At 42.6% G+C, this 124,231-nt stretch overlaps 1 protein-coding gene across 4 annotated transcripts; it reads right to left on the bottom strand.

The window, feature by feature from the left end:
* Nucleotides 1-11,109: 11,109 nt before the first annotated feature.
* ACVR2A (activin A receptor type 2A) lies at nt 11,110-108,174 on the bottom strand. Of its 4 annotated transcripts, none has more exons than XR_016312977.1 (13): nt 107,746-108,174; nt 52,774-52,981; nt 46,463-46,572; nt 45,837-45,991; nt 37,623-37,646; nt 35,426-35,569; nt 33,407-33,550; nt 29,806-29,951; nt 29,568-29,682; nt 28,237-28,375; nt 26,352-26,482; nt 19,537-23,559; nt 11,110-19,480 (listed from the first exon to the last, which is right to left on the bottom strand). XR_016312977.1 is itself a non-coding variant. In XM_089679036.1 (12 exons), exons 1-12 carry the CDS (start codon nt 107,798-107,800, stop codon nt 23,365-23,367), a joined length of 1,566 nt encoding a protein of 521 aa, XP_089535162.1. In that variant the 5' UTR covers nt 107,801-108,174; the 3' UTR covers nt 11,110-23,364. The 4 variants fall into 4 exon arrangements, 2 of the variants coding, with proteins under 2 accessions (XP_089535162.1, XP_089535163.1); XR_016312978.1 differs by having other exon boundaries at nt 11,110-19,449; XM_089679036.1 differs by having other exon boundaries at nt 11,110-23,559.
* Nucleotides 108,175-124,231: the final 16,057 nt, after the last annotated feature.

The raw sequence follows: 124,231 nt of genomic DNA, 5'->3' as shown, positions 1-124,231 counted from the left end.
TTGACACCTTGTGCACACGTATTTTGCATATTTTTTTATTTTCATACAAATGGTACCAATTCCACTGGTTGTTTGTAACATGGGAACCTTCTTATCTGCCATAGCCCTCAACCTCATCTTTCCCCATTCCACCCAATACGTACTGACCCCTGTCTGATCTAACTACCCCATTATAATCTAATTCTCCCCCCCCCCCTTTGATTCTAGTTTAAATTCTCCTCCAGCCTTCCCATAAACCTCTCCTCCACATGGACTAGGAGCCAGCAATACAGAGGAGGCATGGGCTTATGCGGCTCTTGCTGTCTACTACAGCTCCAACTTTGCAAGTAGTGCCTCTGCATTGCACTTTTGATGCTCTGCCATCTACCAGTCACCTGGCCCCAATCTGGTAGATCATAATCTACATGTTGCTGACCCCTGCCCTATATCAAGATAAAAAAAAACTGTTGCCTTTATCACTTCCTTATGCCCAGGACTACATGTCCCATGAGGCATTGCTCACACATTTTATATTCGCAAGTTCTCAGTCACTTACTGACATGTATGAACAGTGTACTGAGCTGTATGTGTGCTTCAATGTGTATACTGACAGGTAAACAAATAATGCATTCTGTATGCAGACCAATGAGTTGGCTTACCAACTAATTGATTATGAAAATAGTTGACAACTATTTTCATAATCGATTATGTTGATTAGTTGTTTTTCAGCTCTAGGTTCATTTCATCAGTTTGTTTCTCTCCACCTCAACAGACACAGTTCTTGATGCTTGCCAACAAATGGGCTTCTATCTAGGGAGAGAAGAGTCAAACAGAAGGCAGCTGAGATCTGCTTATGCAAATTACATACAACCTGTTCATGGAACGTAGAAATGCAATTATTTTCGTAAATATAAACTGCTAAATACCTTTACTCATCAGCAGTTAGATAAATCTAGTGACTTCTTTCAGTGTCCAGCAGAGCACTTGTTAAAGCTTGTAGGAGCTTTCATTCTCCCCTAATTGTCTTATGAGGCTGCAGGACCCCTAACCCTCTGGTTAGTGCTGATTTGGCCATGTGCACTCTCCCAAGAGAAAAAAAAGCTGTCTAGCAATACACACCAAACTGAGCACGTGTAGCTTGCCCCCAAGGCTCTGTTCTACCAGCAATTGGACTTGGGACAGTAGAAGAAGGGGAGGATCAGAGAAGACAGGATCAAACAGCCTTTTTACACAATGCGGAGGATTAACCCTTTAGGTTCCACAGTGAGTATAACAAGAATGCTTTACTGCATATACAGACTGATTATACTGCTGTGAGTTTAGTAACACTTTAAGCCACTGTACTGTGCCATATTAATGTATTTTATTTTGTTTGGCTGCTGACAAGTCAAATTACATTCTAGCTTCATATACCTCTCAGAAACTTTTCTACTTGTTACAAAGCTTGAAAATGAAGTTAGCTGTTGTGAATGGAGAAATAAATACTTAGGAAACTCAGCTGCTAGAGATCAACATCTTCGCAATGGTGGTTTGGGAAGGAAGGAAGACAAACTACTGCACGCAAATTTCACTACTGGACTCTCTTGAGAGATGATGTATAGAAAACTGGTAGAAGATTCAAGTCACCAATGCAAAACTGTGTATACAGCTCTTTAAGAAGTAAACTCCAGTTTTGTTTAGAGGAAAATACACTGATTAAAAAGTGTTCCTTTAATTTTTTTTTGAGCAGAGTATAGCACCAAGTCAATTAAACTCCTTGCATATTGATCTGGTTCATTAAGTAGCAGAGGGGGTTGATAATCAGTTCCAGCTGCTTTGGTGTTAATAAAATTAACAGGTGCACTAGATGGGCAACAATGAGACCACCCCCAAAACAGGAATGGTTTTACAGGATGGAGGCCACTGACATTTATTTCCCTACTCATCTTTTCTGACTGTTTTTCACTAGTTTTGCATTTGGCTAGGGTCAGTGTCACTACTGGCAGCATGAGGCGGTATCTGGACCCTACAGAGGTTGCACAGGCAGTCCAACTCCTCCAGGATGCCACATCAATACGTGCCATTGCCAGAAGGTTTGCTGTGTGTCTCAGCACAGTCTCGAGCATGGAGCAGATTCCAGGAGACAGGCAGTTGCTCTAGGAGGGCTGGACAGGGCCATAGAAGGTCCTTAACCCATCAGCAGGACCGGTATCTGCTCCTTTGTGCAAGGAGGAACAGGATGAGCACTGCCAGAGCACTACAAAATGACCTCCAGCAGGCCACTGGTGTGAATGTCTCTGACCAAACAATCAGAAACAGACTTTATGAGGGTGGCCTGAGGGCCCAACATCCTCTAGTGGTCCCTGTGCTCACTTCTCGGCACCATAGAGCTAAATTCGCATTTGCCATTGAACACCAGAATTGTCAGGTCCACCACTGGTGCCCTGTGCTTTTCACAGATGAGAGCAGGTTCACCCTGAGCACAAACGGCAAGAAAGCATACAGGTAGTGCAAACACCTAGTGCATTATCCAAGATTTATTCAAAGTATAAAAGGACAAAAAATATACTCACAAACATAGCATGTATGTGAAGCCTATAAGGCCATAGAAATGGCCACAAGGATGGCAGAGTGTCCAACTGATGGTGCGGTCGGCCACTGATGCATTTCGGGGACAAATCCCTTTCCTCAGAACTATGGCCATCCTGAATTCGGGCCTAACTTTATAGTTCTGCGGCCAGTGCCGACTATAGCGAAGCCTCTCTCCTCGAGCCCAAAGGAGGAGGGGATCGTGCGAGTTAAAACTGTATATGCGGAAAATAACATAAATGGTACAAATATATATGTAAAAAAATTAAATATTAAAAACATATAAAGGTAAAATGATGAAAATCTGTATACCTGGCAACAATATAAAACAATTTAGGTGTAAAATGGAGAGCTGGCTGTAGGGTAAGAAACAACAGCATACTGTTACAGTACCTCAACATGAGACCCACATCTTTGTTTTTGTAAAAAGCCATGGAATGTGAAGTTAGTTTGTGCACATCTATACAAAAGACTGAAGGAAGGACAAAAAATGGAACTAAGATGGCCGGAAGTGGCTGACGAGAAGTACATCGTAATGACGCCATATTCGGAAAACAGCTGCTGGAGCGCAACAGGGGGACCACGTGCCTCTCTGTAGCGGCGCCACACCTGGTGTGGACTCAGGACATTAGGGCACACCAATGATGTTGCAAAAGTAGAGGAAAAATGTTCATGTACAGAAATAATAAACCAATAGATGAATAAATAAATGAATGAAATAGTGGGGAAAGAAAGGAAAACAAAAGAGGGGGGGGGGGGGGAGGGCTAAGGGGAAGAATGGAAGCCAGACAAGGATGTATCAATAATGAGGTATCATGATACCATGGTGCAGGTTATTAGCTGATGATACAATCTGTTGACACTCCTAACTGAGGGTGTGGAATTGTATTGTAACGGGCTACCCCAAAAAGGAGAAAAGGGGGAAGGAGGAGGCGGGGGGGGGGAAGGGGGCGGGGAATGTGAAAATAAATATATATTGTTAAAAACAAAAATTATATATGAAAATAGATGTGTATATACTGTATACTTCAGGCCATTGTCAGACCATACGCTGGTGCAGTGGGTCCTGCGTTCCTCCTGGTGCATGACAATGCCCGGCCTCATGTGGCGAGAGTATGCAGGCAATTCCTGGAGGATGAAGGAATTGATACCACTGAATGGCCCCCACGCTTTTCTGACATAAATCCAACAGAACACCTCTGGGATATCATGTTTCGGTCCATCTGATGCCGCCAGGTCGCACCTCCAACTGTCCAGGAGCTCAGTGATGCCCTGGTCCAGATCTGCAAGGAAATCCCCCAGGACACCATCCGTGGTCTCATTAGGAGAATGTCCTGACGTTTTCAGATATACATACAAGCACGTGGGGGGGGGGGGGGCATACAAACTACTGATGACCATTTTGAGTTGCTGCAATTAATTTTCAGCAAAATGGACTAGCCTGCTCCATCGTTTAACTTTGATGTTTGGGGTGTCTTTGAATTCAGTCCTCTGTAGGTTGATAATTTTCATTTCCATCAAACAATGGGGCATCCTTACATTCCCAATACATTACCCAGTCCATATCAGTATAGATATCAGCATGAGATTTTTCCCCATTTAGATCTGATGTGTTTTCAGAGTGTTCCTTTAATTGTTTTGAGCAGTGTAGTAAAGAGTGGAGAGATTAATCTCTCCTGGAAAATCCTCCTCACTTTGTTGTTATTTGTCCCCCCCCCCTTTCTGCACACTGGGTGCCCCTGTTGGAGATAAGTGGCGGTATGGAAGGTTGTACTTCTACAAGATTTAATATTGTCAGTGCAAGAGAGCTCCGGGGGGTTGAGACAATATCTAAGGAGCTAGCACTGTAAGAGTGTCAGATATTACCCCACAACACAGCTTTCTATATTGCTTTCAATAGTTATACAACATTACATGTTCATTTAAAATGAATGTTGTAGATTGCAAATGAAATTGCCCTTTTTTATTATTATTATACAGTATTTATAAAGCTCCGATAGTTCACTCAGCGCTGTACATTACAAAGAGGGACTTTAAAGTGCACTGTGCACAGACTGCTGAAAGTAAAGTGTTTTTATATTAACAAGCAGTAAAAGCTTGAAATCAAGCCACCTCTGTAGCTGCTTGTACTATGAATTTGTTCCTAAAGATCACAACAAAGGCTAAATTAGGTCTTATTCTGTTTCTAAGGATGGACTCACACTGTTATAGTGTGTCTAGCTGCATGTCAACCCGTGTTTTGTAAAAGCAGCATATTTATTTGAATGGGCTGCATAATGCATTTTTTTTTTATACCACAATGCATGGAAGTGGCCAACTGTGTGTTGAGGTACCTTTAAGAATGAATAGCACCACAGTGTGAACCCAGCCTAACACCTTAAGCTCACCACATAATGTGATTGACAAAGCTGGATTAAGTAGGTACTCATACTACCTTGTACATTGTTCATTGTACAGTCCGATTGTAAAGTGTAAACACTTGCTATGTTTTTACATTAGAAAGCTGGTAGACTGCCAAGATTCTGTTGTCATAGAAAGTATTAGGAAAAGACCTGAAATGTATCTCTATTGGGAATCTTGAAGAATTAATTTCTTTCTCGTCCATTGACAGACACAGGAATTTAGATTATATTGCTTCCTACAGGAGGATTGGATATTGGCAAAACAATTGAAGGCCAGTCCAGCATATCCCTTCTAGCTCCCGTGCCTCAGGTTTTTGTTAGTCTTAAGAGGACTGTACGGTGTTGTACCTGGACCCTGCTGGACTAGATGAGCATGGCCTGGAATGCGACCGTCAGACACAGGGTTCCACCTGCAGTACTTTGCAAGCTTTATTGGTAAAAAGTTAGTCATGGAGTGCTTTCAAGGTCCAGAGCCATGGCATTGCTTCAGCACTTGCCCTGTCTGAAGACTCTGTTGAGTGGACCATTCTGGCTGGGCACCACTATATGCCTTTCAAATTGCTCATTTTGGCTGGTTTTACTGTCGAAAGGGGTAACATTGAGGGACTGAAAGCTGATGTCATCTTCGAAGTGGTATGTGCTCTGTGCACTTTCCTGCTATTAAGCATAGAGAAGGCTTTGTCCAACTGCTGCTTCTTCTTTTTTTTCCCCTCCACCTTGCCTACAGTGACCTGGGTCACCTCTGGCCATCTGACCTTCATCAGCCAGCAGCTGCCTGGGTTTGTGAGTACCTGGGTCCTTAACTTGTGCCATGACCATATTTCTATTATTACCATGAGGTTGCAACATGTCTATATATAGTCCCACTGCCAGTATATATTGTAAGGGTTGTAGGGGCATTTACTCTTTTGTCCTCTAAGGGCTCTAATGTCTAATCTGGAATACAGTGGCTCTATGGTTTTAGGGTCTACCTTACTGGAATCTACTGTATTATAACTTGTTCAGGTGATGCTGAGTACCCTACCCTGTCATCGGGGGATTCTACTGCACCCAAGTCCTTGTGGATACTGACCGCAGAGGCCCTATGGTGCTCCTACACCTCCCTTTACAGAGTCTGTCTCTTGTCTACTAGAGGCCTTAGAGCAGGCTGGGCCACTAGTTGCAGTTGGCCATCTCTGACACAGACAGAGTCCTCATAGTCTACCTCTGACTAGGATTTTGAGACACAGTAGTATCTTGCCATCACCTCAATATTACAAGAGATTGTTTAGGCATTTATTGATACAGTCCTTGCTACCTTGAATTTGGAGGATTAGCCTGCTGTATCCAACCTTGGGACCTTCAGAGCTCCTACAGCTTCAAAGGCCTTTCCACTACACCTGCTATTCAAAGTATTCCTCCATGTGGACTGGAAGCATGCTAAATAATGTGTGGGAACCAGTTTCCTTTGAAAAAATGTAAAATGGTGGTCTATACCCGCTGTGAATGTTCCAGTAACTCTCCTTAATGGGAGAACCACTCAACCTATACAAAGCATGCTACTGACCTGTAGTTGGAATCCTTTATATTCCTGATTACTTTGGCAGGTTCTGCCCGCCATCCTGTGTCAATTGTGACCCACTTCATATTAGAGCGGATCATATGTCTGAGCCTTGTTCACACGAGTATGCCCATACAGGGCCATGTGTACCTGCACAGGGAAACACAGTTGTTCCGTGCAGATAGTACTATGGATGTCAATTGGAATGCAATGGCTGCATGGACATAGACACTGCTCTCAATTTAACATGTTACCTTGTTGGACATGGAGAGGTTCAAGCATTTCATTGTGCCTGACCCTGTGTTGCAGGTGAAGGTCATGGGAGGAGGACCTCATGTTTCATTGGCCTGCCAGCAGGTGAAACATGTATTGGGAATATCTTGCTGATATCAGGGGACCTGTCCACTTGGAATTAGGATCTTTTTCTTTGGCTGATTTGCAACCACTTGGTCCTTCATGCACTTTCGCTTCCTATATCCTCAATCAGAATTTCTTTGCCCTACTGTACCCTTGTGGGGTGCATCCTATCCCTTTAGTCATGTTGACTTCAGAGGATTAGATTTCTCTGCAGATTCAGTACACTTCACACTCCTTGTAGGTTGTTGTGTTTTGAGTCAGGGGTTTGCCTTGGCAAGTCTGCTACAGCTAGGTTGGTTGTCTGACCCAATAATCTTTTAAGTCATAATGTTCTTGTCTTTTGATCTTAGGGGGTCAGTTGTGTAAGGATTAGGGCCTTGCCACCTTTACCAGTTTGGTTCATTTTTTTTTTTTTTCACCAGAACTTGTGCCTTCTGGGGGCGTGTCCCCATTTCTGGTTAACCACAGTAGGTGTTTCTATCACCATGGAATCATGCCTGTATGAGCATAAGGTTGATTCTTCCTTTCCTCCCCATGGTCATGGTGGCTTGTTTCCTTGGCTGGCAGGAGACTCTGCCTCATGCAGCTTACGCCTATGTACTGGCCCTATTTTAGTGGTTATTACTCACTCCTCAGTTGGACATCACAACAGTATATGAATTCCAACCTGGAACCAAATTTCTGTGCAGGACAGACTGGGGAGCAACTAAGAAATACTGTGAAACATAAGGAGAGGATAATTAGGAGGTCTGGGATAACAAAAGGAGTGAGCAATCTCTGAGGGGATAATCAGCCATCAGAGGATATATCTATTACTCCTAAAGGAAGGATCTCCCTATTTAACCAGCAAGAGCCTATATCTAGCAGGTTCCAGGGGAAGTGAACCAAAAGCATGTATAGCCTAATTGCAGGCATTAAAGGAGGTGAGCGTACATCTTCACTATTTGAAGGATTCACAAAAGTCACTAATTAAAGAACAACAAGCACCAAGTCACTATATATTTTTCAATTGATGGGACCATTGATTTGATGATATTTGGATTTATATTAGTCACTAATTAATGATTTATGAGTATTTGGTCACTTTTATTTATGGGGGATTATTTAAATAAGATTAAGTTGATGGTTATAATTTGGTTTAGATTTTTTAATTAAATTAATTGTGGGTATTATGAATTTAAATGAAATTGAGGGTATTAGTAAGTATAATATGTCACTAATTGATGATTAATGAGCACTCGATCACTATTTTTAGAGGAGTATTTAATGTGAAATTAATTTGAAATTGATTTGAAGGTGATAATTTGGTTTTAAAATTATTTAATTACTTTATGTGGCATTTATACACTTTTATGAGTTGTTTGTATTATGAATTTGAATTAATTTAATGGCATTAATTTAATTATTATTTATCAGTAATTGAGAAATATTCAGAAGCGCAACATATATAACATGTAAGTATATGAATTCCTGTGTCCCTCAGTGCAGGAGCAATAACAAGATTTTTGTCCTTACTATAAAAATCTGATTCTTGAAGGGACCAGTAGAAATTCTGAGACAATTGGGTTAAACCTCTGCCTTTAGGAAAAATTGGACCATTGCAAACAATTTATGGGTGGTTGGGTATAATCCCTCTCAATCCCCGTATACTTACATTTTATTTTAGAAAAAAAACCACACCATTAGGAGTAGATCTATGCAAAAGGATTTTGCATTAAGTACAAAAATCCTGTTTTCTTTATCACAATGGACACGGAAAACAATTGGTATGTCCAAAAGCAGTCCTACTGTGGCCCCTGCAACTAATAAAATTTGTTGTTAGGAGGATCTTCCAATAGATGGGGATTTTTTTTTTTTTTTTTAATTTAAATATTTATTACATTTTTCATGTTAATACAAAAACCCAAAAAGGTAAATAATTCTCATACAAATAGACATTTATAACATTTCTACCTTTCCCTTACTAAAAACTTTTTTTCTTTCCCATCCCACTACCCCCCCTTCCCGCCCCTCATCCCCCCTCCTCCCCCTCTGCAGACTCTAGCCCATTCTAATCTCTTGAGGCTTATTAATTTTTTGCTAACATCCTAGTTCATATTTTCCTATATTTCTCTTTCAATCCTGCTCTTTCCCACTTTTCCCATCTCCTAATATAAACTCTCATCCTATCTTCCTGCATATGGTATGATCTTTCCATTCTACCTATCTGGTTTACTCTGTTAATCCAGTCTTCCTCCTTCGGTACCTCAGCTTTCCACCAAAACTTGGGTATCAACCCTTTCACCGCATTCAAGAAGTACCAAATACCTGAATCTTTATATTTATTTACAGATGTCTCCACATTGTGTAGGAGGCACGTCGTGGGGTCTAATCCTATGTCAATTTCAGTTATTTCTTCAATCAGTTTGACTATTATCTTCCAAAAAGCCTGGATTTTCAGACATTCCCACCATATGTGAAACACCGTGCCCATCTCTCCACATCCTCTCCAACACATATTTGAATTTTCCCCATTCATCTTGTGCTCTACACTCGGTGTAATGTGCCATCGTGTCACACACTTATAATTAACCTCTACCTCTCTCATACTAACATTATCGTGTATCTAAACATCTTTCTCTGTCTATCTTCATCGAACCCAACTCCCATATCCCTTTCCCATTTTGTGATAAAAGTTAACTTTGTGTTTGTGTCTAATTCTGTGAGTATTCTATACACTTTTGAAATACTTTGCTTCCCCAATAGATGGGGATTAAGACCTTTAGAGCTGGATTCCTGAACCACCAACCTAGAGATAACCTGGTCTTCAGTTTCTGGACAAACTGACTTGTCTGACACTGAACGGATTTGTCCCTTGATGGCTGAGTATTGTGTTGTAAGAGCCTGGAGTGGAACTGGGGAAATTAAACTGCCTGAGAGGTTATCATAAAGTCCAGAACTATCATGGGGGGTGAGATGGCTTCTCGATTGGAAGGTCTGAATCTGATTTTTTTTTTTTTTTGGAAGAAAAACGCTGGACCTAAGCTGTAACCAGAATGAGACTCAGATATGCAAATCAACGTGCCGATTCTAACCCTGATTTCTGAAGGATTAGAATCAAACCTTTTGATGGGCTAGTAGACCATAGGTGGCAAACTTGCATCCCTTCAGCTGTTGTGGAAGTACAAGTCTCATTAGACATTGCAAGGCTGACAATTACAAGCATGACTCTCACAGGCAGAAGCATGATGAGACTTGTAATTCCACAACTACTACTACTGGAGGACCGTCATTTGACACCCCTGGTCTAGACAATCCAAAACTTTGTTCAGGATCTACACTGTCCAGACATCCAATTATGGGTATACCGTAAGAGGATAACAAAGCTTGTGCAGGGGCTAGAACCTTGCAGAACATGTTCTGAAGAAAAGGATGAATATTAGGGCTAACAATTGATAGAAAATGTATAGGAATAGGGAGGTATTGTTGATGTACTGGAAAAATGGGGACATGTGCAATTATACATTTTGGCTGTCCACAGCAGGCAGAAAATCTCCAAGATGAAGGGAGCCTATGATAGATTTGGCAACACTTCTGGACTCAAATGAAGACATTTAATGCTTTAAACTTCAGAATTGATTAAGGTCCTCCTTTTATTTTTGGGACTGTGAACCAGTTGGAGTAAAAACCTTGAAACTTTTCAGCTGCTGGAATAATGGCACACTCCTTGATCCAAGAATTCTGCCAGAGCAGAAAGGGGGGGAGAAGTGTGAAACTTACATGGTCTACAAAAGGCCAACAAACATCACCCCACTTAGCCTATTCGAAAATGAATGGGTTGGCATACACCTGTGGTTTGTTTTGTTTTTTTTGCTCTTGGACATGCACTGTACTACACCATACATCGCAAAATTGTGCAGCATAACTCAGACGTTGCGGTATCAGCAGAATGAATGGCACTGCATTGCACCATTGAAGGTAGTGTGTGGTGCACTAACCTGACAGTATGTGAATGCCTGTGCCCCTTAGAGGATTACTAAAATCCTGTTTTGTTTTTTTTTTTTCCCCCACAGTGTCTATAGTTACAGAGGTCAATGAGGGCTTGTTTTATTACTTGTTCAGAATACTGCATGTAAATATTTTAGTGTGCATAGTATGGGTACAGGTTCACTTTAACCCACCTTCGGATTTGACTAACACGAGGACTCATCTTTTACTTTGTCACCTTCCTAACTAAAAAATTAACTGTACAGTTGTTGCAGACAAAAAACAAAGTGCTCCAAATTAGGTGTCAGCTTTTGTTTTGTTTTTTTTTTTATTGGTTTTCTTTTTTTGGTGGGGATAGCATACATGGTTTCTTTTGTACAATATTTAACAATCACTTTTTTTTTTTTTTTTCATTTTACCATGGCATTTTCGGTAGGTACTTCGGTAGGCAAAACAAAACAAAAAAGACAGAATATGAAAATAGACTGGGAAGGTCAACCAGCGCTTCTTGCCCAGCTGTAGCATACTGACGGTTCCTATACAGCTAAGCAAGGGCTGCTGTTTGCCGTAACTGACAGTAGCAGAGATTTCCTGAACACCGAATGATATCGCTTTAGCAGGTATCAGAGGTAATAACGGATTACATGAATTCAGAAAATGCATAATAAGAGTTGCTGGTTGAATATCTGAGGTAAATGACTTTAATCCAACGACACAGTTCCCTTTTGTATCGTTTTTTTGCAGTTAAACCATAAATAAGGTTATGCATATTTGTACCAAAACAACTAGTTTTAAGAAAAGTTAAATTTTTTTTTTTTTCAGGTAAGACTGGAAAACATCTCAGAAAATAAAAACTCATATAAAGTAAAAGTTGGCAGTTGAAATACTGTTAGTGAGAGACCTTATTACATTCAGTACATGTCTGAAGGCATTGGAGAGGATAGAAGTCACTGACCGGAGTTATAACTACACAGCGATTGCCGAGGGACTTTTAGCGCCAAAAACCTGTGCGGACGGATTCCTGTGTCCAGTCACTGAAGACTGCACTGATTTACCGGTAGAGTGTTGTCATTGGCTCACAGGAGGCAGCGACCAATCACAATTATCAGTCAGAGAAGTAAGATAAATGTACTTTTTAGGGGCCAAACACAGGAAACGCAATCAAAAGCACTAAATATCACTCAGTGGGTATCTGTGTAATTGAGGTCAAAATGCTCACTGGAGAGACTGGACCCAGGCTGCAATGGTTTGCGTTTGGTTTTTTGAGTATCTTAAGAATCATTTGAGCCAAGACTGACATTTCAATTCCAAGTGGAGGCCAGTGGGGTGAAATCATCCATTGCTTTCTTGTATCTCCTTGACTCTAGCTGTACCAGGTGGGTAGAGTTTGGAACCAAGGTACAGACAAGGTTCTGGAAAAGTAGAAGAATCCAAAAGGGTAGATCAGCTTAGCATCTATGCAAAACAGAAATACCAATTTTGACTGGAATGAGAAAAACAGCAGTAACCAATCAAATCGTATTAATTTTTAGAACAATAAATTGCTTTTTACACTGTTACAATCAAGTGTGAGATCTAAATTAGAAAGATTACTTGTCACTCTTAACAAGATACATGAATGGTGGCCAAAATGTGAGAATGCAGCTCATAAGTGTTGGCAAATAATTACTGGCTGCACAATGGTTCATAGGGCATTTTCTGGGTAACAGCACGCATATGGTTATATTGGTTTTCTTAATTTCAACAGCTGGAGCAGAACCAGCCTGCCCATAGATTTATCAAAACTTGTTTGGTTTCTTCTGAACCGGACCAATTTCGATCCATCTACAGCCAGCTTTAGTTAGAAGCTTCCCAGTGAAATAAAAGGAACCCTTGAGGCTCCACAGATTGGACCTGAAGGTGCATAACAGAACAGTTAAAGCAGTGGTCTCCAAAGTGTGGCCCTTTGCTTGCCTTTATTGGACCCTTGGGGCACTATTCATCCCACTGATACAAGACACTATTCTGCCAACTGACAACGATGAGGCACCATATCTCCAACTGACACCAACAATGGAGCACTATTCCAACCAATGATACCAACAACGGGGCACTATTCCTTGCCTATGTGGTGATGTTTACTAATGCCAGGAAAATTTCCACTCCCTCTGGCCATAGTTTGAAGAACAATAAATTGGCCTCTTTCTTTAGAAAGTTTGGAGACCCATATGTTAGGGTCAAAGAAAAGCTCCTATTTTAATAATATAATGCCAGTGACTGTTCAGTCATGAGGAACCCCTCAACTCCGATGTGGTGGGTGTCCAAGTTGTGTGCTGCTGCATTGGAAGTCCTCCCTGACCAATGGATACTAACATTTATAGGTAAAGTTGATCCAGGGAATATCCGATTGCCTCTCAGCGGGATCAGGGAGGAATATTTTTCCCAGCAGGAGCAAATTGGATCATGCTTTTCTGTTTTTTTTTTTTGCCTTCCTCTGGATCAACTGTAGGAATGGGATTATAATTTTTTTTTTTTTTAATGGTTGAACTGGATGGACTTGTCTTTTTTCATCCAGATTAACTATATAACTATGTAAGTGTCTTGCTGAGATACCAACGGTCTTGGGGATGAGGAGTGCTAGCTAAAGGTTCCCACTGCTCCAGAATACTGCATACTATGAATTGCACCTCACTGCTCACTGGAGTTCAGTACAACCACTGATGTGTAAATTGTCCCAGTTACCATGACCCATACTTTTGTGGGGAATGCAAATCTGTCTCCTAAATATTCACAAGGATCCCATAAAACGTTTGCTCAAACATACCAATAGCATGCATATTCAGGGAAGCTGCAGCTAGTCTCCTACAGAAGCCCCTACTTTCCCATCAGCCTATTGCTATCTCCTGTGGATCCCTGGTCTGAAGTGGCAGCTGACCCCTATTTATAAAGGTCAGAAATCAACTCCACACAAGCTAAAAGAGGGAATGACGTTAATACCTTGTGGCTCAGCTACAAATGAGAATTCTAAATCCTTAGTAGTGAGATTATCGCACATTTGCAACACATAAAAATAGGTATATTGCAAATGAGACTATCAAATGGGGATTTATTAAAATCAGGTGCTATTGAGCCCTTAAGATGAATCCCATGAGAAGCATCAGATGAAAGCTGCTAGTTCTGCTTCCAAAGTTACATACTTGTTGTAGGGGAGGGAAGATCGGCTTTAATTTCTCTATAACCCCTTCCCCTCCACTAACAGAGCAGGGATGTCTTTTTTTCCCCATTAAAAATGACCCCCCCCCCCCCCCCAGGCAAATGAAATGTACTGTCCTCCCTTTGCCTCCTGGGACATGCATGTCACATATCACTTTATTCAGAAAGGAGGAGGAGGCTGGGCCTAGCACCGCACCATCAGGAGGTGTGCCAGCTGAACCAGGAAGAGCCAACGGGCATCTTCATGGTGTCACATTCAACATGACAGTGATGGACTGAGAGGTTGCAGAACACAGCATTTTACCTCTGTACAAATCATTAGTAATACCTCATCTGGAATATGCAGTTCAGTTTTGGGCACCAATTCACAAAATTAACATTGGGGAACTGGAGAAAATACAGAGAAGGACAACCAAACTGATAAGAGGCATGGAGGAGATCAGCTATGAGGAAAGATTAGAGGAACTGAATTTATTCTCTCTTGAGAAGAGGAGATTAAGGGGGGATATGATCTCCATGTATAATACATAAGGGGGGATATGATCACCAGGTATAATACATAAGGGGGATATGATCACCATGTATAATACATAAGGGGGGATATGATCACCATGTATAATACATACGGGGGATATGATCACCATGTATAATACATAGGGGGGGATATGATCTCCATGTATAATACATAAGGGGGGATATGATCTCCATGTATAAGGGGGGATATGATCACCATGTATAAATACATCAGTGGTTCATATAGTGTAGAGTTATTCACCCTGAGGTCCTCACAGAGGACAAGGGGACACGCTTTACGTCTGGAGGAAAAGAAATGTAATCTCCAAACACGGAAAGGTTTTTTTTTTACAGTAAGAGCTGTGAAAATGTGGAATAGACTCCCTCAAGATTTGGTTCTGGCCAGTTCAGTGGATTGCTTTAAAAAAGTCCTGGATTCTTTCCTAGATACACAGAATATAACTGGATACTAACATTTATAGGTAAAGTTGATCCAGGGAATATCCGATTGCCTGTCGGGGGATCAGGAAGGAATTTTTTTCCCTGCAGGAGCAAACTGGATCATGCTTTGCTGGGTTTTTTTTTTTGCCTTCCTCTGGATCAACTGTGGGTATAACTTTTTTTTTTTTTTTTAAATGGCTGAACTGGATGGACTTTTGTCTTTTTTCAGCCAGACTATGTAAGAGGATCTGGGTAGGTATCAGAAATGTGCCACCCGGACCACTGTACACTACAATGAATATATCCAATTATATTCGGGTATTCAGGCATCTGTGGTGTAAGCGGCATGAATGGAGGAATCTATTAGATTTCTCATATTCAACCCACAGGCTGAACAAGAGATCTACACATGTATGGCTAGCATACTGTTACCACTGCCATCAAAAGAGCTGCTTCTATCTGAGGCCTCCATCAAAGGTACTGTATATTGCTTCATCACAGGTTCACCAAGTTCTTCCCCCAAAATATTCCTATGGGGAATTGCTCAAAGATAAACTGAACGATGTTCTATAACTACACAAGTTGTCTGCTTTTGCCTGGACACCAAATCACATTGCAGCAAATACTAGAAAAAAGATACTTCAAACACTTTACTATTTCCACTGAAAATACAAAGAAATATGTTTGAGGAGAATCTCAAATATTAAACAATAGTTTATTCAAATGACTCTTTTCAGAAATAACACTCCAAGTATTATTTAACCATCGGGTGAGTGATACAACTACTGAAACCTGAGGATCAGGAACACACATTGAGAACCACCAACATTGTTTGCTCCATGAATTTGAAAGAGAAGCCTCTGCCGGTTACTTTGGGGGGACATATTCTATACAAGTAGGATGAAAGAGGCCATTACCCACAACAACCAATCGAAATGTCTGCTGTCAATTTCCAAGAACAGATTTGAAAAAGCCAACATCTGATTGGTTTTCTCTTCCTACGGTCTACAGAATAACCCCGATGAAAATGATGTATATAACAGACGCATAGAGTACATTGTTCCCAGAGTGATTAAAGAACAGCTCTACCCAAAAAGGTTTCTTTGTGAGTGGAGTTGGGTTTTTTTTTTTCCTCCAACTTTCCATGCTGGGCTTGTGATATCTCCATTTTTATGGAGAAGCCACTACAGCATTGTTTACCAACTTGCTCCTCAGGTCCTAGTCACAGCAACTTGCAAGTAACTTTATGTACCTACAGGAGCGGCCTGTGTCGCAGCACTGTGATAGTGGTGGTATCAAAGATAGGACTTGAGGACAGCTCAGCTGAAGAGCCAGTCATGCCAGGACTTCCCCAGAGAATAATACCCTGCTCCCAAACTGCTGAAATCAAAGAAATCCTATTGGACAGCAGTGGCTTTTTAACCATAATTCTATTCATTTAAACCCGCAGCCTGGGTCACTGTCTATTCACAGTGAGCTTCTGATTGGTAGAAAGGTTGTAAAAAAATTTCCTGCAATAGAACACAATACTTGGTGTCTGTAGGTTTACGGTAAAAGTCCAGAAAAATTAAACAATGTACTTTGGCATGCACAAATCAACGTAACGGCACCTGATGTCTACGGAGAGAGGAGACAGCCATGTTGTAAGCTAAAGCGATTTTTCTGAGTAAGCAGCCTATCCAGTGGTTGGGCAGCGACATTACCGAGGCTGCTTTCCACTGGTTGGATAGGCTGTGCTCTCAGATGACAGGAGAAGTCACATTTCGGAAGCTAAGCTATCAAAATGGCCTCCCCACCAGCAACAGGCAAGGGTGTACTTTTTGCTTCCATTTCTCAGGTTTAAACAAACTTTGGCACCTATGCCCAGCCAAAAACGCCATACTCTGTCAAAGTGAGAATTGTTTTTTGTTTTTTTGTTTTTTTTTTTTGCTAGTCCGTGCTAACCATGTCAGTATTGGTTATACCTCAAAACAAGATTTGCATAATAGCGATTATATTTCACTAATTGTCCCTGAATTTTCATTTTAAAGTGACACTCCAGTCAAGAAAAAAACCCCTTTTAAGCAGGAAGCTACAAAAGTATTTTGTTTGCACAGCCAGTCTCCTCCCCAAAAGCAATATTTCTGCTTTATCCTGAAAAGTGAGACTTTTTTGCTCAGAAAACATGCCTAATCTCTACCTAAATTACCTGGAACCTAAATACCTTCTCCACCCCCGTGCCTGAAATACAATACTGTTTTGACCCAACAGTTTGATGCCAGTCTTCTCTGCCTTACTACAGCAGCCAATGCAGGCAAGAATACTCTTGAGTTTGGATTGAAATTTAAAGCTGATCTCCAGATAAGTATGCAGTCAAAATACATATAGGTGAGCTGTCTTACCGGACAAAAAAGTGTAATTAAACAGCCAGTTTTGGGATCAAGGCAGCACAGCAAGGCCAGTTAGACTAGGAACTGGTCCTCAACCCACCAGCAACACGCTGACTGGACAGTGAAGGAGACTCAGTTCACCAAGCAGGTGAGCTCTCTGCTCTCTTCTCCTGTCAGCTAACTTCCGGTGTGAGAGTGACAGCACTGTGCAATACAAAAGGCAGACTTGGGTATTTAAAGCAACTGTAGATAATACAGTCAAGGATAACAACTGGTGTCTGCTTGGAGTTTAGTGAGCAGGGAGGTGATGGTGATAACGAAAGCTTAAAGTGGTTCTAAAGGCTCGAGGTTTGTTTTTATCTTCATGCATTCTATGCATGAAGGTAAAAAAAACCTCTGTGCAGCATCCCCTCCCCCGCCAATACTCAGCTAAGCCTCATTTCTTTCAAGCAATGAGCACTGGAGTCTCAGCTATCCCAGGGCTCCCTCTCCTCAATGGCTGAGACAGCAGCAGGAGACATTGGCTCCCACTGCTGTCAATCACAGCCAGTGAGCCAATGAGAAGAGAGAGGGAGGGGACGAGCCAGGGCTCAGTGTGTGAATGGACACAGGGGCAGCGGGTGCCCCCATAGCAAGCTGCTTGCTGTGGGGGAACCTGACAGGAGGGAGGGGCCAGGAACGCCAGTGGAGGAGCCGAGAAAACGTGGATCTGGGCTGCTTTGTGCAAAACCACTGCACCCAGCAGGAAAGTAAAAGCCTTTAGAATCACTAAGGATTACAATCACGCAGAATAAAACTAAGCGAAGCCTTCTTTCCTCCAACAATCTCATTGGACTAAAGCAAAGGTTTTTTTTACCTGACTGGAGTTCTTTAAACGGTGACACAAGGAATCTGAATCTGCGGTAAAATATAAACCTGGCATGATTACACAAACTCCGATTCCAGTGTTGCACTGACATGATGGCACTGCGTGGTTGCAATTATAGTATGAGGAATTCTGGGTCGTGAAATTTCCTGAGGAGATCTGAAAACAGCCAACTTGGCCGTTCACTGAACAGACATACAACATAAATATAAAGGAAAAATAGGAGCAAGAAAGAGCGCAAAACCGGGTGTTCCAGTGTCAGAGCTAGCAAATAAAGATTTAAAAAAAAAAACAAACAAAAAAAAAAAACATGCTTCTATTTTCAATGGTTCCTCAGACACAGCAAATCTATATAACACATCAGCAGGTAAGAAAGAATTTCCTATGTGGGCAGGTAAAGAAAATAAAAAAGGCAAGAGATCTTCACAGAAAATTAAAAAAAAAAAAAACAAAACACTGTTTAGGAATGGTTATTTGTTTTGGACATTAACCCTTCCAGTAATATGAGAGCTGGCAAATGCTATATTTAACCCATAAGTGATGCATCCAATGGAAGGGAATGTCACCAGCGCTAAGCCAAGTGCTTTATAGGGAATCTATTTTTAAAAAAATAAATAATTCATGGGGAAGCCTCAGATGGAGGTGACCACGCAGACTCCTGGGTTGCAAGGCTTGTTCGCGGGCTGTGTGGCAAACCTGTTGGCACCATCACAGCCACAATGATGGTATGCAACGTCAGACTGAGCTTGCCAGGCTGACTTCTGGACTAAAGGATCACTCAAAGATGGTGTGGTGAACCCAAGATCTCCGTTATCTCTGCCCTAAGACTAGACCTTTGGGCTGTAGGCTCTTTCATACCCACAAGCACCATCACTGACTGCCCCATAGAAACCAACTCAGCTTTAGATTGATGTTGCAAGGTTGAGTTGTGAGCCATCGGCTGTGTGAACCTGTGAGCAGTCTGCTTCAGAGGTAGTATATGCAGCCGCAGATTGAGATGGCCAGGCTGACTGTTGGCTATAGGCTCATTCAAAGATGGTTTTGATGAACCCACAAGCTTGCCTTTGCCCCATTGATAGTATGCTGGCCAAGAGTAAAGGATGACCACTACTAGTTCCCCTTCAACCAAACCTTGCACTTCAAGCAAAGTCCGCTTATTCTTCGTGGCTCCCTCCCATTCATTAAGCACTGCTTAAATGAACCTGTGGGGGAACATTTGTCATATATCCTCACCTTGGGGGAAATATATATCCTCACCTTGGGGGGGAAAATAGTTATATATTCTCACCTTGGGGGGAAATATATATCCTCACCTTGGGGGGGAAAATAGTTATATATTCTCACCTTGGGGGGAAAATAGTTATATATCCTCACCTTGGGGGGAAAATATATACCCTCACCTTGGGGGGAAAATAGTTCTAGATCCTCACCTTGGGGGGAAAATAGTTCTAGATCCTCACCTTGGGGGGAAAATAGTTCTAGATCCTCACCTTGGGGGGAAAATAGTTCTAGATCCTCACCTTGGGGGGAAAATAGTTCTAGATCCTCACCTTGGGGGGAAAATAGTTCTAGATCCTCACCTTGGGGGGAAAATAGTTCTAGATCCTCACCTTGGGGGGAAAATAGTTCTAGATCCTCACCTTGGGGGGAAAATAGTTCTAGATCCTCACCTTGGGGGGAAAATAGTTCTAGATCCTCACCTTGGGGGGAAAATAGTTCTAGATCCTCACCTTGGGGGGAAAATAGTTCTAGATCCTCACCTTGGGGGGAAATAGTTCTAGATCCTCACCTTGGGGGGAAATAGTTCTAGATCCTCACCTTGGGGGGAAATAGTTCTAGATCCTCACCTTGGGGGGAAATAGTTCTAGATCCTCACCTTGGGGGGAAATAGTTCTAGATCCTCACCTTGGGGGGGAATTAGTTCTAGATCCTCACCTTGGGGGGGAATTAGTTCTAGATCCTCACCTTGGGGGGGAAATCGTTCTAGATCCTCACCTTGGGGGGGAAATCGTTCTAGATCCTCACCTTGGGGGGGAAATCGTTCTAGATCCTCACCTTGGGGGGAAATCGTTCTAGATCCTCACCTTGGGGGGAAATAGTTCTAGATCCTCACCTTGGGGGGAAATAGTTCTAGATCCTCACCTTGGGGGGAAATAGTTCTAGATCCTCACCTTGGGGGGAAATAGTTCTAGATCCTCACCTTGGGGGGGAAATAGTTCTAGATCCTCACCTTGGGGGGGAAATAGTTCTAGATCCTCACCTTGGGGGGGAAATAGTTCTAGATCCTCACCTTGGGGGGGAAATAGTTCTAGATCCTCACCTTGGGGGGGAAATAGTTCTAGATCCTCACCTTGGGGGGGAAATAGTTCTAGATCCTCACCTTGGGGGGGGAAATAGTTCTAGATCCTCACCTTGGGGGGGAAATAGTTCTAGATCCTCACCTTGGGGGGGAAATCGTTCTAGATCCTCACCTTGGGGGGGAAATCGTTCTAGATCCTCACCTTGGGGGGGAAATCGTTCTAGATCCTCACCTTGGGGGGGAAATCGTTCTAGATCCTCACCTTGGGGGGGAAATCGTTCTAGATCCTCACCTTGGGGGGGAAATCGTTCTATACCCTCACCTTGGGGGGGAAATCGTTCTATACCCTCACCTTGGGGGGGAAATCGTTCTATACCCTCACCTTGGGGGGGAAATCGTTCTATACCCTCACCTTGGGGGGGAAATCGTTCTATACCCTCACCTTGGGGGGAAATAGTTCTATATCCTCACCTTGGGGGGAAATAGTTCTATATCCTCACCTTGGGGGGAAATAGTTCTATATCCTCACCTTGGGGGGAAATAGTTCTATATCCTCACCTTGGGGGGAAATAGTTCTATATCCTCACCTTGGGGGGAAATAGTTCTATATCCTCACCTTTCTGCAATTTCCGTAGTATCGGGGGTGATGTCATCCTCCTGCAGACAAGCTCTCTGGAAATGCTGAGCAGACCCAAATCTCACATGAAGGCACCGCGGCCCAGTGCATGATTATCTTCTAGTGAGATTTGTGCTACTCAACATTCTCTGAGATCTGGCCGAAGGAGGATGACCTCACTCTCTCCAAGCTGCAACAGGAAGATGAAAAAGGCTATTCGTTTCCCTTCCACACGTTCTATTTTTCATGCCTGTCCTGTGGGTTAGGAAGGGGCAGGGAAGAAGTTTGAATAAGCAGTCCTTTAACCTTAAGCAGCCCATAAATTATGTAGTTTTCTTTCCTTCCAGCACGGGTGGAAGAAAAAAAAAAAAAGAAAAAAGTTACCACATTCCCCCATCACCACAGTCAGTGTTGATGGGGGAATCCCTCCTGCAAAGCTATTGTTCTCTGCCAGCAGGGAGCCTTCCCAGACGGCAGAACACAAAGATCACTGCTAGCGGCTATAGCCACCGGCAGTGATTGCATACAACCAGCCTGCCCATAGATGAATCAAATCTCAGTTGGTCCCTGCTGAACTGGCAGAGATTCAATCCATCATGGTTGGCTCCATTAAAGGAGAAATCCCTACCGCAGGCATCAGTGCGAGATGAGTGTGGGGGGAGTAAATACTATCATGTCCTACCCACTTTAAATACTCAGTCTAAACAAAGCCTATTACAGAGCTTTGAAAGATTTCTACCTTTAGAAGCCAAAAGACCTAGCAAGCTGACAGGTCCAGGAGGGGCCTCCAGGATTGGTACTATAAAAGCCAACTCCTCCTATGAGTAAACGTACAGTGATCAATGCACTATGGATACACTCTTTATGCTCTTCCCACCCGATTTCACCATGTGTTACCTTTCACTCATAATAAAAACAAATCTTACTTGCAGGGGCAGACTGACAACTCGTGGGGCCCCCTGGCAATAGGGGGATCATGGGGCCCCTGTGTCCTTGCCCAAACTCAAAAAAGCCTATGAAAAGGGTACCAGGGGCATCTCATGGGGCCCCCTACTGACCCTGGCCCTCGGGCAGGGCCCGAGTTTCCAAATGGTCAGTCCCCTGCTTACTTGTATATTCCTAGCCTCTTTAAAGAAAGAAAATTAAAAACCCAAAAAACAAAAAAAAACACATGTCTTTTCTCTACGGTGTGTATAACATCCCACCACACCTCTCTAAGCCCTCTCTTTCCTCCTCACCTCTAAACAGTCACTTGCTGCAGCAATACATGGTGGGCTTTAAGGGGCAGATTCTAACCAAGACTGAGGTAGCGCAGCCTACACCCCTCACAAATACAAGAGACAGGAGGGAGCATTTTTAAAGATGGGCAGAATCACTGATCATCAATAAAAGCGATGTAGTAGGTTAAAAGTTAGCTTTTCGTAAGAATCCCTATGCGCTTGTTTATGCTGGTTCCAGGTTCCCTTAAACTACAAAAATGAATAGCAGGGGATGCCTTTTCATGGGTTAAATAAAACCTACCACATTTATTCTTAAATAACACAAAAAAAAAATTGTAATACATACATATATATTTAAAAAAAATAAAACGGAAAAAAAAAAAAAAAACACGGTTCGGTTATTTAAAATTGCTTAGTGTTTTCAACGGTATAATTTAATTTAGAGACTGTGGAACTGAGGTATAGCTTGTTGAGGGAGGTTAAACTATGCTTGGAAGCCTCTTTAAAATGTCCCACAAACTTTTCTTATAGGTTTCTATACACAGAAGAGCAGCACAGGGGAACATTCACAAGCTGTGTCATATTGGCATTACAATAGTCATTTATAGAAACACAACAGCAAATGCAATAAAAACAGTTACCCTTTTTTTCTTAAAATCTGAAATGAAATGCTTTGATTTAAAAAAAAAATATTCATAGGATATATATATACACATATATGTATATGTGTGTATATATACATATATATATATTTTTATATATATATATATATTTATAGCAGTAGTTCACTCAAGGTTCAGTCCTTCTCTGATGTGTTTAAAAAACAAAAAAAGGGAAATAGGTCAGCTGTCCAGAGAGGTCTCCTTGTTTCTTCATGTTTTATTCATTCCGTAATTCGTTGCCGAACCGTTGCAGGCCACGAGGAATGATACGCCGGGTGCGTCCCGAGGGACGGACGTTGCAGCACAGACCAACCATTTCCGCTGAGAGTCATTCCTTAGCTTAGCAGCTGTGAGTCTGTTGGTCTAGTGCAAGTATCATAGACTAGATTCCTTGGGCGGGAAGTCCACATTTGTCACCATGGTGACCACTGTTACAATGTCATCTGTGGTAATGATATTTGTGAGTCTTTGCATCTGGATGATCCGCTCCTCCACGCAGCCTGCTGATAACCGGGCTTCTGCGTCGTGATCCCAGCACTCCTCGATGGTTTCACAGAGCATCGCCAACCCCTGGGTGGAGAAAGGGTAGGATTCGGTGATCAGAGATTCACAGCAGATTTCATTCAACAAAATGATGTTTTTTTCTTTTACTCCAGAAGATGAAAAGGTCATACTAAATCATACGGGGCCCCCGGGCATTAGGGGATCATGGGGCCCCTGTGTCCTTGCACAAACTCAAAAAAGCCTATGAAAAAGGTACCAGGGGCATCTCATGGGGCCCCCTACTGACCCCAGGCCCTAGGCAGTGCCCGAATTTCCAATTAGTCAGTCCGCCCCTGAAATCATATGTACTTAAAGCTGAACCTGGGATGAAAAATCATTACTCTTGCAGTGGGTCCCCCTCCATGCCGCAGGAGCCAACTCCTTGTTTTGCATGAGGGATGATGAAGGTGGTGATATACTTACCTTGTTGCTTGCTCCCTGAGGCTCTCTTTTCCGCTGCCCAATGATCCAGAATGTGGGTGAGCCCTTGACGTCATCCTGTATAGCACAAGACCATTGGTCCTGCATTGTACGGGATGACGTCAGACAGCTGCCAGCAGTCAGGCAGAGGAGGTGGCCTGGGAGAACAAGGAATAAAACTAGATCACCTTATTTATCACTGCCTAGGCAAAATGGGCGGTTAGACTTTGCAGGGAAGACAGAGAACCAATTGTTAGGATTTAATTGTCCCAGAGTTCAGTTTTAAAGTAGAAACCACAGGCAACATACAAAACGTAATGTTTTCTGGACTAGTAACAGGATTAAACATTGCGCAGTCTTTTCATTCCCATTCCCCCTTTAAACGTATAAATTACCTTGAGATCCTACTAACTGAACTGCTGTTGAGGCATCTTCTTTGCAAGGGTGACAACAGCCTCCCTGTGTTATGTACAATTCTGCAGCCTTGTCGTCCTCGAGCTCCTGAGCCAACTAGCATTACAGCCCTACGCGATTATGTAAGTAGTGGGTGTGGCTAGGCACATCACTCCTGACTGACCATCTTCTCACTACTCAAAAAGTAGCTGGCAACCCCAGCAGTAGCTTGCACATCCCAGGGAAAAGACATGCAAACCTTGCTGCAACCCGCCCACTTAGTATCTGGCAGCCTGTGCACACCACCCACATGTCCTGTCCATGTAATGTAAGGTAACGGACTCACTGTACTTAGGGAACTTAATAGCCACAGGATAAGGTTTCAAATAGGGGAATAAAAAGTAGAATTTTGAGCTACATTTATAATGTATTTTATTGTTAAACCTATGTTTTTATACTTCATTTTCTTGAAATTCTGCTGTTATGTGGGGGAAGCACACAGTGAACCAGATTGTAGACATTAAAAGATTTAAAAACAAGCCATTCCTGACCTCTCTAGCTGCTTGTCCTGTGAAGTAATTCATCCTCAAAAATCACAACTAAGACTTAAATCCGTTTCATATATTTTCTAACAGCTTTAAGGCATATCATATCCAATCAGCAGGGGATCAATAAACAGACCAAACTACAGATGGTATATTTGTGACATCTGTGTCCATTCGATTGTCTCCACCCGGACCCTAACAGACCTCTGCTACGTCTATGGGCAGGAAGATTTAAAACTGATGTGTCCCCAATTTACATCCAACTACCTCAGATCTATCATGTTTAGATCTGAAAAAAAAAAAAAAAAAAAAAAACGAAAAAGGACAGGACTTTTTTTCTCCCAGACCTGGATGCAAACGAATGCTTGTCCGTTTTACATACCCCTGCTAATAGAAAGTCATGGAGTTTTCCAGATCCTCCTGAAAAACAAACAGGCAGATCTGAACCTGAACTGCTGTGTGAAAGAACCCTGCAAATTTTTGCATAATTTTGTTTGAATACCCATGTCATGTTTAGAGCGGCCCACTGATTTTAATGGGCTGCCCTATGCTCAAAAACGTACAAAAGTGCATGACCCTTTTTAATTGGGCCACACTGAAATGTATAGTAGTCTGCAACCATGCACTTTGGTACACGTTTGCAAGGTACACTGGGGTGCTATTAAGAACGAATGACACTGCCAGGCACCTACAAAACAGATGCTTTTTTTTTTTTTAGCTTTTGTGTGTCATCCTGCAACGCTCAAATGTGAACCTAGATGTGTGCCTTATAGGCACCTGCTGTAGGTTTACATTAGGAGACTGGCAGGCAGCCTATATTCTCCTACAATAGAAAGACATAGGAAAAAGAGTATAGGCTAAGATTTCTGTGCTTCTGCTGTGAAGTTTGAAGATGAATGTAACCACAATGCTTATAGCTACAGCAATGACATAAATCTTGTTTTGAAGTATTTTTACTGGGCTTTCAGAAAACACAAACTCTGTGGTGTGCACAGTATGGAAGTTCACTCTGAAGTCTTTAGGTCTACAACCACATGCACTGCGTAATGTCTGAGTTTTTATTAAAAGGGGGAACATAGTGAATGAGAATTGCTGGCTCTCTTATACAAATGTCCAATGTACTCTGTACACCGTGACAAGGAAGCACCCTACATTCAATGGTATATTAGTCAAAGATAAAAGAAGAAATAAACATTTTAGAAAAAGTAAAACTCATAAGGACAGTTTAAAAAAAAATAAAAAGCAGAAAAAAAAAAAAAATCGGTTGCCATTCAGAGCTCAAATGCAGCCCAATTTAGGAATACAGCAACTGCGTGATAAGACAGAGACTGGATAATATGTGCACTGAAAGCATACACAAAACTTTTACACATTTTTATCAGCTTCAATGACTTCATAAAACAGAAGCCATAAGACAACCACAGGCTTTATGGTAACAGCAGCAAACCTTTAGCTACTTACTGCGTGTTTCTGCCAACATTCCCTTAAAATAGGCCTTTTCTTCTTATGTACCACCACCTCCTGCATGTCCTCCAGAGACGGGTGCTGGCCTATTTCCTCCTCAAACGGTAACATGTACTCATCCACAGGACCTGAAAAAAGGATTGAGACAGAAGAAGGTTTAGTATGCAACTGGATGGAATTTTATTAATCTACTAAATTGATTCAAAAGACTGCCCTTTCCTGAATATTTAATGAGAAGCTGCACAACTATACCCACAATATGAAAAACGACACGTTTCTAATGTGCCCACACAATTTATTTATATCAGTGCTAAAATCTGTTATAAAAAGACTTCAGGCTGCTGCAAATTCCTTCTAACATTCCAATAAATTTTCTGTGGCAGACCTTTAAAAAAAAAAAAAAAAAAAAGGTTTTGAACTGCCAGCTTGCACTGCTTTTCTCTAAAGGTGTTGTGAGCTGCAAAAACGCATGTACAGAAATGGATCTGCTAAAAGGTAAAACGGTGATTCCTGGATACTAAAAAAAAAAAAAAAAAAATGGAAAAAGTCCAAAGGACGTTGAAAAATAAAGAACAAAGTGGAAAGATCATAAACTACTACAGAAAATAAAAACAAGAAGTATAGCAGGAACAGAAAAAAGAAGAACTAGGGCTTTAAAAAGACCAAGTCGCCAAACCATCTACTGCAACATCAATTTTCCCATTAAATTATATCGGCATTTTATCTATGTAAGATCCTCTGTTGTGTAGACATCTAAAAGGCCTGAGACTGCTACTGGATACCCCCATCTTGGATGTGATGTCAGCAGCCCCAGCACTCCTTCTCCTCCGCTCCTCCTAAAGATGCTAGATAGATTATGCAGAGAGGTGCAGGGAGGAGATGCTGGGCCATTACATACAATAATTAGACAGTCCCAAGAAGGAATGGGCTGTACTAGGGAAATTACTTTTCCTGAAGTAATCAAAATGCTCTGTCAAGTTCAAAGGCACATTGCAACTAACTAAAAAAACAAAACAAAACAAAAAAAAAAACACACACAACTTATGGAATGGAAAAACCCTGAAAGTAAGCATTTTGAAATACTTGATTTTTTCTGTGCTTTTACCTACAAGGAGATGACAGGGCATCTTTTATCAAGATCTGTAGTCACAACATACACTTTCATTTTATATGAGCTATATAGTAACAATACAAGCATTAGTGTTTTATGACAAGCCAATGTAAGCTTGCTAGAAAAATATTTTACATTGTGAATACTGCCTGTCTGCTGGCTGTCTTTCCACAACTTCCTGGATTCTCTGCATGCTTTGCAGCTTCTCCTCTGTCGTTTACTTTCCCCTTCTAAGGACTACATATCCCATGGTACCTTGCTGCCTGCAAGCAGCGATTCCTGTACTGACTCCGCCTCCTGAAACCCCTCCTCTCAGCACCTCTGTCATTCAGAAGGCAGGCTCTGTGAAATGTGTGACACAGCAGTGCCTACTCACAGGGCATAGTAAATGTGCGGGATCTTCACAAAGTTTACAAACTTCAAGATCCTTCAGATTAATAGCAGTAGGCTAGAGAGAACTGAAATGCAATGTGTAAATATATGATTTTACATTTTGACTATAGATACATTTTAATGGTTATACACCACCTAATAACTTCAGACTCTGCCAGTATCCTGATGTGAACTGGCAGCTGTTCATAGTGGAATGCTGCCCATGTATTGTGACAGAAGTGGTGGTGGTCTAGGGCTGCTGTCCTGAAGAGTTAGAAGTTTTCCAACCTACACAGACCTTTGCAAACTTTCAGTCAGTTCTTTTGTTTCTTATGATTCACAAGTGGTTGAAAACTGGATGTTCACCATTCTAATACTATATAGTGCAGCTGTACTCACCATCTGATGCCGTGCACCTAGATGCCAGTTCCCAGAGGACGAGACCGAAGGCGTACATGTCTATCCTCAGGAAGGCATCCCTCTGGAAATTAATAGCACCCTCTAGCACTTCAGGAGCCATGTACCTCCGGGTTCCCACCTGAAAAACCAAAAACACAGAACACTCAAAATTCAATTCAGGTATAAAATAACATGAAGCCAATACTTTAAAGCAGGAAGGCAAATCTCTACTGTCTTCTCAGTATTGCTATTTGGTGCCAGTGTCAGGGCAGTGTGTGGGTCAAGTGCCACTAACAGGCAGGGAGGAGTTGTGGGCAGCAAGTAAACAGTCATGCCTCTGTAAAGATGGATGCAGTGATGTGACAATGACACTGCATAGTTGAATGGGATCAGAGGGCTGGCTGACAACATGCTATTAAAATGGACACAGTGGTGATGTCATCGCATAGCATAATGGGGAAGAAGGAAACAGAGGGCAGACAATGCCGCAGATTCAGCAGCAGTAAAGTGACTTGGTCAGCCTTCTTTTACCTTCATCCCCATCATACTATGCAGTGACATCACCATGTCCATCTTCACAGCGCATTGTCAGCCAGCCATCTGATCCCTGCCTGGATGCAGGAAACAAGGCCACAGCAGCACCAAAGGCAGAATTTGTAGGAGAGATAACATCCTAGATTGTAAGCTCGAAAGAGCAGGGCCCTCGATCTCCTCATGTTTTGCATTGTATTGGTATTGTTCTGTCACATGTTCTGTCCCCCTTTGTAATGTACAGCGCTGAGCGAACTATTGGTGCTTTATATTATTATTAATATTATTATTATACAGTAGTTATAGACTGCCAAGTACAAGCTTAAGCTTTATTTGTGACTTTTGTATTTTGCCTGAAATGCTACTTTAATGAGCACATCAACCAGACTTCAACTGTCTGAAACTGGAATGTAAATCTGATATCAGGAATATGAATATAGTACAAAACACTAACAAAATGAGGTCAGGTGTCTGATTAGAACACAATAATTTAGGGCACAGCCAATATTAATTAACATGTGCAATAAAAAATAAACAACCTTCCTAAATATTAGGTAGAACAAGACTCAGACAAGCGTCTCTGGGAAAACATGCAAATAAGCATTTCCAAGAAGATAAAAGTTGTGAATAAAGCTCTTCTGTCATGGCAGGCTTGTATGTGAAAGCCTCACCTACTCCCAGTCATCTCCCATGACACAATGTTATGCTCTACGGAATTCCTCATCCTGTAGCTGTTAACATTTATTCAGAAGTAATCGATTTGTGCACAGAGGTTTATTTCTACATGTCAAGACACCTACCTGACCATGTGTGTCACCAGCAGATTTACCAGCTTCAAACTTAAGAGCAAGACCAAAATCTGCTATACAGGCCGTCAGATTGTTTTTCAGGAGGATATTTTTGCTCTTGATATCTCTGTAGAAAGATAGAAAAACATGGCTTAATAATTAGCGAAGGATGTCTAGAGCCTTCAGCTTTACTGGAGTAGTGAATGGGAGTATCTTCCAACCAAAGCCAAATGGCCAAAGGCGGCTTTACCTGTGAGCAATTGCTGGCTTGTGGCCGTCTTTCAGGTTGGGGATATCTTCATGGAGGTATGCCAGGCCTCTAGCCATCGTCTCAGCAATGTAATACAGCTCACTCCAAGTAACCACATTTGCCTTGAGAAAATCTGTAAGTGAACCCTGTAGAAGAGAAGAGAAACACTTAAAAATATTGTTGAAAGGTGTAATGACTTGTGGTCCCTAGACGTTCATGTCCTACTGGAGAGATTTACCTGTAGACAACAGGAAGGAAGAGGAAAGCTCTCTAAAATGAGGGAAATCACCTCTGACAACGTAAACCCCCCACTGGAAGATTTCGCCTCTATTCTGGCTTTGGTACAATATTTTCCTCCACCATCCCAACACCTATGCTCACTAACCAGTGGAAAAATATGTATATACTTAGCAATTTTCAGCCTGCTCCAGTCCGGTCAAGTGATACCATGTCAGCCAACAGCAACTGCAGGAAAGAAGACTGCGCTCTAAAAACCACTAGTAAACTCTGGAGCAGTGACATCACCCATAGGCTTCAATGGCCCATCTGTTGTTGGCACTCCCTCCTCTCCCCTGCTGGCTGACACAGGGGAGCTGGATCACATGACCAGAACCCAGCAGTTTAAAAAATAGGTTAAGTGTATACATCTACCTTACACAGGTTAGTCAGCAGAGGTTTTGGGTAATCAGATGGAAGGTGACCCTCCAATTATTTGGCATGTATATTTGTATCACACACAAGTATGTGGTTGCTTTATATTGTCACCTTTGCCTCTCTGAAACTTTGGTTGGTGTTTTACAAGGGTCTACAGTTGGAAAAATTAAAAAACGCTGCATTTGCATATGGCATGCTGGCTTTTATTGGCAATAGATGGCCGGGGCTGAGCACCCTCTTCATCATTCTGGTGGTTGGAGACAGTGACAGGAATTGTTGATTTTAGTTTTTTACTGATGTATTTCCCTAAAAAGGGAGATAGCCCCCCACTTCCTGTCAGGTCAAGAATTAATTGGATGTCTCCCCAATGCTGACAAAAGCTAAGCCCATTTTTAGGAAGAAAATCAAGCAGTAATTTTTATTTTTCTCTAATCTAGCCATATCTGAAAGAAAAAAAAAAAAATTGTGGCTGGAGTTAGGCTCTAAATGGGTGATTTCTAATATTCACTATTTGCTAGATATAGGATAATTTTGCCACTTGAAAAAAAAAAAAAAATTCTCTACCCATACCCACAGCCTGCAAACTGCAGAACAGACATTTATCAGCCGCTTCCATTATAACTGTTCTGCACAGGCTGCTACTTTTGTATGGCCCGAAGAAGGGGGGGGGGCATTTTAGGACCTCTGAAATGTGTTGATGCATTTTTTTTTTAAATTTAATCAACCCTTTGGCGCCGAAAGCCTCCTGGTCCTTTAAGGGTTCTAAAAGCTGGGAGGCAGGGATCCTCAGGTCATATGACTGCTGTGATTGGCCGTCACATGATCAGAAATCTCCCAATCATAAGTATGCATCGGGAGCTTACCAATCCCCATCAGCTACAGTGTTGAACGCATGGAGGGACCACGCTCTAAGCAGGGCAAGTAGTTTTATAACAGGGTTGCATATATGTGGCCGCTCTGCATTAATGCCCACCCGCCGAGCAGCCGCATATACAGTCAGGTCCATAAATATTGGGACATCGACACAATTCTAACATTTTTGGCTCTATACACCACCACAATGGATTTGAAATGAAACGAACAAGATGTGCTTTAACTGCAGACCGTCAGCTTTAATTTGAGGGTTGTTACATCCAAATCAGGTGAACGGTGTAGGAATTACAACAGTTTGCATATGTGCCTCCCACTTGTTAAGGAACCAAAAGTAATAGGACAGAATAACAATTATAAATCAAACTTTCACTTTTTAATACTTGGTTACAAATCCTTTGCATTCAATTACAGCCTGAAGTCTGGAACGCATAGACATCTCCAGACGCTGGGTTTCATCCCTGGTGATGCTCTGCCAGGCCTCTACTGCAACTGTCTTCAGTTCCTGCTTGTTCTTGGGGCATTTTCCCTTCAGTTTTGTCTTCAGCAAGTGAAATGCATGCTCAATCGGATTCAGGTCAGGTGATTGACTTGGCCATTGCATAACATTCCACTTCTTTCCCTTAAAAAACTCTTTGGTTGCTTTTGCAGTATGCTTTGGGTCATTGTCCATCTGCACTGTGAAGCGGCGTCCAATGAGTTCTGAAGCATTTGGCTGAATATGAGCAGATAATATTCCCGAAACACTTCAGAATTCATCCTGCTGCTTTTGTCAGAAGTCACATCATCAATAAATGCAAGAGAACCAGTTCCATTGGCAGCCATACATGCCCACGCCATGACACTACCACCACCATGCTTCACTGATGAGGTGGTATGCTTAGGATCATGAGCAGTTCTTTTCCTTCTCCATACTCTTCTCTTCCCATCACTCTGGTACAAGTTGATCTTGGTCTCATCTGTCCATAGGATGTTGTTCCAGAACTGTGAAGGCTTTTTTAGATGTCGTTTGGCAAACTCTAATCTGGCCTTCCTGTTTTTGAGGCTCACCAATGGTTTCCATCTTGTGGTGAACCCTCTGTATGCACTCTGGTGAAGTCTTCTCTTGATTGGTGACTTTGACACACATACACCTACCTCCTGGAGAGTGTTCTTGATCTGGCCAACTGTTGTGAAGGGTGTTTTCTTCACCAGGGAAAGAATTCTTCGGTCATCCACCACAGTTGTATTCCGTGGTCTTCTGGGTCTTTTGGTGTTGCTGAGCCCACCGATGCGTTCCTTCTTTTTAAGAATGTTCCAAACAGTTGTTTTGGCCACGCCTAATGTTTTTGCTATCTCTCTAATGGGTTTGTTTTGTTTTTTCAGCCTAATGATGGCTTGCTTCACTGATAGTGACAGCTCTTTGGATCTCATCTTGTTGACAGCAACAGATCCCAAATGCAAATAACACACTTGAAATGAACTCTGGACCTTTTATCTGCTCATTGTAATTGGGATAATGAGGGAATAACACACACCTGGCCATGGAACAGCTGAGAAGCCAATTGTCCCATTACTTTTGGTCCCTTAACAAGTGGGAGCCACATATGCAAACTGTTGTAATTCCTACACCGTTCACCCGATTTAGATGTAAATACCCTCAAATTAAAGCTGACAGTCTGCAGTTAAAGCCCATCTTGTTCGTTTCATTTCAAATCCATTGTGGTGGTGTATAGAGCCAAAAATTTTAGAATTGTGTCGATGTCCCAATATTTATGGACCTGACTGTATATGCAAGTGGCCGACGTCAAAAGGGTAAGACAATTGTAGACATTTCAAGTTTTAAACTTTAGGGATTGGTCATCCTACACTCCAATCCCATTTGCTAACTACAGGATTAATCTAAAGTGACCACAATTGAAAAAAGTTAAATATTTTTCTACAGCAACACTGTGGTGGGAATGCGTTCAAAAGAAAACAAAGTAGAACTAAGAAGCTATTATATTTATCTTTTAGATGCTTGATGGCATAAATGAAAGCAAAAGTCACCAACATACACCCATGAAGATTAGACCTTAATGTCTAAATGGAATCGAACCTTTTCATGGAAAGCAGTTATGAGCCAGAGGTCTGTGTCCAGGTTGGTGCCTCGTTTTTCTGCTCCGATGAACTGCAAGATATTTTCATGCTTCATGCCAGGCAGGCTGTAGACCTCATATTCGTTTTGCCACGACAATTTGTCCTGAAGGACAACACAAAAGACATTAGAGATATGATCCATAGGTCTCACAGTGGATGTACATCTTTAGCCTGATAAAGGCAACATGTATAGTCATTACTAAGAGCCAATTTTACACACAAGTTAATATCCAACCCCACATTTTGCAAAAAAAGTATAAATGCACCAATATTTGCATGTGCATTTATTTTTTATTTTTTTTTCCAAATGAACCTACAAAGCATTGAAACTGTGATCGGCGGCTCATGGATGCAATGCATAGGCTCCTGCAGACTTCAGCTACTTGTCTGTATGGAGGTACAGGGTTTCAGTTACTAATCTGGAGGAAGAGTCAACAGAATACAAGTGCAGTTTATTCATTCACAGATCTCTAATTTTAGATGAGTTCTCTTAAAGCTGTCAAAAGGGGGGGGGCGCGTATAGGTGGTCGGCTTGCAACTATGTTACATTACACCCCAAATATGGGTGTAACATGGTCTAAACAGGGTAAGCATGACACAAACAGCTTGAATTTTGGCCGATTCCTGCTGACCTGGCCCACCATTCACAGCTGTCAATCACGGTCCTTTCCGGTGATTACCGAGGATCTCTGACAGGGAGGAGGATTGCTTTGTTTACTAACAGTCCTCCTCCTTGTAGGCTCAGGCACACTGCTCTGGATGGCTGTGCACAGTGTGCTTACAGTGAAGCACCAACATACCGCCCCCCCCCCCCCCCAGTAAAACACTCCCAGCACACAGTTAACCCTTTGATCGCCCGTCATGCTAACCCCTTCCTGCCCAGTGCTAGTGCTTTTTTTTTTTTTTTTTTTTTTTTAGCACTGATCACTGTATTGGTGTCACTGGGGAAGTCAGTGACACCAAGTCAGTTCCCCCAGTGTCAGAATGCCCGCCGCATTCTCGCTATAAGTCGCTGATCGCCGCCATTACTAGTAAAAAAAAAAAAAAAATTCCAGTATATATACTGCCATTTGTAAACACTAACATTTTCATGTAAACCAATTAATTTACACGTATTGGGATTTTTTTTTTTTTTTAGCAAAGACAAGTAGCAGAATACATTTTGGCCTAAATTTATGATGAAATTTGATTTAATTTTTTTTACTGGACATGTTTATTGGCAAAGTCAAAAATATTGTTTTTTTTTTTTCTCAAAATTGTCGATTTTTTTTTTATAGCACAAAAAATAAAACCGCACAGACGATCAAATACCACCAAAAGAAAGCTCAATTTGGGGGAAAAAAGACTGTAAATTTCATTGGGTGTTGCATGACTGCGCAATTGTCAGTTAAAGTAACGTAAAAAATGGCCTGGTCAGGAAGGGGGTGTAACTCCTAGATTGTAAGCTCGAAAGAGCAGGGCCCTCAATCCCCTCATGTATTGCATTGTATTGGTATTGTTCTGCCACATGTTCTGTCCCCCTTTGTAATGTACAGCGCTGAGCGAACTATTGGCGCTTTATAAATACTGTATAATAATAATAATAAATCCTCAGGAGGGCAAGTGGTTAAGCAATTGCATAAACAGTGGGCTTTATGCTAGGTTGGATCTTCTGTAGGTAATAGTTCCTCAAGAGCGTGATAGACCTAATATTTGAAGCTGACTCGCCATGGGATAAAAAAAAAAAAAAAAAACTCAGTATGCACAAGCGATGACAAGTTCAGGATATACTTCATGTGATGTCACCTATCATGTTTGCTCCTAGTCACGGCAGGAATTAAACAGTCACTCAGTCTGGATAAAGTCAGCAAAGAGAAGATTTCTTGAAGAAACATTTCCTAAAAAACACATTTTTCACTACACTCTGAATGCTGGTAACAAGCCTGAGCAATCGGGATGAAGTATCTGGAAGATCACGTTTAAACACGCCTGCACATACCTGTATGGGGAATATTTTGACAGCTACGAGTTCATTTAACAACTGTGCTTTCCACACGCAACCAAACCTCCCTCGAGCTTTCACTTCCAGTAACTGCAGAGGCTTCAGCCCCAGCAGCGGAGAGGGTGGTGGAGGTCCTGGATCCTGAAAGACAGAGAAGGAGGGTTACAACCTTTCTCAACCCAATTCAATAAGCCAATATTGTCATACATGCATAAATCTAGCATTACTTTTCATTGCCGATACATGTACAGCCAGTGCATCCTGGAATCGTAAAGCTCCACCTTCAGCCACAATTAACTAAAAATCTGTTTTTGTCATTATTTTAGACCATTATAATTTGTTTAATACATCCACGTACATAGATATGAATCAGGTTACCACAGGCTTACATCATGCAAAATGCAGTAAACCAGAGTGAAAGAACAGCAATCATTTAACGGTTGTGATTGCTGGACTAAAGAATTGCTGCACTTTAAAATCATATCTACACATTACAGATGGCACACAGCTTTTGGTTGGAGGGAGACTGAGCAGGACTGAAGGAGCTTTACAATTCCTAGAAATGACTTTTCTGGACCGGGTTCACCTATAAAACCCTAACGATAGATTCAATTGAAAGCCTTATTTTTAGTCTGCACATAATTAAGAAAGAGGATAGATTTATGTAAGTGGAAGCTGCTGCCCATCAATTCTTGGCATTCTAAGCTCATTGCATAATAGTAAAGAAAACACTAACTGCTGGCCTGTTGAAAATACTGATCCTCGTACAGGAAAGGAAAGAAGAAGTCTCTGGATCAGACTGGAAAATGTAAACAAGCATCTGCTTGTACACTCAGCATCTTACTGTCCTCAGGTAATACATGAGATCCTTTAGGTCATCCGATAGCTGAACTTAAGTGAACCTGTACCCAAGACCACACACTAAACTATTTACATATTATAATTAGGCAGAAAAAAAAAAAATTAAACACCAAGCCCCACCTGCAGCTATAAGCATTGTGGAGGAATTCAAAGTTCACATTAGAGGCACTGAAATCTCAACTCTTATTTTCCATTGCATCAAAATAATGGCAGCCTGCCAGTCCTCTAATGTAAACAAAGCAGGCTGTTCTAGGGCCCCTTTCACACAGGGCAGACTCTGCTTTCTTAGTGGAGGGTATGTCTGCTGACCCCCCGCTGGGCAGAAGGGAGCAGGCGGATGACAGGTCTGCATAAGTAGCACAGGCAAAGACACAGTCAGCTCTGCTCTAAGGGAAGTTGGATGTAAACGGACTGGCTGTTTGTTTACACCTGACTGCCATTTGGTCTGATCCGCCCAGACTGAGTGGAATGGATCCCCTGTCATTTGTATTTTAGTGGATTGGACTAACACAAGTCCATTTACACCCACCAGTTCCTAAGAATGTGTGGACCTTCTGATCCGGTCATTCTGAAAAATTGACAGGTGGACCTGGATTGGATCTCCTGTGTGAAAGGCTCTAAACAATGAGTTTTCCAGCCCCGGACACAGCTATGTCCTAGAATTTTTTCCACTGCTAACCTTCTACTGCCAAGTGTAGCTGTCTGAATGGGCCTATAGACTTCTAATTGCTGCATACAGATGTATACAAAACTAGGCACTGTACACATCTGTACATGGTGTTATTAATGCTCATATGAATGAGCCATAAGCTGTTAATTGACTGCAACACTTAGAAGTCTTTGTTGCATCCTTTGAGAATGAACTACTTCACAGAACAAGCACCTAGAGAGCTCAGGGATGGTTGGTTTTAAAGCTCTTATACTGCTTAAGGATTGGCAAGTCTGGGCACAGGTACACGTTAAGAAATAAAAAACTGCTAAAGATATTTTACCATGAAGACTTCTGCAGGGAAATGACCCCAACCTTTTAACAATCACTAAATCTCTCCACAAATATCCATGACAGCAACAATTTTTTTTTAATTTTGATATCCAAAATGTGCTTAACGTATCACCAAGTTCATCCACCTAGAGAGTTAATATAAAACAGTGGCAGTCTAATCCATAGGATAGCGGTGCGAAGCAATGCGTTAGATGTTGTTACCATGTGACTGGCACGGTCACGGTGAGCAGGCTGTGGCATGTGTCTGCCATGTTACAATACATAAAAACCTCACAAGTCTATCATGCACAGCACTAAGTGTTATCAATCTGGGGAAACATGTCATCTTACCTCTATCATTATGTGAAAGGCGTGCTTGTGAAGAAAAACACATATGCAAAATAAATTACTATCTGTACATTCCGGTCATCTTACATTCCTAGCAATACAACTATAATCTTCACAAGACCGTACAAAAATCGAAACGAAATCATCCCAAATCCCCATCTACCGGCAAAGATCATGAGTCATTCATGACACAAACTGCAGGGCCCATGGAGTAGGCTGTAGTAGGGTGCACTGTTACCTTCATACACCAGAGGGTGCTGCTGGAATAAATGTGTTATAGTTCACATGAGCACATTCCTTATCTCAGAAGACGGGAACATTCCAACGTTTCATCACTGGAATGCTTTCACCGGGGCTTCATACTCCCAGAAAACACAAAAATCACAGCAAATCCAACAAGTCTGCTAGCCAGCACTTCAAAACTTTAGGAAGCACAAGACTATTTTCATTTTTTTTTTTCACATACACACATTTTGGTGATTGGTGAAAGCCACCTTCCCTCAAACATTCACTTTAACAAGAAGATTCACCTGCATAAATGTTTGGTAAATGGCAGATTAACTGCTTTGTAAATATGCCCTATAGTGTGATGTTTGCCAGCATCTCCTCCAATAGGACACATAATTTGATTCTGTTTAAAAGAATTCTAAGACTGGCCATACACTATACAATTTTCTGTTCAATTTCGATTAGTTTTACCTTTAACTAGGTAGTACAAGGGCCTGCCTAATTGGATACAATTGAAAGTGTTGTTAGGTTTGACCTCCTATATGTTTTTTGGTAAATCTAAACCAAAAATCTCCAGATATTTGTATAATGTATGGCCAGCCTTAGACTGTGTAGAAGTGATTACCAAATTTCTGAAAATAATCGGGGGGGGGGGGGGGGGGGGGGGCAGGGTCGTAAAAGTTACAGCTATACAAATAAATGTACACTGTCCAGTCTGGTAATACATACTAGGGCTATCAATACAGTTTTAGATCATGGATGTTATAAATAATATACCCCAGGTCCACATCCAAGCATTCTCTGCAGCGTTTTGCAGAAACAAGTGCAGTCCATTTACCATGATTTCCTATGGGACAGGTTCACACCTGTGCTTTCACCCGGTGCATTTTTTGGAAAGGGTCAGGGACTTTTTTATAACGCAAAAAGCTGCGTTTATGTTTCTATAGACTTCAATGGAGACGCTGCAGAAAAGAAGGTATTGTGTCTTTGGTGTGTTTTAAATCTTCCTAGCAACAAGGAAAAAAAACCCCACACAAAACGCGTAAAAAACGCAATACAGAAACGGCTCAAAATGCAACCTGCATAGGTGCGATCTTAGCCTAAATGCAGAATGCCTGTGAGTTATTATTGCTGTCTGTGTCCCCGTTATAGAGAGATTCACCCTCACTATTTATCCTGTATACCGCTATCATTGAAAGTAAAGTCCCAAATTTTGGGTTGTAACCAGAAAAGTAAGAGGGGAAATCTTCCAATGGGGACACTGGTTCTGATGGCCTGGGGGTCCCCAAGAAACTCCCTTAATTTGAAGGGATTTCCTCACTTCCTGTTTGTCTAAGGGACAGGAAGTGAAATCTCCATAATGGGACATAGATGCAAAAAAAAAACAAAAAAAAAAAATAATAATCTACCGGGTTATAATCCTCCCTTACTCTATCCACAATGAAAAAAAAATTGCATATAGTTGTACTTTAAGTGAAGCAGTCATTCTACACAGCAGGAAACCAGCTCTTACCCGCATTACCTTTTTCCACCACTCTAATCTACCATCATCACAAAAAACTCAGTACACACGTGTGCATCCCAAAATGCGAAGCTCAGCGCTTGTGAGACCAGCTGCCAGGCCTGATCCACATCACTTGGGGATGTTGGTGGTGGGGAGAGGTGGCCTGGGCTGTGGCAGCAAATCAGAGTGCTGGAGGAGCACAGTAAAGCCTGCGGCACAACATGCACGTTTCTTTTTGCCTAGTCTGAGTTTATCTGTGGCTGCGACAGGCAGAACGCACTGAGCATGTGGTGATATTTGATAAAGGGAGTTCCTGAGATTCTGGGGGGGTGTTCAATGGAAAGCTCACCCCTGCTTCTATGCCAGGAAGAAACCGACTGGTCAGTATGGCAGTTTTTTGGCCAGGCCTCAGAGAAGCAGTGTGTCATCTACAGGCATGTTTTGCAATGTTTTCTTTTAAACTACTGGGACAAATTAACCATATTTTGTTTTCTTTTAAAGGTGAATTAACACTTTAAGGGTCCATGCACACTGGGCTTCAAAAAATGCGAGTTCCTTTAAGAGAAAAAAACCAAAACCACTAATATAGAGCATTTTTGCACAGGGGTTTAGGAGCATTCAGCATTTTCTGCCAAAAAACTTCTCTCAAAACCACAAAAAAGGGTTTTTTTCTGCCCCTAAACCCGGAGCTTAAAATATGCCTCTGATGGTCTTAATGTGCATGGACATAGACGATAACACTGAGCTGCTTCTACAGGCAAAACACTTAAACACATTTAATCCCCACTACACAAGTCAATTTAAAAAAAAAAAAACAAACAAAAAAAAAAAAAAAACCTGACAGACTGCCATATCAATGTTGGTACAGTGATCTCCCTGCTGTTCTATTGAATACTGACAGTGAGGAGGCTCTCCCGCCCCCTAACTCCTCTTGGGAGATGTAGTTCTGGGGGTGTGGTTATGTCAGCAGAAACTGACTTTGAACACCATGCTGATCCCTCTTTCTAGAAGCTGCCCCTTCAAGATTTTAAATCACTGACCTAATATCCAAGTACCACCCAGCACGCACACTCCGCTCCTCACAAGACCTCCTTCTCTCTAGTTCCCTGGTCTCCTCCTCCCATGCCCTCCTCCAGGACTTCTCCAGAGTGTCATCCATCCTCTGGAACTCCCTGCCCCAACCCATCAGATTTTCACCTACTCTCCTCTCCTTTAGGCGCACCCTGAAAACACATCTCTTCAGGGAAGCCTACCCCACCCCCTGCTAACTTGCCAACCTCCTCCACTCTTCCTACCACTCCATCCCCCACAGCTATCTCCTCCTGTACCACCATCCCCTCCCTCCTAGATTGTAAGCTCGAAAGAGCAGGGCCCTCGATCCCCTCATGTTTTGTTATTGTTCTGTCACATGTTCTGTCCCCCTTTGTAATGTACAGCGCTGAGCGAACCACTGGCGCTTTATAAATACTGTATAATAATAATAATGATGCAACAGTGAGTAATTAAAGCAGTTTCTGTAATAATAGAGCACGGTAAAAGCAAAAAATTATGCTGGGACAACTTTAGGAGGGGGTCAGGGATGTATGCCCAGAGGGAATGCGCAACAGTGTCCCCAATCATGGGCTGTTATAATGTAAAGTCTTTCCTTTCAAAGACTGCTTTTTTTTTTTTATTTTGTATTTTTGTTTTGTATTCTCTCCCTGACAGAGCAGAAATATCAGGCAGAGAGTGAGGATCCCAGGTTCAAGACATAGCATCGTCAATGTTCATTATATTACCCCCTAAAAGTTCAATTCAGATAGGTTTGTCTGGAAATATGCTGCTCAAATCCATATGCCTTGTGCTGTGGGTGGTCAGTTGTTGAAAAATTTCCTAGACAGCGGACTGCAAATTCTGGTCAGAGTGGAGGCACTGGCTGATTATATACATCACATTGCCCTGATCCAGGGAGCTTCTGTTTCTGGATTGATCAATGTCCAAGGAAAAGCCTAGGGGCAATGTGAAGTCTGAGCTCCTGCCCACGATCAGCACAGCCGAGGCAGATTGTTTTTTAGGGAAGGTGCTCTCCTGAACACAATTAAACAGGGAAAGGGGGAGAATCGCACTGTAGGAGGCTCTGGGATGTTTGTTGCTGGTGGTGGGTTTATCGGCTGACAGCTGGATAGGCCCCTGGCATATGTGGATAATTGTGGGAGGGAAACCATAAAAAACTTTAATAGATGAACAGAACCATTACAGCAACCACTACACTAAACTTCCCACTTCACAACAATTGTGTTACTTCAGTACAGGTGCACTTTAAAGACTCCCCTGCTTTGCCTGTATCCGATTACAAAGGTCTGGGAACCTAGCTGTGCCTATTCAGCATTTAGTGACTCTTAAAGATTGATGACGCTGAAGCCATCAATACAGAGCCGAGGGAAGCTATACACTTCACTTTACTCTGCGGCTTTCATTACAATGCTGTTTACAACTCCTATATGGAGGTCAAATGAAGGACATTAACTCAAAGGTGATCATATACAGAAGAATGTACCAGGCAGCAATAAATCAGACTCTCAGCTCCTCACAACCTGTACATCATTTATACAAGGTTCCTTTTTCTGCCTAGATCACCAATTGGATTAAACTTCTAGACAAATAATGTGGGAAACCACTTGAAATGGACATTGTGATATCATTTTAAAGCAAAACAATAACCAAAATATTGGCAAAATGGTTTGGGTTGGACTTGTGAACGACAGCAATTCCTGAGAGGAGACTGACGCCCCAAACAGGTAGGTTGGAACATTGTTGGGGCAAGTTGGGTCTTTTGTTATCACTTAGAAAAAAGCAAATTACATTTAAAGTGCTTGTAAAGGCTGAAGGTTTCTGTGCGTTTCATGCAGGAAGGTAGAAAACCTTCTGTGTCCTGCTGCCCCGCTCCCAGCACCCCCTTATACTCACCTGAGCTCTCTCTTGATCCAGCGATGTGCATGGGAACCTCGGGTCTCCCTCTCCTCACCCACTGGCTTCCTCTGCTGTCAATCACAGCCAGTGAGAAGAGAGTGGGTGGCAGGGCCAAGCCACAGCTGTGTCTTCTGGGCACAGAGCAGAACCTGAGAGTGAGCACACACCACGCACTGCAAGCGGCTTGCTACTGGAGGCACTGGTCAAGAGGGGAGGGGCCATGAGCACCGGCAGGGGAACCAAGAAGAGGACGATCGGAGCTGCTCTGAGCAAAACCATTACATAGAGTATGACATGTTTGTTATTTAAAATACAAAAAAAACAAACCCCAAGTCTCACTTTAAAGTGAACCACTGCTTTGTCTATGAAGGGCACAGCAACACGTTCATTTTAACCCCCAATAGAACATACTCTTATTTCACTGCCACGGTATTCAGTTGCCAGAAGCAGAAGATAAAATGCCCTGTGTAAGCCAAGACCCGCTCAAATCATGGCTTACGAGGGGTTATAGGCACTCTACATGTGACAGCCGGGTGCTTGTGGCTGACCCAGAGAAGCATACTCAAAATACTGGGTATTACTTTTCTACCAGCAGCTGATGGAAACTTTTTTTTGGGGGAGGGATGATGAGTGGAGGAAAAGCCAGAGAGAGAACATCTGCAGTGCGGATTAGCAGCCCCCCCATACCTGAGAATGGGAATGGTGGGGACCAGCAACAAGGGTCCTGAATGGGGACTTTGGCGAGTATACCTTCTTTACAAGTAAGAACAAAAAAAAAACATGCAGGTTAGGTTCAAGAAGGATCATATTTTGCCTGGAGTGGGGCTTTAAATCATAGATTGTGCAAAATGTGAAACCACATTCAAAAATCTCCTATTGTAATCAACGCCTAGTGGGATTCCAACTAACAACCACACAAAACCAGTGTTATGCCAGGCAGAATAACGTGTGTGATAATGATGGCAGCCCCCAATCAGAAATTTAGGGCGCATTCACACCTGCAAATGTATCCTCTGTGTGCTTCGCTGCAAGAACCCCAGCGATGGTTCCCACAATTAGCTGTGTATAGACAGCCCCATTAAAAGCAATAGGAGTCAGACAATGCTGGTAGCTAATCGTGCGCACTCTAATGCCATTGCTCAAGCTGCGATCACATATTAGTGATCAGCCCTGAATGCAGGCAGTCTGAGTCCAGGGCCAATCAGTGATCACAGCTTGAGCGGTTGCATGCAGGCGGGCACAATTAGCTACAAGTGCTGTCAGTCCCCCTTGCTGTTTTTGGGGCTGCCTACATACAGATAATCGTGGAAAGCCCCGCTGGGGTTCCCACAGCTGAGCACACACAGGGTGCATTTACAAGTTCCTCATCAGGAAGATATCACAAGAGCTTCTCATATTAAAAACATTTTAGAGGACACGGCCTTCCCATACCACCAGAAAGAATATCATTTTAGGCATGCAAAACATACTCAATGAAAGGCACGTTGTCATATCAAACACTTAAAGAGCTGCTGATAAATCTAAAATCAGAATGAGGATCTATCGAAGGATCTGAATGAGGGTCTCTTATACTGGTCACATTTGCTTGCCATGTGTTTACGGATAGGGTATACTGCATTTTCGAGGAACTAAATACAACTTAAAGGATAAGTTCACCTTTGGGAACATGTTACATGTTCCACCAGTTTTTATGGTGGAACATGTTACATGTTCCCATAGCTGCTGCCGCCGTCCCCCTCCCTCTGACAGATAGTATGGGGAGTCTGGTTACCAAGGTGAGTGATGGCTGGTTTTAAAGCTAACTTGCTGATTAAGAAATCTAAAAACCCCTATCCGTAGCTTGGTTACAGGTTCACTTTATAGCCTCAGAAGGGTGCTGTGGCCTGTACAGTGTGAACTGGCAGTCAAGATAAAGGAGCTGACCATGAACATAGACGAGGCTGCTCACCCACCCATCAAATTAGGACAAGCAGCCGTGTGTATAGCTGATGCGTCCCCATAGAGTAACATAGGCAGCCTGCACGCAGCCCAGGGCATCGCCAGCCTGACATAAATGGCCCGTTCACGCTGTACAGTCCACAGTGCCTGTGTGACTGAGGCCTAAAGTGCAAGTCAAAAAAGCACCTAAATGAAGCATGCAGGATTTTATTTTCCTAGCAAATCTCAACAAAATGCACTGGTATGGTCAAGCCCATTAAAAAACAAAGCATCTTCACTATCCATACTATAGCAAAGCTGGGCTACTTACACACTATTAGCAACTAAGCAAACTATAGAACATGCCTGGAAGAAGCAATTCACAGAGGTGGGACAGAGGACTGGTTCCTTCTCCAAGAAAAAAAAAACTAAAAAGCATACGTGATTCATACAAACAGTTCCTCAAAGTATGGGACCCGTGGATTCAATATGATCACCACACACTTTCTGCAGACAGTGTAGCATTCTCATACCCACCAATGCTACAAAGAGGGACACACCAAGAAATTCAGACACTATACTCTCCTACCATCCCTTCACCTACTTTTATTAAGCACCCATACAGGGACACTGGAGAAAAGATGATGTACTTTATCCCCTCTATTCCGGATTTGTAATATCTAGAGCGTTCCATGCTGGGGTTATTGGTATGCACTATATGCAAACCAAACCTTGGACAGTGTGGAATGTATTAAACATATTGTAGTACATTGGTGGCAAGCAATAGAGACAAGATGTCCACAGTTTATACTTTTGCAAACGGTTTGTAAAATGTAGCTGAAAATATATATAATGCATTTGCTCACTTCTAAATGAGGACTAACGCTGGGTTCTCTTCAGTTGAACCCTGAGCATTCTATTCACCCTTCTAAAAAATGAATTATATATCAAAAAACCTCCACATTTAAGTAAAGTGAAATTTCAGCGATTAGTATCAAATAACACAATGTGCCTAATTCTTTTAGAGCTGATAATCGCAGATGCAAAATTTTCCCTGTGCTTTGTCATCTGTCATACCAGCAATCATTAACTCTGATTGTTTACAGTGTGATTTTCACATTTATTACCATACACAGCCCTGAAATACATGTGTGATCCAGGATGAACACAAGGGGAGCTCCCCACCTTTATCCTACTCAGCAGAAAACTCCTTCTCTGTGTGACTAGTACCACGCATACGAAAACAGCTATTTTAGGTGCAACTGCAGATCAGTTCTGCGGCTACTGAACCAAACTAGGGAAATACGTATTCTTTTCATTTTAAAAGGTCAGTGTTGGCTGCATCTCCCAGGTGCAGCCCAACCTTGGAAAACCATTACGTAATGGGTTTGCAAGGCCATGTAACATTTCACTGGAAAAGGAAAAAAAAACAAAACAAAAAAAACAACAACAATAACTCAGCGATGGCAGCGGCATTGCTTCAAACAGTCATAATTGTGGCCACAGGATAGGGGTCTTCTGCTGAGTGGGCTAAAGGTGGAAATCCCTTTAAGGCATTAATCCTACAAGCAGAACAGACAGACTTATTCGGCTCTAAGCAGCTCATATCTGATACATACCTGAGTTGGGACCAGCACCGGAGGATAAGCAAGCTTATGATGTCTGTACATCCAGAAGGAGAAAAGGATGATCACAGCTAAACCCATGATGGGAACCAGAGAGTAAAGTAACGTATTGAACAGAGGAGGCTTTGGGGAGACTGGGAGAGAAGTTGCTGCAAGATGAAGAGAAAACCAGATGAAAACAAGGCACTGCAATCATTGTCAAAATCATTTTCATTATAAATTAAAATAAAATTGATCCACATTATAAAAGCCTCCATGTGGCAACCACAATGAATAAAAGTGGGGACAGTGCATCCACCAGAGCACGCAGGGCAGGACTGCACAATGTTACGTCTAGAATCCTCCAGATTACTGAGATATCTAATCTACAGAATGTTCTTTCTATGCTTTTCCATGTATGATCATAACACTAGCTATATAGGTCTATTAATAGTGCCAAAAATATGTTTTAATCTATAGCTGCTAATTAACTCAGCTATTAACATTTTTGTAAATTCAGGCCTACGGAAGCCGACTTGTGACTGGCTGCTAAAGGTTCAGGTCACACACAATTAAGGCAGCAACTCTGGTGTCAATACTGCAAAATGTAAGATCCCCAATAAAGTTTAAAGAATACTTACGCTGGGTGATGTCAGCCTCTGGAAAGTGGAAGAAACGCTCATTGCACGCACTGCCTTCACAGCAACAGAAGAAGACATCAGGGTTCTCCTTCCGCTCCACGCATTCATTCCTGAAAACAAGACGGGAAAACAATTGTAGGCCAATTCAAGAGGAAAATAAAAATCAACAATTTCTTGTAATATACCGGTATCCAAAAACTTAAAAGATTTTGAATTGCTAGTCTCAGAAGATATGGTTTTGAAACGTGAAGAAAATACAGTAGTGATCGGCAGGATGTTAATCGCCCAAAGGACCAGTAAAATCCGTAAGATAACAGACAAAACCCATGGATCCCAAGAGCCATGTTGGGAATGCCTGAAGAAGTTAAAGCTGGCTTCTTTAAGCTGGACTCACACCTATATGATGCAGTAGTGCACATTATGTTCACTATATCGTCAAAAGTATTGGTCGGCCTGCCTATACATGCACATGAACTTTAATGGCATCCCAGTCTTGGTCTGTAGGGTTCAATATTGAGTTGGCCCACCGTTTGCAGCTATAACAACTTCAACTCTTCTGGGAAGGCCGTCCACAAGGTTTAGGAATGTGTCTATGGCAGGGGTGGGCAGCTGTGGCCCTCTAGCTGTTGGTGAACTACAAGTCCCATCATGCCTCTGCCTTTGGGAGTCATGCTTATAACTGTCAGTTTTGCCATGCATCATGTAGTTGTACACTTGTAGTTCTACAACAGCTGGAGAGCCACAGTTGCCCACCCTTGGTCTATGGGAATGTTTGACCATTCTTCCAGAAGTGCATTTGTGAGGTCAGGCACTGATGTCGGACGAGAAGGTCTGGCTCGCAGTCTCCGCTTCAATTCATCCCAAAGGTGTTCTTTTGGGTTGAGGTCAGGTCTCTGTGCAGACCAGACAAGTTCCTCCACCCCAAACGCGTTCATCCATTTCTTTATGGACCTTGCTTTGTGCACTGGTGTGCAGTCATGTTGGAACAGGAAGGGGGAATCCCCAAACTCTTCCCACAAAGTTGGGAGCATGAAATGGTCTAAAATGTCTTGGTACGCTGATGCCTTAAGAGTTCCTTTCACTGGAACTAGGGGGCCAAGTTCTCTACTCACTGTTGTGCTAACCTGAAGGCCACGCGAAGTTTGGAGGTCTTTAGCTATTGACTCTGCAGACAGTGGGCGACTTCTGCGCACTGTGCGCTTCAGCATGCACCGACCCCGCTCTGTTACTTTACGTGGCCTACCACTCCGTGGCTGAATTGCTGTTCCCAATTGATTCCACTTTGTTATAATACTACTAACAGTTGACCGTGGAGTATTTAGTAACAAGGAAATTTCATGGATGGACTATCACAGAACCATGCTTGAATTCACTGAGCTCCTGAGAGCGACCCATTCTTTCACAAATGGTTGTAGAAGTAGCCTGTATGCCTAAGTGCCACAATACTTCTGGCAATATAGAGTATGATGTGAACTGTGGTGCCATTAAGTTCTAATGGTACCCAATACAAAAGTGTTACAGTGTGCTGTGGGGTGCTGCAACCCACTACCATGATCTGTAGTGTGCTCCATTGCTAAAACAGGTACTGTCCCTTAGGATTATATACTGTTCAAAAAAATTAAAGGAACACTTTGAAAACACATCAGATCTCAATGGGGAAAAATTTCATGCTGGATATCTATACGGATATGGACTGGGCAATGTGTTAGGAACGCAAGAATGCCCCATTGTTTGATGGAAATGAAAATTATTAACCTACAGAAGACTGAACTCAAAGACACCCCGAAAATCAAATTGAAAAAATTATGAAGCAGGCTAGTCCATTTTGCTGAAATTTCATTGCAGAAACTCAAAATGGTACTCAGTTTGTATGGCCCCGATGTGCTAGTATGCATGCCTGACAATGGATGGTGTTCTCTCAGATCTGGACCAGGACATCACTGAACTCCTGGACAGTGAGGTGAAACCTGGCGCCGTCGGATGGACCGAAAAATGATATCCCAGAGATATTCTACTGGATTTAGGTCAGGCGAGCATGGGGGCCATTCAATGCCATCAATTCCTTCATCCTCCAGGAACTGCCTGCATACTCTCGCCACATGAGGCCGGGCATTGTCGTGCACCAGGAGGAACCCAGGACCCACTACACCAGCATAGGGTCTGACAAGGATTTCATTCTGATACCAAACGGCAGTCAGGGTGTCATTGTCTAGCCTGCTGAGGTCTGTGCGTCCCACCATGGATATGCCTCCCCAGACCATCACTGACCCACCACCAAAACTATCATGCTGAACGATCTTACAGGCAGCATAAAGTTCTCCACGGCTTCTCCAGACCCTTTCATGTCTGTCACATGTGCTCAGGGAGAACCTGCTCTCATCTGTGAAAAGCACAGAGTGCCAGTGGCGGACCTGACAATTCTGGTGTTCAATTATAAATGCCAATTGAGCATCAGTGGCCTACTGGAGGTCATTTTGTAAGGCTCTGGCAGCGCTCATCCTGTTCCTCCTTGCACAAAGGAGCAGATACCGTTCCTGCCGACGGGTTAAGCACCTCCTACGGCCCTGTTCAGCTCTCTCAGAGTAACTGCCTGCCTCCTGGAATCTGCTCCATGCTCTTGAGACTGTGTTGGGAGACACAGCAAATCTATTGGCAATGGCATGTATTGATGTGCCATCCTGGAGGAGTGGACTGCCTGTGCAACCTCTGTAGGGTCCAGGTATCGCCCCATGCTACCAGTAGTGACACTGACCCTAGCCAAATGCAAAACTAGTAAAAAAAAAAGTCAGAAAAGAGGAGTAGGGAAAAAAATGTCAGTACCCTCCACCTGTAAAAACATTCTTGTTTTGGGGGTCGTCTCATTGTTACCCATCTAGTGCACCTGTTGTTAATTTCATTAACACCAAAGCAGCTGAAACTGATTAACAACCCCTCTGCTACTTAACTGACCAGATCAATATCCCAGGAGTTTAATTGACTTGATGCTAAACTCTGATTAAAAACTGTTCCTTTAATTATTTTGAGCAGTGTATTTTGCTGTGTTGGCAGACCCACTCACTTTAATGAGGTTCCTTAATGCAATACACATTCATGAGCAAAATAACCAGACATGTGCCTATTCAGCCTCAAGATGTATGTCCAGAATTTGAACTCTGGAAGCTGTGCCCAAAAAGGCAGGCAGAGAGCAAAGGACTAGTCACCAGTATCGTGCCTGTGGCCTCCTTGCAGATGATCTTTTCCCCTGTCACTGACTTACCTTGTTCTGTATCTTGGTAAAGGCAAAGCTTGATTTCCTCGTGTCAGAAAGGGGTGTCACTCAACCCCTTTGCCATTCAGAGAACGTCTTGTCCTTTTTTCAATGGATACAAGGTGCTCTCTGATTGGACAAAGTGGAGATTGTGATATCATCTGCCCCTCCTCTGTGCTTCAACCAATGAGAGAACAATATGTATTCACTAAAAAAAATTAAAGTCGTTTTCTAAATATAAGATATGCAGAGCAAGTGACCCCATGTATTCAGTATACAGAAGGCAAGTCACTCGAGCTGCAGGCAGAAGAGACCGGCGTTGATTTATGTAGTGCAAACACTACAATGCATTTTTGCATCCCCAGCGACCCTCCGGATGGTATATATAATTAGACGTAACCAAGTCGGACCAAGGAGCCGAGCTACACTGTGTGTCAGCTAGGGATTGAGCTCACACAACTCGGAAAGCAGGAGGAGCACCGGCGGGGGTCCATAGGAGGAGGATCAGGGATGCTCTGTGCACCTTCACTGCACAGAGCAGATAAGTAAAACATTTATATAAGAGTAAAAAACAGTTAACACCTTTACATTCCCTTTAAGCTCAATTCCTGTGCCAACTCTATGGAAAGGTTAAAATGTTAAGTGATGCAAAATGACAACTGTCACACCTAACCTATCCTCAAAACAATGCCACAGTAACAGGAAAACATTATTGGGAGAACAGCACTAGAATTGGTCTTGTGGTATTTTCAAAATAAATGGATCACACACATACAGATGGGCAGGCAACCCACTCATTCCTCCTCTGCTAGATTTTTCTTTCTCAAGTACAGTTGCACTTTAAGTTAACAAATCTATACATCAGAACTACACAAAATATTTGATAAACTCATAAGAGGGCTCTGCAGTGGGCGTGACTACACAGTACCCAGGAAACCAATTCAATAAATCATTAACACAAAGGGAAGATGGAGAGGGCATGTTGTATGGCAGTGTTGAATCGCATGCTAATGTCATGCTAGAAGGCCATACTCTAGAAAGAATCTGTGCAGCAACATAATAAAAGGTATAGTAGTTTCCACCCATTTTCCAGCATTATAATAAATGGGTTTGGCTAAAACAGATGTGATGGAGTATTTGTAAGCATTTAAATTAAATGTGAAAAAAATCAAAATGCAAAAAAAAAAAAAACACTAAGCCCAAAATATAAACATGAAAGCTCAATGTAATGATATGCAAATGTAACCTAAAAGTGGGTAAACAAAAGTGTACAGTGGATGTATATCAGCCTCTCTCAACGAGGGTGCCTTGAGGTTTCTTCAGGGGTGCTTTGGCAAAATGCCTAAAAATTGCTCAAAGCTTATAAACAAACCAACACGTTGGACAAGCCTGCTTTTTAGTTACACAATGCCACAGGTTTTCATTGTGCACCATTACAACCTTCTAGCTGCCGGCGTGTTGACAACTAATGACATCATCAGTTGATAAGAAGGATGTCAGCTGCCTGCACAGCATCCTAGTTTGCCCTCCCCTGACCCTCTCCATCAATGCTGGGGTCACATTAGCTCAGTGATGGAGAAAAACTGGGGGAGAAGAGAAACAATGGAATACTAGTCAGTACCAGTGCGCAAAAGTGTATTTGCTTTGGAAGAATAAATCACCTCTAATGTTGGGTGTCCTACATGTGTGGATGTTGCTGTGTTATATAAAACTATTAGAATACTTTCACATTTTAGAATGAGGTGCCCTTTTAAAATTATGGACAGTCTAGAGGCACCCCATTTTATAGGGTGCCTAGGGACTGTCCACTTTATAGGGTGCCTCGGGACTGTCCACCTTATAGGGTGCCTCGGGACTGTCCACCTTATAGGGTGCCTCGGGACTGTCCACCTTATAGGGTGCCTCGGGACTGTCCACCTTATAGGGTGCCTCGGGACTGTCCACCTTATAGGGTGCCTCGGGACTGTCCACCTTATAGGGTGCCTCGGGACTGTCCACCTTATAGGGTGCCTCGGGACTGTCCATTTTATAGGGTGCCTCAGGACTGTCCATTTTATAGGGTGCCTCGGGACTGTCCATTTTATAGGGTGCCTTGACTGAAAAGAGATTGAGAAACACTGAACTATATAATGCTGAACCGATCATAACAAAGCTCAAGAGTCAGTCTCATCTAGGAAATACTTTTCAGGAAAGCCTGCACTAAGAGAAACAAACATTAGCTGCTCTGTTGTCCTCCTTTCTAAGTGCTCCGTTCTCAACTCCGCATTTGCACTTTTCATGCCATCCATTGTTCATTGTGTGGTGAACTGGCACAAGTTTTCATGCTCATCAAAACATGCAAGGCTCAACACTCAGATGTGCAGGTGCTTTTGGTGCATGTGTGTCGAGTAGGAGTGCATTTAAACACGTGATCACGTGACAAGGCGAGAACATAGCCTAACATGCTGGTCACAACAGGCTGCCTCTGAACAAGCATAGAAGCATAGTCAGAAGCTAACAGATCACAACGTGAGCCACTAGTAATGTTCAAAATAGGGGCCAGTAAGAACTTCCCATGTTTTTTTCTCAGCACAAGCTTCTGTCAGTATTACAAAGTACAGCAATAGTAGAATAATATTCAACACTAAATACAGAATAAATGTATTAACATAGGCCTTTTCATCACTCACCAATGATGGTATTAAAAGGGAGCATATTTAATAACCACTAATACAAAGACGGCTTTTTTTGAAGCATGAAGAGGTTTTTTGTCAAGACAACAAGGAACCAAAACTTGCCAGTTAAAAAGGAGCAAAAATAGGTACCGCTATAAAGAGCTATCAATATTGATTCAAAAGACTATCATAGGGGTCTGTATTAGGGGTGTGCTATTGGGGGTGCATGCTACCAGAGTTCAAAGTCCCAGGCACTGCACAAAGAGGTTGCTGAAGGGACAATGAGAACTCCATTATAGAGATCACATCGGAGCACACAAGCGATTCAAGAAACTACTGGGTAATTTCATTTTTCAGCATTTGCCAAAAACCACTTTACACAGACCAGCTAATGCAGGATATTTTCTTACTTGTCATAGCAGTTGATGTCATCCAACCAACAGCCTTGCTTAAGTATTTCTATAGATCCAGAGGTATTCTTCCACGTGGCAAAACAATGCCTCCTCTTGTCATGGTCTCCCTGGCAGCGCTCAATACCACTGTGATTTGTCTTGTCCTTTTCCCAACTGGCGTTATAATAGATACATTCCTGGGTCTCCGACCTCCCCAGTATGGCTCCTGTGTACAACAAATAAAACGTGTTAACATATATAATATTCCCCATAGAGCTGAAATGATTACATAACTATTCAACAGTTTGTGCACATTTCTTTAGATCTTTAATCGTTTTAATTTTTTGCAAGATACGACGGTTTAAGAAATACTGTATGTAAATATTAGAAGTGCTTAGTGTCAAATGCAAATATTGCTCAATGCGCTGAAAAATCTGTACAGCAAACTAGTGATTTGTCCTTTCTGCAAGAAAACTGGCATTGCCAAATATGCAACCCTCTCCAAATGTGTTTCCTAAGAGGATATGAAAGCTATCCTGTCAACCAGGAGCCCAGCAGTTTAAGCGTTAAACATGACATTACCCTTTCACATAAACCATTGAGGAGAAAAGTAATGATGAGGAAAACATTGGATCATTGCTTACAACTTATGATATCCACAGGCAGAATTACAAATGATAGCTTGGTGGTCGTCTGTTGCTACAGGGAATTCATCAGATTGACTTCTGATGTCAGGAAGGAGCTACCAAGTTTTGCAATCAGAATGGGTCAGTGGGTTGTTTGTCCTTCCTTTAGGCCAAACTGCTAGGACTTTGAATTACAGTCAAAGGAACAGTCTTTCCAACCTGTCAAGCCTACTTCAATGGACAATGATTTGGTTGCCTACTCCAGGGTTTCTCAATCAGGGTTCCATGGAACCCTAGTGTTGCTAGGGGTTCCTTTATCTGAGAGGCAAAAATTGCTCATTGCTTAATTCCCACTGACACCATTGATCTGTTTACCCATCTGCAAGGGGGCAATGACCCTTACACACCATCAGTTTTTTTTTTGTATTCAATCCAGTGGGCTGAATGGAAAAAAAAAAAAGAAAACCTGACCGGTCGCTGTGCTAACACAAGTGGTGTTAGTACAGCGATCTCCCCCACCCTCCCGCTGGAACACTCCGGCCAGCACTCTCAGACGATCGTCAGACCTTTTTCGGTCATGCCCCTTCGACAGAAGCCGGACGAACTCAGACAGGCTGCTGTACACACGGGCCGAACGTAGCCCCCTATTTGGTCCATGTGTATGGGGCTTAACTCTTCCCAGTGACCACAAGGGTTCGGAGCATTCTTCCCCTGACCACAACACTAATGCATCAAGAATTGTAGATATGGGAATTATCAGGGGTTCCTCTGTATTGAAAAAGTGGAGAAAGGCTGGCCTAATCTGTGGGTCCCTCAGAAGCGAGAATGTCACCCAACCGATCTGAAAATTTCCAGATTAAATGACTGATCTCACATCTATGGCTATGCCCTTGGAAGCAGGGAGCAACACCTAACACATCTGGCTTGCAAGAATGCCATGGAAGAGGCAAATAGTTTCTAGCTTTCTTGTTGACAGAATTGTAGGCTTGCCATGGTCCTTCAGTACACAGCCAAGAAGGTAATTACAATAAGGCTGCTACAATAAGCTGATCAGCAGCTGCAACAAAAAATTTCCAGCATGTCTTTTCCACAGAAGTTGATCAAACAATCAACTTCTTTTGAGCAGAAACGGCCACATACTGATCAAAGTCTGACTGGTCCCTGCTAAACTGGCCAAATTATGATCAGTGTATGGCCACCTTCAAGCCTGGTACAATCTCCTACACAGAATAGCAAATCACCACACTTTCTTGTAATACTAACATAATTATATTAAATCAAAAAGGATGGAGAAATTCATTCCAGCATATATCCAAAAGAAACAAACTTTCATCAATCCTCTATACTTTGTGTTCATTTTCTACAACAACCCCTCAGCAACCTAAGGCAGCAAAGTAATATACGTAATCACAGCAATACCATAAATTCCAGACTTCTCTGTGAAATTTTTACCAAAGACACTATGTATATTTTATTTACTAAAGAGCGTTCACACATTTACAGTGATGAACATTATGACCTGCATGCCCAGAAGCTGCAGATCAACATTTTTACATAGCAACTCAATGCAAACTTTAATAAAATGAACCACTAATGCTTTTCAGGAAGCGTTGCAGCAAAAATCAAAGCACATTCAGTTTACATAAAAATGGTTTTAAATTCAACATCACGGTTACTATTTGACACACGATGAACTTTCACTTCAGGCTTGTGATTCCATCAGGTTGCTATTAAAAGGGCACAAAGACCCATTAAAAAAAAAAAAAAAAAAAAAAAAAAAAAAAAAGAGAAGCATCACTAAACTAATGTTGCAGAGTGGACTGGTAAGCTTGGCTATACAGCATATTATGTAGATTTGTATACATTGCTTTAAGAATGTAATGTTGGCTTTAAAAACACACCTGGCTACTGTACATTATTGAAATTCGATCATATTTTATCAGAATATTCATCTACTATAATGGCCCTCTGTACATTAGTCAGTGCAGTCAGCATATTAAAAATAAAAAATTAAAAAACTAAACTGCTCTGGAGAGTTTGTTACAAAGACACGAGCATCCTCTGCTACATTGTGCAGTGCTGTAGTGATGAGCTCAGCGTGCGGCTTCTCCTTTATTGTACAATGAGAGACGGGGTGGGTTCTGAACTTGGCTAGTCTGTACGAAGGTCCAGGACCTTGCTGTGAAATCTGGCAGGGAAGTATGGAGCTCAATTTAGAATGATGCCAATGGGCATTTGTTTCGTTTTTTGTTTTTCTTTAGAGGCCATGAGCTCCGAATGACAATAGAAAAAAAAAAACCTAGAAAGTCAGATGCCATATGGTTTGATACACTGGCTGCTTGGCTCCTGGGATTTGTCCAAGCCTACTAAAGGTAATTTATAATTGGAGAACTTCCCTCTTCAGAATCCAATGCATTCTCACACAATAAAATAGTCACCACAGCATGTGCCTTCATGCACTGCCATTTAATGCATTCTTTTTATAGCTTCATCAGAAATACAAACCCCTATTTAAATACAAGTCAGACGTGTTCTTCTATTAGGGATAAAACACACCTCTTACTACCAAAAGGTGAGATCCACCCTTCATCAGTCCCCATCAAACCAGTAGAGCAGGCTCTACCAGCCATGGCCTGTGCTGGAAATCATCAGTCACTGGCTCACAAGCTGTACAGGCACTGAAAGCGTAGTGTGCGTATACATGACCAAAATGGCGGGCAGGATGGAACATGTTTCTCAGGGTGTGCAAAGGGCAACCTACCATTAAAAATATCCATACTGATGCAGATCAGGGAGTCTGGTTTAAGGATCTGCGTTCCCTTCTTCAGGGCGAACAACACACATTGGGGGACATTTACTAAAACATCAGCTATGCAGAGCTGCAGCAGATCTTGCATTATGTGGTTTTAGTAAATAACCCCCATTGTATTATACTTAGCCAGCTGCATTCACAAATTACTCAAGCTTCTCTAAAATTCACATTAGTGCATAAATTGGCATTTTCTGCAACAGATATGGTCAATTCTACACCGACAGTGGCTGGCATAACCAAAATAAATACAGAACATTCAATCCAAAGTATTTTTTCTCATTGATTTGACATCAATAGGCTCTGGAGTAATTTCCACTCCACAGAGAAATCTCAAATACAGTAGATCAAATCCAAACAGCTTCATGTGTGGTGATTCAGAACAAGGATCCCCTCCATAGCAAAAATGTGTCACATTTAAAAATACCAAACAAACACGTGACAGTCCAAAAATGGTTTCTACACATCTGTTAACGTGTTCTTTCACTATGGGTATTTTGATCACAGGTTTTGTAACGCAATCAACGGTTTCATGTGTACGCATGTAAGCATGTGTAAGCGTGTGCTTTTACGTTTGTATGTGCGTATATGTGTGGGCCATTTATTTTTTTGTTATGTGCTCTTGGGTGTAACTTTAATTTTTTCCAATTAAAAACAAAATTATTTTTTTTTTAACTTAATTTTTTTTTCAATCACATAGGGGACACCTGATATTTAGTGACAGGTTTTCTTTATTGTACTCCCCTGTATGTAATGCAGTGCACATCGCACTGCATTACATTTTTCCCAGCCTCTATGGCCGGGAAATCTGTCAACTGGGACAACATGATGTCAATCTGTCAGGATAATAAGTGGAGGGGAGAAGACCTGCAAATTGGCACTATGGACTGTGTGAAAATTGGCACGGGGGGGGGGGGGGGGGGCTGTGTGAAAGCAATTGGGCAGCAGCAGGGCTGGCTGAATGCTTTCACCTGACAGGTGAGCCCTGCTGCTTGCCCACAGCAGAGCTAAAGGTGAAAAAAAAAAAAAAAAAAAAACCTACCTGCCCGCCACTATATGTCCCAGGCGTTGGGCGATATAAATTCAACATCTCTGTATAACATACATGTCATACTTGTCTGCTCTGTGCAGTGTGTTTCCACTGAGTAGCCCAGATCCCCCTGCCAGCAAAGCCTGACACTTTTTCTGGTGTCCTAGATCTAAATGATCATTTAACCCATGTGGTGCAGGGACAGCTCCAATACAAGGGAGGATTTTTACTTTGCCTGGAGATAAGCTTTAAAAAGCCGTGTCTTTAAGACAGCCTTACATATCAGAATTATATTGTGTTCCATGAATGGGGCAGCTCAGATCCCAGAAGCCAGGCAACAGGGACACCTAAAAGATTACAGCTGTAACATAACTTTCTCAAGCCTTTTCTAAGGAAGTAATAGATGCCAATTTCCCCTGGCTTCTCACTAGTGCCTGCTGGCTTGTAGATTAAATCCTAGGAAAGCAGAAACTCTACATGTACTTCGCCCCCACCCCACAATTTACCAGCACTGCCAAGCATCTCCCAGACTACGAGTGCTAAGCAACTCTGCCAGGCTCTCTCAAAGAGAAACATATACAACCAGAAACCTATTCGTTTTTCGTTTCCAAAGCTGTGCAGGTCTACTCTGACTTAATATGTAAAAAAAAAAACAAAAAAAAACACCACTATTCAGTGGAGTGTTGACGTTTCTCATCTTTTGAATTGCATAAAGGCAGATGGATATCTATAAACCTCATCTATAGTAAGTTGTAATGAGGCTGTAATTGTGTAACAAATGACAAAGATGACATAACACCAAACATTACTAAAGGAACTTTCATCCTACAAACTACACTGCTGGATGAATACGAATTTACAAGCGACTTCCAGAAGGAATTTGCAAACATCTGTCACATACAAAAGATACCAGTGTGCTGTAAAGCAGCCTGAAACAATGTAATTGCTTTCTCTTCTTTAAACAGTTCAGCAGTGACTAGCCAAGATTTGACCCCTGAATGGGCAGGCTGATTGTACCAAAGTCGATCCGTCGATCAACATGGGTACAGCCAGCCTGCCAGATTTTTCTACTTGTGATTACAGCCAGCAGCTATAGCAGTTAGCAGCAAATATTGAGTTCTGCTGCTCGGGAAGCCTGTGCTGGGGAAACCAAGCGATTGTCTTTCCTTCTGCCTGTGCACGAAGGAAAGAAAATGGAATTATGTATGGGCTGCGCTAGGCTGGCCATACCAGTCATTTTCTTATGTTCAACCCACTGGTTGAACAAAAGAAAAATGACTTGATTTCTCCATCCACACACTGCATGGGTGAATCCCTCCCGCTGCGCCTTCGTATTGTGACAGCATGGAGATTTTCAGGCTGTCAGAATTCCACTCATTAGCACTGCTGGCTATAGCCACTGGAGCTGAAAGAGAACATTTTCTAACAGGCTAGTTTGTACACACGTCGATCGTTAGATCAGCTTATGTACAGCCAGCCTGCTCGTACATGGATGGAAATTCCGGCGATCCCTGCTGAACCGGCTCAATATTGAACCATGTATGGCCGGCTATAAGCTGAACTTCACACACTCAAATACTGACCACGGTGCTGCTAACAGTAAGGGGAGGGGAGAAGGGGTCTCTCAACTAAGCACATGATCCCGCCTGCATGCATGCTAAGGGCAAATGGATTTCAGGAAGTAAATGCTACATGAATCATCTGCCCTTACTCAAGATGGCCAGTGCAAGGGGGGTGTTTTTCAAAGTGATTTCTTGAAAAAGGGGGGATGGCTACTCTTAAGAGCTGTAATTCCTAAACCCTTCCTCCAATTTGGATGTACATAACCTCAAATTAATCCTGAGAGTGTGCACGTTCAGCCCATATCCATTATAGAACTAAAGCTTGAATATATTTTGGTAAATACCTGAAAAACACAAAAATTCTGCCTGTGTCCAAATCTATATGGACCTAACTATATCTATAGGTTAATAGCCAGCTTCATGTCACAGCTCCTCCTATTTAGAGAATGTGAAGGTCCATGTATAGTATAAGGCAGGATTCTCCAAACTATGGCCATCCAGGTGTTGAACTGCAAGTCCCATGAGGCCTTGCAAGACCGACAGCCACAGGCAAGACTCCCAGAGGCATGATGGCACTTGTAGTACTTCAACAGCTGGAGGGCCATAGTTTGGAGACCCCCGGTATATGATATGGCATTAGACAGTAAGACTTGAAATAAACAGTTCCATGTACTTTAAAAAGAGGAGCGCAAAAAAGATGCAGCGTTCACACAGCTGTACCTGACAACAATGTTGTGCTGCTGCGTTTAGCAGTGGGAAATAATAACTGGAGCATGTTGCATGCATGTAAACGCTCGTGCTAGTATTTACATGCATATACTGTACATGGACCCCAACTGGCCACCACTACTGGATTTGACATGTAAATATCAACAATGTGCAGCCAGCAGCGTCGTCTCCACTGATTACACCATTTATGTTCACATGTTGGCTCTCATTAAGTTATGTGGTGGCAGTACAAGTGCAGAATGATCTTATCTTTCAGTTATTCAGAACTGGATGAGGTCATGAATTACTCATTAAGCACAGACATGTAAACATCAATAGAGTAATCAGCAGCAACACCATTGGCTAAACATTGTTGATATTTACAAGCAGCCGGCAGGGTGCATGTACACTTTACATATGTAAACGTTTACACAAATATTACATGTATACAGACACCTTTTTAGTCAGGATCTCTGCCAACAAGACCCTGCATAAATGAACTGTAGCTATGTGCATGAGGCCTAATCAATTTATAACCCCTTAAGCGTATACCAAAAAACAAACAAAAAACACAACATGTAAATCTCTGTACTACATGCAAAATTACCCATGTGCCGTCTCTAAAACCTCTGAAAATACAAAGAAAAAAAAAAAAAGTTCATCCTGGCAGAAGTCCACTCTGTTCCTGTGTTCCGACAACAGGATGACTTTGCTGCACAGAAATCCTAAGCATGGTTGTCATCACTGCCAGAGTGCACACCACCTTATGTTATGGAGACAAGGAGAGGCTTTATAATCCAGCAGGGAGCTAAAAAGACTGCTTGGGATTTCAATGCAGCAGAAGCAGCGGTTACAGAAAGGTGGAAGCTCAATGAACTGCTGGTAGATCAATGGGTATATTTCAGACAGTGAAATTAGCATGTTTGAAGGGATGGACTGATTTTATTTTTCTCAACTTGACATCATCTCTTAAGGGGTCCATGCACACTGGGCAAAAAAAAAAAAAATACTTTTGGCAGGAAAAAAAAAACAAAAAAAATAATGCTTATTAAGAGTGTTGTACAGGTGTTTATGAGCTTTTTTTCTGCCACAAAACTGCTGTCAAAAACAAACCAGAAGGGTTTTTTTTTTGTCACCTAACACAGAGCTTAAAATATGCCTTCCAAACATCCTAATGTGCATGGAGACATAGGATGACTTGGAGCAGCTTCTACAGGCGAAACACTAAACTCCTGTAGAAGTAGTGTTTTTTGTTTTGTTTTTTTAACTGCTTGCCGACACCTCACGTAGGAGTATGGCAGCAGAACGGCCCCTTCGGCACTGGACCACGTATCTAATACATGCTCCAGCTCATCCAGGTAGAGGATTAGTCACAGCACAAGCTGATCAGCGGGTCCCAGCCAATGATCGCTGGATGGGACCCACTGATTGACAAAGAGGAAGACAACACAGACCTCTGTCTCTGTCCTGCAAAGCAGGGAATAAAAACTAGCACATTCCTTAGCAAAAACACCACAGTGAATGCAACAAGCACTGTTGGGCACACAGCTAACCCTTTGATTGCTCCTACATGCTAACCCTTTCCCAGCTAGTGTCAGTACAGTGGCAGTGTATATTATTAGCACTAATCACTGTATTAGTGTCACTGGTTCCCACAAAGCGTCAGATTGCCCACCAAATGATCACAATCCTGCTATAAGTCGCAGATCATCGCCATTCCTAGTATAACATTTAATAAAATTTCCAGTGTATATATATATATATATATATATATATACACACACACACACACACACACACACATATATATACACACACACACATATATATATATATACACATACACACACACACCAGTTTCTAGACGCTATATATTTCACATCAACTAATCAATATACACTTTTATTTTTTACCAAAAATATGTAGCAGAATACATTTTGACCTAAATTGATGAAAAAATTTGATTTTTAAAAAATTACTGGATATTTTATAGCAGAATGTAAAAAATATTGTTTTTTTTTCTACAACATTTTCGTTTATTTTCTAAAACCCCAGTGGTGATCAATTACCACCAAAATAAAGCTCTATTTGTGTGAAAAAAAGGATATAAATTTCATTTGAATACAGTGTATGACCGCGCAATTGTCCGTTAAAGTAGTTCAGTGCCAAATAGCAAATAATGGTCTGGTTGTGAAGAGGGTAAAATCTTCTGGAGGGCATAAGCCCAGTGTGCATGGATCCTAAATCTGTATGCCAAACCCACCAACATATTTGACCAAAATATTTATACAGGAGGCCGCAGTGCTCCCCACTCACACCTATACATTTGTTTACAAAGATTCTTTTTGCTCATTGTTGAGATGGTTTCACAGTTCTAATCTAGCTTGTATATGCAGCAGACAAAGATGAAAGCTGAAATACCCTGCTGTGGGGACAAAGACAAAGCAAAGAGTAAAGTTACACTGAAACAGCACGCAAATCTGCAATATTCCAGGCTGGAAGCGAGGATCAAAGCAGGAGGAGAATGCAGACATGGAGTCTAGACCATCGTCTACTGCAGAGAGCCTGTGAAATATATAAAACAACATGTACAGATCGCATTAATCACGCTCAGGCTGGGATGGCGATCACTCTGCTATATACTGCCCACCTTTACCTAAACTCCCCTGCAAGCCTCTGAATATGTATAGGATCCATTGATTGATCAATGAAAGCTTTCGATGGTAGACATTGAGGAGCCGGACCTGACACAGTAGACACAGAGGAGGAAGCACATGCTCACTCGTGTACAGCAAAGCAGCTGCTTCAACACAATCTCATCTGATGTCTCAATCATCAGAAAAAAAAAATCCATCCTCCAACACTGTACAATATAGCAATTAAGGAGAAACGGTAGCATTTTCTCAGATCTCATATTTTGAGATATTAGCATAATGTAAAAGCCATTTTTAATGTGATTTTTTGATGTCCCATTCTTGCCATTTCTCATTTTTTGAATTTCAGGAAGAGGTTTGTATATTTGTTCCTTTAAAGTCAGTGTGCTGATTTGCCAGCATCATCAACATCCCTGCAGAACTGGTGTGTGTAAGCAGACTGAGGAACAGCAACAGGCAGCTTCTGTGCGTTACTGCTAAGAAAGATCCGCAGTGCCCCATCCCGATCCAGTGATGGGAACGAGAGCCTCAGCTGTCCCAGGTCTTTCCCTCCTCATTGGCTCAGACAGCATCGGGAGCCACTGGCTCCCACTACTGTCAATCACAACCAGTGCACCAATGAGCAGGGCAGAACCATGGCTGTGTGTGAATGCAGCGGGGCGGGAGACCCAAGAAGATGAAGATTGGGGCTGCTCTGTGCAAAACCACTACACACAGCAGGTAAGTATATAACATGTTTATTATTATAGAGAAAAAAAAAATCTGCCTTTACAATCACTATAACATCTAGCACTGTGTACCAAAATCAAACGGTTTATAAAAATATTTTCACCTTTTTAAACCCTCCATTCTTTGCTGCATTTCACTACAGCTTAACTACCCCATCCTCTTTGCAACCACTTCCTATATACGTACATGCATAGCCAAAGATGGCTGCATGGCATTTTTCTGGGTTGGCATCCTGATGAGGATGACGATGATGACAACAGCCAGCAATGCCTATGTAATTTGTGTTGAAAACGGCATTTGTAGTATCCATAGGATGCCCTTGTGACAAGGTGACAACGCAGGAGCACAACTAGGAGACGTGGTAGAGTGTTGTCACCCTATAACCAGGAATGCTGGAACAAAGACAACCATAGCAGGTTCATCAGTCTTATTTAAAGCAGACCTACACTTACTTTTCTGATCCAGCCCACACACAGCCTCTATTCTTGCACAGGCATGAATGACATGTCCCTGCTCCTAAGGCAGCCCATACAGTATGCATTTTTTTTTCCATTCAACCAGCAGGTTGAACAAAAGAAAATGCCTCAATTCCTCCATCCACACATTTCAAGTGGATGGTGGAATCCCTCCCACTGTGGTATTGTATTCCTACAGTGGGGAGACTTGCCCACCGTCAGAATGCAATGATCAGAGTACACACAAATGCTCCTGTGCTTGGGGATGGACTCTATGCAGGCTACAACCACATAAGGAATGTCCTGGAACATTCACACCTTGCTGCCATTAAAAATAGACCGGGGAAATCCAAATATACTGAATGAGGAAAGAACAAACAGAGGGCGCACAGGCCTAGTGCATTACCATAAAAAATGTTTAATAAAAAATAAAGTGGGTGTTGTACTCACAAATGACAATATAGTCAAGGCACATCATAAAGAACAGCTGGGTCAACACCGCGCTGAGTAACAGTCCGCAATGGGGAGTATAGACATCCAAAAGACTGACGCGTTTCGAGGACTTGCCTCTTCCTCAGAGCCCTGATCAGAGTAGCTGACTATAGCTGGCGGCAGTGATCGTTTGGGAAAAACCCAACAGGCTGGTTGTACACAAGGCAAATCGACAGATTGCCTTGTGTACAACCAGCATGCCTATACATGGATCAAAATGAGACTGGTCCCTACTGAAGTATGGCAACCAAGCGACAGATCACAGCAGAGCAAGGCTGCATCTGCTGGGAAGGTGAGGTATGTGCATTCGGGATAAAATGGAAGAAGTTTTTAAAACAAAGTGGAATACTTACCTCAGCTCCAGCAATACACCATCCCTGAGATCCCCGTCCGGCCAGCTTCTGGATGTTGATAGCCGACTGGGGATGACGTTGCTCCCACACATGCGTAGATGTTGTTAGATTCGGCATTGCTGAATTTGTACAGTGAGCTGCATAAGCGAACAGGCAGGTAAGTAGCTTTAATGGAGAGGAGACCAAGCCTGCCTCTTCTGCATTAAAAAACCTGCCTGTCCGCCAATTTTCATTTTTAAGCCTAAAGTTCCACTTAAGCACAGGGCACACACTTCTGAAACCGAATTCAAGAATTAAATACTTATGTGAAATGTAATTGATTGGGGTTAAATCTCTTTTTAAGCTGACACCACTTGACCAGCTGCCTTTATATTTATCAAGAAATGGAAGAAAGGCAGCAGGAGCACTTTTCCCACCAGATAAAGGCATCTTAGCTCTGCTTTTCCTATATTTCCCCATCCCAGCAAGACTGCTAACATACAGCAGAGTCATTTCAAACTATACTACTTGTAGAATGATGATAAATACTAGAAGACCTGGACTCTCACCTCTCCTTCCTACCCCACGTCCAAGTGCTCTCAAGATCATGCAGGTTCCACCTCCGCAACATCTCCAGGATACGCGCATTCCTCACCCCAGACACCACCAAACTACTTGTGCACTCCCTCGTCATCTCACGCCTGGACTACTGCAACTCCCTCCTCACTGGCCTACCCAAACGAACGCTAACCCCACTCCAGTCTATCATGAACTCGGCGGCGAGACTCATCCACCTCACTATCCGCTCCACATCCGCAACCCCCCTCTGCCAATCACTTCACTGGCTCCCGATTGCCCAACACATCAAATTCAAACTACTAACCCTGACCTACAAAGCCATCCTCAATGCTGCCCCAACCTACTTAACCGACCGGATACCCAAATACTACCCTACCCGTGCCCTTCGCTCCTCTCAGGACCTCCTACTCTCTAGCTCCCTGATCTCCTCCTCCCACGCCCGACTGCAAGACTTCTCCAGGACCTCTCCCATCCTCTGGAATTCCCTACCCCAATCAATCAGACTGTCGCCTACCCTCCTCACCTTCATGCGCACCCTGAAGACCCACCTCTTCAGGGAGGCCTACCCCTCCCTCACCTAACATCTGACCTCCACTCCTCCCACCACCTCATCCCCCACAGGCACTTCCTCCTGTACCACTTTCCCCTCCCTCCTAGATTGTAAGCTCCAAAGGAGCAGGGCTCTCGAACCCCTCGTGTATCGCACTCTGTGTCTTGTCTCGTGTCTTGTCCCCCTGCCTTTGTACAGCGCTGAGCAAACCCTTTGGCGCTATATAAATACTGTATAATAATAATAATAATAAGAGGATAACTGACTGGTCATAAACGTTTCTGTAATAACCTTGTTTTACAGTAAATTTGGCTATACACTAGAACTGACAATTTAAAATGTCTATCTGGGGAAAAAAAATGTAAAATAAAAAATGTGCAGTACACATCTGCCACACACAATTCAATATTTTATGCCTTTAAAAATTGCTTAAAGTGCAGGAAAAACACTGGGGATCTTTCCAGAAATCCAGCGAGCTAACTTCCTGCAGTGAGTGGTGTCGCTACTGCACTGAAATCTAGGCTCACTCTCAGTTCTGACTCAATTATCTCCTCTTGTACTACAGGACACCTCCCCCTCTACATAGCAAAAGGGAGTTCTTTAGTTCAGCAGGGGAGAACTTTGACAAGGGCTTTTCCTGCAGAAGAGGCAGTAGTTTCAACCAACAGAAGTTAACTTAGGAACCAACTTCACTGGAAAAAGAAAACCGTATTCTGTGGATGGCAGGTGTACTGAGTGACCCCCCCAGAGGTCAGTTTGTAGTGGTGCAGCTGGTAGGTACAGTACAGAAAATCAATACAGTAGTGGCATACTTACATCAAGGCAAGCTGGACCATTGTAACTATGCAATAAAGGTCATATCTAGATTCAGCTTAACCCCATCACCCTCTTATCCTGCATATCTGTACATTAATGTGCCTGAAAACCCTTACATATACCCAGTACTGTGACTGGCATCAGGTGATACAGATGAAAAATCCTCCTCCATAAATTGTACCTGTTTATCGTATCCCTCTCATCTACAGCCTTCCAAAACATACATTTTATACAGCATCATACAGCTCTGAAAAGCAGGGCAGGGAACTGAAGTCTCTCACTGCAGAGCTCAGTGAGACCAATGAACCCTTATTGGAGGGAATGGATACACCCTCCTCCATGCACAACCGTCAATCACAGGCTATGTGCTGGAACTCTCCCTCATGTCAACAATGCTTGGAGTCTGGAACAGAGGTCAGAAATGACTGCAGATAACAGAGGAGAGAGGCAGCAGAGAGGAATCGTACTCAGTGCTTTGGACAGAGACAAGTACATAGTATAGAACGTGTTTTTTCCATATTTTTGTCAGAGGTAGGTTTAAATCAGCAAGATCCTGCAAATCATAAAAAAAACACAACAAATGAGGCAAGGCAATGTACCATCAACAGTTTCAACAGAAACATGACCAATTCCATCATTTCTGTAATAGAAACTGGCAGAAAGTGTTTCAAATTAACCCAGAAATGCCCAACTAAGCCAAGTACATGGCCAATGCAGGAGAATAACACCACGTTCTTAATTTTCAATGAGGTGAACCTTACACATTTTCCTGACAGTTCTACAGTATATCCCCTCAAAAAATGCTGAGAGATTCATGTGTCATAGCTGACCTCAATACCTTCAAAAATGAGCAATGCCTGAAATAAAAGCACAAGATGATTCTAGACAGAAAACTCTGTAAACCACTTCTCAAAGCTCTGAACGGTGTAGCATCTAAAGACTGATCATTTTTCTATAATCCAATAGCAGATTCTCCACCTCATCTGCCATATGAAAGGATCTCATTTATCCTCATTCCTAGATTGTAAGCTCGAAAGAGCAGGGCCCTCGATCCCCTCATGTATTGCATTGTATTGGTATTGTTCTGTCACATGTTCTGTCCCCCTTTGTAATGTACAGCGCTGAGCGAACTATTGGCGCTTTATAAATACTGTATAATAATAATAATAGGCAAGAAAGACAGCTCTTCACTCAGTGACTGAGGCCCACATTTTTCAATCAACACTGCTGGTGGTTTGACACATATTCGTGCAAGTGAGGTAGAAGGCCTCATTTACATGGCCGTACTAGTTTATGTATTGGTTACGTAGTTAAAGCAGTGCCCCAGGCCCCCCCCCCAAAGAAAATAAAAGTCAGCAGGTACAACTACTGTTTGAACTTCTGTCTCAGATCGCCCCATCGCCTCCCCCAAGTGCCAAAAGTGGCATTGGAGGGGGGGGGGGGGGGGGGGGGTTGGCGGGTTATATTTCGCAAACAAGTGAAACTTCCCTTTTGAGTGAAGTTCCGCTTTAAGATATTGCAGGCAGCAGGATCCTGTGTAAAAAGTGGTCTGTTAAACACACCTGCAAGTGACATAAAGACTTTGAACATCTCCACCAGTGTTATGTAATCATACACCAAATTCATTGTGTTGGGAAGATGCCCTCTGGTGTTGTGTTGACATCAGCGATTGCATGGACAGCCCCCTTGTTGATATTTGGCAAAAAGTTGCGTGTACACTGCAGGCATGTAATGTTACTGTGACAAGTCCATACTGCACAAGCACCGCTCTTGGATCCCATTGGTGGTCACCACTGCTGAGGGCCGACACACAAATGTCAATGTGTAGCCAGCTGTGCTGCTGCCTAAACATTGATATTTACATGTCTGCAACACAAACTCATCGGATTCTGAATGATGAATGGCCTTCTTCTGATGGTCATTCTGTGTGTAGCTGGCAACAGCTACACATAGCGAATATTAGGATCTATTGGCTGCAGCAGAGTTTCTTATGCAGGCCATAGATGGGTCGGAAATCGGCCGATTTACGGATCGTTAGTGGGCTAATTGTTCAGCTGTTTTTCGGTATTTTGGCAGATTTTTTTTATCGGTAAAGTTGGAAAAAAATCGGCCGATTTTCACGGTAATGATGGGCAAATCGGCCGATCTTTTTACCGATAAAAAAAATCTGCGCATGAGCAGTGACCTGCAAGAGGAAGACAAAAAGAAGAGGAAGAAGAAGAGGAAGAAGAAGAGGATGATGAAGAGGAGGATGAAGAGGAGGATGAAGAGGAGGATGAAGAGGAGGATGAAGAAGAGGAATTCCAGTCCAGCAAAAAGTGTCCCTGCAGAGAGCTCCACTATTTCTTTGACAGTTCCTTGACATTTATAGCAGTTGCAACAATGTATCTATTTGTTTCCGAATAAAAACATCTGTATCCGCAATGGATACAAATAGATACATTGTTGCAACTGCTATAAATGTCAAGGAACTGTCAAAGAAATAGTGGAGCTCTCTGCAGGGACACTTTTTGCCGGCTGTAGACGGGATGAAAATCGGCCGATTTTTTTTTACCGTTGCCGGTAACGTCGGCTGCTTGAATGACCGATTTTTCGTTTTTTAAAGAAAAATCGGCCGATTTTCGACCCATCTATGGCCTGCATTAGATTGTAAGCTCCCAGGAGCAGGGCCCTCCCTATCACTCTTGATCAGAATTGTATTGTTGCATTATTGTCTCCCTTTATATTGTTAAGTACTGTGAAAACTGTTGGAACTAAATAAATCCTGTATAATATTAATAATGTAATGTTAGTACATGTTTACATGCATACAGCGCAATATGCAGAGCAAACAAGACTGCAGAAGCAGCTTTGTTACATTTTTTCTTTACTGTGCTGAACACAGTGCAACATATTGTGAATGGGCTCAAAGCCTTCTATACTGCGGTATATAGATGTGTACAATACTAACACTGTATCCTGCATTTAAGATGCCCATGTGAATGAGTCAGAAAACTGTAGTTAAAAAAAAAAAACCACACACACCTTTCTAGAGAAATTATCTATAATGCGTTCCACAGCCACATACCACAGATGTTTCTGCATTACACTAGAAAATCACTACTCTCTAGAAGCCGGAAAAGAACAAAATGAGCTGGGGGATTTTACAAAAAGTAGAGCACAGGTTAAAAAAAAAAAAGTCCCGATGTTGTCCAAGGACAATCAAAGAGAACAAGCTGGTTATAAAACAGTTATTGAAACTTATTTCAAGTCATAGCAGGCTGCTACTATCATTCAGCATTTACACAACAATCTATGTGGTCTAAGGCAGGACATACAGGATTCTGTGACTGCATATGGGGGATTGTGCTCTAATATGTGCCAAGTGGTGACAATTTCCTGAGCTTCAAGTGCTGTAGTACAGAATGCACAAGATCTGTTACATTAGGGATCTTCTCGCATCACAACAATGTGTAAAACTGGCCATACATTAGTAGATTTTGGAACATTTATCCAAATATTCATATGAACTTTAGCATGAAATGTCTGTGTACATTTGATTACTGGACGACTGTTGTTCAAAAGTACTCCAAAATTCTGTTTGCTTTCAACATTTGATTTGGAATGAATGTCATTTTCCACACACAGGAAATCATCCATGAAGAATGTTCAATCCTGCTACTTTGCATTTTCTTGTCACTGTAGTAGAAAATGAACATCTATTTTACCCTGCTACAAATTGGAGAATGAATTTCTTAAAACGAAAAAAAATGGTACTAGCAGTTTTACAGAAACCCTTGCATTTTAATCCCCAATACTGGACCTACCCTAATGCACTTAAAGTGTTACTTAAAGTGTAAACCCAGACTCTGCATTCACTATACCTGGTCTCCTAACAGTACACACAACATGGAAAAGCAATTATTTTAGTAAATATAAACTGCTAAAAACCTTTACTCATCAGCACTTAGTGCAGTCTTGTGACTTCTTTCAGTGTTCAGCAGAGCACTAGTTACAGCTTGTAGGAGGAGCTTTCATTCTCCCCCAATAGTCCTATGAGGCTGCATAACCCCTTACTCTCTATCTGGACAATGCTGATTGGCCCTGTGCTTTTCACCTGAACTCTCCCAAGAAGAAAAAACCCGTATCTAGCAATACACACTAAACTGAGCATGTGCATAGTATCTCCACACAATATGTCTTATCAGGAGCTAAGGGGGGACACTGGAAGAAGGTGAGGATCAGAGAAGACAAGATCAAACAGCCTATTTACACAATACAGGGGATTAACCCCTTAGGTTGCACAGTGAGTATATCAAGTATGCTTTACTGCACATACAGACTGATTTTACATTTGTGGGTTATTAACACTTTAAAGCAGAATTCCAGGAATTTATTTTTTTTTGCCCATGCAGTGGGGCTGTGCCCGCACTGCACAGGCTAAATGCTTGTTTCGTTCTTGGGGAGAGGATACAGAAGATATCCTCACCTGACCAGCCAATCCACCCTACACAAGACTGTTCCTTTCGGCTCCTGCAAGTCTCTCAGTGAAATAATAACTTTGACCGGAGTTCTGCTTTAAGTAAATGAATTGCCAAAAATTCTGCAAGTCCGATTTTGGGTCTGTAGGCTGCCTATTCAGATGAAAGGACTGTCCTAACCCAACATACATTACCATGCATTAACACACCCGCAATGGAAATGTGAAGAATACCTAAAAATTCCTAAAGCAAAAACAAAGCACCAAAGTCTGTACTTGTATAGGATCTGCTGGTGACTCCAGCAGGTAAAAGCTCTGCACATCCAACAGTGTTTATAAACTAAAACCGGCCATACACTAGGAGACCTTCAATGGAAATTCTTCCTATAAGAACATTGGTTTGATTTCCTAATCCTTAATGTGGTCAGACATTCATTTTCTGCTGCAGTGACAAGAAGATTCGAATGAGCAGGATGGAAAATTTTTCCCAAAAGGAACAAATTTCTAACAGTGTATGTGGCTTTTGTTCAATAAGTCCATTCATCCTAGAACTGAATAATAAAAGCAAACAAAATTTGGAAGTACTTTTGAACAACATTCATCAAGGCTTCAAATGCACTGAGGTTTGTACAAATGTTTGTTAGAAAATTCACTTGTGTATGACCAGCTTTACAGATCAGCACAGAGTATGCCTAAGAGTTAAAAGGATGCCTAATTTCCAGATAACGGGCAATTCAGGAGCACTGGACAAAAAATGCATACCCCCCCCCCGACTTCTCCATCACGTCCAACAACGCCACCATCAAGCCCACCCCGCAAGCCAGAGTACTTGGTGTCATTCTTGACTCCAACCTATCCTTCCAGCCCCAAGTCCAATCTTTAACAAACTCACGCAGACTCCACCTCCACAACATCGCCAAAATCCGCACGTTCCTAACCCCAGAAACCACTAAACAGCTCATCCACTCCCTCATCATATCACGACTCGACTACTGCAACTCCCTCCTCACTGTTCTGCCTCACCACAGGCTATCCCCGCTTCAGTCGATCCTGAATACTGCAGCCAGACTCAACCACCTTACCAACAGCTCCGTTTCCACCACCCCCCTCTGCCAATCCCTCCACTGGCTTCCGATTGCCCAACGGATCAAATTCAAAATGCTAACACTGACGTACAAAGCTGTCCACCACACTGCCCCGAACTACATCACTGACCTAATATCCAATTACCACCCAAAACGCACTCTCCGCTCCTCACAGTTCCCTGGTCTCCTCCTCCCATGCCAGCATCCAGGACTTCTCCAGGGCATCACCCATCCTCTGGAACTCCCTACCCCAATCCAGACTATCACCTACTCTCCTCTCCTTTAGACGCACCCTGAAAACCCACCTCTTCAGGGAAGCCTACCCCACCCCCTGCTAATTGCCAATATCCTCCACTCTTCCTACCACTCCATCCCCCACAGCTTTTCCTCCCGTACCACTATCCCCTCCCTTCTAGATTGTAAGCTCCAAGGAGCAGGGCCCTTGATCCCCGCGTGTATCGCATTGTATTGTTATTGTACTGTCTCATGTATTGTCTCCCATTGTAATGTACAGCGCTGAGCAAACTGTTGGCGCTATATAAATACTGTATAATAATAATATCTGGCGTATGCATTCTTGCCCCTATGGAAAGAGGAGGATGAGCTATGGTGACAATCAAGAAACCATAGTAATTCACCGGGAAAAAATCACTGCTACTCAATTGGGCAACGGGAAGGCCTACAGACCTGAGATGAGATACAGATGCTTCACTCTGGCTTGCAGAATAAAACCGATGCATGGCAAAAGCAACAAGCTCAAAATGTATGCTGCCATATAGATCCAAATAACAGTACATTCCAGAGCAATTAAAAATGATTTCTATCGCATTATCAGAAACAAAACATCAACATCTGTGTACAGTAGTCTAAAAGTACCCAATTGTCAAGTTTAAATAAAGGTACATATCCCAGCTGATATATTAAGGGCATGAGGAACGTAAAGACTGCAGCAAACACCACCAACCTGAGTGAAGGCCAATCTCTAAACCACTACTCTGTGCATTGCCTTACTATTACCACAGATTCCACGTAGAGGAGACAACTAGGATTGGGGAGGAAGGTGATGTGAACCAATAGGACTACTAAATAAATACGGTCTCAGATTTTGAAATCAGTGACTCGAAGAGCCAACTAATCTCTGGGTGTCAGTGAAGGATCGGGCCTAGTCTGTTTGCTCTCAAGGTATGCTGGGACTTGTGATTCTTCAGCTGCTGAAGTGCCACAGCATGTCCAGCTTTGATATAAATAGGAATACCAAATTATGTTAAAAATAATGTTTTTTTTTTTTTTTTAAAGAGATGTTCAGCTACAAGCAAAATTACACACCTTGGACCATGTTATGGTCATAAGCACCATTAAAAACAAGATAAGCATTGCTACAGCTCCAGCAACACCAGCTGTGGTTAACCTATGAAGTCTCTGCTGCCAGGATACTGATAAATTATTGGTGTCAGCTTTAATAAGATGTATAAAGTGATCTCATCTTCTCTTCCTCAGTAGAGGGTCTTTTCTGAGATCGAGCCAGAACTCAAGTCCATCACTCGACTGTCTTAAACTGGCCATACAAGGATTGAAATCCAGCCAGTTCAGCATGGACTGGATGAATTTCAAAACGTGTGGTCGCTGTTGTTGAATAGAAGCCGATCTACCAATCAACTTCTGTTCACTTGCCCCATCAGTATTATTCGATCAGTGCCCCAGGCAATAGGCTGCAGTGTTCATCAGCGTCTTCTGATGATGGGGAATACACCCCGATGTCAGAATTCAAAGACACAGCAGGAAGGATTCCCCCATCCACCTTGAATGTGTGGATGGGGAAATCGGGTCAGTATTTGTTCAATGAAAAACTGACCCATATAAAAGCAGTTTACACTATGAAAGCCTTACAAAGTAGGATTTTGGACAAAAAGATAAATAAAAATGAATAGTCTATTAGAATATAAAATAAAACCAGCTTTTGTCACAATAATTATTTTCAATCCAAAGTTTTTCCTCACAGCCCTTTTTTTTTTGCCCTCTGAGGCTAGGTGCCCTCAGTCAGATGGTCAGCATCATTCAATTGACTTCCACTGAGCCCAGGTCGGCCTGGACCTGCCCCAACTTGTTACTAGACAGTGAAAGGCACAAAAAAATAAAAATAAAAATACATACACACACACACACACATATATATATATACATATATACATACACACACACACTGATGAGATCATCAATCTGCTTTCAGCACGTATTCTCCACCTATTGCAGGAGGCCAATACAAGGCCAAATCCAGGTAGTTACACGGCTCATATTAAAAAAATAAATAAATGTGTTGATATAATAATGACTATTGTGCTGCACGGATTGGTGTCTGCTCAGAGTTCAGCTTTAAGAACATTTCATGCATGCATTCAAAATGCAGCAATGTGGAAGTCGTATCACAGAATCAAAAAACCTCTTACAAAACTGTGTCAGAACTAAGTTTTTCCCCTCCTTACTGTAAAACACCAGCTCACAGATCCACAGCTCTGCTACCTAACAGTTATAGTGAGTGAGAACGAAGGAGTTCACTAAAAACAGTTATGATCTATGACAGGGGGTTCCAAACCTAAACAAAGGGCCATGTTACAGTCCTTTAGACTTAAGGGGGCCAGACTGTGGGCATCAGGAGTACAGAAGGTCCCAACATTAGTGGGAATAAACCATGCGCCATCTTTGGTGTCGGTGGGAGGAATAGTGCCCCGTCTTTGGTGTCGGTGGGAGGAATAGTGCCCCGTCTTTGGTGTCGGTGGGAGGAATAGTGCCCCGTCTTTGGGGTCGGTGGGAGGAATAGTGCCCCGTCTTTGGGGTCGGTGGGAGGAATAGTGCCCCGTCTTTGGGGTCGGTGGGAGGAATAGTGCCCCGTCTTTGGGGTCGGTGGGAGGAATAGTGCCCCGTCTTTGGGGTCGGTGGGAGGAATAGTGCCCCGTCTTTGGGGTCGGTGGGAGGAATAGTGCCCCGTCTTTGGGGTCGGTGGGAGGAATAGTGCCCCGTCTTTGGGGTCGGTGGGAGGAATAGTGCCCCGTCTTTGGGGTCGGTGGGAGGAATAGTGCCCCGTCTTTGGGGTCGGTGGGAGGAATAGTGCCCCGTCTTTGGGGTCGGTGGGAGGAATAGTGCCCCGTCTTTGGGGTCGGTGGGAGGAATAGTGCCCCGTCTTTGGGGTCGGTGGGAGGAATAGTGCCCCGTCTTTGGGGTCGGTGGGAGGAATAGTGCCCCGTCTTTGGGGTCGGTGGGAGGAATAGTGCCCCGTCTTTGGGGTCGGTGGGAGGAATAGTGCCCCGTCTTTGGGGTCGGTGGGAGGAATAGTGCCCCGTCTTTGGGGTCGGTGGGAGGAATAGTGCCCCGTCTTTGGGGTCGGTGGGAGGAATAGTGCCCCGTCTTTGGGGTCGGTGGGAGGAATAGTGCCCCGTCTTTGGGGTCGGTGGGAGGAATAGTGCCCCGTCTTTGGGGTCGGTGGGAGGAATAGTGCCCCGTCTTTGGGGTCGGTGGGAGGAATAGTGCCCCGTCTTTGGGGTCGGTGGGAGGAATAGTGCCCCGTCTTTGGGGTCGGTGGGAGGAATAGTGCCCCGTCTTTGGGGTCGGTGGGAGGAATAGTGCCCCGTCTTTGGGGTCGGTGGGAGGAATAGTGCCCCGTCTTTGGGGTCGGTGGGAGGAATAGTGCCCCGTCTTTGGTGTCGGTGGGAGGAATAGTGCCCCGTCTTTGGTGTCGGTGGGAGGAATAGTGCCCCATCTTTGGGGTCGGTGGGAGGAATAGTGCCATCTTTGGGGTCGGTGGGAGGAATAGTGCCCCATCTTTGGGGTCGGTGGGAGGAATAGTGCCCCATCTTTGGGGTCGGTGGGAGGAATAGTGCCCCATCTTTGGGGTCGGTGGGAGGAATAGTGCCCCATCTTTGGGGTTGGTGGGAGGAATAGTGCCCCATCTTTGGGGTCGGTGGGAGGAATAGTGCCCCATCTTTGGTGTCGGTGAGAGGAATAGTGCCCCATCTTTGGTGTCAGTGGGAGGAATAGTGCACCATTGGTGTTATTGGAGGAAATTCTGTCCCGTCATTGGTGTCAGTGGGGTGTGGGATTATTCCCCCATCTTAGTATCAGTGGATAAAAATAGTGCCCCAAGGGCCAGATAAAAGCAAGCAAAGGGACGCAGATTGGAGGCCACTGATGACTATGACATTACGACTTTAAGCTGACCAAACATGCAGAAAGACAACCAAAAGACGCATGTGTTATGTTAAATCCTGTAATCTGCACCAAATTAGTACTTTCTTTGAATTGATCAGGATGGTCCTGAATTAATCTTTAGCCCAGGCAAAAACCATATTCAAAAAGTGATGCATCAAAGGCTAGGGTAGCACTGTAAATACAGTGTACGCCATTGACAAGCTCTGCTTTCTTTCTAGCAACGTGTGAATCTATATTTAACAAGCCTGGCATTATGTCACTGTCTATCCCTCACAATCTCACTTCTCTGACACACAGCAGGAGCAGGCCTGAAATATTCAGTATTGCACAGTTACAGGACACTCAAACCAAGTAGTGCTTCCAGAAAAGACACAAAGGTCCCTGCATTTCCAACATTTACCACTGCAACCCTACCTACCACAAGAGACGTTTGTCCAAAGCCACACATAGGGGAGACATAGAAAAGGCTAATAAAAACAAGCGATGCAGCAAAGTCCTGCACCTTTTTGCTGATCAAGCTGTTTTATGTGTTAATGAGCGCTTCTTAGTATTAGACATTATTATAAATATCTGAGTTATGGATCACCGTTCTCATTACCTTTTGAGGGAGAAATGGGCACCTAATCTTTTTAACACTTTCATGTACACCAGCATGGGCTGCTGCATTAATAACATGTTACATCCTATTAATCCATCTTTTAAAATTATACTCATTGACCATGACATGAAGATCCCTCTGTAATACCTGTTATAAGGTGACAACACACTGTACCGACTTCCCCTATGGGTCTCCTGAATTGTCACCCTGTCACAAGGGATTCCAATGAAGACCACAAGTGGCCATTTCAACACACTATTATTTATTTCAGGTACTTATATTGCGCCGTCAATTTACACAGTGCTTTACATATATATTGTACATTCACATCAGTCCCTAACCCTCAAGGAGTGTACAATCTAAGGTCCCTAACCCTCAAGGAGTGTACAATCTAAGGTCCCTAACCCTCAAGGGGTGTACAATCTAAGGTCCCTAACCCTCAAGGAGTGTACAATCTAAGGTCCCTAACCCTCAAGGAGTGTACAATCTAAGGTCCCTAACCCTCAAGGGGTGTACAATCTAAGGTCCCTAACTCACATTCATACATACACATACTAGGGACAATTTAGACAGGAGCCAATTCACCTACCAGCATGTCTTTGGGGTGTGGGAGGAAACCGGCGTTCCCGGAGAAAACCCACACAGGCACAGGGAGAACATGCAAACTCCAGGCAGTTGGTGTCGTGACTGGGATTCGAACCAACGACCCAAGTACTGCCAGGCAGAAGTGCTAACCATTTAGCCACTGTGCTGCCCCAGCCACTATGTAGGTTTGCACTGCTGACATTGACAGGAACCTATGAAATGCTATGAAGCCATGGCTAATGTGTATGCATACAGAAAAGAGGTTGCTACAAAGAGAATGCAGGAGATCCGCATCACCTAAATTCAACAAAGAATAAAAAAAAAAAATGAATAGGATTTTATTAAGGCAATTGTTTATGAAGCACAGTGCTTTAGCATATAAAATTCCATTATATTAGATTTGACATCTAATGTACTTTACATTTACTCTTAGAAAAGATAAAGTTACTTAATGGTTGCAGCACCCCTAGGAGTATTGTTTGCCCCAGCACTGTCATGTTTCTTTATACTAGACAGCTTCGAGTGCATGTAAAACGTGGAGTAAACTATGAATACATAGAATAACAAAAGGGAATACTGATAGAAGAAATAACCACCAGAAGTTATCGGGATAAAATATTTGTTGAGATCATGGTCCTTTCATTCTTTTTGAACCCACATATTGGATATCTTCCTGTGCGCATCTTTGCAAGCATAGAAACCAAGAAGAGCATCTGTGTTGTACATAGAAACCAATCAGTGTACAGCTGTGAAGTTTTCAAATGCCATCAAAAGAAATAAAATGAAACTGGCTGCTATGGGAACAGACAAGTTCCCTCTCTTCCAGCTCTCATGCATAAAAGCCAGTGAAGGAAACAAGATTAATAACTAGAAAGACTTCTGCAAAGCCACTTTCACAGAAATAAAATTGGTTTAGTCATGGTAACTTAAAGCGGTAGTAAACATTGCTTGTCACCTGTACATACAGGGAAGCCTATAATAAAGCTGACCTGCAGGCATAATGAATATCAACTACACATGCACCGTTTAGGAGACGTTCACAATTTCTGCAGCTGGTGCCATTACAGGACCATGTGCACTACGCATGGCATTGAAGATGCAATAAATGTGCCATCAATCCAGAGCGCTCCGCTGTGGTAGTGACGTCATCAAGGCTCAGCCGTTCAAGTGGCTGGAGGCCATGAACCGGGAAGGAAGAGAGGGTGAAAATGGAAGCCCTGTCAGCAGTGAGTGTGCTGCTGGAGGGATCCCCTTTACAGGTAAAGCTTAGTACACACAATGAGAAAACTGGACGAAAAATACCATTTCAAACTTACAGTACGATAATCTGATCTTGAGTACACAGCTTTCGAGAGCCGATCACAACAGTTCATGCAAACTTCTCATATGACACCAGAATGAACAATTTTTAATTAGTATGGTATTTCTTCGTAAAAAGACAGTGCATGCTCAGAAACTAAAGAACAAAATACAATACCTTAGATCACTTCTGAAGCTGTATTCTGTCGTTGGGAAAATTTCATAACTTTAGTATTTATTTTCGATAAGACTAGCATGCAAAAAAAAAGACGATCATTCATCCAATATTCTCATCATACGAATCTTAAGTCTGTCATAATGTGCTAGTATGCAGGAAACAAGCCGAACAACACACTCAACAGTGAATGGGAGCTTAAACCAGACAGGAGTTCTGACCATCCCCCATACCATCCCAAAAACGTTTGGGCTATAGATGCACTTAAGTGTTAACAATAGTATCAAACAGAGACCTGTATCTGTGTACGTAGATGAAAAAGCACACCTAGGGGGAATAAAATAGCTAATAACTAAACAGCAGGCATCACCACAGTCAACGAGACCACACTCTATCCCACGAGACCACACTCTATCCCACGAGACCACACTCTATCCCACGAGACCACACTCTATCCCACGAGACCACACTCTATCCCACGAGACCACACTCTATCCCACGAGACCACACTCTATCCCACGAGACCACACACTATCCCACGAGAGCCGGCCTTCACCATCCAGAGGGGGGAAACACAATAACTGACCTCCATTTAAAGTTTGTGTTTCCCATTTCGAAAGGGTGGAGTCATGTCTCCTGTGCTATCCTAGAGAGAAAACTGGGTAAAATATAAAGCTAAAGCGGAACAAAAGGCATCGCAATAGCCCAGAGTGTACTTTTCTTGTACAAAGTAATCCTCTTGGAAGTGTTGTAATTTCCACAGAAGACTCCATGCAAAAATGGTACCAAGATATCAGAATATTTTGGTGGTGCGAGATACAGTTGTGCTACTATTCTGACAAAAAGTATACTCTGGCAAGTCCAGTATATATAAAAGAACCAGCAAAAAAAAAAAGAAAGGATTACATTTTCAGATTCTTGTGTAAACCACATCACAACTATTTCTCCTTAACCCACTGCACGATTAATTGCAGAAGGATATATTTAAAGGGGAACTACACAGCCCTCTTCACATCTTTCCACTCTGGTGTGTTACGCCATGTGTTGCATCAAACCGGCCATTTGCATAAACAGGCATCTGATGCAACAAAAAAATAGTTTTATTCTAATGCAGCCTTACCATGTGTTATGGTGCTTTGGCTTCATTTGTTGAGGTTCTACTGAAAAAGTTTACAGATCCAACTAGGAGAACGCAAAAAAATACTATGCAATACTTTATATTTACTTAAATTTAAAAAAAAGAAAAAAAAGTTTATAACCTAAACATAATAAAGAGAAAATATTTAGCAAGCCACATTTCCTTTGGGGAGGCAATAAAGTGACTAGTAAGTTTGCTCATTGTCAACCTAACCTGCCAGGAAAAAACTCCACTCTGAAAAGATACCAATTCATTTCTAATAGCCAATGTTAAAATTCTACTGAAAGTGGCAGTTGGATGGAAATGTGTGCAATGGCTTGACGTGTCTGGATCGAACAGTCGCAGGGTGCTATCAGACACATCTTGGCACACATTTTTGGAATATTGCTTATTTCAAACACGGCACTAAAATATGCAGACATAGATAAACCGCTTCATACTTTAAATCTTCACAAACAAATTTTGTGCTTTGCCTGGAGTTCTCTAAACAATACAGTTAAATCCCCATTTTCCAGTTTTCAAAGAACCAAGTGAGCTTGATATAAAACAGAGCAGACTAAATATTTAAGTTCTAATGTGTTTAAGCTTTCAGAACCTGTCTTGCAAGATCCACAGGGTGCGAGAAAGTAAATATTTGGATGTTAGTTTCATTTATCCAGAAATCTGCAAGAAAAAGTGACCTATCTGGGGGCAAATGTGAAAATGATTTGGATAGATTTCTCTACTGTGAGTGTTGATGTCTGCTGTGCAGGGGTAGCCGCTTTTTGTCACTATGCAAGGCATGGTTTACCTTTTTCTTTATTTTATTGAAATAACACAAAATTACACTTAAATCAAATCTATGCAACACAGTGCATTGTGACGCTCTGCAGTGACAGTCAGTGCAGTGAGCCACATAAAAATAATCAGGTCTGCATTCTCATGCAATGCACTACTGTGGTGTGAACAAGGCACATATAAAACTATTCTTTCCATGTGCCCTTGTGTTTATCTAGGCAACTCACAGGCGGTAGTATGAACGAGTCCCTACATGTTTATGTAACTGCTAGTCAATAACAATCTTGCAAGCTTGTTATGTGTGGGCCAGATCTTAAAGCAACTGTCACCAAAACCTGCAAAGACGGCAGGTAAACGGGACAAGATCCCCAATTGCGGACTCTGTCTTCCTTCCCATAATGTAGCTATGAGTGCTCAGTTGTCAAAGTCCCAGTATTTCCCTACACCTGGAATTCTCTCTTTTAGCATATGTGCATGCAGTAGATCCTGATTGGCTGAGAGTATGGACCCTCTAATAACAGGCATACCAATATCCCAGCGGTTCTCAACCTGTGGGTCGCGACCCCTTTGGGGGTCGAACGACCATTTCACAGGGGTCGCCTAAGACCATCGGAAAACACATATTTCCGATGGTTTTAGGAACCGAGACACCGCTCCTCTATCCGTCTCCAAGCGATGTGTGGGTGGGATGACATTCCGCCCCTGTCATCTGGCCAGACCCCCGGGATCACTCAACAGCTCCACCTCCTTGCTGGTGATTGGTCGCTGGAACTGTAGCTCAGGAGAGGCACACAGGCAGCCAATCACCAGTGAGGAGGTGGAGCTTGGAGAGGAGGAGCCTAGCGGTAGCACGAAGATCAAAGAAGATCGAGTGAGGGAGCTGCGGGTGCGAGTGAAGAGGAGAGCGGCCAGAGAAGGAAGACAGCTAACCGGTAAGTGTCTGTACCATGCAGATGGTGCTGCTGCAGCCATGTATGCTGGCTGTAGATGAGAGAGTGAGAGAGAGAGAGAGAGAGAGAGAGAGAGAGAGAGAGAGAGAGAGAGAGAGAGAGAGAGAGAGAGAGAGAGAGAGAGAGAGAGAGAGAGAGAGAGAGAGAGAGAGAGAGAGAGAGAGCGAGCGAGCGAGCCCAGGCTGGAGCAGGGGTCAGCAAGGTAAGTATCATTGGTGTCAGTGGGAGGAATAGTGCCCCATCATTCGTGTCACTAATACCAATGATGGGGCACTATTTCCCCCCCACACTGACACCAATGATGGGACACTATTCCTCCCACACTGACACCAATGATGGGACACTATTCCTCCCACACTGACACCAATGATGGGACACTATTCCTCCCACACTGACACCAATGATGGGGCACTATTCCTCCCACACTGACACCAACGATGGGGCACTATTCCTCCCACACTGACACCAATGATGGGACACTATTCCTCCCACACTGACACCAATGATGGGGCACTATTCCTCCCACTGACACCAATGATGGGACACTATTCCTCCCACTGATACCAATGATGGGGCACTATTCCTGCCACTGATACTAATGATGGGGCACTATTTCTCCCACTGACATCAGTGATGTGGCACTACTCCTTCCACTGACACCAATGATGGGGCACTACTCCCACTGCAAAATTACAGCTATGAAGTAACAATGAAAATAATTTTATGGTTGGGGGTCACCACAACATGAGTAACTGTATTAAAGGGTCACGGCATTAGAAAGGTTGAGAATCACTGCAATATCGGAAGGATGACTACCAAGACTGATCAGAGGAGACATGCTCCTACTATAAAGGTATATAGGAATCTAAACAAGGCAGTCTGTACACTTTTTACATATAGTTTCCAGACAAGAGGGTGTCAGGGCTCAACCTGCCCTGCATAACACATTTCTTAACTCAACCTAGAATCTCACAGCAAATATTTAAAATTCCCCAACACAGGTCAAAACTGAACAAGTGAAAATCAAAATCTGCCTGACTATACCACTATACTCAACTCCCGAGGAATAATAAAGAAGAAAAAATTGCAGGTATGAACCCGGAAGCTGATCATCATATGAACGAACACACTAGAGAATAGGAATCCTGCAGATATAAGGGGAAGTGGCCCGACAGAGGGAACATAGAGGAAGTTTTCATAACATAAGTAAAACCAGAAAACCAGATGAGATTTAAATGTGGTTACACACTGGTTAAAGCCACAGATTTGCAAAATGAACAAATCAAACCACTCCTTGGTTCAGAATTATAGGGCAACCAAAACTTGGCACCAACTGCAACATGAGTAATCCACAAGACCTGCCAACCAAGTCACATACCAAGAGCTTGTTATCTACACCATCTCCTCAGCACTGCCAAACAGCAGCGGCAACGTGAAGGAATATCTACAAGGAAATATCAAAAGGAATGTGTTGGCAAACCAAAGTTATTGTACTTTAGGGTGGACAAGTTAGTGTAGGATTCAGAAGTCATTCATTTCAACCTAGGTATTGGCAAAAAGTTTAAAGGAAACCGCAGCAATAAAAAAACAAAAAAAACAAAAAAAAAAAAACATTTTTCCTGGTTTCCTTCTAGGAGTAAACCTGTGTGTCTGGAAGATATCCCCTTACTTCTTGCCTTGGTGACTTTAGAACAGGCATAGAGGAGATATTCTTCTATGCAGACACTTCCAGTTTTTACTTTCCAAGATTAAATCAAACCTTACTTTGGAGAAATTTTCTCTCTCTTCCTGCAGTGGAAAGACTTAGAATAAAAAAGAAATCTCCCCAATGGGGACACGGCAATAAGAACCTGACAGAGGCCGTTACCCTTTTTAAAGTGGATCTTCAGCCTCGATTACATGTTGCCTCCAATATACCCCTCTATTGCAAATATTTTTTTCCTTTACTCTTGTTTTTCAAATAAAGTTGTGACCCACCCCCCCTCGTGCACATCATTCGCCTAGTCAAATGACTTGCCCGCTCTTCTTTGGTGAAGTCATTGGGAAGCTTCCTGGTTCCCAATGACTTCACCTCATGTTGCTTCAGAAAATAATTTTCTTTCCGATCACAGCTCATGCTCATTTCTTTTTCAGTTACATTTCTCACGTGATTCTCCCATCACTGATTTAGAAATTTTGTTTTTCAAAAAAATTTCTAACATGCCCAATCACTCAAATTCGATGGTCGCTCGAAAATCAACCGTTGCTGTTTCCCAGTAATGGTGCGATCATTGTGACGTACATATCCCAGAAGGCTTAGTCATTGAGAAAGGAAGATGGTGGGCCTAGCAACATGTCATCGGAGAGCAGCTGGCTGAACCAGGAAGAGCCGGAAACTTCTCGATGACTCCACCAAAGAAGAAGATAGTGTGGGACTGAGCGGGGGAAGAAGAGAAATGGATCTCAGTAGGACAGCACTGGTAGGCGTGCACCTTAAAGCTGGCCATGCATGGGGTCGAATTCCGAAAGAATTTTCTTTCGAAAATCTTTACTAAGAATTTTTGCTGGAATGTCGCACAATTAATGGGATACAGCAACAGTTGATTTTTCGAGTGACCATCGAATTTGAGTGATCGGGCATGTTAAACATTTTTTTAAAAACGAACAAATTTCTAAATCAATGATGGGAGAATCACGTGAGAAATGAAACTGAAAAAGAAACTAGCATCAGCTGTGACCTGGAAAGAAAAGAAAATTCTTTTCTGTAGCAACACGAGGTGAAATTAAAGGCGTGGTTGGTCAAATTTCAAAATCAATGGTGGCACCACTGGGTTACAAAATTCACCAAATTTCCGATTTTCCAAAGAAAATTAGTCTGAAATTTGACCCATGTATGGCCTGCATAACTGTGCAGGACTGGCAATAAGGTAAGCAGCGGGGAAAATCGGATTACCTGACTACAACCGGAGTGAGAAAGAAATTGAATCCACACAAGTGAATAATTATAAAAAATACAGCAGAAATTTGAAAGGAAACTGCCATTGTCACACCTTGGAAATCACAGGCAAAATTGATGGGGTTCTGCCTGCAATTTCAAATCACAATAAAATCACGTCAAAACACGAAACACATTTGGGTGCTCTTTAATCCTACTAAAAAAAAAACCCACAACCGGAAATCACAGTAAAATGCTGGTGTAAAAATAGTGCAAAGCTCATTGATTAAAAAGGTGAAGGAGCTTTTTATTTTTTTTTTGCATAATGCACACGTACAGAGCAGTCCATTCAAATGCCCCATGTACGACATGCAGAAATGCGTGTAAATCACCCCAAAAAATTGCGAGGGGTAACGTGCATTCCTGCTACCTGAAGTGTGAATGGGGCCATATACAGGGGAAACATGCTTCAAAGGTACATGTTCATTATTAGGCAAAAAATCCCCCCCCCCCCCAGCCTCCCTTCCTAGTCCCCTCAGCTACCCTCGACTCCTGCAGGTCTTTACTTTTACCTCCAATGATGGCTACAGCCATAAAGCTGAAGCAGCAATGTTACACCAGGGAGTAATGGGGGAATCGTATACACAGAGATGTGTGTATCACAAGAATGGCTGTTGAAAATGCAATCCACTGATAAGAAATCTATGTATATGACTAGCAGAACTGTAGGCAACACATATAATTCTACTCTCAACAACAAGACCCAACTGCTGTAAACTACATTCACTGTATAGGTTTAGCTTGTCTCAGTTACGTCACATTTTTACCAGATGACTGAGGCAATATGGGAGATCTGACCATCTGCAACTTATTTTAACAAATATCAAAGCCGATCTTTTACAATCTGTCTATAAACAAAGTGGAAGAATAAGGTCAGCTCCAAATAAAAACAAACAATATAAAGACTTCTGTTGACCAAAACATGTTACAGTGCTCACTTTTCACATGCAAGCAAAAAAAAGTAAAAAGGCAAAATATCCTGAAGTAAGCCAATGTGTTGCACAATAATGAGCCACAGCGTACAGTTAAACTCCAGCGAGAATACAATCTGCCAGAAGACTTACGTAATATTAGGTTACACGCTGAATATTTTTTGTGAGGCTTGCAGAAGTGTCTGTGCTGAAGGTTACTAGTCACTTCCCAAGTGGTTTGTAGGTTTGCAAACAAAGAAAACCTGTCACGAGACACCATATGGAGGCGGTCACTGCAGACACTCCAACTGAAAATGCCAGTTTCCTGGCTGCCAAACTGAACCTCTTGCTTAAGGCTACAAAGCAAACTAGTATTTTTTATATTTTATATAAAAATATCGCTCTTGTGGCGGCTTGTAGTAGTGTTTAGGTGCCTTAGTATTTCATTAGCGTTTTTACAGTTCATGGAGAGAACAAAAAAAAAAAAAAAAAAAAAAAAAGTTAGCAGCGTTTTGAGGCAATTAGCGCTTTTTTTTCTGCCGGGAAAACGCTCCCAAAAAGTCTACAAAACATTTATTTTCTGTTCCTAAATGCTGAAGCTTAAAAAATGCTTCTAGCATAAAATAGTGTGTATGGGTACATACAGGGGCGGACTGACCATTTGGAAACTCAGGCACTGCCCGAGGGCCCGGGGTCAGTAGGGGGCCCCATGAGATGCCCCTGGTACCTTTTTCATTGGCTTTTTTGAGTTTGGGCAAGGACACAGGGGCCCCATGATCCCCTATTGCTCGGGGGCCCCATGAGTTGTCAGTCCCCCCCTGGGCACATAGGGTAACACTACTTGCTTCTAAGGGCAGAAAAAAAAATGCTGATAATAGCTTCTAGGAACTTAAAAACAAACACTAGTGCATGGAGCCTTAATATGCCAAGTCAACTGTTGGGAGTTTTTTTCTTCCAAAGATAACTTCTAGAGTTAGATGACTTCTGATAGACTTTTCAGAAAAGTGTCCGCTTGTCTACTAAAACATTGAAGCAGTTCCAACGGTTCTTAAAAATGCATGCAGACGTATGGAAATGCTGAACACGCCTGGTGTTGTGTTAATTTTCTAAATGATGAATTAGGAAGGATCTCCACCAAAATGATTTTAGATCCAGTGCGGAACATATAGACCCCTGTTAGGACGTTGCCGTGTCCCCTTTGTAAGCTTTTACCTCTCCTCTTCTCATGTCACCAGCATAGGAAGTCAGGGGAAATCTATGACAGGCTTAGCACCATGTTCTGGCTGCTGCTGTGCCTCCACTTTCAAAGGGAAAATAAGCAAATCAAAAACTAAAGCTTGGTACATACAGTAAGGTTTTTTTTTCCGTTCAACCCAACGGGTGTCATACATCCCAGAGGTCTTCAGGAGGGGTTTTCTCAGCTAAGCACACCTGCTTGCATGTCTGAACTAAGGGCAGATGAATTCCAGGAAGAAAATGCTACATAAATCATCTGCCCTTACTCAAGATGGCCACGACCAGAAATGCTAGGGGGTGTTTTTCAAAGTGACTTCTCCACAAAATAAAGCATATAGACACGGATGGAAGGGCGAGTTTACTCGGAATATTAAAAATGAATGAAATGTTTTTGGTCTGTGGTGCTCAGTTGCAGTGTAGTTCTGCTTTAAATGTTTACAGTTATAATACATTCTTATAATATATATTACCAACGAAGAGAGGGGAAAGAAAGTCAAAAGAAAAAACAAAAATGAACAGCTAACATTTGGATCTGTAATATCTATAAAGGGGGTGTTACTTAGCTCACAGGGTGGCCTCACTTTTACACATGCCAACTTTTAGATTTCATTTTTTCCTATCTATTTAATCCAGCAAAAAGTAATTGTGCAACAAAACATGTAGAAACAGGTCATGTATAAATGTGTTTCCTGCAGACGTTGGGTTAACTCTTCACGAAGAAAATCAATGTGTCATCTGACCAGTGGTGCCCAAACTTCTGCACACAACAGAAGCTCAAAATAAATAAATAAAATAAAAAACGCAACCCACGCAAGCTACAAAGTGCCAATGCATTCTGCTGAGAAGCCACTGGACCCCACACAGGTACTTGCTGCATGTGGGAACAAGCCCTACCTCCTGTATCAGTAGTTATTTCAAGAAATCAAGCTCTGACACGCAAGAAAAGAATGAAAGAATTGCAATATGCTTGAAAGAATAACAAAAGGTTCTGCAGGAAGAAGTGGACATTTGTCAGGCCCCTGCACTCTGCTACTAGAGGAAGACGACTGTGCTGGCTCTTCTCTACCCTCCACCACAGGAAATATTGATCCTGATTCAAAGACTGATGCCATTTAAACACAAGCATAAAACAAACTTGGTAATAAATATGCATGACTATGCTGCAATGCAGTTTTCCAAAAGTATTTTGCTCCACTATACCGTTTCAGGGGAGGGCACTCAGGCAAACAAAGGTAGACAGTTTAAAGTGCATGTCCAGCCAATTGTTTATATTATTTTAGTGCGTTAGAATTAGAACCGGGTTTTTATTTCTAATCTGTGCCTTTGTTAGAATTAGCTGTCAAAAATTATACAAAACCATACGAGGTCAAACCTAAACACTTTCAATTTGTATCCACTCAGGCAGGCCCTGGCACTACATAGTCGAAGTCTAGAGGATATGGAATAAGAAAATTGTATAATGTATGGCCAGCTTTACTGCCTCAGTGGACAACGGTTTTGCCAGGAAGGAAGTGAAGAAAACAGATTTTGTTTTAGTAGAATTGGTGAAGGTTAGCCTTTTTATTGTGGCTTATGTTGCTGCTTCCCTTACTTACTGTCTGATGTAACCACTAAAGTGAATGCAAGGGAGGTGGGATTTACTGGAGCCTCAATATTGGTATATTCCTTAAAGTGTAACTAAACCCAGGACCCTGCATTCACTAGATCCGGTCTCCCCGGACCCGGCATTCACTAGATCCGGTCTCCCCGGACCCGGCATTCACTAGATCCGGTCTCCCCGGACCCGGCATTCACTAGATCCGGTCTCCCCGGACCCGGCATTCACTAGATCCGGTCTCCCCGGACCCGGCATTCACTAGATCCGGTCTCCCCGGACCCGGCATTCACTAGATCCGGTCTCCCCGGACCCGGCATTCACTAGATCCGGTCTCCCCGGACCCGGCATTCACTATATCCGGTCTCCCCGGACCCGGCATTCACTATATCTGGTCTCCCCGGACCCGGCATTCACTATATCTGGTCTCCCCGGACCCGGCATTCACTATATCTGGTCTCCCCGGACCCGGCATTCACTATATCTGGTCTCCCCGGACCCTGCATTCACTATATCTGGTCTCCCACAGTACACAGACCATGGAAATACAATTATTGTAGTACATATAAACTGCTAAATACCTTTTCTCATCAGTATAAAGCAGTCTCGTGACTTCTATTAGTCTCCAGCAGAGCACTGGTTAAGGCTTGAAAGAGGAGTTTTCATTCTCCTCTTACTGTCCTATGAGGCTGCAGGACCCCTGACCACCTGTCTGGACAGTACTGATTGGTCCTGTGCTGATCACATCCACATGTCTACCTTTGTTTGCCTACGTACCCGCCCGTGAAACGGTTTAGTGGAGCAAAATACTTTTGGAAAACTGCATTGCAGCATAGTCATGCATATTTATTACCAAGTTTGTTTTATGCAAGAATTAAAAAAATAAATAAATAAAAACACTTCAGCAATACACACCAAACTGAGCATGTGCAGATTGCCCCCAAGGCTCTGTTCTATCAGCAGATGGATTGGGGAAAGCAGAAGGGGGAGATCAGAGAAGCCCGGATCAAACATCCATTTTTAAAGAATGCAGAGGATTAACCTCTTAGGTTCCACAGCGAGTATAACAAGCATACTTTATTGCGTATATAGACTGATGTTACTGTTGTGGGTATAGGAACACTTTAAGCCTAGTACACAGTCAGAAAATCATACAAAAAATACTGCTTTCGAATCAATCATTCGATAATCTGACAGTTTGTTTACTTTCGTCCGAAATTATTAGAAGGGTAAAACACAATTTTCTCATAGGATACCAGATCCTATGATTTCAAGGTGGAGGATCAACCCAACAATACATTGTATTGTGACATCAGGACCCGCTGCTGTCAGACTACGACGACAAACTTTTTTTTTTTTTTAAACTTTAACAGAAGTAAACAGGGAGGCCCACACACTGATTGAAACGGGGCTGGTCCCAGCTGAACAGAACAAACTTTGATCCATTTAAAAGGGCAGATTAAGAGTGCGTTAAAACTAGCTGGAATCCATTTTGGTGGGCAGTAAAATACACTGCTTTAGTACATCCCACAGTTTACAGTTTTGGGTTTTTTTTACCTTATAGAAAGTGTACAAAAAGTTAAGCTGGCCACACAGGATTCATTTTTTTTTTTTAGCAGCCTGAATGAAAGTAAAAAAAACAAAAAAAAAACCTGATCCGATTCCCCCATCCACACATTCAAGGTGGCTGAATCCTCCCCACTGTGCCATTTTGTTTTTTAGAATTCTTTTATTTTAAAAAGGGTATGCATCATAACAAGCAAAAGATATAACTAGTGCAAGAGAGATGGATATAGTGTTCACACAAAAAATCTTAAACTATATATATATATATATATATAAAAAAAGTTCAGTTCTTTGGGATTATTTTTTTAAAAAACAAAAATGACACAAGGAATGGGGTATATATATATATATATATATATATATATATATATACATACACACACACACATACACACACACGGGGTATAAGGCAGGTAGTACAGCTTGAGTAGTAGGAGGAGGAGGGGAACATAAACAGACACACTGAAATTCACATCCATGAGGGTCAAAAGCCATCTAGGACAATGTGAACCAAAATTCAAACAAGCATCTCCAGAAAAGATGACAAGCAACGTATAAGAGTGACTGGATGGATGAAATATTAAGTCATATATAATGTGATAAAGTAGGCACAATCATGATGCTACCCAGCTTTTCCAACGTGTGGATATAGGTGCCATTTATTCTGACAGTGGAGAGACTACCCGTTGCCTGAATACACATATGTGCACCGCCATTGGCTGCAGCCGCTGATCAGTAGATCGACTTTTCAACTGCAGTGGTCACACATGAATCGAAATCGAAATTTTGCCGATCCCTGCTGAACTAGCCAAATTTCTATTCATCTATGGCCACCTTTGCACTCTATTGAAGTCTCCACATGGCAGCTGTGCTGTGTTAACCTTCGGTGCCATTCAATGTCTACATTTTTCCGCATCATACATCACTGCAGTATTGTAGTGTGAACAAGGCACACAGGAACCAATTGTTTTCTATGTGCCTTACTGGTCACCGGCTTTGTTCTGTACAGAAAAAAAAAAACAAAAAACAAAAAACACAGGTCACCACAGTGTGACAGCCTATAAAAGTCTTTCAGTGAATTGCTCACATTTTACAGAAGAAAATCCTCCAACTGTGCATGATAATTAAAGCAACATTAACCGGGCTTTCATGGGTCTTCTGAGCGCAACTACAGCCTGGTGTCATATACAATTTTGTACAATGTGTACAGGTGAGGGTGCAGAAATTTCCATTATATTAAAAGCCTACTTCAACTTAGACTCAACCAGTAAACCAGCAAAAGGAAACCAGCGATGACAGCAGACCTAGTTCTTTGAAAATCACTTTTTAAAGCTGAACTCCAGTAAAATGTTTGGACACACAGCACTGGTCACAATGTAAAGTGTGAATGAGGATTATGTCATCAGCACAGTTTCTCCTGAAAACAGTCCAAAGCTTTATTTAACTATCACAACTAAAACAGAAACATTTTAGGGTCACGCAGGACACTTTTATCAGGCATTTGATGAATAATAAAAGTGTATCCCATGTTCTGCCGACTACTGTAAACATTGTCCCTCCAATGAAGCTGGCTATACCCCAAAGAGGTCATCTTCTGGCACTGAAACTAAAGGACCGAGCTGCTTCCTTCCTTTCTTCTCATCCATTCACAAAACTCAGAATTCTTCTCCCAGAATGTCAGGTGTTCTGTGAATGGAGGCGGGGCAGAAGAATGGCAGAGTCTTTGCTACACATTCATATGGTGGTCTGCATTTTAGGAGAAGAAATCGAGTTTTGTGAATGGACAAGTGGACAGGAAGGGAAAGGCCCCCATTGCGCAGGAAGATCGCTGTGGTGGGGAATATCCAGTAGCACGAAAGGGAGGATTTATATAGTAACTAGCAGAATATGGGTTACTCTCAACAGATGTAAATTATGGGACTCGATTATATAGTATATATTTTACCTGCACTGACATTTTCCCAAAGGTGCTAACTGCTAGGAAAAAGAGTTGCACATTTTTAAAAACTCAGCCTAGCCTTGAAGAGTGCAGCAAAATAAACTGCATATTAGTGACTTGTACATAACCCGAGTAGTACTTTTGCTTACTGGCAAATTTATCCCGATTTGTTTTGTCCCTCTTAAGCCGAGTTTTTTTTTGATCACTCGGTGGGCTGATTGAAATACTGAAAGCGACGTTAAAGGCAATTTAAAAAAAAAAACAAAAAAACACCATGTTACACTTACCTGCTTTGTGCAGTGATTTTGCACAGCAGCCCCAATCTCACTGTTCTCAGGTCCCCCACCAACGCTCCTGGCTCCTCCCTCCTGCCAAATGCCCCAATAGCAAGTTACTATCTATGGGGGCTCCCGAGCCACTGCTCTGTATGCCCAATTCATACACACAGCGTGGCTCGATCCCACCTCCTCACGCTGAATCACTGGCTGTGATTGACGGTAGCAGGAGCCAATGGCTCTTGCTGCTGTCTCAGCCAATGAGGAGGAAGAGTCCTTGGAGAGCCACTGCTCTCATCACTGGTTAAAGATGGGACTCAGGTTACTATTAGGGGGAGCAGAAAACAGAAGGATTTTTACCTTCATTCATAGAACGCATAAAAGTAAAAAAAAAACAAAAAAAAAAGATTGAGCCTTTACAACCACATTAACGGTCTGCTGTGGGCACCACACAGAGCTCCTCCTGAACCGACTGTTTACGGGCCTTGTGTACAGCGGTCGGTTCTACAGAAGCCGGACTTATGGGGGGGGGGGGCATCATAACACTGCAGGGAATATCGCTGCACTAACATCTCATGTGTTAGTACAGCAAACTTTCAAGTTTCTTTTCTTCGCTCAGCCCGCAGGGTTGAACAAAAACAAGCAAAAAAAAAAAAAAAAAAAAAAAACTACTAGTGTGTACCAGGCTTTGTGTTGGACATACTTTTGGCAATTTTGAAAGCTTCAAATAGAAAAAATGATTTCAGTGAACAGCCCACATGAAAACATTTAATCTGAAGTGTCATTAAATCTAAAATGTAGACTTCTGCAAAGGTTCTAAACAATTTCCACCACAAGATCTGACTGTTAAAACTGACAAATTAACATGTAGGTGGCAGATTTCTGTGATCTTTCAATTCCAGGATTGTTAGACTGAAAGCTTAAAGAAAAAAAAAAGACAAAATTGTGGTGTGTAGCACTGAATAAATGTGTGCTAATGTAATTTATTTGGGCTGTACAAAACTCAAGACCTGGGTACTCCATGCATCTACAAATACAAAAAATGCCTCTATAATTGGCTTAAAGCAAAGACTATCAAATGGCATTTAAACACAAAGTTGACAATCATAAATGTAAACTCTACCTGTCAAAACGTGTCATTTTATCCTACTGCTCGTGATCCAAGTACCCCTCACACTGTTTAACCAAAAGGCAAGCTGAATGCCAGGCTTTCCTTCTGTCATGCACAGTTCTCCAGGCTGCTCTCACATTAGATACGGCATTAAAGGGTTATTAAACCCAGGACCCGGCACTCACTAAATCTGGTCTCCCAAGTAGACAGAACATGGAAACGCAATGGACTGCATATACAGACTGATTTTACTGATGTAGGTTTAGTAACACTTTCAAGGAGAAGTTCAACTTTTGTAACAAGGTACACTCATATTCAGGGTGTAACAGGTTACGAAAGGACCAGCCAAAGTCTCCTCCGATCCCCCATTTTGACAGCTAGCATGGGATCTTCTCCTCCCGCTAGCTGTCAAAATTTATAAAAACCTCCCATCCAGCCGTATCACTCACAGTACCCTATGAATGGAAAACTACAAGTCCCAACAGCCTTTGCAGCTGTCGGCTTGTAGTCTTCAATTAACTACCACAGTACGACGTATGAGCACACAGATACACCGACACGTCTGGAGGAGTCCTGCATGCCACCAGCAATCTGCTGAATGCTTGTGCAATGCTTTACAGGCTCCCAAAACATAAAATAGTAAATGCACATTATTTTACCTGCAAAGTCATATACAACCCACCTCATTTCCTACCTGCAGGACAACCAGCATCATCTAGCCCAGCCATTCTCAGCCAGGGTTCCATGGAACCCTTGGGTTCCTCCAGGGGTGGCCAGGGTTTTTTTGAGCTGCGGCTATCTGGCCTCCTAACTGATGGTACCTGCTTAGTTCCATGTCCAACACCACTGGGCAGAACCAGCAGTATGACTGCAAGGGTGTCATTCTTCCCGCTGACCACCAACGTGAGGAACCTTTTTCCCCCGCTGACCACCAACGTGAGGAACCTTTTTCCCCCGCTGACCACCAACGTGAGGAACCTTTTTCCCCCGCTGACCACCAACGTGAGGAACCTTTTTCCCCCGCTGACCTCCAACGTGAGGAACCTTTTTCCCCCGCTGACCTCCAACGTGAGGAACCTTTTTCCCCCGCTGACCTCCAACGTGAGGAACCTTTTTCCCCCGCTGACCACCAACGTGAGGAACCTTTTTCCCCCGCTGACCACCAACGTGAGGAACCTTTTTCCCCCGCTGACCACCAACGTGAGGAACCTTTTTCCCCCGCTGACCACCAACGTGAGGAACCTTTTTCCCCCGCTGACCACCAACGTGAGGAACCTTTTTCCCCCGCTGACCACCAACGTGAGGAACCTTTTTCCCCCGCTGACCACCAACGTGAGGAACCTTTTTCCCCCGCTGACCACCAACGTGAGGAACCTTTTTCCCCCGCTGACCACCAACGTGAGGAACCTTTTTCCCCCGCTGACCACCAACGTGAGGAACCTTTTTCCCCCGCTGACCACCAACGTGAGGAACCTTTTTCCCCCGCTGACCACCAACGTAAGGTACCTTTTTCCCCCGCTGACCACCAACGTAAGGTACCTTTTTCCCCCGCTGACCACCAACGTAAGGTACCTTTTTCCCCCGCTGACCACCAACGTAAGGAACCTTTTTCCCCCGCTGACCACCAACGTGAGGAACCTTTTTCCCCCGCTGACCACCAACGTGAGGAACCTTTTTCCCCCGCTGACCACCAACGTAAGGAACCTTTTTCCCCCGCTGACCACCAACGTAAGGAACCTTTTTCCCCCACTGACCACCAACGTAAGGTACATTCTTCCCACTGACCACCAATGTAAGGAACATCCTTCCCACTGATCATCTCTAATGTAAATATATATTTGTTTAGCAGGGGTTCCCCAACAACAGCAAGTTATTTCAAGGGTTCCTCTGTGCTGAAAAGGTTGATCTAGCTCCCTCCTCCCCTGCTCAACTCTGCCCCACCTATTTCAATCATTGGATTTCAGCTGTTTCAATAATAGAGGATCGGCATCATACATGGGTGTTATTTAGGGAGGCCTGCTGCTATCAGGAGGCTATGTATAGCCCCTCCCACCAGCCATGATCTGCCTACATTGCAATTAGAAGCACAGAAATATTAGCATGTTGAGGGAGGGGACAAACCAGGGAAGACAAATTATAAGCATTAGACTTCATGTTTGGTTCCCCCAGTTGCAGCCGACAGGACATCACACTGGTGGATTCCCTACCAAAAAATAAACTGATATGTTAGGATGACAGTGCTGTGCAATGCAATAGAACAGCTGGACTCCAAGCAGAACCTCAGTGTTTTCTTTGCAGAGTATTGCTTGAACTTGATATAAAGTCAAATTCAAGTCATTTCTTTAACCTCCCTGGCGGTATTCCCAAGTGTAGCTCGGGGTAAAATGTCAGTGCCAAAAGCGGTAACCCCGAGCTACACTCGGGCTTACCATGCGGCGCTGCATGGGGAGTCCCTGCAGAGCTTACCTTGTCCTTCGCTCTCGCGATGTGTCCCCTGCAGCGTCCCCGGCCATCTCCTCCGGCTGATGTCGGCATCCGGCTTCCGTGTTCCGGTCCCTGTGACGTCGGGACGTACGGGCGCTGCCGGCGGTGGGAAATTTGAAAATTTTAAAAAATGTCATTTTTTTCCAAAACAAATTTTTCATAGTAAAACATTGCCGTTTCAACCCATTTCACATACATTTTGTCCCTAGTGCTTTGTCCTGCGCCCTGCCTGCATTTTGATTGTTCTTTCAGCCTGGAAACTTAGAAAAGTCCATGGCGTCCAAAAAGTGTCCCTTTAGGTCAAAAGCGGGTTTAGATCAGCTAGAGAACAGCGATAGTAAATCAGAACCACTTGCAGAATTAAGTGATGATTCGTGGGGAAATTCGTCATCAGACACTGAAAACTATTTTGCGACTTTGCTCAGCAATGTGCGAACTTGGCGCTCTATTTCAAATTTCAGTGTTTTCGATTTGATTATATTATTGAATTAAATGTATTATTATATTATTTTTTATGATTATTTATTAAATAATTTATGATTTCGTGTTTCAAGTTTTATCATACCCGGGATGTTTAATAGACTCTTGTTCAGACAGATTTCAGCGAGTCATTCCTAAATATTACAGCCTACAATAAAAAAACTACATATTTCCATGCAAAATAATGGTACCGCTTTCAGCACCAAAAATCTGAAATAATCATACCACCAGGGAGGTTAAGCACACCAATGTTTTAGAATTGAGGTTTGCTGGTATAAAGGGTAGCTTTTTAGGTTTGCATGGAGTTCCAGTACATCAGTGGAAGTCCTGGTTTCTATAACACCACATTACACAATAAAAGGTCACGTGACCAGAGATCACATGCAGCAGGAAAGAACTTGCACTAAAATTCCCACAATCTTAGCCTTTTTTTTCCAATTTCAGAATGGTGGACTCAAAACATTTTCCTGATTTAGACAATTACATAGTTAAAGCAACAGAGTAAAAACATGTAAATTGATAAGATTTAAGCTTTTCAATTTAAACAAAGCCTTTGGCTCTCCACTGGTCCATCTCTGGCAGAACCTGAACTTTCACAGCTCAACACAGTCACACTGAATCAATACTACTATAGACAGTGGACTAGACACCCTCTATTTAATAACCACAAGGAAACGGATCTATTCAGCAGAGCTCTCTAAGATGTGAAAGCTTTACAAATACAGCTGAACGTTGCCTTTTACTGAACAATACTGAACCTAACTAACCATGAGTGAGGAAGGAGTGAAATTAGAGCTGAATGACAATGGCTGTGCCACGGTTACTCCGCAGCAACGAAGCAGAACACGTTCCAATGGCTGGAAGGGACAGATAAATCAGACATTAAACATTCAGACTGCTTCTGTTAGCAAACACTGCGGCCTTTCAGCCCTGCAATTGCATGGCTTTCCAAAAACGAATCATAGGCCAGCAACACAATCGCACAAACCAAATGTATGCCAGCTTGCCATCTATCAGCAAATATAAGTCATTAAGATGTAGGCGGCCAACTGTCAATCAAGTGCTATGACAAGACGAGGCTTGCATACTGAAACTGAGCAGTACATAACATACAGTACACCACCATATTATTGTGATTAATTCTCAACACAACGCAGCAGACCGCATAAAAGAGAAAAAATAAAATAAAAAGAAAGCTTAAGCCTAGCTTTTCTTAAAAATGTTCCCTGCCCCTCTACCTATCCTATACAAAAGAAAAAAAAAAAAGTGTACTTACCCATTTTAATCTGCTTTGGTCCAGTCATGTGATTCTGCAGCTCATACTCAGGTGAGCCAGAGCTGCTGGATCACATGACTGGACCAGAGTAGATTAAAAATATGCTAAAGCGACATTAAAGCTCTTTTTTATTTATATATATATATATATATATTTTTTTTTTTTTTTAAACAATATCACACTTACCTGCTCTGTGCAACAGTTGTGCACAGAGCAGCCCTGATCCACCTCTTCTTGGGTCCCCCCGCCAGCTCTTCAGGCTCCTCCTTTTTGCTGAGTGCCCCCATGGAAATCTGCTTTCCATGCAGGCACCTGACCTGTCTGCGTCCACTGACAAAGCAGGCAGCACTACCACCCGCCCCCCCCCTCTAGCTTAGCACAGCATTTGATTTGAGAGCAGCGGGAGCCATCAATCTGTCTAGGGAGGAGAAAGACCGCAGCAAGAGCCACTGCTCTCATACACGTTGCTGGAGCAGATCAGGCTCAACTAAGAATAAGGGGGGCTGGGGGTTCTGCAGCACAGGTGATTTTTCACAATATGCATTAAGGTGAAAATCCTTAAGGCTTTAGAACAACTTTAACCACTTAAGATCTTTTTTATACAGGTTAGGCAGGATAGATAGGAGGGCGGTACATTAACAGATAAGTTCCCCTTTCAACAAAAAATAATAAACGCATATTTGCAAGTAAAAAGATGCACATTTATTATTTTTTGTTGAAGGAGCGTGAAAAGCATTACACCAGCGATCAGCAGACTGATGATGCCATGCAGGTCTCCTGCAGACCTGTCAGTGTATCTGCTTGCTCCTTGTGCCTCGTGCTCCGACACTTACTGACTGGAAGAATCAAAAGCACTCAACAGCGCCATGGTATCTTATTGAGAACAACAAACCGACAGCTACTGGGACTTGTAGTTTCTCATCCACAGAACACTGTGAATGTGCAACGCAGCTGGGCAGGAAGAGCCTTGCACGGCCACCAGTAGTTGTGGTGTTTGGGGGAGGGGGGTGGTTTGGTGGAGAAGATCCCTCGATATATGTTGAAATTGGGATTGGGGCCAGTCATTTCATAACATGTTACACCCGGACTATGGGTGTGACATGTAACATGTTATGAAAGGTGAGTTTATCCTATAAGAATCGTTTGTCAATTCTGAGTTAAAGTTGATGAAAAGCCTAAGACTAACTCCAAGATGCCTACTTATTAAAGCAAACCCTGCAGTGAAATGCTAAATCTGCTTACCCTGACCTGGCCCTTTCCACTTCACAAATTACCTATTTGATAAACAAGGTTTCCTCACCCCCATGTTTTTTCGCCCACAGGGGCAAGGCGAGGATGACATCACACTCCTTCCAGCTAGATCCTGGGGAATGCAGAGGAGCCAAAATCTTGTGGGAAGGTGCTCTGAAATTATAACCCGAGTGTCCTCTTGCAATATTCGGCCCACTCTGCATTACCCTGGAACCTTCCTAGAAGAAATAGTGACATCATGCCCAAGAACGTAGATAATGGCAGTAAGTAAATCTAACTCTTTTGTTCTAGATGCATAAACACAGTAACAGTAGGTCATTTGTAAAGGGGGACGGGACCTGGGCAATTTGGGCAGACCTCTCGTACTACAAGGTTGGCTTTAAAGTGGAATTCCAGTCATTACCTAATGCTAAGCCTATTCTCACCACCAATTCTAAAGTTATTCCATCTAATCCTGTAAAGAAAAGATCCCTACACTCAGAATAGGCAAGTATATCAATCTTTTATTCACAGGGTTAGATTTAGGTTTAGTATGGGGGTGGAAGTAGGTTTAACATTGGGTAATGACTGGAATGCTACTTTAAGACTTCTGTCTGTTGTGATAAATGCAAGCTCAGATCCCCTGGGTCCTGTGAGTAGCCCCTAGATCCTAGACTGGGCTGGCTCCTGATTTTCAAGTTCTAAGGCCCACCAGTATACATTAGCTCCACTTTGTATGCATTTTTAATGCACACTTAGGTAAAAATAAGTATTTTCAAAATCGGTCTGTTAACATGTGCTACATCTCTATTTCTACAAAACACTGCAGGCTGCACTGGCTGGGAAGAAAAAAAACCCCAAAAACTACAAAATGTACAATTTTGTGCACTTCTGAACAATTACTCTTTATGAACCTGTGACCTACTGCAGATGACTCTGGGAAATGTAAAACCTCTAAAACTAATGCGGCAGATAAGTGTGTGCTTTTAATACAATCTGTGTAAATGTGTCTAAATTATAATGTGCGTTTCAAAACCGATTAACTGGCTTATTTAACATGGTAGCAAATAAAAGTAACCTACCGCAACCACAGTTCACTGGAATATTCACCATTTCAATTAGCCAGATGAAGTTTGATTTGTTGATGTACGTTATTTCATTCTGTACATTGCATTATTTTAAAGAGCTATAGATGTTTAAAATGTCATTTACATGGTTTACAACCAGTAGCCAGGACAGTCAGCAGTGCAAAGACAGCATATTCTAGATAAAAGGCTTGAGAGAGAAAAAAAAAAAAAACAAAACAAAAAAAAAAAAAAAAAACACCATAGAAATCTAGAAGAGTATATAATAAAATTAGAAAATACCTAGGAAAAATTCTACCCATTCGAGAATGTCACCTTCCATTACGTGAGAAATGCAACTGCAGCAACATATCTGTCACCGAGAGGATTTGTGCTACATGTTTGCCTATAGCCAGCCACCTGCTTAAGCCACTTAGAGCGAGATGCTTTATCAAACGTTAAATGTACAGCTGTTTTTTAATGTGTACTGTTTGGGCGTTCCAGGCAGTTATCCATCACGAGAACAAATGCACACGCACATTACATGAATGTCAATCTCAGCAGAGGGGAGGAAAGAAAGAGAAAATTGCCCACGTTATAAGACAGCAAGACGGTCAATAGAGGTTGGGTTTCAGAAACGTGCTGTACATGCAGAGCTGTCCTGAAATGCTCTGCCATCAGCCTGCACATGACCAGCCACCAGAGAATGAATGGTGTACATGCCATTCCAGCCTCGCACACAGCGGCCATGGGACCCATGCCACCATGTTCACGCAACCTAGAGAGTGAAAGCTCACCTGTTAAACAGAAGGTCTCCACTATTTAGCATTTCCACATATGTATGGTCAGAGTATGTGCGAAAAACACACACACGCACGCACTTGTTACCAATTCAAGGCCCTTAAAGTGGTTGTAAAGGCTGAAGGTTTTTTATCTTCCTGCATTCTATGCAGGAAGGTAAAAAAAACCTTGTGTGTGCAGCAGTGCCCCCCAGCCCCCTCAATATATACCTGAACGCCATCAAGATCCAGTGATGTGAATGACAGCCTCGGCTGTCCCGGGTCTTTGCCTCCTCATTGGCTGAGACAGCAAGTGGGAGCCATTGGCTTCCACTGCTGGCAATCACAGCCAGTCAGCTAATGAGAGAGAGAGAGAGGGGGGTGAGGCTGCATGTTTGAATGGATACTTGGAGCAGCGGGTGCCCCCAAAACAAGGTGCTTGCTTTGGGGGCACCTGAAAGGAGGGAGGGGCCAGGAGAGCCTGCAGGGGACCTGAGAAGAGGAGGGCCCAGGCTGCACTTTGCAAAATCACTGCACAAAGTAGGTAAGTATAGCATGTTTGTTATTTTTCCCCCCAAAAAAAGAACCTTTAGAATCGCTTTAACACGACTATGCCACTAACAAGGAAAGGCCAATAATAATGCGTTAACAGATGCAGATTTTATTGCTACAGCCAGCATAAAACTTATAAAGCTGCACTACATCATGTGTAACCAATATTAGCAACATAGCACTACTCTCTGCAGAAGTACAACTGCCTGATACACAAAATCCCAGTCGCTGTCAAGAATGTGCTTTACACATTCATGGCATAATGCCCATAAAACATCAAGGAACCCAGTGAAGAACTAGTCACTAGTATATGTAAACAGTAATGCAAGATCACTTTGTGCTTTAAATACATAATTCAGCAATCTATTTGACAGAATGTTCAAATGCAGAACCCCTAGCAGAACATATACATAGCCTAAACCAACTATTCTCAACCTAGGGTTCCTCAAGAGGTTGCTAGGGGGTTCTAATCTATAAAGAAAGATTATTTGTTTGCAATTTTTTTACAGAAACCATGAAAATGTGATTTCAAAACATTTTATTTTTGCTATATAAACAAAAAAAATGACAAAGTGGTGATACCACCAAAAGAAAGCTCCATTTGTGTGAAAAAAAGAGATATACAATGAATTTCCAGACAGTAGGGTGTCACAGAACCCTAGGGTTCCTCCAGAGGTAACAAGGGGTTCCTCAAGCAATGGGCAATTTCTGCCTCGCAGGTGAGTTCCCACTGACACCAATGATCTTTTTAGTTCTCTGTAAGGGGGCAATTCTTCCAACTGACCAACACACTATTGTATCACGAGTTGTAGATATAGTCATTTTTAGCAGGTGTTCCCTGAGACTGCAAAGTTATTTCAAGGGTTCCTCTGTGTTAAGGTTTGCATAGTGTAGCATGACTGAGCAATTGCCAGTTCAAGCAGCACAGTGCTGAATAGCAAAAATTCAACGGCTCACAAAGGGGGTAAAACCTTACGGAGGTCAAGTGGTTAAGGTCCCATTTTGATGGTGCTTGCAAAGTGCTGAGGACAATGCCATTTGGAAGAGCCAGCAGAATGACCAATTACAGACAATGTAAAAAAAAAAAAAAACTAAAAAAGTCATTCTTCCCACTCTCCCCACATTAGTTTATTTTCTTGGCAGCGGTTTCCAAAGACCTGAAAATTATTTCAAGGGTTCCTCTTGAGTGAGTAAAAAATAAAAAGGTGAGAAATGTTGGCTTAAACATACAACATGAAAGGCTCTTAATAAAGAACAGAAAAGAAACTCGGCAATCATTACACTTCAAACATAGTATAGACAGCAGTAATACAATGCCACATATCAATCTATTACACAGTATGCCCCCACAACATGCACAATGAAAACCTTAGAATATAGTATAGAATGCAAACGTATACACCTTGCATGAAATGCTAATCTGACACTGCATGTAACCAAGCACCCAAATAGCCCCCCCCATCTCACATACCCACACGGGAAGCCACCAAGACAGTCTTTTGCAACCTGTAGCAAAGCATACACACATTTACGTTGTAGGACACTTAAATGCCTCCTCTTCATTGGCAGAACTACAATATCCAGGTTAGCAAGTATTTGTAGTATTGCTGCTCCAGAAGCATCCCAGCTTGAACATGAATACAAATGGGGCCACTATTTCAACACTAAAAAAGCTAAAATCACATAACACAAATATAGGAAGGTGGTCCCTATACAGTTCAATAAAAATCTATGGTGGAATGATTATTCTCACAATGGCAAGAAATGCTGGGACTTATTTCAGATAAGTAACCTCAGGTATCAAGGACTTGTGAACTGCACCAGGACAACAAAGTCAGGTGATCTATCCCCTATTCTTTATTCCCACCTTAGTATATGTAGGGATTATTTCCTGCTAGGTAGTAAAATACCATCTCAGCTACAGCTTGCACAAATACATTGACTTACACCACCCTGTCTTCACTAAGGGCTCCTTCACACTTGGCTGTTTTACCAACGCTTGCCAAACGCCCCTATAGCGTTTGGCAAGAGTTGGTCTGGCGTTTGCGGAGCGTTTTTTAACGCTCGGCAAGCGCTCCCCAAACGCCACATACGCGGTTTAGCGGTGGTTGCTAGGCATTTGCCGAGCGTTAACGCCCCACAAACGCCTATAATGCAGTTTAAATGGTGTTACCGCTCTGCAAACGCCCCGAAACCGCACCACAAATGCCGGCCGTTTGCGAAGCGGCACCATAGACGAGCATAGGAGGCTTCAACGCCTCCTGACTCGACCAGAGGCGTCCGTTTTGCCGCGATGCAAACGCTCCCGTTAGAACAGCACCATGTGCTGTAATGTGCAGAATTGGCAGAGGCCTTTGGGAAGCGTTAAAAACGCTTCCCAAACGCCTCTCTGCCGCCTGCACACAACGCTAGTGTGAACGTAGCCTAAGTGCAAATATTTCCATTTCCAGGGACACTGCAGCTGAAGCCCACCTTGCATAATGACGGAGGTCCAGAACACACAACATACCAAATCACAATGCTTCCAATGTGCAAATGTTGCCATATTCTTCAATCACCAGTCACAGGTGAGCGAACATTGATACATAAAGACTATGTTTGACAAGCAGAAAAACATTTCAGTGAAACGGATGCATTAAGAAAAGAAAAAAAAAGTATACATTTGTAATGACAAGAAATAGTTCTAACTACAAAAATGCTAATCCTGAAACACATCCCTGGTAGCCAAGAACACTTGGCAATGAAGAATGAACAGATATGCATTTGACAAGCCAGAAGAAATGATTTTGTGGCACAGTCAGTCTTTACAGAAAATTCACCAACTAATAATTTTATAAGTCCCAGTCTGTCCCTGGAAACTGGGCAGAGATGGGAACAATACATTGGAGAACCACTGAATTAGGCAGAACAACATTGGCTGGCCATACATTATACAATTTTCCTTTAGAACTTTCAATTTGTATGCAATCAGGCAGGCCCTTACACTACACAGCTGAAGGTAAACCTAAAAGAAATGGAAGAAAATGATATAATGTATGGCCAGCTTAACATTTTATTGATCTAGAGAGGAAAAACTTCCATTGCAGAAACTGTTGTCCAACAGTTTCAAGAATCAAGATTTTTCCTGTTGTCACCAAAATCTCAGGTAAGGGTCTCAGCACTGAGGGCTGCCTCTGGGAATCACAGGCAGGAGGCAATATCACCGGATCATCATTTACGGATCTAATAGAGGAGATTTTTACAGCCTGTACAAAAATCCCAGAGCAAAAAGAAAACAAATGCCAGGGGTGAATCACACAGTGGCCACATACAGATTGATGTGATCATTCAATGTCACTAAAATGATTGTATTGAAAAAAAAAAATGACAAATTGGAGATCCAAAGAGCTCTTGATTGATTTTGACCCTTGGGTATTGGAACTTTATTGATTGCTTGAACTAATTTATGCGTGTGCAGCAGAGAGCCAATTGTCTATCACTTTCCTGGCTACTTTAGATCAATCATTTACATACAAATGGCTGATGGCCTTTTCATTCAATTTCAGGGCCCACTGATGCCAGCGGGTACTGTGAAGGGGAGGTACAAAGCGTTCTAGCGCATCACACTGATTTTTTTTTTTTTATACTTTATTGAAATGTCACAAAATGACATTTCAATGTGGTATAATGCATCAAAACTTGCTGCGCAAAAATGCATCCCAACCTACTTTTTTCAGCAAAAATGCAGTGCATTAGTTTGAACTGAAACAATAGTACATGAGGCAAATCGATTTGTCTATGCATTGTGACTGCATTGGACAACACTGCCTAACATATATGGCGTGAATGGGCCCTCAAAGTGTGGACTAATAACCACATGTTGCATCGCTTCATATCTTCATCAATGATAAATCACTTTGCAATCGCTCATATTGTTTTGTGTATGGCCACTTCAAATCTTGGGGTAGAAATAACGTCATGAAGGTTAGAGTATAAACACAGCTGGTCTGTACTGAAATCCTGAACAACTGACAACCTCTAGCACAAATCTTACAACAATGTCCTTGGAAATGAAAGCAGTGAGAATCACCATTAGGCTGCATTCACAATTGAGCGTTTTGTAGCTTGAAGCTCCAAAAACGTTCAAATTTAAAAAAAAAAAAAAATCAATTGTTCTCTAGGGTGCCTGTTCACACCTGATCACACAAACAGGCACCCTAGAGAACCGATTTTTTTTTTAAAATGTGATGGAGCTTCAGGCTACCAAACACTCAAGTGTGAATGCAGCCTCAAACAGATCAGGAAGACTGTATAACCTGTACTGCAATCCTATGATCACCAACAAATCCAGGGACAAACCTAAGAACCAGGGACTGTCCCTAGGAGAGGGGAGAACACTGATATCACTAGACAGCTATTGAATGGAGAAGGCAGGAGCATATTCTCACAGCTGACAAGTACTAAAATCCTAATGACAAACAATCCAGGAAGAAAACTTCCATAGCACGAACCTTGCAGCAATACTAAACAAATAAAATATTTTTTTTTTTAACCACACAGTTGGCCAGCTGTGCCCAAAATCTCAGGGACGGATCCAAACATCACAGAGAGGGAGCAGCAAGAAGATGTAACTGATTATATACAGCAAGATGCAATGGAAGAAAATGTAACCATTTCTATGTAACAATATAGAACCATTTCTATACAGAAAGATGACATGGAAGAAAATGTAACCATTTCTATGTAACAATATAGAAACATTTCATGGAAGAAAATCTAACCATTCCTATGTAACAATATAGAAACATTTCTATACAGAAAGATGACATGGAAGAAAATGTAACCATTTCTATGTAACAATATAGAAACATTTCTATACAGAAAGATGACATGGAAGAAAATGTAACCATTTCTATGTAACAATATAGAAACATTTCTATACAGAAAGAGGACATGGAAGAAAATGCAACTATTTCTATGTAACAATATAGAAACATTTCATGGAAGAAAATCTAACCATTCCTATGTAACAATATAGAACCATTTCTATACAGAAAGATGACATGGAAGAAAATTTAACCATTTCTTTAGAGCGAGATGCAACCACCTCATGTACGAAAATATAACCAAAAAAATCCAGGGTGATTTATTAGAATTTTAGAAACATGTCATGGATAATGGGGCTTATAAATACAACACTGTCCCTGGAAACAATAGCAGAGACAGATAATGAAGATTTTACATCTTGCACTTTGTTTGAGGTTATTTACAACTCAAAAAATTGTATGTTAGGGCAAATAAAAAAAGTATCACGGACAGTACTCAATTGTTTACATCTTGCACTTAAAACCCATGATCACAGAAAAAAAAAAAAAACACCAAAGAAATATCAAGGGACGAACAAGAGAACCAGGGACTGTCTCATGTTAGAGGGAATATCTTTTGCACTAAAGATGTATATATCCAGGGACAAACACAAGGCCATCCATGTGAGAGGGAAGATGATTTACAACGTATACATTCATTTATTCAGGGAACATGAGGATCAGGGACGCTCCAACATTTACATTATAAACAAATATATATGTATCCAGGGATGAATATGAGGACCAGTGAACTAGAAAATTAGAGATATATATTTATATATATACACACACACACTATTTTTTTTTTTAATTCAGGGACACATGAGATGAGGAGCAGACTGTCCCATGGGAAAGGGAAGTCCATTTAAATAAATACATGTGCAAACACACACATATATCTCTATCATAGTTGTTTTCCCTCTCGCAGGGTTGGCCTGTGGTCCTTGTGTTCATCCCTAAATATAAATTAAAAAAAACAAAAAACATTATATATATATATATATATATATACATATACACACACACACACATATATATATATATATATACACACACACACACGGACAAACATGACCACCGGAGACTGTTCCTGGGAGATAGAAGACGACTATTTTATTTTTTCATTTTTCTAATTTATATTGAGGGATGAACACGAGGACGTCCCAGGAGAGGGAAAACAACTATGAGATTGTTTTCTTACATTACATGGGAGATGGAACATTATTTACATTAGATTAACCGTCCTAAAAGGTTTGTCCCTGAATTTGATTCTCCGATTTTCATTGTTATAACAGATATATATATTACACATATACTCAGCTTACATACACCTATCTCCAGGGACAAACACGAGGACCAGGAACTGTCCCTGGCGAGGGAAGAGGTTCGCATATAAACACACACCTCCATGGACAGACATGGGGGAACGTCCTCATGTCTGTCCCTAAGTTTGAGTCCCCCATTTACTAATATAAATAGCATGCAGGAACAGACATGGGGATGAGGGTCAGTCCCCGGGAGGATGGGGATGAGGGCCAGTCCCCGGGAGGATGAGTCCTCCAGTGAAGCAGAGGCAAGAGATGAGGATGGGAATCACTGGTTTCACCAAGGATGGGTTGAGTACTTGGGGTGAAGCAGAAGATAGATGAGCCCTCCGGGTGAAGGTGAGGATCGATAAAGGAGGGGAGGACGGGGATCGCTGGTCCGGTAAAGGAGCGGAGGATTGGTCCCGGTGGAGAGGAGGATTAGTCCCCATGAAGGAGGGGGATCACTGGTAGGGGAAGGAGAGGAGGATCGGTCCCGGTGAAGGAGGGAGGACTGGGATCACTGGTAGGGGGAAGGAGAGGAGGATCGGTCCCGGTGAAGGAGGGAGGACTGGGATCACTGGTAGGGGGAAGGAGAGGAGGATCGGTCCCGGTGAAGGAGGGGAGGACTGGGATCACTGGTAGGGGAAGAAGAGGAGGATCGGTCCCGGTGAAGGAGGGGAGGACTGGGATCACTGGTAGGAGGAGGAGGGAAGGATTGCTCCGGCAGAGGGATGCGGGTGTCCCCCGGGACAGGTCTTACCTGAGGAGCAGGAGATGAGGAACACGGCGAAGGCCAGCTTGGCGGCGGCTCCCATGTCTCCGGCCTCCCGGGTATGTGTCTCTCTCGGTCTCTCTCACGCGGACGGTCCAAGAAGGGAGAAGCAATGCGGGCGGCGGGTCAGTTCCAGCACGTGTGGCGGGTCACCAGCCTGAGGGCAGGGTGAGGAGAAGCAGCAGGCGGGAGGCCCCCATGGAAGAAGTCCCACTCCGGGCAGAGTAATGGGGGAAGGCGCCTCAGTGTCTCCGGTCGGGCCGCTCAGGGCGACTCTTCATGTAGCAGCATCCGCCGTCTCCTCTCATCTCCTCTCCGCCCCATTCAGCCGCCACCGAGCCCCCCGAGCCAAGATGGCGGCCCCGAACGATTGTTTTTGTTTTCTCGCCTCCTCCTCCGCGACTACAGCCAGGGAGGGGCCGGAGGCTCAACTAGAACGGCTAACTAGCGGCGGCGCGGGCCAATCGAAAATGGGGGAAGGAGGGGCGCGGTGGAGAAGACCAATGAGCAGAAGGGGAGGGGACGGAGGGTTTCCGGAAAAGGCGGAGTAGCGAGAGGAGCTGTGATGGCGGGTTGGGGCGTGGTAATGTTAGGACGGGGAGGGTGGTTTGAGAGAAGAGTTAGCTGTGAAGAGATGTATAGAGAGGAGTATGTATGGTGTACAGGAGGGGGAGGAGTATGTATGATGGACGGGAGGGGGAGGGAGAGGAGTATGTATGATGGACGGGAGGGGGAGGGAGAGGAGTATGTATGATGGACGGGAGGGAGAGGAGTATGTATGATGGACGGGAGGGAGAGAGAGGAGAGGAGTTATGTATAGTGTACAGGAGGGAGAGAGAGGAGTATGTATAGTGTACAGGAGGGAGGGAGAGGAGTTATGTATAGTGTACAGGAGGGAGGGAGAGGAGTATGTATGGTGGACAGGAGGGAGAGGAGTATGTATGGTGGAAAGGAGGGAGAGGGGGGAGTTATGTATGGTGTACAGGAGGGAGAGGAGTTATGTATAGTGTACAGGAGGGAGGGAGAGGAGTTATGTATGGTGGACAGGAGGGAGAGGAGTTATGTATAGTGCACAACAGAGAGGAGAGGAGTTATGTATAGTGTACAGGAGGGAGGGAGAGGAGTTATGTATGGTGGACAGGAGGGAGAGAGAGGAGTATGTATGGTGGACAGGAGAGGATTATGTATAGTGTATATGAAAGAGAGGAGTCATGTATGGTGTACAGGAGGGAGGGAAAGGAGTTATGTATAGTGTATATGAGAGAGAGGAGTGTGTATAGTGTGTGGGGGGAGAGAGGAGTATGTATAGTGTACGGGTGGGGGGGGAGAGGAGTATGTATAGTGTACGGGTGGGGGGGGAGAGGAGTATGTATAGTGTACGGGTGGGGGGGGAGAGGAGTATGTATAGTGTACGGGTGGGGGGGGGAGAGGAGTATGTATAGTGTACGGGTGGGGGGGGAGAGGAGTATGTATAGTGTACGGGTGGGGGGGGAGAGGAGTATGTATAGTGTACGGGTGGGGGGGGAGAGGAGTATGTATAGTGTACGGGTGGGGGGGGAGAGGAGTATGTATAGTGTACGGGTGGGGGGGGAGAGGAGTATGTATAGTGTACGGGTGGGGGGGGAGAGGAGTATGTATAGTGTACGGGTGGGGGGGAGAGGAGTATGTATAGTGTACGGGTGGGGGGGGGAGAGGAGTATGTATAGTGTACGGGTGGGGGGGGGAGAGGAGTATATATAGTGTACGGGTGGGGGGGGAGAGGAGTATGTATAGTGTAGAGGGTGTCTGCAGAGTGTGCCGATCTATATTATAGGGATCATATGTACTGTTTTTCTGCCTATAGAATGCAGTGTTTGTAGGAGGGAGAGGAGTCTGCATAGTGTGCAGCCTCTATAATGGGTCACAGAGTTGATGTACAGAGTGCGGGGGGGGGGGGGTTGTATAGGGGGACATAGACTATACAGAGCTCCTGTGTATAGTGTGCAGTCTGTATAGGAGCTAGTAGGTCAAACAGATTTATATACGGTAGTGCAGGAGGGAGAAGAGCCTGTATTGGGGGGGGGGTCATTGATCATTAAAAGGCTCCTGTATATAGATCAGGGGGAAGAGGAGTCTATTAGTGCACAGTCTGTATAGGGGAATCTGTAAAGGTGGGTCATAGATCATAAAATGTTCCTGTATATAGTGCAGGGTGGAGAGGAGTCTATATATAGTACAATCTATATGGGGGATAGAGAGGAGTCTGTATAGAGGAGTCATAGATCATACAAAGCTTCTGTATATAGTGCAGGGGGTGAGGTGTCTATATATATATATATATATATATATACACATATAGTCTGTATGGGGGATAGAGAAGAGTCTGTATAGGGGGGGGTCATAGATCATACAAAGCTTCTGTATATAGTGCAGGGGGTGAGGTGTCTATATATATATATATATATATATATATACACACACATATAGTCTGTATGGGGGATAGAGAAGAGTCTGTATAGGGGGGGGTCATAGATCATACAAAGCTACTATATATAGTGCAGGGGGGAGAGGAGTCTATATATAGTACAGTCTGTATGGGGGGGGGGTCATAGATCATACAAAGCTCCTGTATATAGTGTACAGGGAGTCATATATCATATTGAACTGTTGTATAGAATGTGGAGAGCGGAGTCTATATAGTGTATAGTATACAGGGGGGGTCAAAGCGTATTCAGCCTTCCTGTATATAGTACAGGGGGGAGTCTATACAGAGTGCAGTCTGTAGACGGGCTAGGAGATTAAACATGTATATAGTGCAGGAGTGTTGTGTATAGGGCAGTCATAGAACATACAGAGCTGGGGTGTATAGTGCAGGGAAATGAGGAGTCTATATATTGTTCCTTCTATAGTGGTTCATCGATCATACGAAGCTGCAGGGGGGAGTGAGAATTTATATAGTGTGCAGTCTATAGGGGCTTATACATACTAGAGAGCTGCTGTATATAGTACAGGAGGGAGTGATGAGTCTATATAGTGTTGCAGTCCCTATATGAGCTAGTAGATAATACAGAACAGATGTAGAGGGGCCTATATGGTGTGCAGGCTCTATAGGGGTACGGGACTTATAGATCATACAGAACTGCTATATAGTAAGGAGGGGAGCGGAACCTCTATATAGTGTACAGTCTCTGTAGGGGCTGATAGATAATACAAAGCTAATGTATTGAGTGCAGAGGGGACAATTAGGATTCTATATAGTGCGCAGTCTGTATAGAGGGCACAGAACGTATAGGTAATACAGAGATGCTGTATAGGGAACAGACAGGAGTGATGATTCCATATATTATTCAGTTATGGAGGGGGATAGGGCTTATAGATCAGACCTAACTGCTATAACCACCGTGCAGGGGGCAGAGGGATTTCCATAGGGTGTGCAGACTTCATAGGGGTTATGGGACTTAAAGATAATACAGAACTCCTGTATAGACTGCAGGAGGTAGTGAGGATTGTACTGTATAGTATACAGTATCTATAGGGGCTTATAGATAATACAACAATCTGATGTTTAATGAACAAGGAGTACTGAGGATTCTATATAGTGTATGTACAGTCTCAATAGGGGGTATGCGGCTCAAAGATCAAACATAACTGTTATAGTATGGGGGTATGGAGCCTATATGCAATACAGAGCTACTGTATAGAGGGCAGCAGGGATTCTATATTGTGTACAGTCTGTATAGGGGTTGTGGGGATTATAGATACTACAGATCTGGTGGATGGAGTCCAGGGTTAGTGAGCATTCTATATAGTGTACAGTCTGTATAGGGGTTGTGGGGCTTATAGATCATACAGAACTGCTGGATGGAGTCCAGGGTTAGTGAGAATTCTATATAGTGTACAGTCTGTATAGGGGTTGTGGGGCTTATAGATCATACAGAACTGCTGGATGGAGTCCAGGGTTAGTGAGAATTCTATATAGTGTACAGTCTGTATAGGGGTTGTGGGGCTTATAGATCATACAGAACTGCTGGATGGAGTCCAGGGTTAGTGAGCATTCTATATAGTGTACAGTCTGTATAGGAGTTGTGGGGATTATAGATCATACAGAACTGCTGGATGGAGTCCAGGGTTAGTGAGAATTCTATATAGTGTACAGTCTGTATAGGGGTTGTGGGGCTTATAGATCATACAGAACTGCTGGATGGAGTCCAGGTTTAGTGAGCATTCTATATAGTGTACAGTCTGTATAGGGGTTGTGGGGCTTATAGATACTACAGAACTGCTGGATGGAGTCCAGGGTTAGTGAGAATTCTATATAGTATACAGTCTGTATAGGGGTTGTGGGGCTTATAGATCATACAGAACTGCTGTTTTGAGTGCAGGGCTTCCATATACAGTAGTATGCAGCCACTATATGGGATGCTTATATATTTCTTATAGCCACTATAGGCGACAGATGACTTGTAGATAATATAGAACTAATATGAGACTGCAGGAAGTAGAGGGTCTTTTAGATTGTAGCGAGCCTCTCTCGGGGTAGGTGAGGATTATAGGTCAGAACTGTTATAAGACTGCAGGGAACGCAGAAACTTTTCTATGTTGTGCAGCTCATATAAGGGGGTATGAAGCTTCTAGATAATACAGAGCTAGGAGGAGACAGGCTTCTATATAGCATACAGCTACTTTAGGAGGGATGGGACTTACAGATAATACAGAGCTAGTATAAGACTGCTCAGCACAGAGGTTGGTCTTCTAGATGGAACACAGATACTACAGTATATGGGGTATGGAGTTTAAAGATTGTACAGAGCTTTTAAAACCCCCGTATTACACGGCTGTCAGAATATCCAAACAGTTCCGGAACCAGACGCTGTTTTTCGTTTACCTCCTACTACAAAAGTCTATTTAAAAAGTCCAACTTTTTTTTTTAATCTGGTGTTGCCAACAAGGCCATCAATGGAATTAATTTTAGCTGATTCAGCAGGATTCGCTTTGTTCAATCTATGTATGGCCAGCTTTAGATAGACGTTACATGGATGTTAAGTTATCCCAAGTGATAGAGTACACTAACGTTAAACTGCTTGGGGTTACAGATGCCATAAAGCAGTGGTTCTTAACCTTGTTGGAGGTACTGAACCCCACCAGTTTCATATGCGCATTCACCGAACCCTTCTTAATTGGAAAAATAAAATATGATTTTTCAAATTCAAAACATAGGTATATATTTAGGTATATATTTATACATAGGTGCACAAAATGAATAAAACCATTAAGAACAAAGAACAAAACCATTAAAACATGATTTTCACACAAAAACATAATAATGAATATTTACTGCACGAATCATATGAGTCGGGTGTGGGTCTTCACCTCCACCGAACCCGCGAGACTGACTCACCGAACCCCTGGGGTTCGATCGAACCCAGGTTAAGAACCACTGCCATAGAGGGTTTGGCTCTAACAGACAATACAGAGTTGCTGGAGACTGCTGGGATGTATACATCATGCAGAGCCACTGTGGACTGCTGGGAACAGATGGGATTACATGTAGTAAAGAGTTGCCACAGGGGACTTGTACAGTGGGTATAGAAAATAATCTACCCCCTGTATTATGTATAAGACCCAGTAATGCTCTCTGATCCCAAAGCAGTTAATTCTATGCCCCCTACTCCCAGCAGTCTATAGCATCTCTGTATTACATGTAAGACCCTCTGACCTGAGAGGTCTTTAGCAACTCTGTGTTCTCTAGAAGCCCCTCTTAACCCATCAGTCTATACCAGCTCTGTATTACAGATGGTTAAGTAGATCTTTTCTCCTGAGTAGTCAATTTTATATCTATGCCATGTGCAAACTCTTCCGCCTCCATAGAAGCCTTCCGTTATAAAAGACCCCTTGCCCTATGCAGTCTGTAGTATGTACAGTGGGTATAGAAAAGAATCATCCCCTTTAATATAATTACATTTTGTAGCCTGAAATAAAGACACACAGTTTTTGTTTTATCCAGCTGTATTTACGGAGTTCAACTTGTAACATCCAAGTGAAAGATATAACGCTAACATTTCAGAAAAATCAAATCAAAAACTTCTATGGGGGCTGAAGAGCTTGTAGATAGCATAGATGTAAAATTGACTACTCAGCTGGTATAGACCGATGGGTTAAGAGGGGCTTCTAGAGAACACAGAGCTGCTACAGACCTCTCAGGTCAGAGGGTCTTACATGTAATACAGAGATGCTATAGACTGCTGGGAGTAGGGGGCATGAAATTAACTGCTTTGGGATCAGAGAGCCTTACTAGGTCTTATACATAATACAGCCTGAGGCGGTGAGTGAATGGGGGGACAGAGGGTTTTATGCATAATACAGAACTATTATAGACTGCTGGGATCAGCTTATACAAAGCTCCATTAAATTACCACTGCACAGGCCCAAATTGTTGATCGAAGGCAAAGGAAGACTTTTCCCCCCACTCTGCAAACTTCATTCTAATCTTTTACAAAACCAGTAAGATAATTCACATCCACAAGTGTTAGAAATGCCCATTAACACAGCTGCTCTGCAAAAGGTTGGCTGGTACCTGTATGAAAGACTGCCCCTTCAAGTCTATAGAGATGCTTAAAGTTTATCTAAACTACCAAAAATTTATTTTTTAATTTAATATTTTGCAACTTGCCAATCCTTAGATGTAGTTGTTACATTAGTTTTCTTTTTATTGTCATTTATTTTCACTTGGTAATCTGAATTACACACTTCCTGCCCCTTCATTGCTATGCTTATATCTCCATTCTATCTATGGAGGGAGCCATGCTGGACTTCAAATATGTCTGTCTTTGTTCCTGACACTCTATAGCAGATGTACTGCTACAGGGCGGCTTCCCTAGGCAAAATCACATGCATATACTTGATTTTGCATTTCCAGGTAGGGGGCCCATGCGCCACCCTACCTGAACTGCTATTGGCTCCTGAGGATGTCAGTCACCAGGTCCCAGCCAGTGATTTTTGGCTGAGACTCGGTGATCGTTGGCGAAGCTGAGAGAGGAGAGATCTGTGTGTAACCAATACAGATCTCTCTCCTTTCAGCATGGACTTGTTGCTTTCTATCTCAGCAGAGAGATAGAAAGCAGCAGGTCTGCTTAGTAAAACGCAACACCGTACACAATAAAATCACTCCCTAACACAGTTAACCCTTTGATCGCACCAGATGTTAACCCCTTCCTGCCCAGTGTCATTACAGTAGTACATTGTCAGTGCTTTATATTAGAACTGATCACTGTATTAGTGTCACTGGGGATGTCAGTGGCAGTTCCCACCCAGTGACAGAATGCCAGCTGCGGTCCCACAATAGGTCGCTGATCGCTGCCATTACTAGTATAAAAAAATTCCAGTATATATACTGTCATTTATAGACACTATAACTTTCAGGTTAATCAAGTTCATTTATGTACAGCGTTGCATGACCGTGCAGTTGTCTGTCAAAGTAATGCAGCGCTGTATCGCAAAAAATGGCCTATCAGGAAGGAGGGTAAATCCTCTGGAGGTGGTTAAACCATTTCAGTTGGTTATATGCAGCTACCATCTGGTGACTGGACATCCACCTATATAACCCCTGTCACTCCCAGCTAGTCTGTTTTGTAACAAGCAATAGGAAGATCAAAAGAAAAGAGGGTCCTGTACTGTACTCCAGTAACAGATTTTACTGTTAAGTCAAAATCTAACTTTCCTGATCAGGCAGCACAGGACACAGGCTTCTCTTAATCTTTATGACTTGGACTAGTGGTGTATTTAGGTTTTGTGCTGCCCTATGCAACATGAACCAACACCACCACCCCTTCCCCCTCCCGCGGTGAGAGCCTGACATTGACCAACAACACCCCTGTCCCCCACCTGGAAGAGCCTTCCACTAACACCCCTTCCCCCCGCGATAGAGAGAGAGACTCATCTTCACAGCTCCGGACATCCCCGGGAACAAGAGTCAGGCTCTACATACACCATCAAGCAGCCCTCAGCCTCTCTCAGATCCCACCTGGTTGCCATGGTGCGCGTGTCCCTTCTCCCATCCCTTCTTCTGGGGGGAGGTGCTGCCCCCCTGAAAAATGCCGCCCTAGGCAAGTGCCTTGTTTGCCTTGTGGTAAATACGCCCCTGACTTGGTCTCCCAAAAGCAGCTTGAGTGAAGGGTGGGTAACACAGGAAACAATGCTTACAGATCCAAGTAAAAACAGGTCAAGAAGGGCCTGACAGACTCAGCAGTTTGTAGCACCTTATGCCTGAAAATGGCATCAGGGGAGGCCTGAACATCCCCCTGGTAGCACATAACAAACATGTAAACAGAAGTCCAGGTAGCTGTCTTGCAAATCTTAGAAAAGCACATGAAACACTAACGCGTCTGGTAGAGTGTGTCTTAACATGAATAGGAGGAATCCTTTCCTTCAGACTACAGGCTATATCAATAACTTGTCTGATACACCTATCAATGGTGGAGCAAGAGACAGGGAGACCCTTGCAGGAACCTTCAGGCAGCACAAAGAGGAAATATGATTTCTCAAAAGCAACAATAGCTGAGAGGTAAATCCTCATATCCAGAAAGTGGAGATATATTTCCGTGAAAGGTTCTGGAGCAGGACATAAAGAAGGGACAGTATCCTGATTAAGGAGGAAAGAAGAGACCACTTTTGAGAAGGAGGCCTCAAGACAACTTTGTCCTTGTGCAACACTAATGCTAGGTACAGACAATAAGTGTTTTTTTTCATGCATACAGTGGGCTGCTTCCTCGCCAGAACACACTGATCAGTGCTTACAGCCATTGGCTGCCAGCATTGATCAGATGCTGGTTTTCCCAGAGTGCCCGTTTGACAGGCGCCGGACTGGGTGCCGTGCACACTGGCCATATGTCAGCTGGGTTCTGTTAAACCGGAAAATATTCGGCCAATGTGTACCAGCATTAAGAAATATTCCTTAAGGATAAGGCTGGAAACTCGGTGATTCTATTTACAGAAGTAATAGACACAAGAAAGGAAACCTTAGGGGTAGAATCAGACAAGGGAATATCTTTAATAGATTCAACTGTGGCTTCTAAAGAGCTGAGAAAAAAACAAGGGGACACGGGAATGAACAAGAGCAGAGAACAAAGGTCTCACTAGTGGTTTTGAAAGATTTTGAAACTAAATGGTCAAGGCCAACACATATCTCTTAAAGTAGAAGTATAGCCAAAGCATTTTTGACTATACTTCTATGGATCACAGGAGCACAGTTCATTCTGCACTGTTGAAACATGTTTTCAGCAGACAGTTTGATTGCTCAGTTCTCGGTATGCAGTCAGCTGGGGACAGATGTAGCATCAAACCAATGCTGCATCTACCTAGGTGAGTGTGATATTTTTTTTCAGGAATCCCACACTTCTCTTTTAATGGTATCCAATGCCAAATTTGTGTCCAGACCGAAGGAAGGACAGAATACATAGTACTTTCTGGAAGGGTCCATGGAACATATGCTATTAGCTTGAGTATGTCTGCATACTTTTGGGGGTTATTTACTAAAACTGGAGCATGTAAAATATGGTGCAGCTCTGCACAGAAACCAATCAGCTTCCAGGTTTTATTGTCAAAGCTTAATTGAACAAACTGAAGTTAGCAGCTGATTGGCTACCATGCTCAGCTGCACTAGATTCTAAGTGCTCCAGTGATCAAGTGAATATAAACCATATAAATGCTGCGCTACATTCAAACTTATTAAGTGAATGTGGAATCCAATGACACAAATCCAATATAGTGACAATAATAATGAAATAAATAATACGTGCTTACTAATAACAAAATTAGCAAATAAAACACCCAAAAAGATGAAAAAACACAAACTTAAATCTATACACATGTGCATAAAAATACACATACATATAGTTACATCACACGTGCAAATGTGAAGTGAAATAATGATTGCTTATTAAACGCAAACAAAAAGTCCAATATAAAAATATTGAAGGTGAACAAAACTGTAAACGGTGTTTCCAATAATACTGTAAAGTGACCACAGGTGAAAACAAATCGTGCAGGTATCTGGGTGTAGATAGAGCTTATGAATCCAACCACCTTCTGGATTAGCCTCTCACCTCATCACTTCGACCCTTGCGGATCAAAGAGCAATAATGGATCCCTCTCACAGATCCTCCAGGCACCACAGCACTCCAAAAACGCTTTTCAGGATTTAATATTCCCACTCAAGCTCTTCTCCAGGTATAGGTGAAATATCAATCTCTCAGAACAAAACAGATGAATCCTCCCATAGTGTAGTATATTTATTATACCATAGGAACATAGGAACATAAAACTTTTTGGTAAAAAATTCCACTTACATAGCAGCCAGTCCACATGAGACCCTCATGCTCTCAGATGAGGATATATCTGTGTTTGTTGGGTGTACAGCTGAATAACAGGTGTACCAAGATGGCCGCCACACCGGAAATACGTCACCGCGCTTACGCCGACGCGTTACGTCACAATAACACGTGACTTCATCAGGTTTTAGTAAATCTTCCCCTTTTTCTTCCAGGGCTAGATCAGTTAATTGGTGAGAACTGGAATGCCTTCCTTCTCTATCCTTCAGAGTAGGCAAGGAAGAACCTGGAGGGGAATAGGCATAGATCAAGGTTAACTGAATCCATGGTGTCGCAAATGCATGCAATGTGAAGGTCTGAGGGTCCCTGAATCTAGCAACAAACCTGTCTAGTTTTTTTTTTATTGAATTTGGACTGCAGGAGGTGGTCCACATTTAGTGTCCCCCACCTGTGGAAAAATACTTAAAAGACCAATGGATGGAGCAAATTCCCCCTGGTCCAGTACTGACAACTAATTTTGCATATCAGGGATCTTGCTGGTGAAGAGGGACAGAATCTGAGGTCTTGCCCAAGACAGGATCAAGTAAACTTCCCATGTAGCAGCTTGACTTGTGGTGACTCCTGACTATTGATGTAGGCCACAGAATTATTATTATACAGGATTTATATAGCGCCAACAGTTTGCTCAGCACTTTACAATATATAATTGTCTGACTAGATTCTCGTCAGGTGTCCTCGCAATTGAGGAGTCCTGCTTTGAAGGGACAACTGAATTGCCCTAAGTTACAGAATGTTAATTAGAAAGCGAGATTCCTCCGACAACCATGTCCCCTGTCCAAATAGAGGCAGGAACCTGTCATGAGAACCACACATAGAGAAAAGGACTTCCTTACCTCCAGCACTGGGATGGAAATCTGCCATGACTTTGGAGGTCAGATGCATGGAGCTGTCCAAAAAGATTCACACGACCACAATGTTGATTTGCAATGATCTGCAGTAAAACTAGCCATACGGTGCAACTTTGAAGGAGAAATAATGAGACCCAAGACCCTCATGCAAGTAAAAATCAAGAGTTTCCTTTGAGCCCGGAGACTGAAGGAACAGAAGTTTTTTTAGGACAGGTTGTGGACAAGGGTGTGCCCAGTGTCAGACCCAGCTGCTCCAATATATGAGATGGGTGCAACAATTACTTCTTCAGGTTGAGGATTGAACTAAAACGGCATAGCCTATACTACATCATAGATGTTGGCTGACAGGGTCAGTAAGGACTGGTCCTTTAACAGGAGATCATCCAGGTACCCCACAATGATTATCTCCTGAGAATGGAGCAGAGCCAAAACTGAAGGAAAGCACTTTTATGGAAACCCAAGGGGCCGTGGGCAAGCCAAAGTAAGGGTTAGAAATTGGTAATACTGATCTCCCATGGCAAAACGCAGATCATGTTGATAAGGCAGAAAAATGGGAATGTGCAGATAGGCATCCCAGATGTCCAAAGAGGACATAAAATCTTCAAGAAAAAGGGAGGGAATGACCGACCTGACATTTTCCATAGTAAACTTCTGAATTCATGGGAACAGGGTAGGAGTTTTCATTTCCAGAATGGGCTGAACTCCTCCATTTTGGTTTGGGAAACACAAATATATTTGAGATAATTGAAAGTGTTCTCCTTTTGGTACAGGGGTAATGATCCAAGAGCTGTTGGACAGCAGCAAACAGATACACCTGGCATGCTCGGGAAGGAGACAAGCTGGAGAACATAAAGTGGGGAGGAGACAGAGTGTGAAACTTTGGTTTGAAGCTTCTGCAAAACAACACTCTAGACTCAAGTATGTAAAATGTTCTTGGACTAGAAGACTGAAAGACCCCCCCTCTTTTAAAAGTGGCGGCTCTCAATCACAGGATTGGATTGATTCCTACAAAATTATGTTCCTGCCTTAGACTGAACATTGGAAGGTTGTGACAAAAGGAACCCTTCCTTACCTCAGGAGTAAAGGACCTAGTGATAGAGGCTCAAGCCTTTTTGTTTCTGAGGGAAGAGAATACTCTTACTCACCAAGACCTATTTGATATACTTATCCAAGGAGGGACCAAACAGCCTTTCACCTTCAAAGAGTAACTATTTAAAGCATTTGTTGCAAGAGAGTACTACTGGCCAGCATTTAAATTAGAGAATCCAGCACATGTGTACAGAGAGGAGGCTCATCTTGGAAATTTGGCAAAGTGTATCCGTGATTCCATTTACACAAAAGCATAAGGCTGAAGGCAAAATGTCCAGCTGATTATGGAAAGAGGGATCCATTAGCATGGAATTGTGATTCCAGCATATACTGTATATTTAGATAAAAAATAAAGCAGTTACACTGCCATAGATACAACCGAGACAAAAATCGTCTTACGAAGGTCATGAGGGTCTTGTAAGTTTAGAGATTCCTTGATCCATCACAGGAAAATGACATATGTGTTGTATTTTTTTTTATTGGAATACACATTTTTCACTGAATGGACAAGGTGGAGTGGAGGGGTGGTGACTTCATGATGCCCATCTTATCAATCAAAGAATGCCTTGTGTTCAATGAAAAAAAAAATACAAGGCTTTCTATGAATGGGGTTGGTGCTGAGGAAGCGATCTCCTGTGGCCAGTGTTGCAGCCGCTTTCATAGAAACTTAGCAGGACCTGGAAGATTGCAGCTATTACTGTAGTAGTGCCACCTCTTATAGCGATTTCCAGCTTCCCCAGTAGTATGTTGTATGAGTATATTTACAACGTGCCAGGCTGGACCAAAGTAAGTATGCAATACAAATACTTTCTGGAGTTCAGCTTTAAAATGAACCTGTGCTTTGTACATGTAGGGCAAAGCAAAAGGTTGTTTTCAATACTGGCCCCACAAGTTGGCCATATTTACCTTTTGCTTTGCTTTGCTTTGCTCGCTACATTCTGGTGCCAGAAGCAAAAGAAAGGATTCCCAGTTTAAGCTGCAAGGCAGTCTCTTAGAATCAGCAATGTTAGGGTAGTGAGACACGTTTCTCCATATCCAAAAATACTAGGTGTTTTTATTATTATTTTGTCCAGAGAGCAAAGGGAAAGTATGTACCAGCAACTGGTGGGGCCACCATAACCGTGAACCTGCTAGGTTTGCTTTAAGTGAATGTCCATCTACTGTTTTAAAACATAACATGGCCTTTGCTGATACAGACCACTGACCCATGGAGAGCAATGTTTTGTCCCACTGAGCCTTCTAATGCCTGCCTTTGACACAATCCTGTTTCTGTGTATTTTTGTTATATGCAGTTTACTTTAATGCAACACTATTTTCTTTGAATGGAAAACAAAACACACAAGTCTGAACTGTTCTGTACCAGTAAAGATACTGCAGCAGCTCATAATCAAAGGTAAAAACCAACCATCTACAATTTGAGATGATGAAATGTTACAGGTCATCTACAGTGAGAAACAGAAGTATTTGAACACCCTGCAATTTTGCAAGTTCTCCCACTTAGAAGTCATGGAGGGGTCTGAAATTCACATTGTAGGTGCATTCCCACTCTGAGAGACAGAATTTAAACAACAATTCAGGAAATCACATTGTATGATTTTTAAAGAATTTATTTGTCTTGCACTGCTGAACATAAGTATTTGAACACCTAAGAAATGAATTCTTTAAAAATCATACAATGTGATTTCCTGAATTTTTTTTTAAATTCTGTCTCTTAGAGTGGGAATGCACCTACAATGTGAATTTCAGAACCCTCCATGATTTCTAAGTGGGAGAACTTGCAAAATCGCAGGGTGTTCAAATACTTCTGTTCCTCACTGTATGTTCAGTCAACTTTAAGATGGACAATAAGTTCTCCAGAAATGTTTTTGGACTGCCTTCAGTCTAAAAATATGTATTTGTGGTATTTATCAAGCTTCTTGACCCTTTCCTTAAAGACATAGGCCATAGCTGAAGGCTTTGTGTACTTGAAATTAGACACACGAACCATCCCCCATGTGTGAACACAAGGGCAAACAGGTAACATTTTCCCTTTGGGCTAATCTGTCCATGACAGCAGGAGCCCTAGGTGACAGTGTTGAGTTTGTGTAATGCGAAGTACAGTGATGTATACCAATATTTTCAGTCAATAGAACCCTCTAGCCTATTCTGCAGTCTTTGAAATGAAACAATATACTTTGTAAGCGTGGACTCATATCTTCTCCTGTATGCCCTGTTATGTATCGTCTACATTTAGTGTCATGAAATCCAAATAATATTTTACATATATGGACTTATTCACTAAATTAACCACTTGCCTACCAGGCACTTATACCCCCTTCCTTACCAGGCAATTTTCATCTTTCAGTGCTGTTGCAATCTGACAATTGTGCAGTCATGCAACATTGTACCCATATTAAATTTTTAGAATGTTTTTCACACAAATAGAGCTTTCTTTTGGTGGTATTTACTCGCCGCTGGGTGTTTTATTTTTTTGTGCTATAAACAAAAACAGAGCAAAAAATTAAAAAAAAAAAAGTTTTCTTTGTTTCTATTATAAAATTTTGCAAACAGGTAATTTTTCTCCTTCACTGATGTGCGTTATGAGGCTGCACTGATAGACGGCACTGATGAAGTGGCATGGATAGGTGACACTGATGGACACTGATAGGCGACACTTATGATGGGCACTGATAGTTGGCACTGATGGACACAGGTGGGTGGCACTGATGGACACTGATGAGCACAGGTGGGTGGCACTGTTAGGCACCAATCATTCGGGCACTGATCATCAGTAACCTGATGATCAGTGTCGATCTTTCCTCTGACAACTGTGACAGCGTGAGGAAAGTGCAGCCGATAACCGGCAATTGCATTTCCCGGTGATCAGTGTGTAATTGGACGTGGCTAATCATGTGGTAAAAGGCCAATGTAATTGGTTTTTTACCATATCACGTGATCAGCTGTGTCCATAGGACACAACGATCATGGAGATCGCCAGGTGCGTGCCCCTGGGGACGCGCAGGAGAGCGCGTTCTGGGAGGAAGTCATATGACATCCTCCCAGAACTGGCTGGCTGCAGTGAAGCCGTCATTCAGCTATCTGCGGTCAGCAAGTGGTTAAAGTAGACCTAAAGGGAAAGATGGGCACATGTTCACGGAAGATTTTCATAATTTTGGAAAATCTCTGGGAATAGCTATTAATCTCTAAAATGTATCTAAAGCCATTTTTTTCAAATACTGTATTGGACAGAACAGTAAGTGATTAAAGTGGAGCTATGTCTATGGGCCCTTTTGCATTGATCAGTTTTTCAGTTAAAAAAAAAGCAAAAGAAAAATGCATGAAAAATGCAATCCTTTAAGGCCGCATTCACAATTTAGGGTTTTGTAGCTTGAAGCTCAAACCTCCAAAAAAGCTCAAACCTAAAAAAATCAATCGTTTTCTATGGTGCCTGTTCACACCTGATCACACGAACAGGCACCATAGAGAACAATTGTTTTTTTTTTTAAGTTTGAGCGTTTTTGGAGCTTTGAGCTACAAAACACTGCGAATGCAGCGTTAATCCTATGCACTCTTCACATCGGTCATTTGTGTTGAAGTTGCATTTTTAAAAGTCCTGCTGCTCAGTTTTTTTTTATCAGATTTTCAGTTAAAAAAAAAAAGCAGAAGATTATGCGTTTATTTTGCGTTTTTGCAATTGAGCAGTGTGAAAGCAGACAAAAACTCAACTAAAACACAACTGTTGTGAAGAGTTCCACAGAATTTGAAGGGACGTGTTTTTCATGCATTTTTATTCTGCTTTCTTTAACTTAAAAATTGATCAAAACTGGTCAGTGTAAAAGGGTCATAAGTAAAAAAAAAAAAAAACCGTGAGCACGATGTTTTTTTATTGCAGAAGAGACATTCTGGGGTTTATTTACTAAAGCTGGAGAGTCCAAAATCAGACTCCCTTCTGCATAGAAACCAATCAGCTTCTAACCTCAGCTTGTTCAATGAAGCTTTGGCAATGAAACCTGGAAGCTGATTGGTTTCTATGCAGAAGGGAGTCTGATTTTGGACTCTCCAGCTTTAGTAAATAAACCCCTCTATGTCTTTTCTGCAATTAAACCTTCCTACCTCTGCAAACTTCTTTAGCATGTTAAAATATATCAATTGTTTTCTATGTGACCTATTCAGACCATAAATTTGCAGTGGTGT

Source organism: Staurois parvus, unplaced genomic scaffold (assembly GCF_062004578.1).
Source record: "Staurois parvus isolate SC_StPar_1 unplaced genomic scaffold, SC_StPar_1.0 ptg000216l, whole genome shotgun sequence".
NCBI classification, from domain to species: domain Eukaryota; kingdom Metazoa; phylum Chordata; class Amphibia; order Anura; family Ranidae; genus Staurois; species Staurois parvus.
Note: the sequence above shows the minus strand (reverse complement) of the source record. Positions and strands in the feature narration are given on the sequence as shown.

Excerpts from the sequence above, each read along its gene's own strand:
- ACVR2A (XM_089679036.1), bottom strand. The coding sequence starts at position 107,800 with ATGGGAGCCGCCGCCAAGCTGGCCTTCGCCGTGTTCCTCATCTCCTGC. Across the intron at positions 52,982-107,745 it reads CCTCATCTCCTGCTCCTCAG|GAGCCATACTGGGGAGGTCG; the intron begins GTAAGACCTGTC and ends TGTTGTACACAG. Across the intron at positions 46,573-52,773 it reads GACATCAACTGCTATGACAA|GAATGAATGCGTGGAGCGGA; the intron begins GTAAGAAAATAT and ends TCTTGTTTTCAG.